A 144179-nucleotide genomic window follows, 5' to 3' on the forward strand; every position below is an offset into this window, starting at 1 on the left:
ATGCTACTGGTATTGGTCCTGAAAATCCTTGTTACAATTCCCCTACAAAAGCAACTAGCCTCTTATGAAATGTTTATTGCTTTTCAAAAATTATCACAGTGGCATAGCAAGTACCTTACATACGGGCCATCTGCTTTAGTGTATTGTTTGATAGCATGTTGGCATCTTATTATGGAAAATATGAAGTAAGGTAAAATAAAGTTCACCAAGATTTGATAATTTATTTTGTATAAAAATATCAGCAAGGAAGATATGAAGCAGATTGTTTTTCTTTAGAAAGAGATCACATGAGAGAGCAGAGAAACAGGACTTGTACAGCAAATCAATGCAGTAAATCTCTCATTGTTAAAAGACTTGAGCAATGGACACTGCTAGTGATCATGTTCAACAGAATTTCCATTTTAACTGTGAAAAACCTTAATAAGTGGCTGAAATAGCAATATGAATTAAACCTCTGGCCACATCTGACCCACAGCGCTCATTTCAGCCTGCAGCAGGACTAAGAAAGCTTTTCATACTCTTATGTTAAAACAAAACAAAACAAGAAAAAAGGTAGTCTGAGGTGGTTATGCAGAAGTAACTTACATGAAAACCTCTGCCTAATTTTTATTCTGTAATAAATAAAATCATCTTCCTTTTCCCTTAGAAGCTTGTATTTCAGTGTTTCTGATACCCTAAGGGACTTCTTTATTGTAACGATTTCCCATAAGTCATATAGAAAGGTGTTTTATTTTGTTTTTCTTTTTAAATAAAAGAATATCAGCTGTTCTGCTGAAATAAATCCTCAAAACAGAGCCAGTTCGCCCCTTGCCAATTAACAAACAAATTAAGAAAGTAGAGAGTGGTTATGTGAATACAGAGGAAGAGAAAAAAACGCGTAACCCTATCCTCACAGATTTTCCTCTCCAAGCCCTGGGAGGAGATAATTTCCCAGCCAACACCAGAGGTTGCCCTGGAGAGGCAGGTTTTTCTGCAAGAAACCATAGAGGTATTGAAGGGCATGTGCAACCATATCATTGTAGGGTATTGCACAATAGTGTGCATGCAGAGGGATAGCACCGATCAGGATATACCTTGCACTTATATGTGCAAGGATTATGTGTGCATTGTCTGCAGAAAATATAAGAAAGTACTCAGCAGAAAATAAGCAAAATATACTGAACTGATACAGGGCAAAAAATTCAAGGTTAAAGGAAGATTTTGATCCAAATATATAAGCAGCATTTCACACATGTGAGCTGGATGCTGGAGAAGAAGATTCCATAAAAGGATTAATAAAAAGCTGGCAAATGACACCTGGGGACCCTTTCTGACAGTAGGAGGGTGATGCTTACACACAGGAGGGAAGCAGCCCTGAGTCCCCCAGGGGAACCTGCAGGACTACCCTGAAGGCTTTGGTTTGAAAAGCATGGTATGGGATGGGTAGGGAAGCACAGACTAATGGTACTGGTTTGCAAACAGCAAGTGTCACAGCCTCTCTGTTTTATCTCAAGTCTGTATATCGGAGGGGAAGAACAATGGGAAAGCAATATCGCCACAGAGAAAAATGACTATATAGGAGCCTAGTAGTCGGAAGCAATAGTCACCTTTCACAGGATGTTTTTTACACTTCCAAGGATTTCTGTGTCTGTTGTCTGTTTTTGTGTTGTATACCTCAAAACGAGTGATTTTCCTCTTCAAACAGAAAATTTCAGAAGTATTTATATACTCTAGTCTTATTAACTGCTAACTCATGAAGAGCAAATTGCTAAAACTCAACACTCATGGAAGAAAATGTATTTTCATTGTGAATTAAAAGAATATTTAAGTTATTAAACAGGTATAATCCTTAATTCATGGTCATTTCAAATCCTATTCCTGTCCTGCCTGTGTTCTCACAAGGGTAATCCTCATCATCATCCTGAGCAATCTAACTGCAGTAGGTTGTTTTTGGCTGGCTGCCATGTGCTCACCCAGCCGCTCTCTCACTCCCCCTCCTCAACCAAACAGGAAGACCAAATAAGGTGGAAAAGTTCGTGGGCCACAATTAAGACAAGGACCTTTGTGAATTACTGTCATGGGCAAAACGGACTCAACGTGGGGAAAATTAATTTAATCTATTGCCAAGTAAAACAGAGCCAGATGGTGAAAAAAAAAAAGACAAAAAACTAAAACACCTTCCTCCCCATACCCCCTTTTCTTTACAGGTTCAACCTCACTTCTCCATCCCCGACTCTTCGACCTCCTCCCCATGAGAAAGTGGGTGCAGGGGGATGGGGAATGGGGGTTATTGTCAGTTCATGGCAGTTCCTCTCTGCCGCTGCAGCCCTCTCACACCTTTTCCCAGGGTCTCTCCCTGCCGGGGCCGCCGGGGCACCTCTGCGGGGGCGCCTGGAGCACCTCCTGCCCTCCTCCCGCTCTCCCCTCGGGGCTCGCAGGGCCGTTTCTCCCCCGGTTTCCCTCAGCCCCGGCTGCCGGGCAGCGTTTTGCCCTCTCTGACACAGGCTTTCCCCGCGGCGCCCGCCCGCGGCTGAGGGGCTCAGCTGTGCCCTGCGCTGGGGCCGTTGGAGCCGGCGGGAACCGGCGGGAACCGGCTGTGTCCGGCACGGGGCGGCCCCGGCCCCCACACACAGGGGCCGCCCGGCAGCGCCCCACAGCCACTGGCAGCACCGGGACACCTACAACCCGTACAGATACAAAAGCAAGAAATAAGTAAACATTTATTATTCTGCTTTGCAAGAGGCAGGTATCTTGGGAGATAGGTAGAGGAAGACTGTGGTATCCATATCCTCAGAAGAAGCAACATCTTAGACCTTTTGATAAAATCTGTAAACAAACTTGCTGCATTCAGAATTACAAAGCTCTAGTCATTCCTTCTTTCTTTTATAACTAATATTTTTTGTTATTTATTGCTATTGCTTCATTATATTACAGTATTTTCACTGTAAAATAACAAAGGCAATGAAGAGACCACATGAAAGAGGAGATCAATAAAACAGACTCATCATAAAATTTGTAAATAAAACAATGTTGTGGGGAAAATATCTCTGCTTGAAAAAGAAATGATAGAACCGTCAACAAAAACAATAGATATATCAGGAGCAACTATACCACAGCCTGCAATCAATATGTAGATTCAATTTCTGTGCCCAATCAGAAATAATGTGTTGAGCAGAATACTTACGAACCCACTTGATTAGGCACAGCATGCATAAAGCTGACCGCTTCCATCACAGGGGCATTATGAAATCACAGCAGGGTACGTGCAGGATCCACGTTTGTCTGTTGAGTCCCGAACCTCGCCTGTATAAATTCAAACTGAAATTGCAAGAAGTCAGACTCTGATATTCAAACACCGTTAGCGGCAGTCGCCTCAAAAGTCATTTTATCATCTTACAAGCCATGTGATTCTAATACACTAATATAGTTTGGGGTTTTCTTTTTTTTTTTTCTTCTTCTTTTCCCCCATGATTTCTCATTCTCAGCATTCAGTGCACATAGAGGTCAAACTTCAATCTGTTGACATTAGGCCTAAAAGCTTTCATTAAGAATTAAAGAAAAAACAAAGTAAAAAAAGGTCAAGATTATTCCACATCACAGTACTTGTGAATTTAAGATAAACATATAACATCAGGAAGATTCTAGAAAAATTGCAGGAGCTGAAGACACGGGAAGCTTAGTATTGTTTTGAACTGAGTCAAATAATACACTTACTAAAGGAGGAAAAGAAGAACAACAGACTCTGAATTTCTGTCTGAACAGGTATTTCCTTTCTGTCAGTTTTAGCATAAGATCTAAAACATCACATCATATCAGCGATACCCGCTTCACCTTCTGTTTTCACAAAGCTTTTCACTTAGGCTTCAGCTGGTGTTACATACGAGACACACACAATTATTTTTTACCTGCCTGGCAGTGACAAGAGACAATTCAACCTAAGATGTCCAGAGCAGAAATGACAGAGTAGGAAAAAAATAAAGGTGTTAGTATATTATGTTTTCTGTGCAACCTAAAGAAAACCTGCCTAAAACTGAAGGTTACCTGCACATTTCTGTAAACTCACTTCACTCAGACAATTTAATCACCTGATGAGCACTTGCCAAGCCAAGAAAACACATTTGATATTCCTTTCCTGATGTCTTTGACAGTACAATCTCATTTTCCTTTATACTAAGAAAGTCTTGCTCTCTGGGATATTAGGGTCTCCTCCAGTTCCGCATTCATTCCACTCTGGTTTCTGATGTGTTTTCAATTTTACTGTTGTGCAAACGTTACCTTGAAATTCTCTCAAATAGAAAGTGCAGCGCGTGAAGCCTCTAACAATACCATGGCACTGTAACCTTACAATTCCCATACCCATACCTAAGTAGTTCCCTTAACCAAAGCAAAGGCTTATAAAGCAACAAAACCACAAGGATTTCTTCATTAAAAATCCTATGTTAAATTTTTATTGAAAGAGAGTTTAAGAAAGAGAGAAATATAAGCTTCTGCTTATATTAGAAAAGAAAAAACAGCTATGTGTTTCTCATTTCAAAGGGTTCCATTAAATGAAAGCTACAAGCTTTTGACTGAGGAATAAGAAAGCTAGTTCATTGCTGTGTTCTCAATAACGGTATTAATTATAGCAGAGCTTAAATGTTGAAGTTACATTGAAGTGGCAACTTAATATTTAATATTTATAATATAAATCCAATATTTATTATATAAATCCAACCTAAACCATTCCATGATTCCATGATTCTATGAAATATAATTTACAGGCACAAAGTTTATATATATAACATAGCTATAAATATAAAGAACACTTCATACAGCAATGCTAGAAGTATTTTCATTTTTGGAGAGTTATCTAGACACCTGCTCAACAAATACTTTTAGGGAACATATATGGGAAACAAATTTGGCCATCTAGTGTAATTTTCATACCTTTTTCTAACAGATTTTATATTATGCCTGATTTTTGGCTAAAGCAGAGCACAATAATTAACATAAATATATAAAAATACTGATGAAAACTTTGGGGGATAATGGGAGAAACAGGTGTGTTTTGGAGAGCATCTTCATTGCCAGCTGTCACAGGCCAATTAATGTGTTTGTATGTAAATTAATATTCTTGTGCCCATTAGGTCACAGCTGTTCAACAGATATTCAACTTCCATGCTCCTGAGGTGAAAAAGCAGCTGTATGTGGCCAGACAGTTCCCCCGATTTTTTACTGCAGCTGCTTTGGTATCATTGCGTGGGGTTACCTGATTTTTATGACTGGTGTGTGAACATAGGCAATTGACCATTGATCCCAGAGACTAGCCTGTCTCCCCCTCCCTGCTACAATTTATAGGAAAAAAAAAAAAAAAGTCATAACGGCACGAATATTTCTACTTCCTAAATCACTCAGCTCTGATAATTAGTAATTTTAGCTGCTGTGTCAAGAGAACATAGCAGAACAGAGCTGCATGTTCAACCCGTCAAAGCTGCAGAATTTCAGTGTAGCGCAAAGTAGGGAGAGTCATATTGCAATTAGAGCTAGAAAGGTTCTCACTTTTTAAGAGAGAGTGCCTCTGCTCTCCCATACAATCCACCTGTTAGCCTGTGAATGTATGCAGGACACATTCATTGGACTGCCTGTCTTGGAGGCAGAGGTCGGCCGTGACCCCGTCTTTCCTCATGTCCTCCTACCGACAATAAGAGGCTAAATACACTCTGTGCGTTGGCCTGGCAGCTCTGCTCTTCGGACACAGAAGATGGCCACATGATCGGGGCACACTTCTAGGAGCAGGATCTAAGTTGCAGCTGTTCTGGTTTTAAAAATCATACATACACTTCAAATTGTGCATTTTACTTCCATCAGGCTGTTTGAATTGTAGACCACTTACATGGGACTGTGACTTAAAATATTTCTTAAATCTATAGTGGGTTTGGGTATTGGTTATTTTTCCTGTGATTAATCCTACAGTATGAGAAAAGGATCAAGTCCCTACTGTACTAGGCACTATGAAGAAGAAAAAAAAAAGGGTGTTTCCTTTATTTCTCTATTCCCCTAATAAACTTTTTTTTTTTAGATAAAAACAATGACTATACTATGTGATCAAAATTTATGCTGCAGTGCCTTGAGAGAAAAGGTTTTTAAAATACTTAGAACACTTTAACTCATTCAGAAAGTAAAAACATAAAATGAGAGATAATAATGAGTAAATTCACCTGCTTGTGTATAACAAACAGGCAAACTCAGTTTGACTACATATGCTCCTGAATTACATCACTGATTCAATTACAGAAGCGTAGACAGGTTTATGCTGTCTCATCCTGGGATTAGACACAACCCTTTTGAGGCAATTTTCTTCATTCTATCACAGTAGCCACTAGAAACTAATGTATATGGACGTGTGTTACTTCTAACACTGCATTACACTTTGTTTTCACTGTGCACTTTGCCACACTGATCTGTGCTTGTCCAATAATTAATATCTTCCTCTCAACCCAGAAATTTGCAAGGCATGCTCCTTTCAAGGCATTGCCATGCTGCATACGTTATTACTCCTTGTTCCAGTATAAGGAACTCTAAATTCCATTCATTTTTCCACTTTTTTAAGAACAGAACTGAACAATGCTATAAATCAAAAAGTTAAAGTTCATATTTGTAAACATTTGTATTATGACCATGCACATTTCATGGTTTCAACCAGGTGTCTGTTTTCCACAATACCTGAATTCCTGCAGGGTAAAAGACTGCAGTTTGGAGAGGCAAGGCACTATGTCACTCTGCTGTTCTGCGAGAGCAAGGAAGAGTAGCTCTTCTACCTGCCAACTTGCCTTCAGAGTAAAATCCCTGTGGGAAAGAGGTTAGCAGGGCACATCCCCTAGTGCCACGGGAGGCATGCACTTAATGCAGTGGCAGGCATTCTTCTGCTGAGAGTAGGTACAAGGGGGTAGTGAAAAAAGCAAGATCTAGCAAACTTGCATCTCCCTTGGGCAGGCATGTCAGAGAGCTTTTCACCTTCCTTTGATTTTTTTTCAGGTAGAATGCTTCATGTTTTTATTTGAGTTTATTTCCTAGGATCCAAATCAAACAGTTACTTCTGTCTATTCCTGTCTCATAAAGTTTACTACCATTAGTACAACCAGCTCCTGCACATGACCAAAAGGAAAAAGGAGGCCTATAGGGAGTGGAAACAGGGGCGGGTAGCCTGGGAGGAATACAGAGGAATCATTCAAGCAGCCAGGGATCAGGTTAGACAAGCTAAAGCCAGATAGAACTAAATCTGGCCAGGGACATTAAGACAAACAAAAAATCCTTCTTTAAGTATGTCAGCGAGAAAAGAAAGACTAGGGAAAATGTGGGCCCTCTCCAGAAGGAAACGCTAGAGCTGGTTACCCAGGACAGAGACAGAGCTGAGGTACTCAATGACTTTTTTGCCTCAGTCTTCACTGGCAAGGACTGCAGCCATACTGCCCATGATGCAGAATGCAAAGACGAGGATTGGGAAAATGGAGAACCGCCCACTGTAGGTGAAGATCAAGTGCGAGACCACATGAGGAATCTCAAGGTGCACAAGTCCATGGGACCTGATGAGATACATCTGCGGGTCCTGAGGGAACTGGCAGATCAAGTCGCTAAGCCACTAGCCATCATATTTGAGAAGTTGTGGCGGTCTGGCAAGGTTCCTGCCGACTTGAAAAGGGGAAACATAACCCCTATTTTCAAAAAGGGAAACAAGGAAGACCCAGGGAACTACAGGCCAGTCAGTCTCACCTCTGTGCCTTGCAAGATCATGGAGTAGATCCTTCTGGAAACTCTGCTGAGGCACATAGAAAACAAGGAGGTGATTGGTGACAGCCAGCATGGCTTCACCAAGGGCAAGTCATGCCTGAAAAATTTGGTGGCCTTCTACAAAGGGGTTACAGCAGCAGTGGACTCCTACAATCAGTAGAGTAAAATGTCACATATTTGTATAGGATTAGAAAGAGAATATTTCCTTTGAACAGAGCACACTATCATTGCCAGCTATGTACTTTGGCCAAAATTGTTGAAGGATTTACATAAAGTAACTAACTAACTAACTAAATTATATTCTATACCTTATCAGGTGGCTACTTCTTTTATCGGGTGTATTAAAGCACCGAAACACCCATGCTAAGGGAAGCATTCTACCTTTCTGTAACATTTTTTGATGTTTTTATCTCCTCAGATGGGTTTCTAAAGAGCAATCGGATTATGGGTGCAGAGATAAAGTTGGGTTAAGCAATTGTGGTGCGATATTTGGAAGGATAAGTAAAAGATCAAAAAAATGTAATGTTTCCCTGTAAATTAACTTGCTGCGTACAGGAGAATGACAGTAATAATTACCAATTACCTACACATATATACTTTTCTGTAGATTTAGGAGAAGGCACACTGAAGCATAAGATTTACAAAAACAAATCCCATTTATAAGTTATTAAGAAATCAAGCAAAAGCTTTTAAATTGTGTCAAGTATTCCTGCAATGCCATTAAAACACATATCCTAACTTCTGGCTTTCTAAATTAATTCTGAACCATTGTCTGTAAGTATCCAGAGGAAACAACTTTCTTTTTTCCTGGAGTATGATTCACATAAAGAAAACACAGATGTGTTCAAATCAGATGTTTTCTGCAGGTTTGAATATTTCTGTGGGTTCAATGACAGGACTGATGGCTTCTATCCTTGATCTTATGCCTTTTTAAAAACATAACATCCTCTCTGCTTTGTATGAACTACCATTCTCAGTTTGTCAACAGAACCCACCCAACTATTTCCCAGATAAATTAAAGCCTAATTGCTGTGTGAACATTTTTGATCAAGAACTGCCAGCATGTTTCGTATTGGTTCCATCAAACTTAAACCTAGAGAAAGCTTTATGTTTCTCTCTTTCTCTTTTGCCGTATAGTCCACTTCCCAAAGACCTCTGATTTTCCAATATTTTTCTCTCCTTTTCCATACAAACTTGCCTTTTAAGTCCATGGAGAGACAGTACTAGCATCATCATAAGCCGGCCAGCACAATGATTAAAATATCCCTGCTTAGATTGGGCCTTATCTATTTACTGCTTGGGATAATTATTAATGTTTTAAAATATATAGCTACCTCTAGATACTAGTGTCGTAAGAGATTTGTGCAGCCTCTACTGTCCAAATACATCATGTCTTGATCTATCTTGAGCCCACTAAGTTAAGCAAAATCCTCCTTTCTTTTTGTTCAGACTTGAGTTGTTTCATGCCAAAAATTTGAATGTGGCTGTTACTACACAAGAATAACATGTTTCCATGCATGTCCTCCCTACTCCGCTAAGGAGGAACTGGTAAAAGCCTTTTCAAATTAGGTGAACCTCTCCTGTAAAATATGGCTTAGACAGTTTTTTGTTTCTTTAAAGATCCAATGCATCCAATGATGCTTTTCCATTAGCATCTTTAATGGTGTAAAAAGCTAATTGCACCCTAATTAAATGTAGCTACTTTATACATTATGATATACTCTTTATTATGGTAGCAATTTAAAATTAACTTCACTTTAAAACTTACTTTCTATTAGGAATATTATTATTAACTATAACCTTGTACCATTATTTGAATTCTTCAAGGCAGAAAACAAAAAAGAAGTATGTAAAGAAGGAAAAGAGGAAAGAGAAATGGGGCAAACGGAGGGGATGGAAACATAAAAAAAAAAACAGATACTCTCTTTAAAACCTTTTATCTTTAGTCTCCAGTTTAAGGTGTACAAATGAAATAAATCTGTTAAATAAATACTGAGCAATGAAAATAGCAATGGGAAAGCACTGAGAAGGAGAAAGTACAGCCATGGATTTTGTCCATAATAATTTCCTGGAGACATAACAACATGCATGGGAACATTATCTTTCTAAGCAGTCCTCCAGACTGCAGCTCCTGAAAAAAAAGAAAGTATTTCCCAACACTACAGAAATAAAAGCTGTAGTAATGAAATAACTCTGTGTGCCATGTTCTACCATCTTAAATATCATGGGATTAACCACTGTAACTTTCAAGGTAAAATCTGACAATTTCATAGCCACACATAAAATATTGTCAACAAATACTTTTTGTTGACAAGAATGATTCATCACACAAGAAACAGGTTTATAAGCAGATCTTTCTCACTTCGAAGACATCTGTGGTAATATGGATCAACCATGATGTTTAGTTTTGGAGGTTTGGCTTGGTTTGTTTGTTGTTTTTTTTGTTTGTTTGTTTGTTTTTTTTAATACATGTGCACACAAACAGAGTTACTTGTCTGACTCAGAGAGCCTTTCAAAGTAATAATGTTTTGGCAAGTATCTTGACTGATGTGTCTTCAAAATTCTCCAGAGCAGAAGGGAATGTTGTCTTAAAGACAAAATATGCTTCGGTGGGATTTCACCTGCCCCAAAAAAATGAGCGTGTGATTCTTTGTTTCATCTGGACACACAATAAAGTTTAGTAATATAGATGTTCAACTGGAGGTTCGCTGGGTAAATGTTAAAGCAGGGAACTGTAAAATGCCCTTAGACCTAACAACAAATATCAGTACTGTTTGATGGCAGAATTCAGTCATGGCCCTAATGAACTTTACTGGTGATGTATTTTACAGTCTAGACAAGTGTCTCAAACTTATAAAGGCTGAGGCCAACCTCTGGAGGGGAGTTACATCAATCATGTCATCATTCTATCTCTGTAAAGACCTATCCCTCTGCATTTATCCCTTCTGCATTCATCATCCCTCAACAACACCGTTATTCCAGCCAGTGCTTGTATAGGATACTTCCTTCCTTCATACTTCAATTGATGAATATTAATAGTGGCATTTCAGGTATTACCTATCACATCCAAATTAGTGCCTGCTCACTAAGCAGGGAGGTTCACGCAGCAGCTTCCCATACAATGAAATTAGATAAGATGGTGCTTTCTGACCTTAGAAAGATTGGTATTGTCATATTTATTAGTTCAGTTATTTATATTACCTTCAGATTCCAGCAGCTGGTTTTGTTGAGGGAAACAGGAGAGAAAGAGCTGAGAAAAAATATTTTTAGAACTTCTAATTTTCATATGAACATTTTTAAAAGATTTGTGTTAAATTGAAAAGCCAAACTATGGCAGTGAACAAGGCAAATCAGCAGTTTTGAATTGTTGGGCTTTGCAAAACTATCAGAGATGACTTGTAGGGGCAACTGAATTAAAAACTTCTTTGGTGGAACACCAGATTGACCAGATGGGCATAAATGCATAACCTTTGCTGGCTGCCTCTAGCCTTGGAATCTTAAGACCTCCTAGCTGCTGTTGGTTTTTCATGTTTATTACTGCTAATAGGTTTCTGTGATGTTTATTAAACAAATAATTGTGTTTATTCCTTTTTTTGCAATGTCCTTTCAGTCTGTTCAAAATGGAAAAAGAATGTTCTATCAGTCTTGTTTTTATTATAGAACCAACACCAAAAACATTTATTTAGTTTTTGCCCAGCTGGCATTCTTGCTCAACTCACATAAACTGCAATAAATAAGCTCTGAAAAAGGATGAAGATATATAACAGAATTTGGCTTCCAATGAAGGACTACTTTGCTGAAGTGACTTCAAACTGATATGGGTAAACTGTTAAATAATTTTACTAAATGTGAAAAAATCCATACCCTTTTTGGAAAGTCATCTTTAAAGTGGTAAAATACTAAGTCCAGACATTGCTCTGACACAGTCATGTTTACATCATTGTACAAAAAGTTTGTCTTGCCAGCTCTGAAAAAAATTATCATCATCGAGTTCTTCGGTGATACTTTGCCTTGGAATTTTATGGTTTGTAAAATATTGCTTTATATAATCACCTACAATTATTTATTATGTTGTAAAAGATAAGTCTTCTGTGGAAAATTACTTCTTGCTCAAAACACATGCATTGCTTTTGTGCCTGTGGAGTTACGCGCACTTTTTTTTGAGTAAATGTATCTTATTTCTCATGACTGCACACCGAACACAATTCACTTTCAACTTAAGGTTATATTTTATTCAGTATATGATAGAAATTGTTTGCTAGATTCATCAAGCCTCTCACATAGCTTCAGAAAAAAATACTGTAGAAGATAGTAAAAAAAATAGTGGTTAAGAGCAAAGTTGGATTCACAACTAACACTGTAATGTGATGGTATATAAAATGAAAAAAAAACTAACTAGTTGTCATGGTTTAACCCTAACTGACGACCAGGACAATGCAGCCATTCACTCACTCCCCCCTGCCCCCAGTGGGATAGGGAAGGAGAATCAGAAAAAAAGGAAACCTAGTGGGTTGAGACAAAGGCAGTTTAATAGAACAGTAATGCAAGAGGAGATAATAATAATAATGATAAAAGAATATAAAAATGAGCAAAGCAATGTGATGCAATTGCTCACCACCTGATGATTGTTTGCCCTGCCCATCCTGAGCAGCAATAGCAAATTCCTGCCCCTCAGCCCATTTATATACTGAGCATGACGTCTATGGTATGGAATATTCCTTTGGCCAGCTTGTCCTGTCTATGCTGTCTTTCAGCTTCCATCGGAAGCTGAAAAAGTCCTTGATTTAATATAAGCATTACTTAGCAACAACTAAAATAATATGTGTTATCAACATTATTCTCATACTAAATCTGAAACACAAGAGATACTGGAAGAAGGTTAACTATATCCCAGATGAAACCAAGACACCGGTTGAAAAATAATTTTCCATTTTAAAATAATCTTAGCTTCAAAGAACATTCTAAGCTTAGTCCATCAAAACTTTCCAGTATTGGCCCAAAATTACTTTTACATTTTTTTTTAATGATTCTTGTATACTGCCCCTTCAAACCAAAACCCAAACTAAAACAAAACCTCCTAAAAATATCCTAAGTACTTTCTTTAATTTTTTCCTCTTTCTGCAAAAAAGGAGTTTTATTTGAATTGATCCATTCCTAGAAATATTTTATTTTTCAGTCACCTGGTACCTTCTGATATTCTGAGATTGTCAATGCAGGGCTACAGATATTTAAGCTAACAACTTCTGAATGGAAAACTGCATACACAGACCAAATAAACAGAGGAGCAGAAAAACATGGGACATTTCCAGAGAAAATTTTACTTTATCATCTCACACTGAAGTATGCTGAAATAATGCAGGATTGAAACTGAGGCACAAGCGCCAGTGGAATTAAGGTACAACAGAAAATATATATAAAATTCTCATTAATTCTAAATTATACACAGACCAAAAATAAAATCTGTATCTGTGAGTTCATCGAAATTGTTCAGTCTCCACCAAAGACAGTAGCAAAATCCCTTTCCTGCTTTGAAGGTAACCAACCAAGATACGGTACCAACCAACATGTAGTTTGGAATAAATACTTACTCAGGCACACAGGCACAAGTTTTAGGTGGACTGCCTGGGGCAGGTCTACAAACATAAACAAAACTGCCTTCAGGTCAGCTCTGGCAGAACAACTGTCAGATCAGATGAAGCAGCCAGAAGGGAGAGAAGGGGGTTATTAGGTTTTTCACTTAAGGGTCCCAAACACTAGATTGAACCAAGTGACAAGATAGCTATGGTCCTGCTGTCTGGTTTGTATACATCAGAGGTCTGTAAAGCCAGGATTACTTTTACCACACAGACAGAAACCAAGGAACATTGGGGAAAAAGTAGAAAAAACTTTTGTTAGAGGGAGGAGGGAAATTTGGAAGCATCCAGAAGAAGCAGATGCTATTGCTCAGTTAAAACAAATCTATTTCTTCAAAAGTCTGCCTGACTCACTTTTAGCCCCTTTTGTTTTTCCAACTTTTTGATATCAGAACAACCCAATCTGTACCCTCCACATAGTAGTGAAGTGCAGTAATGACAAGTCCATTTTGCTTTTAGTGCAGAGACATCTTGAGCCAGATCTGGCTACACACTGGCTTAACCTCCTCCCTGGAACAGGTGAGCAGCACAAGGTGAGACTGAACTTGGCTTTTTTGTGTCCAGAATACTCGATTCAGCTGGGAGAAGGAACTAGATCGTATACATTTGGTTTTGACAATTAGATATATTCTCACTCATATCCACTGATATTAGGAAATTTTTCATATATTTCAGTGGGCACTGAGTTGACCCCTAATTGTACTTAGCTAAAAAGTTTATTTGTCTCTGAGTTGCATGCCTTGCCTTGGCTTGTGCCTCATATGAAACAGCCTGTGCGCTGTCTGCTTTTGAAGAGTCCAGGTAGAGATTCAATATAGCGTTATGAGTTTGTTTGTACCATCTCTGTTTTATGAGGACCCCTCCCTCCTCACAGAGAATGAAAGAGAGTCTAATTTTAAAGAGATGAAAGCAGAAAGTGACAGAAATGCTTCCTCATTGCAAAGCAATGAATTTACCAGTGACTCAAATCCACTTCTGATGATCTTTTATTTTTGTTATTTTTCCTCAGTCACCAGGAGGCTCACATCCTTCTCCATATACAAAATGTCAATATCTGTTTCTTTGACTGTCCGTTGAGCATTTGAATGATAACCATTCATCTGTCTCTCTGCATGCATTCACAGCCAGCATTGTAATGCAGCAATCATCTGCGTGGGGCCAATTACTGTAATATGCTACTCAAGAAAGCTGATAATGGAGCCTTATTTATTTATTTTGAGCAGGACATTTTAGTTTAAGTATCAAAAGAAAGATTCTATCATTAATATTAACCAGGGGCATTTTTAGTTTATTAAAATCTTTGAATGATATTTGCTAGTTCTAATTAGCTAACTGTTTTTATCATCATAATTTTTAAGGTTTTCTATTAGTTCAGGGAAGGAATTTAATTAGAATATGACATTATTTGATACTGCAGGGAGAATTTAGATTCCGTAGGTAAAATTAAATAATGTAGCCTTAGCCTTTGAAATGTTTTTCAAATTATTTAATTAGCCAATTATAGCTTATTTAAGCCGTACATGTTATTTACCTTGAGATACAATTCCCAGAGTGGTTTGATTCAGCTGATAGGTTTCAGGTTTGCTCAGGCGGTATTTGGACTTGGTGACTTTGGCAATATTTATTGTTGTTAAAAAGGCTTGCTTGAATAGCAGATCCTACAGTGCCATTGGTTTTGTGTATATCCCTGTACTCAAGTTTAAATTCAAAGTTTCAAATGGTCCTCATGAGCCTTCTTACTACCCTGCAGTAAAACATATCTGTTGTCTGCCAAACTTTTTTTCTTTCAGTCCATCCATTCTTAAGAGAAATTCCCAAGATGCCATATAGACTATCACAAAGAAAATTAATAAAAATATTTGAGATCTACAGTTCTACTTCAGTGAGTAATTTAGTATGCTGGAAAGAAATTGCGTTAACTCTCCTTTCCCTCCCCCCAAAAAAATCCCTTACCCACAAAAAGCGTGTCTATATTTTCCCCAAAGCATTCAAACGTAGCTCCGTTTAAGTATCAAAAGCCAGGTGAAGAACCGGAATCACACAGAGAGGCAAAAGTCTTTCCTTGCTTTATATAGACGACAAGAGGCCATGCTCTTTCACCCTTTGAACACTCTAGTGAATGCACAGGGGAGTAAGAGTCCTTATTATGGTATTCTTCTGTTCTGAAAGGGGTATGAACATGCTGCACCATTGCATAGGGAGTGTTGTATCGCTTTCCACTTTCCCTAAGAACCACATGTAACTCAAGCTAGGTTATGGTATTCCTGCAATCCAAAATATGATGTTTGCCAAGTAATGTGATAGCAAAAACATGGCCTTTCATAGTAGGCTGAGGCCTTTTTCTGTGGTTAAATGAGCAACATAACAGGCCACTGCTGGAGAAGACAAGTAGCTCCCTGCCTTCTCATAAATGACTTTCTTGCTAAAAGAGTGAGTTAATGCTGTGGTTCATGAAGGCTGCTGCTGAAGGTGGGCACTGGCAGCACACAGCTCTAATTCCCCTCAACCCATAGTAAGGAACTGCATCCTAAGGGTGCCGCTTCATGTTATTTATAACTTAGCCTAATTCGCAGTTTGGTGATAACCAAAACAGGTGATCCCACAGCCACTTCTGGTTTAAAATTCACAAGGCTAAGTGTCCTCTCCTCTACTTGACTAACCACTCCTCATCCCCACTGAAGGGTGAAGCTTCTCTTCTCCCTTCAGTGAGCCACTGGGTACAAAATGTTAATAATAACAACACAAAGTCTAGAGTTTCACTGTCAAATTTCTTAAAGCAGTCCAGTTCTGTGAATATTTCATATTGTTAATTATCTGGGTGAAACAGAAAGAAACATTTTCTTGCACACGTTACAGTCACAATATGCTATTGTGTTAACCTGTAGTGATATTTGCATTGACCTTTAATGGCATCCCATATACAGTGCAGCCATCTCAGTCTCCCTGTACAAGCTAACAGCTCAGAAAGTCACGGCATACAGCTGGAGCTGTACTTCCAGTGCTTCACTGACATGAATGGCAGGATTATGTGTCTGACACTCCTCAGGATCACAGTAGGGTTTCTGAGTAAGTTTCTTTTTTTTTTTTTGACTTGGTACAGAAATAAATGAGAAAAACAGTGAGGCTCTGAGCTTGAGGATCATTCTTTCACGTGCTCTTTATCACAAAGATCTGAAGCAAATCAGTAACAGGGTTTTCCTGGCTAGAGTGTTATTGTATGCTTTATCCTTGGTGTTGTGTCTAAGGCTGCAATCATACTAACTACAAATTTTTTGCGCTTATGAATTTCTCAAAATAAGGGCATGCCTCTCATGAGGGGAGGTGCAGGAGATGCTTGTTGAAGGGCTGTGGAATCAATAAATTTGCAACAGCAGAGCATACTAGTTATATTTCAGGGAGGAGATAGAATGAAGGACTCAGGTGATCCCTTTTCTTCAGGAAATCAAAATAAGGTTCCTGTACAATGAGAAAAGAATTATATTAATATGGCTGGTTGTATGACAAATAACAACAGCATGTAAATACACATGCAAAAATAAGTGCAGTATGTCATACCTCATCTTCAGCTCTGTACTGTGTAATGCTTCACAGCTGGTGGCAATAACAAAAAGTAAAGCAGTCTTTCAAGTAAAATTCAAGTTTGACTGTCTCGGTAAAAAAGTTGTGTACACAGGAAAATACTTGATGTTGGCTTATTTTCTGGAAAAGGGCAATAACTGACTTACAAAAAGCAATTGAGAATCTCCTTATTCCATTCAGCTTGCATTCAAAGAACTCCGAAAAAGACCATTGGAAGAGGTAGTAAAGACAATTTCCCCTGCATGAAATGAGCATGTAAATGCATGAGCTCAAGTTTGGGGTGTACTAATGACTTCTGTTTTATTTTACTGAATTTTTAAAAAGTAAAATGAACATTTATGAACCCACCATGAAAGGGAAATGTAGAAGGAAGCTGCATTATACATTATGAATAACTGCAACTTGGAGGGGTTAATGATTTAGAACTAGCTCTAATAGTCTGTATAAATGCCTACATAGAGAAGGAATTTTTCATGATTTGTAAGAAATTAGATATGCAGTAAAATGAATTGTACATTAATTTAAAGATCTTCTTTGACATACTTCTGAGATCGATGTTCTGCTTATTGGCCTTTCCATACAATAGTCATTGCAAAGCAAGAACTCAGGTGAAATCATTTCAAGCAGAAATCATTTGCCAGTAGAGCTCAGTAAAACATCTTAACAACGTAATTTGCTTCATGAAAATTCTGCATTAAAAAATCTACAACAGAGTGACATTGGCTTTCCTCCAGTCCTCAGGCACCTCACCTGTTCTCCAGGACCTTTCAAAGATGATGGAGAGCGGCCCAGCAATGACTTCCCCCAGCTCCCTCAGTGCTCGAGGGTGCATCCCATCGTGCCTCGTGGACTTGTGGATATCCAGTTTATCTAACTGATCTCTAACTTGTTCCTCATCAACCAAGGTCATTTGCAAATGTGGAACAGTAATCTGAGGACAGCAGTTCTCTTGTCTCTTGAAGACGAGAGAAGAGTTATGCTTTCACTTTGTACAGGCTACTCTTTCCCAGTAGGCAGGAAAGCAGAGCAGACAGAAGGCTTTTCAGACTGGGTTTTGTGTTGCAATTGAAACTACAGGAATAATCACTATCTCTAGCTTCAATGATTATTAATAAAAACCTATAACATTAAGGACTCAAAGCAATATTCATATTACTAGAATGCTAGGAAATCCTTGATAACTTCATTTCCCTTGAGATTTCAAGCATATTTAAACAATGCTAGGCCAAATCCAAGCCTGTTGCGCATTTTGGAACCAAAAGATTAAATCTCTGAGTTATTTTAGTGGGGTTTTATGTGGTGCAAATTAAAGACAGAATTTATGATATTCATAGTTACCCCCAAAGTCACATTGTTATCTCAAAGTTTGACTTCAGTTGCTGGATTTAGCAGAAATTATCTGGAGGTACGAGAATACACGTATGTGTGCCAAGACACTGGAGGGACCAGAAATTAAGAAGAAAGGAATACTTCATATGAAACAGTTCTTTTCCTGAATTTTCTAATTTGTGAAAATGAAAGCCTTCTGTGGAGTTACATATCTCCCAGTAACCCTCGGCTGGAAAGCAGACCCCGATAGAATGGGCTGCCCCGGACACCAGTGCAGCTGCCTGTCAATGTGCCTGTGTGAGGTCCTGGGTCACTGGCTTTTCTGCCAGCTACTCTGGAGGCCAATTGCCCTGGAAGCTTGCAGCCTCCGTTGTCTCCCTCCCTCCCTCCCTCCCTCCCTGCCTTGCAGTTTCTCAGCTGTCTGGGTTTCCAGAGATTACAAGAAACCCTGGCTCCTGGGAAAAAGCGATACAGCGTGATTAATTCTCCCTCACAAAGAATTACAGCATTTGGAATTTTTGTTGCAAAGTGGAGTAGAATCAATTTGTTATAATCTTGTACACTCTAATAAATATTTCACCTTTTTAATCTGGAACAGAAACACACGCTGTAAAAATATATGTCCACAAATGAAATGTCTTTTGATGTGAATGTGTACAAGTCCTCAAGACTGAATTTTTCCTATTTCTTGCTATGCACAAATACCCTGCTGAAGTTAATAAGTACAAATGTATTTTATTATACCTACATTTTTGTTTTTGTTACGGAACAAGTAAAGGTAAAGATTGACTATATACTCCATATTCTGATTTGGAGTTGGAAATACTTGAACAATTTATATTTTGTTATGCATAATTTTGTTTATTCTCAAACACCAGGCATGCACACTTAACACACAAATGGCAAAAAAGAATTACATTTCTCTCTTCACTACGCATAGATATATGTATGCACACAGACACACACACACATGCACCTTATATTTGTATTCTAATTCTTTCCCTTTATAAGCATACAAAATTTCAGTTTTGAAAGGAAAAAGAAATCAAATTTGGTTTTGTGCAGAACATGTGTCTGTCCTACTCCAGTCCAGTCAACAGCCTCACATCCAACAGCCTAACATGCTGTCCAGTTTAAAAATGAATTCAAAGTCATCTCTGTTTCCATAAGAATGAGAAGACAGGCAAACAAGTTGCTCACATGACAAAAATATAATGGGTTGTTTGCTATTTCTGTTTTGGTTCAGCTACTGTTACAGCACTGGTATGCTGGTTCTGCTTCTGGGAGGGTCCCGATCCAGTGTTGGGTAGGTTTCGTTATAATCCCAAGGACGAGATTAAGACGCTGATGTTGGTCAAATGTCGTACAACCTTTTACTTAATTCTCTTACTAAAACTGAGAAAGAATGGTAAAAAGAAAGGGGAAGGGAAGGCAAAGGGGAGAGTAAAGGGGGGTAAGGAAGGAAACAAAGAGGGAGAAAGTTCGCTACTGCCACCCTGAGTCCAACAGTTTTCTGCTGAGTCTGGGGTCTGGGGATGCGCGCAGCAGGGAGGCGAGGAGAACAAAAAGAGTGAAGAAGCCCGCCAAAAGCCTTATATATGGCTTGCTCATGCACAGATAGACCAGAAGCACTGGTCCCTTACAAGCCTCTTCCTGCTCTTTTCGCGCCTTTAGTCCTTGCGCAGGTGCGCAGAGTCGTCCACTTCCAAAACCGTGAAGAAGATGGTCCTTCCAGAAGATGGCGGCATGGCGGCAATGTCGAGACAAAATCACATCTGGTATTGGTTCTCTACAGGGAGGAGCTGCAATTCACGTTAAAAATTGTAGCATTTCACACATAATTTCAATAGCACTGTGGGCAGTAATCTCAGAGAAAGGTTATGGGATGTTAATACTTGGCCCTAAAAGAAGAAAGACTCTAAGATCATATTTATAATTCAAAGTCTATGTTTCTATCAACAGTAAAATGGAGTCCAGTATAGCTATGAAGACTGAACCCTCTTCAGTCTCAGAATAAGCTGCCTGGTTAGGAAGCAGCAGTTGTTTCAATACAACGTTATCTCTCCATGTTAATTTATTTAATTATGATGATTTATAGTTGATATTGCTTTTGTCTCACCTTGATGGTTGCAAAGACATTATTCACTATCAGACGCTGTGCCTTTTGTCCAATTTTCTGAGTGTCACTCCTAAGAGAAACTATGCAAAACATTTTAATTAATACTGAACACAATCAAAGTGAAGAGAAAAATGTTCATTGCACTGCTTCAGAAAAAAAAAAAAGAGTTATAATAAATGAATCCCTTCATGTTCCCATTTGTAGTATACCAGCGAACTATAGAGGTTATTAAAAAAGGGTGATTTCCATTTTTATCATTTAGAAAGTATCTAATTTTATACCATTTTAGAATATTTTCTGGTTTTTATGATCTAAGTTGTTCTGTAAATTCCATACTTTCAGAAGAAAAAGTGAAGGGAAACTAGAGAAGCAGCATGAGAGAAAATATTGAAACCTAGTTATGCTATGAATTTTCTAATTATGGTACTAATGAAGGATTATTCAAATGCTGACATCGTGACAAAGAGATCTTTTGACCTGTCTTATCATCATCTTCAGTTCACCTACTATAACTTTTACATAAATTTTCTGCTAACACTGTTTATTTTGGTCAGATTATTTCATCTAGGCCTTTGCTGGATTTTGCTAGTAATTTATCTGACAGCTGTGGCATTTATGACTCTATACCTGGGGAAGAACTTCAGTGCACCATTACCTTTGTGATACAAATTTTTATGTTTAGTTCTTTTATCCAAACCTATGCTTCTTACTGTAAAATTGTCAGAGCTGCAACTTGAAATGACCCAAATTTATTGTATAAATACCCTGAGAGGAAAAACCTTGAACTAAAAGTGCTGCAGCCGATAATCAGAAGATAAGATTTTTCTCCAGAGTGTCAAGAGTTTTCACTTTTATTCTCTTCACATTCTTAGAGTGGAATTATAAAAAATATTGTTATCTTGCAGCTTTCTCCAAAACCTTTATGTGGCTTCAAAATCTGCAGATGTAATCATAACCGTTATTGCCATTGATTGTTCCACCTATGAGAAGAGGTATCTAAACCTGGTGTATCAACCTTGCAAATGAACACACAAGCTAAAGATATATTTTCTTCCTCCCTCTCTTTTTTTGGTCTTTTCCCACCTCCATCTTAGAAACAAAGCTCAACGGAGGGATTATTTTGAATGAATATTTGTAACTCAACTCATTAAAAATTAAAAATTTTCAGAGAAATTTGAAACTATTTTAGAGGAGGATAGAGGGGAAAGACCAAGTCAAGATTCACCTTAGATGAAATTGTGAACATTGTGCCTTCACAGTTTTTCACTGAATGCTGAACAACTATTAAACTGAATGGAACTGAGAAATGGACCAAATATTACCTCTATCTACATCTTTTGCAGTTCACGGTAGTGGAGATTTTAAAGATACAAAACTGGTCTATTTAAACAAAACCAAAAAAAACCCCTAAGCCTAACTTTAAAGGTTAAGCAGTCTTTCCTCCTTCTCTATTGCTTCTTCCTTCAATATTGCCAGCTTCTTTATTTATTCATTTCAAGTTCCAAGATGCTCAGCTGGTGGATGGATCTTCTTAGTCTAGTAATAACATGAGTCTACATTTCTTCTTGCAAAGAAAATAAACTACCCCTGAATAAATGAAAATAAATTATGTCTCTGCTGCCATGTCAGTATTCTAATACTTCTCTTCTGGACCTCTTTGACAGTGGTACCAAAATGACATTCCTCAAAGAGCTTCATAATTCCTGTTTGGGAATTATATACTTCTTCTACAATGCAGGTCGGTCCTTCTCTGTCCCAGAATAAATAACCTACGTATGCAAGGGAAATCTGCTTATCCGCTCACTTCTTACTCGTCATAAATTTTCTTTGTGGAGGAAGACCAAGTCTCAAGCACAATTTGGGATTCTAATTTATGTTTCTGTATGTTTAGGTACTAGAATAGGTATATGAAACTGTCAGAAAAAAATCCTCTTGCCACTGAGATACTGTAAACTCCCTTAGATTCAAATTTAATACTGAGCAAATGGTTAGGATAGTAAGGGTGAACTGAGTCAGGGCAGACAACAGGGCTTAGCGATAAACAGAGAAATGGAACTTGGACTTATTAATTGAGGGGGATGTGGTATCTCAGAATACAGAAAGAAGGTTATTGCCTACCTAACTGAAGGGACAAAGAAAGGATACTGGTAAAAGAGCAAGGAGATGAAAGGATTGAACTTGTGACATCCCCCAGCACAAAGCTTTTGCTGTTACCAAAGGTGAGCTGCATTTATAAATGGGGTGCAAGACAAGCTCCAAAGAGGTAAAGCTGTGATCTTGAAACTGTTTTGCTCACACTGACTTCATCAAACCACTGATGCTCATAGGAAGATGGGTTTGTACATGTGGAACAGCAATTGCAATGTGAAAGGGAAAACATTGCCGAGCTATAAACTCAGGACATACTTAAAGAAGTCTGAGTTTACCTGTTGCAGAGATAGGCAATGGAAATGAAGAGTGGTCACTGTTAAGCATAATACAAGAATTGTATCAAACTGTTGACAATTCTCTTTTGTTGAGAAGGAACTTGCCAAGGCTAACTTAAGGCTGTTGGTAAGCCATATAAAATTTCACTCCTACCTTTTTAGATGCATTTGTCCATGTACTCTGAAACATATTCTAGGCTTCATATTAAAGCATGTACTAAACAGAAAAACTGTCAGTCATTTTTATAATAATTTCTAAGTAGGTTTAGGACTAGCCAGTTAAAGATGTGATATTCACAGATATAAAGGTCTGTGTATTCACTGTGAATTAAAACATATTGTGGCTTTCATTTACTTGACTAAAAATTGGAGCACATATTAAACACTTCAGACTAACTATTAAAGAATGAACTTAGTAAAAGGAAAAAAAAATTAAAACAGGAACATAATCTCATAAAAAAAAGGAGTTAATTTATTTTAAACGTTCACTAAAATATCGGTAAAGAAATATTTTCATTAAATATATATTACAAGACATTTTTATCAAAAAATTACACCTTTTCTCTTTTTGAATAAAAAGGCAGCCAGTAGTGTCCATTATTTATATTTCAGGCAAAATGTGAAACATCTGTGTATTATTTTGGTCTACACAGTAAGAATCAGTAATGCAGAAATGAATGTAAGTTCAATATATTATATAGTTTCACATACGTAGGATTTTGTATGCATAAATAAAACATTCACTTGGTGAGAAAAGAAAGCACATGCTACTGTATTTTGGAAAAAAGTATTTGAACCTGACTTCTCAATGTAATAATTCATAACAGAGAAAAACCTTATACCATATTGTTGTATGGCTTTTTCAGAGAGTTAGTGGGGAATACACAAGGCACAAATAGTTGAGAACAGCAACATGAGAATGAGTTTTGTGAAGGTTTATGGTGGTGTCTGTTTTTAGGCATTTATTGCAGTGGAGATAACCTCAACTTATACCTTTAGGGTGTCAATCACAATACAGTTGGCCAAAATGTTCCCAGATACCTGATTTAATAAGAACTAGGTAAAGATAAAAACAGAGGGAGGAATGAGAATGAAGTCTGAAGACTAGAGGCATAGAACATGACTGAAACACCATTCAATATTTGTTCAATATTTGTTCAATTGTTATGACAAACAAGATTAAAACTGACAGTTTGCTGGCCAATGATAGTGATATGAGGAAAAAAGTTTCAAAAAAAATATTTACTGTAGCAGTCAATAGCTAGAAAAATAGTCAAGCCTAGATGAGAGGAGGAGAAAGAGGACACGGATAGCATCATGGTAATTAGTAATGCGTATCAGAAATGGTTACTAATCTCCAAAGAGAGGAGGAAAATAAGTAATCTAGAGTAGGGTAATTAGGAGGAACTAGACTGACATTCTTGTTCAGCACACACCTCCTGTTCTAGCTGAGGCAAATCAATATTTATGTGTCTGCCTAAACAATTCCTTCCTCCTCTACCCAGGGTAACTCCTCCAGAGACTCCATTAGACATGATTAAAGGAAAAGGCAGATGTGACTATAAAAGAGGGGGAGAGAAACTGAGGAAATCCATTTAGAGTCATACCTGACTTTGACAAGAATGTAAGGAGTCTCCTTTTCATATTTATAAAAAATTTCTATGGTAGTAACAAGTGGTACTGAAATGAAAGATGAACAAATTTTTTACTGCCATCTTTTGCTAGCAGATACACAGCTGAAAATTTTGAACTGTCCAACAAAAGGCTTGCCAAAAAGGGATCAAAACAATGAAGTGATTAAAAGAAACACATGTATACATCCAAGATGCTACCATCCATACAGAAACAAAATCTTTTGTGGACTTGGATTGCCATCTTTTGGTGGAGGTCATAATGGACATGACATTTGCAAGGAGGAGAGGAACAGGTGCAACACATCCTCCTTTTTCATTTCCCTTTGAAAGGGAAAGTTTTAGGATGGATCAACCTCAACTCACTCCACTGTTTCATGCAACGATCACATCACTGTAATTCAGATATCATATCAGAAAGATATGCTTTTGTTCTGAAAATGTCATATTCTTGCAATAAGCATAGAGTTTCCATTAGAAGTGAATAGCAACATTTATTTTATACTTGTTGTGTGTAGAATACTTATCTTGAGAAATACATGGGAGAAGTTAGGTAAGGAAAATGCAAAGGAAGCACCATGAGGCTTCAAAGACTTATACATTTTCCAAACAACCACTTTGAGATGCAGAATGTTAAAGTATCCTAAAAGTTGTCAATTTATTTAAAAAAAAAAACAAACAACTATCTCCGGTTGGCTTCAGTTGCAGTTCAGCTCTGACTTAAAATACGCAGTACAACATCATTTGATTCAGAAGGTGATGTGTATTTGCATTTCATTATTAATTAAACATCTAAATTTTCCTAGAATCGGTAGTGTATTTCTCTCTAAACTTTCTTTTTTTTTTTTTTTTACCTCGATTATTTCAAAACGGAGAAAGAAAATATCGTGAAAGCCTTGTGGGTTGAGGTAAGGACAGGGAGATCACTCACCAATTACCATCACAGGCAAAACAGACTTGACTTGGGGAAATTAATTTTATTTATTGCCAATCAAAAGTCAGAGTAGGATAATGGGAAATAAAAACAAATGTTAAAACAGCTTCTCCCCACCCCTCCCTTCTTCCCAGGCTCAACTTCACTCCCAAATTCTCTACCTTCTTCCCCTGAATGTTGCAGAGGGATGGGGAATGGAGTTGCAGTCAGTTCATCACATGTTGTCTCTGCCACTCCTTCCTCCTCACCCTCTTCCCCTGCTCCACCATGGGATCCAACTCACGGGAGACGGTCCTCCATGAACTTCTCCAACAGGGGCTGCCGTTTTTTATGAACTGTTCCAGTGTGGGTTCTTTCCACAGAGTGCAGTCCTTCAGGAATGGACTGCTCCAGTGTGGGTTCCCCATGGGATCACAAGTCCTGCCAGAAGACCTACTCCAGCATGGGCTCCTCTCCACGGGGTCACAGCCTCCTTCTGGTGCATCCACCTGTTCCAGCGTGGGGTCCTCTGCAGGCTGCAGGTGGATAACTGCTCCACTCCAGACCTCCATGGGCTGCAAGTAAATCTCTGCTCCAGTACCTGGAGCACCTCCTCCCCCTCCTTCTTCACTGACCTTGGCGTCTGCAGTTGTTTCGCTCACATATTCTCAGTCTTCTCTTCCGGCTGCTGTTGTGCAGCACTTTTTTCCCCTTCTGTTATCACAAAGGCACTACCACCACTGAGTGGCTCAGCTTTGGCCAGCAGCGGGTCCCTCTTGGAGCTGGCTGGCATTGGCTTTATTGCACATAGGGGAAGCCTCTGGCGTGTTCTCACAGAAGCTACCCCTGTAACACCCCGCTACCAAAACCTTGCCATGGAAACCTAATACAATCTTTAACATGTTTGTCAGTAAATTCTCCAGAATTATAGCAAATATTTAATGAGAGCTACAGACAAAGTCTATGTATTATTTTTTTCCCCACAAAACAGACTACTAATAATTAGAAAACTAGAGAATTCATTAAAATTCATTAAAATTCACTGAAAGGGTTATTAAACATTGGAATAGGCTTCCCAGAGTGGTGGTGGATTCACCATCCCTGGAGGTGTTTAAGAAAAGGGTAGATGAGGTGCTTAGGGACATGGTTTAGAAGTGGTGGTGTTTTTATTAGGGTAGGTTAACAGTTGGACTTGATGATCTTAAAGGTCCCTTCCAACCTCACTAATTCTATGATTCTATGATTCTAAAAATAGGATGGTTTTGAAATGCAGACTCCTCACAAATACATTATAGTGGTGTCTGTGAAAGAAAATAAATCAAAACTTAATAATCTAGAACTTTTTTAACCTCTACTTTCCATCAATATTTTTTTTACACCTTTTCAAGTTTATCATTCCATCTTTCCTGTGAATTAAATCATTATCTAATTCAGTATTATTTAATTAGTAGTTCTTTTCTAATACAAAAGTCTCTTATATCATAGAACCTTATAAAAACCTCTATTACTCTGCTCTTGTGAGACCCCACCCCACTGCCTCCAGCTCTGGAGCCCCCAACATAGGAAAATCATGGACCTGTTGCAGAAGGTCCAGAGGAGGGCCACAAAGATGATCAGAGGGATGGAGCACCTCTCCTATGAGGACAGGCTGAGAGAGTTGGAGTTGTTCATTCTGGAGAAGAGAAGGCTTCAGGGAGACCTTATAGTGGTCTTCCAGTACCTAAAAGGGGCCTACAGGAGAGCTGGGGAAGGACTTTTTACAAGGGCATGTAGTGATAGGACAAGGTGGAATGGTTTTAAACTGGATGAGGGTAGATTTAGAATATATATTAGGAAGAAATTTTTCACTTTGAGGGTGGTGAGCTACTGGAACAGGTTGCCCAGAGAAGTTGTGGAAGCTCCATTCCTGGAGGTGTTTAAGGCCAGGCTGGATGAGTCTTTGAGCAACCTGGTCTAGTAGGAGGTGTCCCTGCCTATGGCAGGGGGGTGGAACTAGATGATCTTCAAGGTCCCTTCCAACCTAAACCATTCTATGATTCTATGATTTTATTCATTAGTTAAACAGGTAATTTCAGGAGAAGTATTTTAAGTACGTTTTCAAGCAAATATATGTTTCTGGATAACCTGGCAACTGAACACAATGATCTATTGGAGACTATAGGTCTTCCCTTTGATGAAAACCTTAACTCACCAAAAAACACAGCAAATGGCAAAACTCCCACTAAATTCCCTGCAGGAAAATTGCACCTCAGTTTGTCTTGATGGCAGGGGGAGGAAAGATGTTACTGTTTTCAAATCTGCCATTGTAAAGGCTTCCCAAGGTACTTTAAAGGAAGATCATGTATTACATCCCCAACAAAAAGTATTTGTATGGGTCTATTCATGACCTGACTTTGAAACCTTGTTAAATTATATACCCACATCAGATGAAGTTCTTGTATGCACATCCCTATGACTGGTATTTAAACATTATAATATGTATGGTAACACAAACATTTTCTAATTTGGGAGTTCATATTAAGCAATATTTTGCACTATGGGCAGTTTCGACAACTTCAGTGCAGAGTGTTCTTTCCAAGATGAAGGTGGCAAAACCTGGTCATTTTTGAGTGAAAATAAGAACTTGGACCATAATGTGGTAGCATTTTCATGTTCTTCAGAAAACTCCATTATATTGTCTTGGCTCTGCCCTACTGAACCTGGAGTACTTTTTAGTGCCCTTTTTAGCCTGTTTTTTTCTGAAAATGACATAAAATCAATCCTAAAGGATTAATTTTTACACTTTTATGTAATGTTGACAAACACAGAAATTATATGTAAATTAATGTAAATCACTTGTTTACACACACCGTAGAAACTACCTAAATCTCATTTTTCAGGCAGCAGGAGGGAAGAAAGTCACCAAATTGCAGAGTAGTAGCAAGCTGACCTAGACACTCGTCACTGCAAAATAAGATATTTGACAATAGAAAAAAAAATAAATCAACAGTCTTGGCTTTTACCCAGAACAATAGGAATAAGCAATGGAAAGGCAACTGGCCTATTCCATAGAAAGACATTTACCATGGAAAGTGTTAGATATTTCCTAAGTGCATCTTGTTGATATTAGGTACTGAATACAATGAGTCTGAAAGCCTTTACCTCTCTCCTCTACTTAATTGATTGAATTAATTATACTGGAAGAAAAAAATAGAGGAAAAATGGTGACTTTTTTTTTTTGTCTTTCATAACCAACAGTAAAAGGAAAGAAATTAACAGAATACTACAGATTTCAAATTCAGTCTAGGGACTGAATTTGACGTTGTGTTATTAGAACCATTTGTGACTTAAAAAAACCCACTGGCTTTGAGAGGCTTTCATTTTTTGAAAACTGTTTTATATAGTTGGTCAGAAGTTTCCCTCCAGCATGTTAGTTTTTCAAGAAACTGTTTACACATCTTCCTTTATACCACGCCAGCAGCACATCGGGGACTTAAAATGAAAGTAATTTACCTGCCGGTCTAAAACAGATACAGGACTATAAGCCACTGCTCAAGAATCTTGAAAACTCAGGATCAGTATCCATTACCCACTGACTATTTTGCAAAGCATACACAAAGATATAAGGAAACACAAGGAAAATGAGAAAAAAAAAAGAATCCTTTGCTTGTTCACGTAAAAAACTGTGAAGTAGACACACTAGGAAGGCAATGCGCAGAAGTTTCAAAATCTTATGTAGGTGGTATTTTTTCCTATTGAAACACAAACACCAGCCACCTAGTATTGTCTGTGAACATATTATGTGCAAATGTGTTAGAGCTGGACCTTGTTCCTAAGCATGTGACATACTTTTAATTTGTTCCTGAGAATATTAGTCTGTTTCTCCATGTGGTAACATTCTTTAAATTCATTCCTGTATTCCACATGCTCCAAGGCTTACTTTCCTTACTTTCCTTACTTTCCTTGCTTTCCTCCCTCCTCCAACCATCAATGCATGCTGCAATTAGGGCCAAATGTACATCCACATGTTAGAATCAGCAAGATTTCCCCAATTTAATTTACTTGCCTTCATAAATAATTTTGATTTTATTCCAAATTCTGATTTTCTCTCTTCTAGAAAAAGGTTGGCAAATGTGAAATATTCCATTAATAAGATAGAAGAGCTTATTAGAGCCCAGGACTTGTGTGTACCACTGATCTGTAGGTTTGGAAAAAAACTTCTCCTACCATGAAAAACTAAAACAGATTAATCTAGAAACTGTGTTTGTAGAGTTCTTTGTTTTCTTCACTGAAACATCACATATTGTGATCTGCTTCCTACATTATCATTTATTTGGATTGTTCCTGAAGTTTCAAAAATTTAGTTTGTTGGTTTTCTTCTTTCTTTACTAACATCTTACTTTGGAAATGCAAGCAGTTAAGAAATAGCTGATCATTGCCCAAGCACATGTAAAGATTAACATATTGGCAAAACATAACATCATAGTTTAAGTCACAAAAATGTTAATGCTAAATAGTACTCAACACTATTTTAATGATCAGAGTTAATTGTCAGCCACATGTTTGAAGAGGGAGGAGAATGGAAAAGTTGTTGAACTGTTGAATTAAGTTAGATCAGTTCATAAAATCATCCAGCATTCCAGTACAGGATGGGCAGCTTGCAAGGAGTTAACACGTTCTTAGTGCTTTGTAGTTTAAATTACTTTTAGAAAGTAATATCCATATTGTACCTTGAAGGAAGGCCTAAGCAGTAAACTTTAACGGCTGCCTGAGTTGGTAATCATTTCATAGAGACAAGACACTGCACAAGAAATTGCTCTATAAATAAGATCCCTTACAGAAGAATTAAAATGAAATTCATATTATTGATGTTCACTAGGAGCCATAAAAAATGCGAGACAGCCAGGAAGTGGCACTTGTTTCAAATCACTGTCAGAAGCACCTGAAGGACACCCTCAAAGTCAGTTTGATCAATGATGATGAATATGTTGGTCAACCTTCCTGTGCAACTGTAAAACATTTGGAAGCCTTGAGGAAATACATCTGGCAAAAAGAAGTAGGACAGATATGAGATATCCCTATTGCAAAGCCTTTCCTATAACCATTAATCCAGAAATATGCCCTACCTTACTGAGCAAAGTCTCTAAATTCTTCCCTGTCTCCTCCTCAACTCTGTTTGTGGGGCTTGGAATCTCCCTTGTCCTCATCTCCTTGATATAAGCTCTCCAAAGAGTGACCATCTTCCTGTGGTTTGGAGGGAGATCGGCAATCATGCTGTCTGAATGAGATTTATGATCCCCACTGCCAAAGCATACATTTTGCCAGCAGCGTTAAGAAAGAAACCATTGTGTGATGGTTGCACCAGATCTCTGCTGTGGCTGGACACTAATATTCTGTAAGCGTTTACACAAAGCTGTCAGTACTGGAAAAATGTCACATGAAAATTTAAAGGTTTAACCTGTAAATCTGATGGGGACAATGGCTGCAGGTAGGTGGAGGTGGGACAGAAAGAAACTGAAAAGTGTATACCACCTGTTTGAAAGACGGCTTCTATATGTCATAGAAGAAGTAGAGATAAATAGAAAAGAAATCAAATTGCTGAAACCAATCTCAGAAGCTTAAAGAATCCAAGCCAGATAGCAAGAAATGATATATCATTACCTAAACTGAATTGTATGACTGGAGCCCTTCCATGAAAGTCATGATTTATGCTCCTCTATAATTTAGTCTTCCTCAGACACCACAAACCATGAGCATAAACTAGTACAGCATATGGGATTTTCTGAGGGGGAGTGATAGATACTCTGCAGTTAGCAGTGACATTGATGGCACTGCATAGCAACATTGAACGTGCAAATGTTTGAATTTCTGTTTCCTGCTTTTTTGAAAATTATTTTCAGTCAGCTTCGCACCTATGAAAAGTGATAGATTAATGTCACCAGGGCTATCAATCTGCTATTATTGCACACAACAGATATGGCCCTGTCAGCTGCCATAGCTGTGAACTTTAACCACAGTCCTCAGGGGTGATAGGATAGCATCAAAATTGCTTAAGTACTTTAATACCTGAAGAGTATGTTGGGAAGTGCATTCAGAATACCATACCAGATGAAAGAGGCCACAACAATTTGGTTAGAAGTAATTTCTGTCTATTCTTCTATTTGGTGATTATTAGGGAAAATAACAGCTAGTCAAAATAGCTCAAACAATTTAAATATGTGTGCAGAAAATGGCTTACTAAGATGTTTAATTAAAAATTATGTTTTCACTTGATGTTTTTCAATATCCAAAAATGTACCATAAGCACATTTATGATTTATGTTCTTTGTTGTTTGGTTTTGGTGGTTGTTTTTTTTTAAAAACAACCATGCGCAATTCTGGGAAATTAAGAATTTTTTTGTAGATGACATTGCAAGTTTTTGAACATTGTAATAACTTATGTTTACTGACAATATTTCTTGATAAAGGATTTTTTTTTTCTTTCTCCTTCAAACGTTTCATTTGTATGCAGGCTCCCTAAGAGCTGTAAAACCCTGCACATGAACTTTTTCTCACAGAGCACACAGAGCATGGGTTTCAGCATCATATGTCTTCCCTGTACTGCAGGTCCTGTTCCTGAATTTAGCAGGTATAGAGAAAAGCAGTGAGTAGCCAGCTAAATACTAACTTCTTACTCAATTATAAATGGAATTTTAGCATACCTTTTAAAGTTTCGTTAAATCAGGGCCTAAAAGAACTTAGTCTTACTAATAGAGCTGCTAGTAAAAGCATCAATTAGCATTAATTTTGGCAATGTAGTCCCTGAAAACTGCTTCTTAATTCGCATACTCATAGGATGCCAGACAGATTGCTGGCAGCAATAACTTTCAGTTTCTTTTGCCCCGTAGCTTGATTCTGCACTTTCACATATACTGCCAGCAATGTGCTTACTCTTGTGCATTAAACTGTCTCCAATCAATAGGCTGGATTTGAACTGACAGCTATGCTATATATTTCTCCATTAGCTGAGGCTGATTTTAACAGATACGTGTACAAGCAAAGGAAACGAAAAACATTTGAACTCTACAATTTTATGCACCATTGAAACACAAACAAAGAATTATTATTTACCTTAGGCTTTCTAATGTTGGAATTAAATATGTCATTCTGCAACTACATTTCCCTTGCTGCTGACACATTGGGAAATGGCAGTATTTAAGACTTGAACAAATAACTTAATGATTCAGGGCAAAATCAGTTATTTGTATTGAAAGAGTCAAGCTTATTCATGTTCAAAACATTCTTGCAAGAGCATTTAATTTCTTGAGAGAAAACTTTGACATGAATGACAGAGAGTGGTTAGGATCAAGTATAGATATCATCATGCTTCATTACTTTAAGGATAGTAAGTACTGTATGAGGTTTCCAAAGTTGGTTTATTTTGCACATTAGTCACAACCATGCTCTTTTTGATAGGACAATTAAATAGACCATTAGTCATTTTATAGGGTATTTATTCACCAGCCAAGAGGAAATTGTTATTCTGCTCTGAGATGAGCTGGGTAATTCCTGACAGATAAAATCAGAAACCTTCTTCAGAGATCTGTGCATATCCAGATGCCCGCCTTCAATTAATTCCAGCAGCAAGGTTTATTACCCTGTCCTTATAGAGTGCTTAAGTACCTACACAGTAAAGTTCCTTTCAGCTCTGTAGCAAATTAGGTGCTGGATTGCAGAACTTGCCTCTCAGGAAAGGTAGTACAAAAGCTAAGGTCAATTAAGTTTGATTTGGCTTAGCTTACAGATTCACCTTTAGATCGACTAAAATGACACCAATTCACAAATCCAATTGTGGTCTCTTTAAAGCATGGTTTGAAAGATACCTGACATCCTTGTATGGAGGTAAAATATTCAATGTCCTCAAATTTATATCTTCTTTGGCCAAGGCAAGCCCAGCTGTCTTTTTGCAAGGTCATGGCTAGCAGGTAGCAACAACTTCAAGCAACAGACTTTATATGAAATATCCATGCATACAGGTAGACTGTACATCAGATTGAAGAAGACCACGTTCCAGCCTGACACTGAGCACACAAAAATAAGTGCAGTGCCTCCTATAGCTACCTCTTTTTCATGGAGAAACTATACCTCACTCCATGATACTAGTATAACATCAAAGATAAATTTGGAGGCTTTCAATTGTGTCTGTTATACTTCAGTTTAGACAGTGCTAATCTGAGACAAAGGGAATGATGGAAAAGAAGGGGACTGCTGTGGAAAAATGTACCAACAAATTTATCTAGTGTATGAACACAAAAACTGTACAAACAAAAAGTTTTCCATTGGCTTTACCTTACAGAATGCAACAAGGCCCAATAAAAAACCTCCTTGTGGTGACTTTGACACCTTGACAGGACGAGGGGTAATGGGCACAAGTTAGAACATAGGAAGTTCTGTTCAAATACATGGAAAAACTTCTTTACGGTGAGGGTGACAGAGCACTGGCACAGGCTGCCCAGGGAGGTTGTGGAGTGCCCTTCTCTGGAGATTTTCAAGATCCGCCTGGATGCAGTCCTGAGTAATGTGCTCTGGGCAATCCTGCTTTGGCAGGGGAGTTGGACTAGATGATCTCTAGAGGTCCCTTCCAACTCTGAAACTCCGTGATTCCATGATTCTGTGACTTGACTTTCACTGGCTGCCAGACACCCACCCAGCCGCTGTCTCACTCCCCCTCCTCAATACCACATGGGGAGAAAAAGACAAAAACTAAAACACCTTTCCCCCACCCCTTTTCCCAGGCTCAACTTCACTCCATCATCATTCTTGACTACCTCTTCTCCCCCAGAGAGGTGCAGGGCGATGGGCAATGGGGGCCTGCGGTCGGTCCACAGCAGCTCCTCTCTGCTGCCACCGCCGCCCCCTCTCGCTCCTCCCCCGCGCCAGCCCGGGCCCTTCCCAGGGGCTGCAGTCCTTCAGGATAAGCTTGCTCCAGCGTGGGCTCTCCATGGGCTGCAGCTTCCTTGAGGGGATGTCCTCCCGCCCCGCCTGGGTCTCTCCCTGCCGGGGCCGCCGGGGCACCTCTGCGGGGGCGCCTGGAGCACCTCCTGCCCTCCTCCCGCCCTCCCCTCGGGGCTCGCAGGGCCGTTTCTCCCCCGGTTTCCCTCAGCCCCGGCTGCCGGGCAGCGTTTTGCCCTTTCTGACACAGGCTTTCCCCGCGGCGCCCGCCCGCGGCTGAGGGGCTCAGCTGTGCCCTGCGGTGGGGCCGTTGGAGACGGCGGGAACCGGCGGGAACCGGCTGTGTCCGGCACGGGGCGGCCCCGGCCCCCACACGCAGGGGCCGCCCCGGCCTGCCCGCTGATGCCGCCACCGCCGGGGCATCTACACCTAGTACAACCTGCTCTTTCTAAAGAGAACAGGACTCCTGAATTTTCAGAACGGGGAAAATGAAAACAGACATTGCTTTGGAAAAGTCAAAGGAGGTATGCTGATTGTTGTTGACTGTAGCTCATGTGATGCTTCACTCTATGCAATGGAGATAGTTAAAAAGCAGAGGAAAGCTATTTTACTGGGATATGAGTTGTTTGTATTTTGTTGAACTAGGACAATTATTTATCTAAAGTTCAGAGAAATACTAGAAGAAGTAAACTTCTCAATACTGGAATTTTTTTTTTACAGTTTTAAAAGCAGAAAAATATATCTCATCTTAGGCAAGATTCATAAATGTTTCCGGGTATTTCAGACAGGTGAAGCCCTTGACAGTCTTTAATTAGCAGAACTTCTGACAAATGAACATTAGGACGTGCTTTATAACAGGAACCAACCTCCGCTTATCCCAGAACACAGATACCATACATTCGCACCTGTGATGTCTGAAGGTCCTCATTAAGCCCCTTCTTGCTTCCAGGGGTGAATCAGATACCGAACCCTTGCCACACGAACAATTTCTTACCCTGCTTAGCTGTAGACCAAGACACACTACCACCACCTATGACAGGAATTACCTTAATCTGACTTTGAGATGCTGGCCGTCTGTGTTTCTAGCTACCCACTAACTAGTTCGATAAGTAACCAAGTCAGATACCACTCCTGGGACTGGAGGCAGCCAGTTCCTTTAACTGGAATCCATAAAAAATGCTATGCTACAGAGGAAATTCAAGAAGATCTTGTCACCTCTTCCCCTTGAAGGGTGCTGAAAATGGCAGAAACAACACTCAGGCAGGAACTATGGTAAAGAACTATGCTGGCAGCTTGTTTTCAATAATTTGAGATACTGGTTTCGGCCCTCCAGCAAAGCTAAGATTGCAGGTGGTTTGAAACAACACACCACGCCAGACAGAAACATTATTCCTGAGGACCTACAATCTATGCCCAGGTCCATTAGTACACTTATATTAGTGGAATTTAGAAGAATAAATCACATCATTAAAGCAAAATTATGAATACATGATTTGGACTTAATGTTAATTTAGTAAATTAGGTCCTTTTAAACATGCATATTTCATTTGTCTGAGCTATTAACCCTAAACTAATATTTCAAAATACTATCTCTTAATAAGTTTGATTATCAGTCATGCTTTATTAGAATGATGCTCAGTTTCTGAATTAACAGCCCTCTCTTCTTCAAAGTACTAGCAACATTTAGCTTAACTTACGCTTTGAAATGATCAACAGTAGCTCATATGCACATTGTGAGAAAATTGGCACATACTTCCTCTAACAGTCACAGGAGTTATTCCTCAAAATTTCCTCTCACTGACATGAAATTCTACCTTCATGAGTCCCCTATATTCCTTGCAGCATTTCATAAATAATTATTCTTGATCTACTTCCATGACCTACTGAGTTCCATTCTGTTCACATTTTTGTTTTTTTCCTTAGACTGTCTGAATGTCTTCCCATATTTGCTGCTTCTTTTGTTCTTCTGTTAACCCGCATTTCATATTTTGTATGAGCTGTATCCACAAGCTGATGAATAGAGTTTAGAAAAACTTAAAAATACATTTAGAGGCACTGAACATTAATACTTTGGTCTTGTGGATTAAAGGGTAACATCTGAGAACAGGAGCTGTAATTAAAATTGTGAGGGTGGTCTACCAAATTGATTGTGATGTATTACCAATGATGCCTTTACCTAAATTCTTTAACAAAAAATCAACAGTAAGCTCTTTATTTGCATCAGTGCACCAATGAAACCATTGATGAATCCATACTTTCAGCTTGTTCTACACCCAAGTCTATTTGTTTGAATCGGATGGAGAGGCGGGTTCCCTGAGCTCTAGTGATGGCCATGTTGTGGAATCACTGGGTTAGTTTCAGCTTCATCCCTTAGGGACCATCAGAGCAACCATTACGTTAAGCTGCGGTTCATTCTTGGGCTTGTCTTTTTAATTATATTAGCTGGTTGTAGCTGTGAGCAAAAATGGCAGAACTGATGACAAATGGATTTTCCAGCACGGTTCATTAAAATGCAGTTCATTTAAATATCTTGCTAAGGATGTCAAATAGGTGAAAATATGTAAGATAGGCAAATCAAAACTGATAATAAAAGCTGCTGAAGTAATAAGAGTAAGATAAAAGTTGACACGAAAGGTTAATTTAAGCAGTGAGACTGCTTTAAGACCATTGGTCTTAAATGGTCATGTAAGACCACTGTGCTGAGATAATCTAATAATTGTTTTGTGATGTGCTGCAGTCTGGCCTCTAGTTTATGTAGACATTGTGAAAATTGCCCTTATGTAGCTTGGATACTAATGAAAATATCTCTGTATATCAGCTCAGGATGGACCACAAAGTCATTGAAGCAGCTGACTAAAAATTGCGTGGCTAACCTACAGGGATATCAAGTGCACGCAGCCACACCGCTCATAGCCAGAGAGACTGGAGTTTGGGATGGGAGCATGAAGTCATTAAGCAATGTCTTCATCTTTCCAGGTACCCAAGCCTAAGTGACAGAAGGCATAGTCACTTCATGAGGTAAATACAGAGGGCACAGCTCCTGAGAGCAACAGCACTATTTGGAAGCATATCTTAATTGAGACACTGCTTGATGAACTAGATCTACCAAACCTGACAGAACTGCTTCCAGCGCTCTCAGAGTACTGAAATGGGCAAACTAATCAATACATAATCTAGCTAGCATAAATGTAGTTTAGCTATTTCCATATAGATTAAACCTTTGACTGTCCTGTAGACGTACTCTAATTTGTCCAGTGGTGATGGTAGTAGCAGGTGTGTTGTATTCCTGTGCAGTTCCCTGCACAATCCTGCTACTGAAGAAATTTTGTTGTTATGAGAACTCTGAGGTGGTTTTCTTTCTTTTTTTTTTTTTTTCCTTCCATGGTTTATTTGTAATTTGGTGGCGTTTTCTTTAAGAATGTTGCCTCATGGAGTGGCTTTGATCTACTAATAAGATGTGGAATGGATGTTAGATATTAACTTGCCAGAGATTGATTGCTGTGATGGACAGCAATGATGAACAATGTTACATTGTTTTAAGCAATGTGCTTGGTTTGAGACAAGAAATTGTGCTTTATTATATTACTAGCAGTATTATTACTAGGTTGGACCCACATTGCCTTGGCCAATATCCATATGATAATAACTATAGGGGACAATTCTTTAATTACTGGTATCAACATTCTGAGTCAAGAGTTTACAGTATACAATAGCACTAAAGCAACTAATAAAAGATGAAATCTGTTGTTTCGGGGTACAAACACAGTAACAGATCTTTAATCCAAAGAATTTACAGTCTAAATAGTTAAGAAAAAATATTATCCTTGCATTTTGTGACTCATTCCTACTATAAATACCAAGGCTGCAGGAAAATTCATATTCCTGAAGTACATACTCTAGAACAAGTACTTTCTTAACTATACGTGTTAATTAGGAAACCTGGATCCCTTTGATTCCAGTAGCAAAGCTCCTCCAGATTTCAGTGGGTCCAGAACTTTGTTCTGACACTGTTTTCCTTTAGTTTTGGAAACTATCAACTCCAGAAGTCCTTCTGCACTTTCTAAAATTCAAAGTTTATGTTTGTTCTCTCTTCACTCTTTTCTATAGTATCACCATCTAAGTATTGCTGTGTGGTACAGAATGAATGTCAAGTGCTCCCCATTTATAAGGGATATAGATTTGAAGTGCTAATACGCCAGCTATTGACATTTCTAAAGAATACTGCTGATTGGTATTGCAGCCCAGAAGCATCTTTTAAACACTAGAGCAAAGGGGATACATCAACAGTAGCAGCACTGAAACATAAAATTTTGACAGCGTGGGACAACAGAGATTATTCAAGTCAGAAAAAATTAAGTTTGGAACCTAAGGGTACATGAGACCTCTGAAGAGTTATTGTTTCTTAGATTTTAATTTTTCTCACACTTTGTCCTTTTTTCTACCTGCAGGCAAACATCATCAGCACCTTACGATTTTTGCTCCAGTTACATTGACCCCTCAGTTCTCTGTATTTGCTAATCTATCGATATTTTTCTTAAATACTCTCCAAATAACTGTTTTGTCAACCTTGTCCTTAAAGGCAGACAAAATCCAAACAAATCATCAAATCAAATCAGCGGAGCTAGGGATAATAACAAAGGGAATGAAGCTGACTGTGGCTGATTTCTTCTTGCCGCTAGACTGAGCAGAGTGCTTCATTGCTCCACACTTCCTAACCATAGGACACATATCTGAGAAGTGCAGATAAGATTATTGCAATAATTTCTTCCTAATCCTGTTTCCTTTGTTCCTATGATGAACCGCCTGAACACAGCACCTGCCATCACAGACAACCGTGTCATATAATCCCTTTCATAAACTTATCAAGCACCATTTTAAAAGTATTTAGGCCTCTTGATCCTGCTATTGCTATTTTGCTCAAAACTATCTCAGCTCTTTTTGTTAGAAATCATCTTTTATTTCTTATCCTTATTTAATTCACAGCCAGTTTTTACCCATTTGATCTCTTGCCCAACATTGTATACTAGTAAATAAGGTGAAATGATAAGCATGAAGTAGGAAAATAAGCTATATTAATTAAGAACAGTCAGAACCATTCTGTTCACATTGTGTTAGACTAAATCCTGCTTCTTGAAAGCTTGCTGGGTGGTGTGTCTATTCTATTTGTGGGGTACCAGGCCCATGCAAATCAGCGTGTTCCACATCGATTTTCAAGTATAATCTGTAGAAACATGTGTGTGACAAGAATCACACACGTTATAGATTAAATCACCTTAGTGACTTCTAAAGCAAAACTGTTTCTTCTTGTTCTAAAGGAACAACTAGACTTAGATTTTCTTGAATCATATCTTACTTTTTCACGGCATTTTCATATAAACATCCTATGGTCAATTAATACATCCAATTCCTGCTCTTTACATTAACTGAGGACAGCTATCTTTTAACAGAAACATTTTTCCCTAGTTGTTAAGTACATGATGTTGTGTTTATACAGTTGAATTTCATCTTTTTTCTATTACTTACCTCTTCAAGATTGCTCCATTAACAACATCACTCTGAGCTGATGCTTACATTCGGTAAAACCTGTTGCAATCTTCCTTTTTTGTCTGTCTACTTTATAAACTTCTATCCCTCTTCATGTTTAAAAATAACTTCTTCGTCATCATCATGTTGAATACTTTACCGAAGCTCTAACAGATAAGATGGCTGTGAAACATTCCATCTTCTCTAAGAAAGCTGTAAGGTTAATCTAATATTATTTTGCTAACGCGTATCACACGCATGTCACAGCTTTTTCATTTGACTCAATTCCTATAATAATTATTTCCTTTAAGATTTATTCTAATTGCATAGCCAAGGTCATTCAGAAAGTCCTGTAGCTGCCTCAGTCATTTTCTTTCCTTTCTAATATTACTGAATATCAATGCATCCTTTTATTTTTTTCAAGCCCCTATTTGTTCCATAATGATTTAAGTCATAATAACATAACAAATACCTAAAAGATGGAAAATGGAATGGAATGGAATGGAATGGAATGGAATGGAATGGAATAGGGTAGGATAGGATAGGATAGGATAGGATAGGATAGGATAGGATAGGATAGGATAGGATAGGATAGGATAGGATAGGATAGGATGGGATGGGATGGGATGGGATGGGATGGGATGGGATAGGATAGGGTGGGATGGGATGGGATGGGATAGGATAGGATAGGATAGGATAGGATAGGATAGGATAGGATAGGATAGGATAGGATAGGATAGGATGGGATAGGATGGGATAGGATGGGATGGGATAGGGTAGGATGGGATAGGGTAGGATAGAATAGAACAGAATCGTATCGTATCATATCGTATCATATTGTTTAGGTTGGAAAAAACTTTAAGATCATCGAGTCTGACCATAAACCTAATGCTGCCAAGTCCACCACTAAACCATGTCCCCAAGTGTCACATCTACATGTCTTTTAAATACCTCCAGGGATGGTGACTCAAACATTTCCCTGGGCAGCCTATTCCAGTGCTTGATAATCTTTTCAGTGAAGAAGTCTTTCCTAATATCCAATCTAAACCTACCCATGTGCAACTTGAGGCTGTTTCCTCCTATCCTATCACTTGCTACTTGGGAAAAGAGGCTGACCCCCACCTCACTACAACCTCCTTTCAGGTAGTTGTAGAGAGCGATAAGGTCTCCCCTCAGCCTCCTTTTCTCCAGTCAAAACCCAACCACTTCCCTCAGTCGCTCCTCATAAGACTTGTTTTCCAGACCCCACGCCAGCTTTGTTGCCCTTCTCTGGATATGCTCCAGCACCTCTCTGTCTTTCTTGTAGTGAGGGGCCCAAAACTGAACACAGTATTTGAGGTACAGAGTCACCAATGCTGAGTACAAGAGGACAATCACTTCCGTAACCTTGCTGGCCACACTGTTTCTGGTACAAGCCAGGATGCTGTTGGCTTTCTTGGCCACCTGGGCACACTGCTGGCTCCCATTCAGTCACCTGTTAACCAGCACCTCCAGGTCCTTTTCCTCCATGTAACTTTCTAGTCATTCTTCCCCACGTCTGTAGTGCTGCATGGGGTTGTTATGACCCAAGTGCAGGATCCGGCACTTGGCCTTTTTGAATCTCATACAACTGGCCTCAGCCCATTGATCCAGCCTGTCCAGATCCCTCTGTAGAACCTTCCTACCCTCAAGCAGATCACTCCCGCCCAGCTTAGTGTCGTCTGCAAACTTACTGAGGGTGTCGTCTCCGTCCCCTCATCCAGGTTGTTGATAAAGATATTAAACAGGAATAGCCTCAATACTGAGCCCTGGGGAACACCACTAGTGACTGGCCACCAACTGGCTTTAACTCCATTCACAACTCTTTAGGCCCAGCCATCAAGCCAGATTCTTATCCAGCAAAGAGCATGCCCATCCAAGCCACGAGCAGCCGGTTTCTCCAGGAGAATGCTGTGAGAAACGGTGTCAAAGGCTTTACTAAAGTCCAGGTAAACAACATCCACAGCCTTTCCCTCATTCACTAAGCGGGTCACCTTGTCATAAAAGGAGATCAGGTTAGTTAAGCAGGACCTGCCTTTCATAAACCCATACTGACTGGGCCTGGACGTCTGGTTGTCATGTATGTGCCACATGATGGCACTCAAGATGATCTGTTCCATAACCTTCTCAGGCACCGAGGTCAGACTGACAGGCCTGTAGTTCCTTTGATCCTCATTCTGGCCTTCTTGTAGATAGGCGTTACTTTGCTAACCTCCAGTCAACTGGGACCTTCCCAGTTACCTAGGACTGCTGATAAATGATGGAAAGTGGTTTGGTGAGCACCCCTACCAGCTCCCTCAGTACCCTTGGGTAGATCCCATCTGATCCCACAGACGTGTGTGTCTAAGTGGTGTAGCAGGTCACTCACCATTTCCCCTTGGGTTATGGGAGCTTCATTCCACTCCCTGACCCTGTCTTCCAGTTCTAGGGGCTAGGTACGCCAAGAACAACTGGTCTTACTATTAAAGACTGAGGCAAAGAAGGCATGAAGTACCTCAGCCTTTTCCTCATCCTTTGTCATTATGTTTCCCCCTGCATCCAATAAAGGATGGAGATTCTCCTTAGCCCTCCTTTTCCTTCTAATGTATTTGTAGAAACATTTTTTAGTCTTTTATGGCAGTAGCCAGATTAAGTTCTAGTTGGTCTTTGGCCCTTCTAGTTTTCTCCCTGCGTATCCTCATGAACTCCTTGTAGTCCTCCTGAGTTGTTTGTCCCTTCTTCCAAAGGTCATAAACTCTATTTTTTTTCCCTGAGTTGCGACCAGAGCGCTCTGTTCAGCCAGGCCTCTCTTCTTCCCCACGAGCTTGTCTTTCGGCACATGGTGATGGCCTGCTTCTGCACCTTTAAGATTTCTTTCTTGACTAATGTCCAGCCTTCCTGGAGTCCTTTGCCCTTCAGGACTGCCTCCCAAGGGACTCTTGTCAACCAGGCTCCTAAACAGGCAAAGTCTGCCCTCTGGAAGTCCAAGGTGACAGTTCTGCTAACTCCACTCCTTACTTCTCTGACAATTGAAAACTCTATCATTTCATGATTGCTGTGCCCAAGACGGCCTCCAACCATCTCATCACCCACAAGTCGGTCTCTGTTCACAAACAACAGGTCCAGCGGGATACCTTCCCTAGTTGGCCCACTCACTAGCTGTGTCAGATATTTCCTCCCCCTTCCTTGAAATATAAATTCCTCTGAATTTTAGCAGTTCAGATTTGGAGAAATTCAGGCATCTTTTACAGTGAAGTTTTTAGTATCTCAGTTAAGCTGGCTTCACAATAGCTATACACACACAAAATGTTATGAGGGTAAACTTTAATGTGTAGAACAGGGTATTTGTAGGCATACCATAAATAGTGATCTTACTTTAAGAAAATATAGCTTTTTTTACATCAAGAATTTGGGTTACAACCCACTTTTTCTTATTCTTCTATGTAATCTGCTTTATAACTTTCCCATGTCTGATATATTACCACCACACATTTTTATTTTTATTAAAGTTACCACAAAGAACTTCATTAGTTATGAAGATCAAAAATATCCAGACACCACTATTTCTAGCACTTTTTTGTCACCAATATATAGTGGGGAAATAATTACCAATAATGTTGCAATTTCTAGTGTCATTAATCTCTCTAGTAAAATACAGAAGTCTATATTTATCTTCAACCCTTGAGGCTTGTGGAGAACTCTCATAAGACCACAAAATAAAACTGCTTCTATCACCTTTCCCCAAAGTAACTTTGATCAAAATAAGTTTCTATTTGCTCCATGCTGTCTGGTTTTATTTCTATACAATTTATCACTTCATTAACCAACAATGCTATCCTGCCATCCCAGCTTTCATTATTTGTTCCTGAACATCACATGGCTTTAAATAAGTGTGTTCCAGTCATGTCATTAGATACTGTAGTCAGCAGTGAAAAGCACATAAATTGATGGAAAATACATACAGAAGGAAAACGTAGTGGTCAGAAGTGGTGAAAATTAATAAAACTAATGTAGTTGTATGAAACTAGAGTTTAGGGATGTGAAGGTATGTATGATCACAGGTAAAAATAATAAATAAAAAAGCTGAGGTCATGAAGAGACCACTCAAGCACAACCTATGCGATGCATTAAGAAGAAATTAAAAAATTGTCTTGTGATGTCTAGCAGTAGTTTTACAGCTGTAACTGGTTATTGCTCATAGACTTTACTTTAAATCTACCCTCAACTATTTTTTTTTTTACTTCATAAAGAAAATAACAGAGAAGTTAAGAAATTAATGGAATTTACCAGAGGACACAGTAGCTTCTTTGATGTAATCCAGACAGGAATGGATTTTTTCTTTCACCCCAAAATCATGTTTTAAGTCAGGACTAACAGGATCAAAACAGGAATCACTTGATAAAATGGATTTGTTTCTGTGATGCTTAGATAATTACCCTAACAATCCAACGAATATCTACAGTGCCAGTGTCCCTCAGGGCCTTGGTTGGCTCTTCAGACACCTGGCATCATTTCACACCACAAATATAACCCAGACACACATGATTTTCAAAACTGATGTTATCAACATTGCATCATCTAATTTTTTAACACCAACAATCTAAACCTTGATCTGGGTTTCCATAACTCAGCTCAGAGCCTGCATTTCTGGGTCCAGCCTCTCGGTCTTGTTGCTCCCTGCTCCTGACAGGTGCACTTCTGCCGTGCTTCTGCTGCTGCATCTGTGGCCGCTTGGCCTGGCAGCTCAGCTGACCTCCTGAACTAACGCGGAAGGCCAGGGGGCAATCTTGCCTCACCCGACTTCACCACGTTTCTGGTCTCAGATTTTTAAAGAATAACTGCTTCGTTCTCCTACATGTTACTGAAAACTAAATTTTCTTATCTCCAAAGTTTCACTCTATGCCACTATTTTCAATCCCCTAGTTACCTTCCTGGGTATTCAGAATGTGCTAATGGATGTTGCATCCTACCTGATCTAAAATCAACAGAGTAGTAAATATTTGCGGAGCTCTTTTGACTGTACAATTAATGAGGAATAGGATTTCTAGCTCTTTGAGGCCTAATAAGAAGGCATTATGAAATGTTTAACTGTGCATCCTCAGTGTCTTCATACGCAATAGTTTCTACAGTCAAATCAGTATAATGCTCAAAATCTCAACGGGCATCTTTCAATGTGCTTCATAAGTCTTTCTAAGAACACTTAACTGTTTAAAAATATGCTATATTCACCAATTTCATCTTTTCCATAAAGCTTTCTTTTCAGAGGAGCCAAATAAGAAAAAAAGCAAGCTTCAGGGGACATCCACCCAAACTGATATGCAATGACTCCATACAAGGCTGAACACATGGTCTCAACCTGCCTTATGGAGGCACTCAACATTCTTATTAAAAACTAATGCAATGTAGGCCAACCACTGTACATAGGACACTCAAGTATGATGGACAGTAGCTTAATTTTATGCATACTGTAATTCTTAGAATAGTCTCCATGTATTCAAAAGATACTGTTTTGAGGAAGATATAAAAAAAAAAACCCTTATCACTACTTTAAACATAAAATTCATGTAACTCTATGACTAATAATCATGTAATTGTACAATAATATGTACATTAATAAAATAATAGCTTAAATACAAGAAAGTACTGGAGTTTTCCTTTTCCCAAAAATAAATCAAGATTACACAGCATGTTTCTGAAATCTTATATCTTTAATAATGGTTGAAATTAGAAAGTTAATTCCAGCTTCATCTATTTACAGAAATAATCTGGGCACTGTGCTAAAATAGACATATTATCTGAATCAGAATAAGCTTTATAAGTATGCCTATTTTAAATTTCCATATTCTATTGAGTTAAAATTATAGTTTTCAGTTGAGGTAGGCTTTAAACTGGGCCTTAGCCACCTGTCACCTTTTGAGCACTTATTTGCATATCATTTTGTGGCCAAAGTCCTTGGTTATTTACTTTATTATAAATGCAGCTTATCTAGATTGTTCAAGAAAGCCATAGAAAAATTTTGTACAGAAGTAACATTGTATAGGTCCTGTATAAAATATTATTATACAATACTATACATCTATTTTCTAAATCCTTTATATGCAAAGAAATGGCGGTAGTGGTATTTAGGCTAAGAAACAGATGCATTGAATATATTATCATGAACTAAACTATTAGCCTGCAAGTTGGTGTGAATAGCAGACAGTACACAGTAGTAATGTGTCTGGTGTGCAAACGAAAAATAGGAATCAGAAATAGAGAAAATATGGCCCCCATATCCTCCATACTCCATGGAAGAAATAAACTGAAACTTGCTTTCTTCCTCTCCTAAACAGGAAAAATGGTTTTAAAAGCCAACAGTAGCTTCCTCCTCTTTGTTCAAGGAGATACAGAGAAGCCCCTTAATTTTCCCATGAAGTGTTCAGTAAGGGTCATTATCTGAACTTGTACAGAGTATGTAAAACATTTCAGAATCATTCAGTTTGAAGCACACTTTATAATTTTTTTATTGTTATTATTTTTGAGATGTTTAAAAGTTTCCTTCTTTTCAGTCATTGCAGCTGCATTTGCGAAGTGAACAAAAGTAATTTCAAAGGGAGTGAGAAAATACAAGCTCTCTCCTTCCACTTGTAAGATCAGTTATAGCTTGACTATACTGTGCTAGAAAAATTAATGTTTGAATGACACTTTCCACACACAGTACCAATTGTGAGGTAGTAATTTCTGTGCAAGGAAATATGCATGCATTTAGGGACATGTGAATTTTTATTGGATTAAATTAGGCATACACATAAATTTTAGAAGGAGCAGGCCTTTACACTTGAGGAATGAAGGACTGCAATGAGTAGTTCAGGAAATACAAGATAACTTAGTTTTATGATAGTATTTTCATTTGCTGTTTATCTTAGGGAACACTTTGGCCAAAATATATTTGTCTTTGCATTAATTAGAAGGTATATAATTATCTAGCTGGCTTCAGTTCTCATTACTAGAATGGGAAATGAAAATGCTTTTCTTTCACTTTGCATTTTGCAAATTATATACTTTTTATTATTCATATTAATTTGTATGTTACTTTTACAGAGAGCTTCAGGATGTTGGTAGATTATTTTTGTTTCAGCTGTTAACACTGATCATTTAAATAGAAGGTATTATCTAAATTACCGTAATCTTAAGTGCTTGATGCTTCTTGTTGAATATTTCTATTAGTGCAGGAAAGACACTACAAGAAAGAGTGCATGGTGAGTCTTCAAATACTTATGATTGACACCATGTAGTGGAAGTTTAGTGCCATGCATCCTTTTAATGCCTCATCATTCTGCAGTGTTAATAACTGTCATGGTTCAGGCCAAATCCACCACTGGGGGCCCGAGGGACCCCAGACGGGACTGACAGATGCTCCCCTCTACCCCTCTACAAAGAGAGAGGCAGAGGAGGAAAAAGAGACTTATGAGTTTAGAAGAAACTAAACTACTTTAATGAAATATTAACAATAAAATAAAAAGAAATAATGAAAAATATATACAAAACCGTATCAAGCTCCCGAGATGACAGTCACGTCACTGGCTGGCACTGGGGCAGTCCCAGGCTGGACTCAGTGACAGACGGGAACTGGATTCCGGATCTGGAGTCAGGATTGGGATCACAGGCAGACGAACAGAGTCCTCCTCAGACGTCGGCCATTGAAGGAAGAGCCCGTGACCCTTTGATCCCTCAGCTTTTATACTGAGCATGAGGCAGATGGGACGGAATACCCTGTTGGTCAGTTTTGGGTCACCTGTCCTGTCCGCTCCTTCCTGCAGGTGGGACCCCACTATGCTTTTCTGCTTCCGACCCTCCAACGTGGCAAATAACAAAGTTGGTTGGCCTTGGCTGTTATGGCAATAAGTGTAAGCAGGAGCCTCTCTGCATACCATGCCTGGGCATCAGCTATAAACATTGGTCTTATCACTCTGAGAGAGTGAACACTGTCTGCACAATATGCAGTTAATTTCAGCTGTTAGAAGAGGCCCAGCTAAGAAGCGAAGTTACTGAACAAAATTGGTTCTGTTTTACCTCAAACCAGGACAATAACATATTGACAATATTGACATTATTGACATAATGACCGAGAATTTATGGGTCAAGATTAAAGGGAGGACATGGACAGGTGATGTTACAGTGGGCGTCTGCTACAGGCTACCTCACCAGGAAAACTGAGTGGACAAGGCCCTCTACAGACAGATAGGAGCAGCCTCACGTTCGCAAGCCCTGGTCCTCATGGGAGACTTCAGCCACCCCAATATCTGTCGGAAGGACAACATAGCAGGGTACAAGCAGTCCAAGCAGTTCCTGGAATGCATCAATGATAACTTCTTTCTCCATTTGATGGAGGAACCAACCAGGAGAGGTGCCATGCTGGACCTTGTTCTCACCAACAAGGAAGGGCTGGTGGGGAATGTCACGCCCAAGGGCATCCATGGCTGCAGTGATCATGAGATGGTGGAGTTTGAGATCCTTAGGGCAGTGAGAAGGGCGCACAATAAGCTTGCTACCCTGGACTTCAGGAGAGCAGGCTTTAGCCTCTTCAGGGATCTGTTTGCTGGAGTACAGTGAGATACAGCCCCAGAAGGAAGAGGGGCTCAAGAAAGATGGCTAATATTCAAGGACCACCTCCTCCAAGCTCAGGAGCAATGCATACTGACAAAGAGGAAGTCAGGCAAAACCACCAGGAGACCTGTGTGGATGAACAAGGAACTCCTGGGCAATCTCAAACTCAAAAATGAAGCCTACAGAGGGTGGAAACAAGGACAGGTAGCCTGGGAGGTATACAGAGAAATTGTCCAAGCAGCCAGGGATCAGGTTAGGAAAGCTAAAGCCCAAGTAGAGGTAAATCTGGCCAGGGGCGTCAGGGACAACAACAAAACCTTCTGTAGGTATATCAGTAACAAAAGGAAGACTAGGGGAAATGTGGGACCACTTAAGAAGGAAACAGGAGACCTGGTCACCCAGGAAATGGAGAAGGCTGAGATACTCAATGACTTCATTGCCTCAGTCTTCACTGGGGAGGGCTCTAACCACACCCAAATCACAGAAAGCAAAAACAGGGACTGGAAGAATGAGAAACTGCCCACTGTAGGAGAAGACCAGGTTCAAGACCATCTGAGGAACCTGAAGGTGCACAAGTCCATGGGACCTCATGAGATTCATCTGCGGGTCCTGAGAGAACTGGCATATGAAGTTGCCAAGCCACTACCCATCATATTTGAGAAGTTGTGGCAGTCCAGTGAAGTTCCCACTGAGTGGAAAAGGGGAAATATAACCCTCATTTTTAAAAAGGGTAAAAAAGAAGACCCAGGGAACTACAGGCCAGTCAGTCTCACCTCTATGCCCAGCAAGATCATGGAGCAGATCCTCCTCGAAACGCTGCAAAGAGCCCATGGAAAATAAGAAGGTGATCAGTGACAGCCAACATGGCTTCACTAAGGGCAAATCATGCCTGACAAATTTGGTGGCCTTCTACGACAGAGTCACAGCATTGGTGGATAAGGGGAGATCAACAAATGCCATCTACCTGGACTTGTGCAAAGGTGCAAAGCATTTGACACTGTTCTGCATGACATCCTGGTCTCTAAATTGGAGAAACGTGGATTTGACCGATGGACCACTCGGTGGATAAGGAACTGGCTGGATGGTTGCACTTAAAGAGCTGCAGTCAATGGCTCCATGTCCAAGTGGCAAGCAGTGACAAGTGGTGTTCCTCAGGAGTTGGTACTGGGACCGGTGCTGTTTAATGTCTTAGTTGGTGACACGGATGTTGGGATTGAGTGTACCCTCAGCAAATTTGCCGATGACACCAAACTATGTGGCATGGTCGACACGCTGGAGGGAAGGGATGCCATCCAGAGGGACCTGGACAGGCTGGAGCGGCGGGCCAGTGCAAACCTCATGAAGTTCAACAAGGCCAAGTACAAGGTCCTGCACGTGGGCCAGGGCAATCCCATACACCAGCAGAGGCTGGGCAGAGGATGGATCGAGAGCAGCCTTGAGGAGAAGGACTTGCGGGTGTTGGTTGATGAGAAACTCAATATGAGCTAGCAATGTGCACTTGCAGCCCAGAAGGCCAACTGCATCCTGGGCTGCATGAAAAAAAGCGTGGCCAGAAGGTTGAGGGAGGGGATTCTGCCCCTCTAGTCTGCTCTCGTGAGACCCCACCTGTAATATTGTGTCCAGCTCTGGAGTCCTCAACATAAGAAGGACATGGACCTGTTGGAGTGAGTCCAGAGGAGGGCCACAAAGATGATCAGAGGGATGAAGCACCTCTCCCATGCAAACAGGCTGAGAGAGTTGGGGTTGTTCAGCCTCAAGAAGAGAAGACTCCAGGGAGACCTTATAGAAGCCTTCCAGTATCTGAAGGGGACCTACAAGAAAGATGCAGAGGGACCTTTTACAAGGGCATATAGTGACAGGACAAGGAGTAATGGCTTCAAACTGGAAAAGGGGAGATTTAGATTAGATATTAGGAAAAAACTTTTCACTGTGAGGGTAGTGAGACACTGGAACAAGTTGCCCAGGGAAGTTGTGGAGGCCCCATCCCTGGAAGTGTTCAAGGCCAGGTTGGATGGGGCTATGGGCAACCTGGTCTAGTGGAAGATGTCCCTGCCCATGGCAGGGGGGTTGGAACTAGATATCTTTAAGGTCCTTCCAACCTAAACCATTCTATGATTCTATGATATTCAGACAATTGCAGATCCTTTTTATTGCTTAAATATTTGATGGTGCTGAAAGTACCTTTAGCCTGTTCACGCCGTACACTTATGAGTATGACACTTGAGTCATGCTTAAATCCACCAACCATAAAAGATGAAGAAAAGCATGTAAGTTTTGTCAAGACTTTCACTCTTTCAGCTACTTCTGCTTCTGCCCTTGTCAGTCTTTCTTTCCTTTTCTCATACTTGTTCTTTGTCAAAAAGTAAATTGATATTTATGATATTCAGTCAGAAAACTGAGGCCCCACATTAAAAGCATTATGTTTCCATCAGGAAGCAAGCAACAACCACCATGAACCAGTGCCTGTTAATTAAAAGCATAACAAAACAAAGCCTTATTTCCAAGGTTTTTTTCTTTTTTCTATATCCTACTCAAACCATAACCTGCTGCTTTAAGCCTCACATTGCATAGGCTGAATTCTCTGAAGTTCCTAAATATTGCATTTATGTATCACGTGAACTTTGGTGTCTTGATAGATTATCTTTCTGTCTTTCCTTTCAAGGGATATGTCTACAAATACCACCACAGGTCTTTAAAGCACAACGAAATTCCTCATACCTTTGGCCAAGCTGCCCTCCCCCCCTTTCTTTCCCTCTCTCCCCTCCCCTCCCTTCTGAAACTGAAGCTGTATGTCTCCTTGTTTGATTTTGCCAACCACCAGTCATTCAGCTGTGCTAAAGTTTTCATTTCCGTTTTGAAGCAAAGCATGCTGATTTTTCTTCACTGCTCTTGTCCTTGGTCTTACTAACACTCAAAGTCCAGCCTGTTCAAATTGCCACTGCCACAGCTGACTTGAAGAATGACTATTCTGTGGTGCAGATAATGGAATCATGACACAGCACAGCATTTCAAGGTGTTTCCTTTCATCTATTCTCATTTACCACAAAGTTAACACTTGCAAATATAAATGGACTCAAGCCTAGTTCCAGACGCAGTTTAATATTTGTCATGAATTTGCTATAGTAACTCATTTATTTTTAAAATTTATGGTAATTTTGTCATTTGCATTCTGGATGAAGCTGAGTTAGTGTAACTCTACAGTAATGGATAAACATTTTAATATTTTCTTTATATTTAAAATAAGAACAATAAAACTTTTTGGGCTAATCATCCAGTATTTGACCAAAGAGTATTACTAAGTAGCCTTGCAAACTGTTTGATTCCTTTAATTCCCATGATTTAAATGTATTTTTGGCATTTCATCTGGGTCAGGTACTTATATTATTAATCTTCTGAAGTGCTTCTGCAACTTTGTCTCCCTGCATGCTATTTATCATTCTCCAATTTAGCTCACAGGTTCTTAGTACCTTTCTCAGGTTATCTTAAATAATTACTTTTTCAAAACACTAATTTTTAAAAGTTGTTTAAATTCAATTAATTATTTATTTATAATATACCTGCTGACTTCTAATATAGGTGAATTTGTTCATTTCCTATAGTGACTGGCAAAATTATATTTCTCCTCCTTCAGGTCATCCTACTTGGTGATTAAATTTATCACTGTCTGCATCTTTTTTCTTCTCTTGAGCGTTAGTTACTGTGTGCCAGTGTAACATTATTCAAGCTATTAGTTGGCTGGGCCTTCACACATTTCAAATAAAGGCACTTTTAGAGTGCCTTTTACTTGCTTAGCCTTGACATAATTCCAATCTCATTCCACTCTGTGTTTCTACAATTTTCTGCAGATAAGGGTAGATCCCCTGGGAGGACATAGCTTCTCAGGGGAAGCTGCTGGCCAGTTCCCTGGGCAATCCCAAATCTGCTCCTCAGAAGGGTCTTTATTCTGTTATTTATCTTTCCTGTTTCACTCAGAATTTAAAATTGCACAATCGCATGGTCACAGGAACCAAGGCTGTCACCGATCTTCAAATCCACAACCATTTTCCTTATGCCTGCACAGTAGATGCAACAAAGCACCTCCTCTCGTTTGGCCATCCAATACCTGGATCAAAAATTGACCCTGACAGAATCCAGAAATCTGAGCCTCTCTGGGTTGTTCTTTCAGCAAATATTAAGTAGCTAAAGTCCTCCATGAGATCCAGGACCTGTTATTGTGAAGCTGTTTAAAGGAGACATTGTCCCCCTGTTCTTGACTGGCAGTCTGTAGCAAATGCCCACTGTAATTACCCACTTTTGGCCTCCCCTCTGATCATGATACAGAAGCCCCAACTTACCTGTTGCCCATTCCACGGCAGGGCTCTCTGTGGTCATGTTGGATTGACTCTGGCCTGCAGGTAAGTCCCCACTCAATTGCTCACTTGCTCACCCCAGCAGGACAAGGGGGAGAATCAGAAGAGCAAAAGCAAGAAAAAACTTGTGTGTCAAGATAAAAGCAGATTAACAAGTGAGGCAAAGCTGCACATGTAAGCAAAGCAAAACAAGGAATTCATTCACTACTTCCCACTGACAGACATACGTCCAGTCGCTTCCTAGCTGTGAAGACCAACAGCATAACTGCGAATGTCCCACCCTTCTCCATTCCCTAAAGTTTTATTTCTGAAAATGACATCATATGGTATGGAATACCCTTTTCGTCAGTTCAGGTCATTTGTCCTGGCTGTATCCTCTCCCAAATTCTTGTGCACCCCCTGTCTACTCACTGGTGGGGCAGTGTGGGAAAAATAAAAGGCCTTGGCGCTGTGCAAATGCTGTTCAGCAACAGGTGAAACACTGGTGCTTTATCAACACTACATTAGTCACAAATCCAAAACATAACACCAGACAGGCTTTTATGAAGAAAATTAACTGTCCCAGTCAGACCCAGTAAAACGTTTGAGACCACATGAGCTGTGCTCCCACATCCCTGATTTTTATGGTACCACAGCCTTAGAGCTGCGTACCAACACCTATTTTCTCTTTACTTCACATGCTGTATGTTTTGTGCACTGATATTTGAGATGGAACTCCAGTCATGACTTTCTGAGAAGGATTGTGAGAATGTCCCCGGTTCCCGTTCTCAGACTTGCCTCTGCCCTTATTCTCCATTCCCTGAGGTACCTCATTCAATACCTTCCTCAGCTGGTAAGCAAGCTTGTTTTTGAAGATGTTCTCACCCCACTTTTTCAGAAGGATCCCAACACTGTCCAGTAGTTCTTGTTCCTTGAAGAGGATTACGTGGTCATAAAAGCCAAAGCACAGCCCACAGTACCAGACAGATACTGTTGTGCAGGATGCATCCCTTCCTACTTGAGCCTTCCCCACCAGGATCAAGCAGAACACAACCTGGACCCCAATGTCTTTTATTGTAGCATACCCCTCCCCAGGCCTTTGATCCAATCAAGGTCTTCCTCGGCATTGGTGCCCACACGAATGAGCAACAACTCATTATTTATCATTAGTATATCATATTAACATAATGTCTACGAATTCCTGTTGTCGATATTGTGCTAGTCAGTGCAAGTAAAAAGTTCAAAGCTGAAAGACTAATCTAAGAGTAGACGATATGAATGTAAACAGATGGGAAAACATAAAGATACAATAGATAATAATTCCTCACCATAATACATATTGATCACAGTGCATAGAGCAGCCTCTAACATTACAAACTTTTTCTTCATTTATATGATGATAAAAGAGTTTTGGGAAAGAATTTGAAAGAGGATAATTGAAAAAATATGTAGGTGGGCAAGCCTATTCAAAAGTGGAGGGTCGCATGCATGGTAAAAGGCAGAAATTTGCTTGGTTGAAAAGGTAGGCATGCTGGAAAAAGGATTCCTCCCTATGAATGAAGGGGGCCTGAGAGATGGGCAAAAAGGTGACACTGAGCTAGGAAGAAGCTTTATTGACTATAGAAGAGAAATCAGTGAATGATTCCAGAGGAAGTTTTAACATGCCCAAAGTAACAGCTCAAGAAAATAATCTTTGCAGCAGCATTCTGAGTGAATGTGCATGGACAAAGTTTTATTTGCTAGGACTGTAGAAAGCATGTTGTAAAAAAGCCAGATACAACCAGAAGGAACAGTATGAACAATAAGTTTAGTTATATGGGTGAAGACAAAAGGCTTCAGTGAAGTAATATAACCTTTCTCATCCCTATCCAACTCACTAAAACCGCAAATCAAAGTCTAAGGTGAAGCAACTGCAGGCTGGAGTGAAAGACAGCAATTTTTCCTAAGACATTGTTTGTGTGTAGATGTTACAGTATAGCTAGGTAAATCTTTGGTTATAGGATGGAGAGGCTACAAGTGGTGCACACAGGCAAAGTAGTTTTAATCACTGTGTGCACTAGTAGTATCTATTTTATTGATGTCTGACAATTGTATAATTTGTGGCATTTTAAGTATATAGTAAGACTTAAAAAATCCAGTGGACTAAATAGATAAAATAGCCAATTTTTATGTCATTAATGCAATTGCATAATTTCCAGTTTTAATTACTTGATATAAATAATTAATCAAAATCCAGTACCTTTTAAAGCATTTTTAAGTATTTTTAAGTTTTAACATCAAAGGGCATTTTTTTAGACAAAACATTCTGTAGCAGCCTGCAAACTAACACATTTTTACTGCATTGTTGAAAATCAGCCTAACTGCCTTTCAAATGAAGCAGATACATAGACCCAGGTTCTTCCTAGAAAAGTAGAGTTTTACTAGTATAATTCATGAGTAGTCAATATGCTTTTCATCATAGTATAACCTGGGATATATCGTTTTTTTAAAAGCTTTGGCACAAGGATAACTAACTACCCACCGGAGGTAGTTGCAAGGGATTACTCCTTTCTGTACATTTTGATTGAGCTCCAGGGGTATGCACGGTAGAGAGGGTTTTGTATGCTTGTGGCAATGATCATTGCTGTAAAAGGGACAGCAGAAGTTCCAGTGTGATTTCTACCTATTTTGTGTACAGGCTGCTAAGGAAGCCTACTCATCAGCAGTCAAGACTTTTGACTCCTCCACCCCAGCAATCAAAAAACTCTGAATAAGAGGTAACAAAACCCCAAAGACTACTATACAGAATTGAAAGACTTAATAACATCTCTGTAGACTCTTAAAACCACGGATGTGTGAGGCATGATTTAGAAGCAACTTGTCTAAAGAAAACAGAAAATATCTGAGGGAAATCCAAACTATCAGCTTCCCAGAAGTCAGTGAGCCAGTAAGTATTAGACCTTTGTGGGAAGGGACCTACACTTATCTGCAGATACGTAATTTGAAATACTTGTTCTGGTGTACTTTATCACTTTGATGGTGTTTTCAGTAACATTATCTTCTTGTTTATGATCCCTCACGTAACAAGATGCAGTGTAGCAGAGGAAGATGAGGCCTTGGCAACCTAACTCAGCATGTTCAGAGAGAAGGAAAACAACATAAAACTTCTAATCTAAAGATGACAATTATTTCTGTATTAACAGATGTGGGTTTGGATGTAGCTAGCTGCATGAATATGTTCTGGGCAGATTTTGTATTTTGCATTTCTACTTCAATTTGGGCAGCACTTAGGTGTTGTGAACAGCGGGGTCGAGTGCACCCTCAGCAAGTTTGCCGATGATACCAAGCTGTTTGGTGAGGTAGACATCCTGGAGGGGAGGGATGCCATCCAGAGGGACCTGGACAAGCTGCAGAGGTGGGCCCAAGCAACCCTCATACAGTTCAACAAGGCCAAGTGCAAGGTCTTACATCTGGGTCGGGGCAATCCCAAGCACAAGTACAGGCTCAGCAGGGAATGACCAGAGAGCAGCCCTGAGGAGAAGGACCTGGGGGTGCCGATTGATGAGAAGCTCAACGTGAGCCAGCAATGTGCGATCGCAGCCCAGGTGGCCAACCATAGCCTGGGCTGCATCAGAAGTGTGGCCAGCAGGTCAAGGGAGGTGATTCTGCCCCTCTACTCCACTCTCGTGAGACCCCACCTGCAGTACCGCATCCAGCTCTGGAGTCCCCAACATAAGAAGGACACAGACCTGCTGGAGTGTGTCCAGAGGAGAGCCACGAGGATGATCCAAGGGCTGGAGCACCTCTCCTATGAGGAGAGGCTGAAAGAGTTGGGGCTGTTCAGCCTGGAGAAGAGAAGAGAAGAGGAGAACTTATTGTGCCTTTCCAGTACCTAAAGGAGAGCTGGGGAAGGACTTTTTACTAGGGCACGTAGTGATAGGACAAGGGGGAATGGCCTTAAACTGGAAGAGGGCAGGTTCAGATTAAACATTAGGAAGAAGTTTTTCACTTTGAGGGTGGGAAGGCACTGGAACAGGTTGCCCAGAGAGGTTGTTGAGTCCCCATGCCTGGAGGTGTTCAAGACCAGGCTGGACGTGGTCTTGGGCAACCTGGTCTAGTGGGAGGTGTCCCTGCCTATGGCAGGGGGGTTAGAACTCAATGATCTTCAAGGTCCTTTCCAACCTAAACCATTCTATGATTCTATGATTCTATGAATATGCCAATGTTGCTAGTGTATGGGGTGTGGGTGCTCTGGTGCAGGGGCTGAGGGAAAATGGGGGAGAAACAGCCCTGCAAGCCCCAAGAGGAGAGCAGGAGGAGAGCAGGAAGTGCTCCAGGTGCCCCCACAGAGGTGCCCCAGTGGCCCCATCAGGGCGGGTGTTTCCCTGCAACCCCTGGGAAAGGCCTGGGCTGGAGCGGGGGAGCAGCGGGAGGAGGCATCAGCGGCAGAGAGGAGCTGTCATGGATTGACCGCAGACCCCCATTGCCCATCGCCCTGCACCGCTTGGGGGAGGAGAGGTAGTCAAGAATGATGGAGTGAAGTTGAGCCTGGGAAAAGGGGTGGGGGAAAGGGGGAAAGGTATTTTAGGTTTTGTCTTATTTTTTTTCTCAACATACTACTTTTTTTTTAATATATATATATACATATATGGCAATAAATTAAATAACTTTTCCCCAAGTCAGATCTGTTTTGCCCATGATGGTAATTGGTAAATGATGTCCCTGTCTTTATCTTGACGCACGAGGTTTTCCATCTTATTTTATCCCCTGTCCTTTTGCGGACGGGGAATGACAGTGGCTGGGTGGGCATCTGGCAGCCAACCAAAGTCAACCCACCACAATCAAGATCCAGCTTATCAGGAAAAACTTTCACTATGAAAATATAATGTATTAAAGAAACTACTTTTTAAAATTGATTACTGATCACATTCTGCCTAAATTCTATTCAGGACTAAGACCTGGGTTCAGCTTCTTTTTTTTTTTTTTTTTTTAATCTTGAGTTGCTCATTAAAACTGTGCATATTACTCACAAAATACAGCCATTTCTTTCTCTAGAAAACATCTAAGAATTCATTTTGTCAGATTTCACTTAACTGATTTGAGGTAAGTTTAATTTAGAACTGGAATAAAACAAGTTACTATGATGAATACTAACTAATCAAAGTACTGGAGGTCATTAAGCTTAGTAGAAGATCAAACATGATAATGGCACGGAATTCGACAGATTCATTAACATCTGTTCTTGCAGCCTGTCCTGTAGCTTGCTTTTCCTTGTTCATCCTTCCAAATTTCCCCTCTGCTGTAAGATCTCCCCTGATGCATTTCTTAGAAAGAGTCAGAGCAAACACATAAGAGATTTTTTTCTGTAGCTAGAGAAGAAGAGACAATCATGGGGTGAGATGTCTTCAGCCTAAAACAGCAAAGTCCCATTTGATGGAGTCTTTCAGCAAAGCTGGGTTCCATAATGCATTTGCAAAAATAATGTTATTGCCCATGACCAAAAGGAATGTACATTTACTGTAATCACCATTTAAAAAAAAAAAAAACAAACAAAAACAAACAAACAAATAAAAAAACACTATAACAAACCCCTTAAAACCTACCACACAACAACAATAACAAAAAGACTACCGGAGAAAGTATTATGCAGCTGTTGGAACACTATAAATAGGGTGTATTTGGTGTCCAATTTTTCAGTGCTCTGACCTGATTGGAAAAATTCCCAGTTTTTCAGTCCTGCCCAAGTGAGACTGCCAGACCTCCACTACTGCAGCAATGCAATGATAGTTCAAGTTGAGTTGAATTTGGCATTTGCAGACCCTATAGGATAGTCCTTTAATAGTTTTAAGGTATGTCAGTGGGTTTTTTGTTTTTTGTTTTTTGTTTTTTTTAATTATTTTTAAGTTGAAGCCTTGTTGTAATATGCAAATGCTGTAACATAATGATAAATGGCGCCTCTAGCAGCTGCTTTCCTCAGCAGTTGTTCTGAGCTATGGAGCTTATTCCAACACAGTTCAGCTCTGTGTCCTGACTCCACACTCTAGGCTAGCAAAGCAGTTAAGTATATGCTTGACAATCAGCATCTGACCAAGTCTTGCTGATTTAATTTTAAAGATTACCCTATGAAAGCTTAGCAAAGACACGATCTGCTTAGGTAAAAGCACTAACAAAAATGTTGGTTTTGCCCATGTCTCTGAGTACAGACCAGTGCTTTTAAACATTTCATGCAGGAGTCTGTGAGCCACATCTTGGCTGTTCCTGACAGCTAGGCTAGCTGGATTAAAGCTAAAATGGCTTTTCCTCAACAAGCTAAAAGCAGACCTTTATTTAGCCTTGTTCAGAAGGAACAGAATATGAACATGTGCTTTACTGAGTAGGGACTGATGAAAATGAACTTCACTGGAATGAAGTATGGCTTTATGAAACATTTTTAAAAAGCAAAAGGTCTATTCCATGGAATTTAGTCAGAAAGTAAACACCCTACCCCCACCCAAATATTAAATTGTTAGGTTATGGGAGAGGAAGAGAGAAGGAAACAGTATGGGACAGAACACTTATCAAGAAACCTCCAGCCTTAACATTGGCCCATAGTATCACAAAACCAATAAATATTCTTCATGGTATAAGAAACTGTGTTTGGCTAGTCTATAAGTGATTTCAAAACCTTTTTTTTTAATCTGTTCTGTAGTAGGAATGCAGGTGTTACTACTGACTCAGTATTGGACCAGGGGTAGTATGAAAAACCTTGTCATGAATGCACAACTTGCTTACGGCGGAAGCTATATTCTTGTCTTTCCAGTCAGAAGTTAACTTACTCCTGCATATAGCACTTGGAATTGAATAACATCCTCAACTTACGTAAAATATTGAGCAGTTTGTTGTATAAGGATCTAGCATTTTTGCTACCAGTATCTACAAATTGATTGTCATAGTTGTTCTTTTAACATGTACCCAAAGGTAACAGTTTGGATTATAAAATTTACACTGAAATGAGGAGAAGGAGCCTAAAGAAATTAGATTATTGACTCACATATTCATCTTCTAGAAATCAAGAAGGTCAAAGTCAGATTAATATTTAATATTCAAATTAAATGTCATGAGCATAAATATGTAAACACTGTTAATAGATCTGTGCATTTCATTTCAAGTTGTGGTGTAAGTATTGCTTAGGTTTAACACACTTTAGCACACTTGATAATTACTTTTTACAATATCACTGAAAATATTATTATTACTGTATGGAAAAAAATCCAGTTTGGTTTTCTTTCTTTAATTTAACTAGCAGTTTTAAAAATCTCAGCCAACATACACTAATGGGCATTTTAGTATATGCTGCACTAGTTAAGATCTGCCTTGCAGCTTGGAATTATGAAGGTTTTCTAAGAAATATGTTCTTAAAAAGAAATGTGTTGAAAAATACCTGTTCAGTGTACAAGAAAAGTAAGTCGGACAGTAGATATATATATAGATAAAACATAGATAAAATCTATATAGTATATATATTGATAAAAAGTAATAGCAATATGAGCATGACACAAATGGTATGGAATAAGGGTCAGAATGTCCTCGTTTGAGGTAAAACAGAACTAATTTTCTGTTCAGTAATTTTACTTTGTAGCTAAGCCTTTTCTAACTAACTGACCTCTCTGAAATTCTCTGAAAATAACAGCATATTGTGGAGACACTGTTCATTCTCAGAATGATAAAACCTGATTACCTGTAATTTATGCCAAGGAATGGTATGCAGAGAGAATCTTACTGCTCTAACAACCAAGGTCAGCTAACTGTTATTTGCGCCGTTGGAGGGTGTCCTGGTTCCGGCACGGATGGGGTTAATTTCCCCAAGGAGCCGGCAGGGGCGGCAGGTATTCCATCCCACGTGACCCATGCCCCGCTATAAGAGGCGCGAGCCGGGGAGAGGGAGGCAGTCGCCACTCGGGGGCGGGCTGCGGTGCTGCGGTACGAATGCTGTGCTGCGGTACTGTAATCGCGTTCTTGTACTCTTTTATCGGTGTTATTGTTTTTATTTCTTCTTCCCTTTGGCTGTTCTGCTAAATTACACTATTTCAACCCACGAGTTTTGCCTTTTTCTGCCGATTTTTTCCCACGGCTGTGGGAGTCGAGTGAGCGGCTGCGTGGTTCTTTGTTGCTGGCTGAGGCCAGACCAAGACAGAGGGTCGGAAATGGAAAAGCGTAGAGGGGTCCCACCTGTGGGGAGGAGCGGACAGGACAGGTGACCCCAAACTGACCAACAGGGTGTTCCATCCCATCTGCCTCATGCTCAGTAAAAGCTGAGGGATCAAAGGGTCAGCCTTCTTTCTTCAGTGGCCTGTGTCCAAGGAGGACTATCTCTGTTCATCTGCCTTTGATCCCAATCCATGGATTCCTGAATCCAGATACAGAATCCTGTTCCTAGTTGACACTGAGTCCAGTCTGGGACTTGTATATATTTCATTTTATTTTTATTTCATTATTAATTGTTTATTAAAGCAGTTTAGTTTCTTCTGAACTCATAAGTCAGTCTCTCCCGCTCCCTCCTCTCCTTGGAGGCAGAGGTGGGGGATACCATTTGTTGTTCATCTCAGTGGCCAGTCCAGCCCAAACCATGACAGTGTATAATAGCTGAACTTGTATGAAGAACTGATGCCCTGCACCTGATAACAGTACTGATTCTATAAATTTACTTAGACATAAAATAGAGTTCTATCAAGTGAAAATTGTTGGTGAATATTTAAAGGTCTGATTTGATCTCTGCACTATGTTGTTACATTGAGAAAGCAAAACTCTTCCCTGGCCAGGATAAAATCCTCACACTTGAGATATGATCATTCCTGGCATGGGTGTATGTAGCCGAAGGAATCATGAGCAGATAAGGTAGGTAAAACTTTTATTGTGTAGGGACAAGTAGAACTGAGACAATCTGATACAATTTACCCAAACATAGGACACCGAAAATACTTTTGTATTCTGAATGCAAACCAAATCAAATGCAAATGATTGGTCAGTATTAGAATATTTAACCAAAGCCTATTTAGGTCTGTGTAAACAAGGGAGATAATATAATTTTGCTCAACTCAAACTACCCCATTGGTTTTCCATTTTGTGAAAATACTTCAGGTCTTAGCAGAGAAGTATCATAAAATTTGAAAGTAAAGGATAACAATAGCACAGCTGTGCAAAGAATACACAATCTTTTCAATTAACAAACAAATGAAAAATCAAAACTGAATGTATTACTGTCCAAAACTTTGCTAGTCCTGAGATTGTAAACAACTGTTATTCCAGTTGAGTAATTCTTGTCTTTGACATGAAATTAGTTACACATAGTGAACGGCAGATGGAGGACAGACCTGAAATGCTGTCCTCAGAAATGGGGAAAATAAATTCAGCCATGCCATACTGATACCAAACTCATTATTAGAAATTAAATATTAACTCCTCATCACACAAACAGAATGGCATGAAGTCTTTGAAACCTTTGCTCATTCAAAATTATTTTAGCATTTATGCTACCAAATACATTTAGGAGACAAAAAAATGTAACACTCCTTGGTTGAATAGGTTCAAGCAGTCAAGAAACATCAGCTGGACAGTGGGAGATTTCTACAATACTTTTGTAAAATCTTGTGATGTGTGTATCTGTATAACATAGCTTAATTAATTGTTTCCTTTTGTTCCAAAAAGATCTCTTTTCAGTGTGGAATAGACAAGCTATGGATACTAGGGCATGTGTTATACTGGCATATATTTGTTGGCACAGTAGACAACCAAAACTCAGTGATAACTACTTAGCCGTTTCTAGCCAAGAGAAGACATCAAAAAAGTGTATAGTTCCACCTGATGTTATCTAACTATAGCAAGTTGAAATAAATTCTGAAATCCCCCACCCTAATGCATTGTTTTAAATAAAAATAGGTCCAATTTTACTGTGCAACAACCAGGTCTAATTATCGTAAGGGTTGAACTGCAACAGAATTGATTTAAAAAAAAAAGTGATTAGAACAAAGATGAGTGACCCAGGATGGTAGGGATATCTTAAGCCAGATTTTAGTGCCAGAAGAAGTATTTGTGAAATGATGCTTTCTGTACGGCTCAAGGAAGAGAATTACTTCTGGAGGTCCTTTTGGGAGGTTGGCAACAGATCACCTGGTGACTGGTTCCACTCCTCGAAGTGATGAATCATAAGATAAAACCCAGCAGAAGTTTTACGGTAAATAGAGGGCTTTTTGCTAAAGCCTGAGGGGGCACTGGTGCAGGACAATAGAAGGAAGCTGTTTGCAGAGGCACGAGAGGGAGACCTCCCAGAAAAGCATCCCTGTATGGAGACCCGGGGCCCTGGGCTCCTGGGGAAATCCGCCTGAGCCAAGAGGATCCTGCTGAGCAGGAAGAGCAGTGAAGCAAGAAAATGTACATGGCATTTATTACTATATATATCTGAGCTATGCCACAGGTGACATTTTGAGTGTACAGGGACTTTAAAAGAGCATGGCTCTTTGCTTTCTTTGCTGTATATTCCCAGAGTGACCAGCTTCCTAGTGTAAGGGAAACAAGGGGCGGGGGGGGATAAAACTAAGGCAAGGCCACAAGACTGCTTAAGTCACAAGGTCTGATTTTTCTTGGCAGGGTAACAGAGACATTTTCTTTTTGTAGGTTATATCTTTGGCCACAGAGGCCAAAACCAGTCCTGGGGCATACGCAGATTCCTCCCACAAGTCTGATATTGTGGGATTCAGGAAAATCAATCTAATGAGTATTCACAGTAGGAGCTTTGTCATAACAAATGACATGAATTTTTGGAGAGACGTGATGGCAATCAACTAGAAGTTAAGTATTATCATTACATCTATGTCTTACTGAAAGACAAGTCTAGATGAATTCGACATTCAGAACCAAAAGCTATCTCAAAAAGAGAGAAGGTTCAAGAAGGAGCAAAAATGGATTCAGAGAGGGGAAAGCGTGCTGCCATAAGAAGTTAGAGAATTTCAGTTCACATGGTTCTTCAAACAGAAAGTTAAGAAATGTTAGACTACATCCTATAGGTACCTGGTTTATAAGGAAACACATCTACTTTTGATGACCTCACTTTATTGAGCCAGAAAGTAAATTAGGCTATGAGGAAATAATGTGAACATCAGATATGAAATAAAAGTATTTACAATACTGTAATTGCTAGTCTTTTTAAATGCTTCTGGTTTTACCAGATAAGGAATTTGGGTTCTGGCAATACCAGGAGCAGATAAGTGAAAGTCACATTCAAAGATTACATTGCAGTTTTACTTTCAGGTAGAACAAAGTTTTCATCATTTGTGAGATCAACCAAGTGCAGTGAAATGACAAAGTGTTACCACGGGTGCAGGAAATTTTTGTACCTTTTACATTGGAAGACAGTACAGAGAATTGAATTCAGGCTAAGTTGAAGAAAACAGTATAAGAAATCAGTCGTTTTACATTCTGATCAAGTGCAATAGATGCTGCACATTGGATCATGTGACAAGAGGGATTTGCAGGTCAGACTGCATGATTTGGAGGTTACCATAGGTCAGGTCACATGAATGAGACCAGGTTCTCTTTGGAGACTACATTCTCTCTTAGATGCTACACAGATGCTCCTCCATGCACTAGATTAAATTTCTCAGTAGATCAATCTACTATGTCTGGAGTGGAAGAGGAATTGTAACTGAACTGGCAAAGCATTACCTGCAAACCCTGAAGTTGGGCAGTATGAGAGAAACACGGATGTATGCATTGTGCATAACGCTGAAATTTGAGAGCTCTGAAAATAGGTTTCTGTAAGCATTGGCAAAAAAAAAAAAAAGGGGGGGGGGGATCTTGTTATATGTTCTGTTTTCCCAGTGTATGCTACCAAATAGATCTGGTAATTACGGGGAACTGCCCCTTTTTTGCTCATTAGCCACGGTGCAGGTCAGAGAAAATCTACCAAAAAATGTAAAAGTATACATTAGAGGTAAGTGGAGACTTAGGCTAGTTTAACTTAAATTATCTTAAATCTTGTTAGGCTGAGAAAGTGTCATATGTTTTCACACACCGAGACTGTGGTTCTGTTTGGAGCATTATTTCCAAGGAACATTGGCCATCCTGCTGGATTTCCTCTTTCTATAGATGTGCCTAAACAACTGTTATTTTGTGGAATTCTAGATCATAAAGTAGCTTTCACAGAGACTTGAAGTATCAGACCTGTGCAGTACTGATTCAAAAACGAAGGAATAATTATCAATAATTATCAATTTTTTTAGTGGGAGGTGTCCCTGCCTATGGAAGGGGGGTTGGAACTCGATGATCTTCAAGGTCCTTTCCAACCTAAACCATTCTATGATCAATAGTTCAAGCAAAGCTTAAAATATCTTTTTAGCATTTACATACGCCTGGAACTTTATAGTTCATAGCTCCTGGATTGTGGTGACCTTTCTATAAGGAAAAAGATTTTTCTCTGGTGGAAATATTGTAGTTTAAATGAAAAATGACCATGAGAAATTCTTAACATTTTCTTTTCCCACCCTCTGCTGGGAAAAAGAAAAGGCATCACATTGCAGCAGCAATTGAAATAGAAGGTAAAATATTTTTATAACAGAGTCTTTCTCTATTTGAAAAAAAAAAAAAAAAAGGCTGGTAAAGAACATGATAGAGAATTTTCCTCTTACGTATTTAGTCAAATATCTAAATTTCTTCTAGGGGATTTTGAGAAGAAAACCACCTAAATCAATGGAGAAATCTTTTGTAGATGGAGCTTGGAAAACTCTCTATTATGATTAGGGAGTACAAGAGATGACTATTGATTGTTGAACACTTAAACTGATGATTTTATCTTCAAAAAACTTTGAAGAAAATTGCCAGAAAATGAAGGAACATGAGTGTTATTTCGTTCCAGCTCTATCCCTCTAAAAGTAGGTGTCTGTTTTGAGATGGATGTCTAAGTCAGTGGAGATAAAACCAATGGAGTCAATGGAGGCTAGAAAACAAGGCAGCTGGCCAAACTCAGAAACATAATTGTGCTTGCAGGCACAGCCACCCGATAAGGAGCAGGAAATGGTAGCTCGTACACAGTGGCACTGACTTGTGTCCAGCTGCCTTTGAATGTGGACAGAAAAGCAGGCGTCTGTCTGCACCACCTCATTGAAACGTTCTCATAGTAAGCTACTCTAGCCTTGCTATCTAGTAATTCAGCGTACATACGAGATTTTATTGCCAGAGACCACATTACAGACTCAGTGTGCTAACCTCACTGCTTCTCCTGAAGATATAGTCTGGCAGTATGGGTTACAATGAGACAGGACTTTCAGCTGCCTGTTGAATGCTCTAGCTTATAAAAAATTTCATGTTTTCCCTGCTGTTCCCTGGTTCTGGTGTCAGCCTGCTGCTCAGCTGACGCTGAAGCAGAGAAAGTAACAGAGATTGCTCTCTTCTAAATATGCGTCTCGATATTTGTACCGCCATCTGATAACAGGATCTCAGCTGATGTGGGAGCCTAGATGTGGAAGAGGTCATCAGCTGAAGTTCAAGAATGGAGAATTCAAGGAAAAGGCGTATTTTCACCTCTCCTCCTCCATTTGACAATACCAGTATAAACTGAGCAGAAATTGCAAAAGTCTGCAAGGTGGTTATAAAATATTTTCTGTTGCTCACCTGTCATTAAATTGCATAGTAAGTGTATGCACACAGATACACTCACACTCCTTAGAACTGTCCTGTCCTGGACTTCTGGGTAGCCTGAATTGATACGGTTGGTCACTGTATGAGATAACATATGCTGTGCCTGTGTACATGCGCAGCATACTTAGTCATTAATACCTTGGGTGACTGACTCAACTTCCAGCTGCTTTCAGCCAGAATGCTGCAGAAAAGCATTTGACAAATTTTTAGAGGAGGTCCCCAGGTATATATTTCAGACAGTCCAAGAGATTCCTTCAGGCAGCTCGTGCTCTGTCTAGTCCAACTGTTACGCATAAGCTATGTGTTTTAACATACGCTTGAACTACCAGCCTGGGTGGAGAATCAGGCCATCCTAGAGACCCCCCCCGGGCAGCTCTTTGCACAGTTTACCAAACTGTGCATAGTTAAGGTACTTGTAAGCAGTACAAAGAAATTTTACCTACAGGTGCAGAAATTATCACATGGCAACGAGTCTTTTGTACATAGACAATCAATAGCAAACAAATCATATATATGCTGAAGTGCACATGTAAGACCATGGATCAGCTGAATTATGAAAAATTACCAGAATGGCAGTTCAGGGTGTCTCACCAGATCCAGCTGAAGATATTCCAAGGACTCTTCAAGGGAGACTCCTGTCATCAACTGGACAGTGACAGACCATTCTGCTCAGGAGACCCGATCTCCCATGCAAATTTCAAAGATCCCAATAACTGCAAGAAGTATATAAGATGTGTATAACCAAAACTAGAGATTCACCTGTGTAGACAAGGCTTTCCTAAAGGCTGACTACTGCCTTTTGTTACGAAGGATTTAAATAATTCAGATAGATGCCTTGTACTGGCTTATTGTGAAAGCCTTAATTTCTTCCTGAAATAAGTGTTTGTTTTAGAATTAATTTATTTTGACTGAAGTTAACAAAGTCCATTTTTAAACTTATTTATCTTGAAGTGTTTAATTTTTGTTATGTTTTCTCAAGAACCTTCTGCTGTAAAATAATTAGGAAGAACAGAGAAAAAATGTGACAAAATTAGTTGCATTTACAGTTAAAAGGTGCCTTTTCTCATTCTGAGTTTTGGCATTTATATGTTTTAAGAGTCAACAGTTATGTAGAAAAACAGTAGCTTCTGTGCCAATTTTTACTTGAATGAACTGAGATACATGCCAGAAGATAGGACACTTTCTGAATGTGTCTTTTTACGTGCTACAGTATGTGTCTTGGAAATTTTACAAAAATTATGCCATCTGGTTATCCATTTGCTCATTATCAGCCATACAGTGAGCAGAAAAGAATGTAGTTTATTCAGCCTCACTAGATTCAAACTAAATGAAAAGTGCAGTTCATTTGATCTAGTATAGTAAGATACGTCTGCTGGGATTGATTAAAGTAAAAATACCAAGTGCCACAATCCTAGAGTATATTTCATCATCAAAGATGTTTCATTTAGTTCTTTGAATATAACATGAAGATAACAGATAAAGCCATTGTGTCATGCAAAATCCTTCAGACCGGTATTTATAAAAACTGATACCAGTGAAACAAATGAAAATGCCTCTAAATTAATTTGCCCACATAATAAATCCAGTACACTGGAGTGTCTAACATGGTCTGGTAGGTTTAGGAATTTTTAGTTTAAGTCATTACTAAAAGAGTGTTCATTATGCAAAAGATACAGAACGTTTTCAAGATCTTTTCTATTAATATCATAAAGCAATTATACCACCTATTATCCATGACTGAAAGACAGTATTTGTTGGAAAAATTATAGATTAATTGCCCAGCAGATACTGTTTTCTATAATGACACTGAAAATGAAGTAGTTACAGCATAAGCACTGAAGACCTGATCCATGTCTTTCTTTGACATATCAATATGTTTTGTTTTGTTTCAAATGTCAGATTCTTAAAATTGGCGTTTCATATGAGCAGCTTTTTAGAACTAGGAGTTTCTGAAGTGCTTAGGCTTTTAAAAAGCTAATGAAGTAGTTCTCAAATTTACCTTTGGCAAATATATGTTAGGATGGTATTTGCCTCAAACATGTAGCCACTCAAAAGCTGGTGTTGCAACTCAGCTAGTTACAGTTAAATTTAAAAAAACAAGCAAACAAACAAACACCCCACCTCCCCCTAATAAAAATGAGAATGATTATTTTGGGTCACTTGAAAGTTTTGACCAAAAATTAATTATTCAGTGTCTCCTGATTAGAATCAAATGTATAAACTGTGGTTTTGGCAATGTTATTTACCTGCTTCTACTTTTAGCACTGCAGGGTGTACATCCATCTGGAATATCGAAGGCTAAGGGTCAAATTTCTCTTCTGCTTAATTTATAAAGAACATAATACATTCATGGAATAGATTCTTTCATCCAGCTACAAAATGACTTTCTATAGGTTGGACTATAGAAGTGAAGGTTGAGGGGAGACCTTATTATTGCTTACAAGTATTTAAATGGTGGGTTGAAGGAGGGTGGAGCCAGGCTCTTTTCAGTGGTTCCCAGTGACGGGACGAGGACGGGCACAAGTTGGAACATAGGCAGTTCCATTCAAATACAAGGGAAACCTTCTTTATGGTGAGGGTGACAGAGCACCGGAACAGACTGCCCAGGGAGGTTGTGGAGTCCCCTTCTCTGGAGATTTTCAAGACCCGTCTGGATGCAGGCCTGAGTAATGTGCAATCCTGCTTTGGCAGGGGAGTTGGACTAGATGATCTCAAATTTTGGACAGGAAAGACTTACTGGTTTTGTTAGTGGTATAGCACAAGGAAGTTCAGAAGCAGATGCTCCTTGATTATATTAATTTCCTATTTTCTATGCAAAAGCATAGGATTTTATTTTCATATCATGCCATGAATGTTAGCCAATAGCCATATTCACCATTATTTTAAAATATGAAAAATTGGAAAATAATTTTAGGGAGGTGCCCTTAAAAGAATACGAGAATTATGTTAATTATGCCTGGCATTGATTACATTTTAAATTAGTGAAACTCTGACCTACTACAAATCTCTTGTCTCACAGTTTATAAAGATTCCACTTTGTTTCCTGCCAATATCTGCTTAACAGTGAGCTAACACAGATGGTGCATTTGTACCAACCATACTTACAATTTGATTTACATGAAATTTTTGTCAAATCCTATTCTGAGATTAGTTTTGCTCTTCGTGGTATTCTCCTACTTCAGTAAGACAATATTATCTTTGAATTCATTGGTCTTAAGAGATCAAGCCTTTCTCCCTGCCCCCCCTTCTCCAAAAGAAAATAAATTCAAGTGATACTGACTTGTCTCTACATCAGTGGCTGAGCAAGGGTATGAAAAATCAACTTGCTGCCTTTTTTAATTTTTTTAAGACACAGAAGAAATATCCTTGTGTGCTCTTATCAATATATCTCCATAAGAAGAATTCATCTGAATGGTTTCTCATGAAGAAATATGTCTTTACATTTTAAAAAGGAGGTAATAAAATGATACATCTTTTGTTTTTCACAGTGCCTCTCAAAACTTGTAAAAGTATTTTAATCTAAAGTGAAACAACCAACTCCAAACAAACAAGCAAACAAAATTGCTCACAAGAGAAAAAATTGTCCAAGGTTATTGTAAAATATGTGTTTCGCTTTTGCTATTCTTTATTTAACTTGCCATTGAGCAAGAGAGCAGAGCATCGATCCTGTTTTTGTGAGGTTGACTTGCCATAATATCTGTCAGTCACTGCCTTACATTTGCTGTTCAAGTACTGCCTGCTGTATCTTAGGCTAGTTAGTTCTGCTGTCTGACATAAGATGGTCTGTATTTTGGTTTTCATTACGTAGCTGGGATGCTTTGTGAGAGACAGCCTAGAAAGGGACAAAACAAACACACACTGTCGTGTTGTAACTACTTGCTAATGCTGTACAAAGGTAGGTACATCATGTTCCAAAGGGAAACAGAGCCAAAGACTGCCACCTGAAAGACAAAGCAGTGCCAGATGTTTGAAGACAACTGATAAAGGCATCCTGGTTAATGCAGAACCAACCTTGAAGACTCCTCAGTTACCTGTATTATCGTATGCTGGTATTAAATAACCTGAAGATGTCATCTGGAAGCCAAATCTCCATCCATTAATTGGACAGCAGCAGTCTTGTACATATAGATGCTGGCTGTGCTGTTGGAGGCCCTGCTTACTCCTGGCACCTGGTATTTCTTACTCTGCCAACAGCAGCAACTACTATAATGCTTGCTCCCATACTTTGTGCTGATCTGCCCTTTTAAAGGGGTTTTCCACCTTCTTCCCAACTAGAGATGGCTGTACAGCTCCCAGTAAACTAATCCTCCTTGCCATACTGCAGAAAAATCATGTGCGAGTGGGACTGCTCGGTTTTCTCCTTACCTCTGGTAGCTCAATAGTGAGGCTTTTCTGGACTCTTCTTGCATCAGAGGGGTCTCACTGACTTCCTTATCAATACAGAGGTTCTCCTTTGCCTCTGATTCATGGTGAAGGAAAGGGTTCAGCCCACTGAGAAATGCCATGAGTAAGTTACCCCACTGTAGCTTCAAAACTTCCTATAACTGTAGAAAAAAAAAAAATCACAGAATTCTCTACAGCCTGAATGATAAAATTTTTATTCCCATCAAAGGATATTCACTGAGAAAAGAGTCACTAAGTTTATTTAAAATTTATGTTAAGTTATTTTTATGTCACTTTTTAGCAAGACAAAAATCTATGTATGTGGTAAACATCTACAAATATTACATATTTGAATACTGTTTCTATTTTGCTATGTATATGTCAACTCCCTTTAAGCAAACACTTGCATGCCAGCCCCATGACAGTTAGGATCTGAGGATGCGGTGGCAAAACACAAATAAGTAAATAACAGAGGCTAAAATGCTTTGCTCTAAACTGTGGGATGTTTTAACATTATAATCAGAAACAATAGGGTGCATATTTGGCTATGCAATTCTTCTTCTCGATTCCCAAATTGAATCATATTTGGTGCACTGTATAACATGACAGATATCTTGTTGTCCCTTATTGCCTACCATTTGCCTAGGTAGATTTTCAGGATGAAGATTTTGTACATCACTAACATAATGTACTTGAAGTCAAATAAAAGGTTATCAGAAATGAATAGGAAATAATAATTTTATAAACAGCTCTTCAAGATATACTTTTTTCCCCTTCTTTCAGCGCTCATTTAGTTCTAAATATTCCTCTGTGTTGCCTTGTGCTCTCTGTGGCAAAATAATGTAAACTGCGTTGGGTTATTTTTAAAATCCACATTTTAAATTTCATTTGCACAGTTCTGTCATTGCCTCTCAGATGGTAATATTTTAATCAAGAAATCAGTCTGTACGAAGTTGAATCCTGAAATAACAAGAGATGTGACTCCTGATTTCTGTGGGATCATAAACTTGATAGAGCAAAGCCTCACTCCATTGACTAAGCTAACATCCGTACCTAAGTTGGAATGAGAAGAAAGCTGGCTGCTAATAGATGAAAAAAATGTGGGGCAACCAGCCAAGTGGGCCTTTCTCTCAATCCCAGTCCAGTCCTCTCAGGACTACCACATACTCAGATCTTAATGGCACACTTCCTTGTTTTGGGAGCCATTAAAAACTCATTTTATATAGCAGAGGATGAACCAGGTGCAAACACTCCGTTAATATAACTAGCCACAGCACTGTTGACTCTGCCGTATTTGGACCAGCATTCCCAGTAAGATCTATTGCTAAATAGCTATATGATAGCCAAATGGATTCCCTATACATAATATGTGATTTTCTTGAAGATCAATGTCCAGAAAAGATGATAGCTTGTCCTACGGGTAAGCAAAACAAGGAAAAAAAATACAAAAGTCATTTTATTAAATGAACAAGGAAATGAAATCAATTTTTTAAACACGCCACATTAAAAGACTGGGACTGCTAAAATTTGGACATTATGTCTGTGTAACAACATAAATTCCAAGCAGATATTACGCAGCTTAAAGTGAGAATATTGTCAGTAAAAAGTAAAAAGCAGACTTCCATGCATATGTAATAGGAAGCTGCCTTTCATTAAGAGCTGTAATAAACAGGCACGGCCATAATCCACATCACAGTCATCATATAAATGTTTATCTCACAACACTCCTCATTAACAAAGCCTCTTCATCCACAGTTAAAAAGTGTAAGAAAACTTACTATTACACCATCCTACTATTTCAGTATCAGAGTTGATAAAGCAGTCTAAAATGGAAAAGAAAAAGAAAGCTGTCAAAGGAATATTTCTGCCTTTTACCAGATGGTGCACACCTTGCATGTTTAGTGAATTGAATTTAAATAAAGACTTAGAAAAGAATATCTTTCTAACTACCTGTAGGCTGCAGAATTCTCAAACTTATTTGATTTAATATTAATAGAGTGTGTTTTACCAGATGATTTATTTGATGTAGTAAGTAATTTATTTGATCCACTATCTCCCACATAATACATGACTTACCTACTGTGACAGACAATATATCTAATTTGGTAAAGGCAAAAGTTTAATTCTACAGCTTCTTTGCTCTTCTGAATCTCTGGAATAAAGATATGTTTTGTTAGATAACTGCGTACTAATTTCAGTTTAAACTATTTCAAGTCCAGTAGTATGTGCGTTAAGGAAAAGTAAACCTAGCTCGAGAGTGAAGAGAAAAAAATAGAACATAACAGCTTTGCAAATGTGCTTGCATACAAACCACTTGACTTCAATGTGCTACTCTTGATAAGTGATATTTGTAATTAGGAATATTTCAACAGCTGTTAGTATTCATGAAAATATCAGTAACTTTTTAAGTGTCGTGAATTCATATTAGCATTCTATTATTACTCGTTAGTTAAAAATAATGTCATGTAGCAGAGGAACAGAAACATCATCATGTATCCATTCACATGCACTGAATTGTCAAAGATATTAGCAATTTACCTGTAATCTCAAAACTGGCGTCCAAACTGTTTGGTGCATAATTAAGACATAACTGATACATTTGTACACATCAGGAAAAATGTCAAAAGACAGACATAAAATATTCTGGCTGATGATGCTCTTCAGTGAGATTTTGTCAATATATGCTGGTTCTTCGGTGCATTACTTTAAGTGATATACATATTAAAAGCAAAGTTGAATGGAATGAAAAAATTTGAAAGAATTCCTAATCTTTAAATTCTTTTTCTTTCTGAATTACAAAGAAAATGAAAAGATTTGCAGAACAGAATTTTTGAAAAATTTGAGATAGAAAAGCGATTTTCAAACAACATGAATTTAGAGCATCAAAAGCATTCAAGGCAATGGGAAAGGGAGTCTGAAGAAACTAAGTAGAATTGCAAAGTTCAGTTTTGATAAAGCACATTTTTCTTTAATGGGGTAGTAAAAATGAAGCCTTTACTGACTTTATTTTTTTAATGAGCTCTACTTCAGACTTTGTGTATTGGCCTGAAATATGTTAATAATTCCTGCATGTGTAATTAAGAAAATTGGAGCTCAGATTTTTCCCAATCATAATTTCTCCATCAGTAACAGTGCAGTAGTTCAAACGTGTATCATCAAATCCTCCCTATGTACATCTCTAAAAAGCATTGCCCTATAAATTTGGAATTAAGTGGAATGAAGGCTGTCAGATCAATAAACTCATTCCACATCCACAATTGGATACATGACATTCACTGTATTTTACTTGTGGAACCAGCACATTCAAACTCCCCAGTGACTGTGAATTTATTCCTTCAACTTGATACCATTAAAAGAGAGGCACGTGGAAATCCTAAGCTTCGGTCTCCATTGCCCAGGGCTTACAGCTGAACCACACTAACAAGAGTGGGTTTATTGAGAAGCAGTTATGCCATCATAGCTGTACCTAGAGCTGTTGCACCTGGTTATTACATCTGGAGTCAGCACTGAATGATACACATGCAGAAGCAAAAGACTCAAATCCCCCGCATAGATTCTCTCAAATGAAAACAGAATGTAATTTTATTCACAATAAAATAGGTGTAATTTACAAGTCAGAGAGATTTTATTAATTTTATAATAAGTAAAAAGTGCTAGCAATCTATTCAGAAGTCATGGTGTCTCCTGCTGAAGTTGGACCAAATTAAATATAAATAAATAAATACATAAAATCTAGTGCCAACAGGGGTTCTGAATCTCTGCCATGCTAGTTAGGAAACTTTCCTAGAAGTCGTGAGTCTTGGGTGTCGGTCACTCTCCTCATTCTAATTTGTATATTGCATATATTTTGTAATGACTAGACCAAATCCTCTTCGGGGAGAAAGAGAACTGAGTCAGATTTTCCTAATATCTGAAAGAGTGATTAAATCACTACATATAAGAGGGTAAGGGAAATCACAAATGTATCATTGTCATCTTTCTGCACTTGTTTGCAGGAATATTTAAACACTGACATACTTTAGGTGTGAAGTAATACTTTGACTACTCAATACAAGAATAATTCTGGAAGGTAACAGGAGTCTAAAAGACTCCTGAGAAGCCTGGGAAACTTTGGTGATAAAAATGAAATAAAATGTAGACCTTTCTCCCTGGTTGTTGGGCAAGGCCTTTTAATCCCAATTTTGGACACAAGCAACTGAATTCTTCTAAAAATCTTCTTTAGGCTTCTATATTCTTTTCAGGGCCCTCACCATTAGACCTTGTAAAAGAAAGTGATGCAACCAGACAGCAGCGTCTTCTGCTTAATTTAAATGTAACTGTAGGAGTGATTCTTTAAAACCACTTAAATGACTAGAAAGCCTCATGTATAAAGTCTTTTGGAAAATGGTGCTTTCTACAGGTCAGTGGATTAACCCATCAACTTGCAGTTTCCATCTCTAATAATATATATTCTTCATGCAATCCTTAACCACAGTCAAATCCACCCAGGCACAGAATCCAGCCCATACTGAAAAAGCACACCAGCATCTCTATCACATCCTACTGAACAGGCACATGACTACTTGCCTTCTTTACAATGATTGTTTGTTCACTAAAAATTAAAAAAACAAAACAAAACAAAACAAAATACCTCCAAATATACTTTTCATTAAACTACAGGAATTGTATAGAAAGTTCTGCATTTTTCATGAAAAATGGCTTCGATAGCCTCTCAAGACTCCTTTTGTCAGAAAGTCTGCTGTTAAAAAGCTACTTTATCTTTGCTAGGGAGACTGGTAAACTATTAATGGTTCCCAGCTTCAGGAAAACTTTTTATAAGATTTATGGAAGTTCAAGAGAAATTAATATCTTCATTCTGCCTGCTTGATGCAGACTGATGATGAAAGTAGATACGTGAAGGAATCTAGAGAGAGTGAGCAACAGCTTTATACTACTTTAGAAAAAAATTGCTTTTTGGATTCCTAGACCTTGTATTTTTTTCTAAACTTCAACAAAATCAAGGAAACAATTAAGCAATACCTTCCTATTGTGCTGACAATATTAACCCCACTCACAATTACACAAATGCACCTGGTATATTCATTGTGTGCTAAAACTTGGCACAAGTTAATAGCTAATAATCTGAGATTGTATTCGAGGCTAAGTTGCTAGCGTTCCTGGTTAAGGTAAGAGGAAAGCTGAAATGCTCCAGCTCTCATACAAGATCTCCACATGATACTCTTAAAACATCAGGCTTTTTCATAATAATTTTCAAGATTTGGGGAGACTAATGAATGCTTTAAATGTTTGAGCAATGCCTGGCTGAGAATTTATGTTACTGAACTTCCCATTGAGTAAGTGAATGTTATTTATATTTGCTTATATTACTTACAATAAAAGAATTAAAATCCCTTGATTATTTGGAACAGTAAGAAAACAAATACACACATCTCCCTGTGCTTTGTTCCAAAAAACTGACAATCCGTTTTTCCTACTTTCAACTAAAAAAGACTTTCTGCATTCAAAAATCTCCTTACTAACTATTTGCAAATTGGATGTTCGTATGGACTAGTATCAATGAAATAATCCATTTTACTGTGTAATTGTATTTGATAAGTTATACTTCACACAGATTTTTCTGTCCCTCAAGCAGCAACTTGCACTGTAGAGTTGTTTTGCTGATATCAATGACTGTATTTGTAGCACAAAATAATACTTAGCACCAGTAAAGCTTGCAAAAGCTAGCACATAATGACTAATATATTTATTTCTATGTCAATGGCTGTCTAGGATTCATACACTAAAAATTAACCTTTTTAATAATAGATATTCCAATTTGAAAATGAGTGTGCTCTGTGTGCTTACTGCTTCTGAAAGACACTCCGTGTTTCTTTATCTTTGTATTTTAAGGGCTGCAGTCTCCTGATGTGATCTAGGAATTATTTTTTCTCTACTGAGAGACGGAGACTGCAGCCTCTAGCTATATAAACTTTTACATTAGTGATGTTAATATTCTGCTACCAATGCAACTAAGAGAGGATATGCTTTCATTGACATTTCCCTTTGAAGTGAAATCCTAAAGATTTCATTTTTATTAATGCAAATCCCTGCTAAAAAATACCTTATCCCTCGTCACATATGAGGCACTATAAGATCTAAAGGCATCTTTGCTTTCAGACTTCAGTATAAAACAGCTGCTGCCTGCAGTCATACATCCTTAGGCTGTGATAATGTCAGCTTTTATGACGCAGAGTAGGCAGGGACAAATTGCTTCTTGAAAAGGAGACTTCCAAATAAAATCCTAAAATTCTGGAAGATGGTGAAAGGACAATGGAGTGGTTTACAGGATCTGAACCTGCAAAGCACTTAAAAGACAGGAAAAGCTCACAAAAAAAAAAAAAAAAAAAAGAAAAAAGTATGATGGCTATGATACTGCAAGGTTCACAGAAGAAAATAAGGAAATGGTGGTTTCCTCATGAATGCATTCCTTATAAATTCACAATTGCACGTCAGAAAGTTGTGATGTCTCCTGTGTATTCTGTACTGCTATCAAATAAATGAACTCCTTACAATTTTCGTATGGTTACAATAAGAACAAAGGTGAAAGACCAACAGCTAAATTATCATTATCTGAAGAAGTAGTACAGTTGACAAAAGCAGCATTTTGGAGAACGGGGTATAAAACACACTTAGTACCAGATTCTGGCTGCAATTCTATGTGAGCTGGTCATGCTATAACATAAGTATGTAATTGCTCAGTGCATCTTACCACACTTTGCTAAGGCCACTGTTCTGCTACATAATGACACATACATAGGTATAAGAATTGATGTTGTTACACTGTTTCTCCACGTATGCCAGAAAAACAATTCTTTATACTTCTATGGGACTTTACTAATATTTAAAAATGTGAAATATTAAATACACAAAAAATAGTAATGGCATATTGAATTTCAGCCTCTAGAAGTTAAATTTTCTTACAACTTTATTACATCAGCTGAATTCTGCAATGACTTCTCAGCTGATGTAGACCAAATCACATATGTCCAATCACCCTAAAAGGTGATTGCATGTGGCCAGTGGCAACTCAGTAACGCTCAGAAGCTTCTTTGTTAGTCACAACCATGTACATTATCGGTCAGCTTGGAATATGGGCATACCAAACTCTTCCCTAGTTATAAAGAACAAAATAGACACGCCTGTATTTATCCTTCCAAATGAGGAGCTTTTCCTCTAGCATCACTGGTATCAACAGAGTACTGGAAGCAGCAAATACTTGTTTGTGCACGTTATACCTGCAAAGCATCAGCTACATTCAGACGCTCTGAGAAGGCTGAATTTGTCTCTGACAGAATTAACAGCATTATATTGTCAACCATTGCACACATATGTGCCTTTAGTGTTCAACTGAGCTACACAGTTACTGCACACAAAAAAAGAGAGCAATGTCGTTTTTATTCTCTCATGTGTGCTTAGAAGGATGTTTTCCAGTAACTTATATCTTTCCGGCAGATACTGAAGCATTTAGTTCTTCTGTGGTATACTTGCATGCAATACTTCACAAATGAGAACTTGACTCTGTCTCTGATAGAAGCAAGCTGGTTTTGAGGTACTTGCTCATGATCTAGTGGGTGGAAACACACCATTCAGTATTTCTTTTGTAGGATGTACAATGCACGCTAAAATTATCTTTGAAGGAATTGTAATAAATTCAGAATTTTGACAGTAACAGAAACCCTCAAATGGCATACTACGTATTAATTCTATTCTACTGTTGTCTTTTTTTCATTTTTTTCCATATGAATGAAATATGTCTTTTGAATAGTGTGGGCTTGATTTGTTTCTTCTTAAAACATGAGGAGGTTTTACTTTGATTTTTGTTAATGTTGGATCAGGAAGGATGGACCAAATACTAATGTTTTCATCAAGGAAAAAAAAAAAAAAAAAAGAACTTGAATTACCTTATTGGCAGACACAGACATGAAATTTAACAAAAGAACAGAGATGTAGCAAAGGGTGGTCAGCAAGCTTTTCCTGAATGAGAGACATTATATGTAAGAAAAAGAAAATATCACCAGCCACAAGTGCCCAACCATTTCTGTAAGTGAAGAGATTCAGACAGTTGTGATGACCACTGATTTAGATATTTCTGCCTTTACATATTGTCCCAGACCTTTATGACACTACCTTTCTGCAGTGCCAGCTACAGAAGTATGCCATAATGGTCCTATTTACAAATTGATCTGTGTCCAGTAAAATCAAGGTGATTAACAACAATAGTACTCCCCAATTCTTCATAAATTAAAAAATAAAAAAAAAAAAACACTCAAAAAACCCACAAAAAATCATACAATTAAATGTTAAGAGATTTAGTCAAACTCATTCAAAGCACAAATATGAATGTCACGGCAGATTAATACTAAACACAGTGAACAGAAATGACTTTCCGTTCCTGTTTTAACAGTTATTTTCTGCTGTAGCACTTATGTTGCCGCTTCAGTTCCTGTCTTGCTAACACGCTGCCTAGTTCTAAGTGCACAGATGTATAGCTGTGCCTTAAAGACCTGTATCACTGCAAACATTTTTAAATATGGTTTTAAGAAAGGCATTTGACCTTAGCACACTTTGCCAATATCATCCTTAGTGCAGAGGCTGAAGTCGAAGACTAGCTAACCTTCTGGTAACACATGCTGTTCTCACTGCTGGCAATTTGTTACAGCACTGGCTGGATGAACAGTAAATTTCAGAAGAAAGTCTTATGGAAGAGCTAAGTATATTTAGCATGCTACTGGGAGCTCTGTCCAAATGATACATTGAATCATTGGAACAAGCATTACAGAAGCTGATATAGTGGTAAATACAAGTTAACAGTGCAAATATTCCCAAGCAAGACAGAGAATTACTTTCTACATTTCTTTTTTTTTTTTTTCTAAGATGACTTTGCAACTCCTGCCTGTAGTCCAGATCCCTAAGCATCTTTGCATGACATACATGTTATGCATGTCAAAAGCTTTAGATAGGAAAATACTTGCTGAAGTATCTGCAGTGGATAGCAACCTACTCCCTGGTAAAATAAGTGCCACTCACATCTATGCAGAAAAGCTTTAAGAGAGCAGTAACTTTGCTAAAGTTAATTCAATTTAAATGTACACTGCACTGACATCTGAACTTTGAAATTCTGAAAGATACTAACGGTTGTTTTATTACTGATTGATATATTTTCCATTTTATTCATTTAAATTAAAATAACTTATGTGGGATCAGCCAGCACCAGAGAAATGCTTTAGTTTTCACTTAAATTCCATGCTGGGAATATAAGTCTGTAAAGGAATTGGGAAAGACTTTCAAAGATATTTAGGTACCTACTGATGATGCAAGTTAGATATCAGGTAGGATATCAATATACCCAGCCAATACAGAAACTTTCAGAAATCCCTTTGCATGCTAGTCTGCTTCACTGGACAACGTAAATACATTTTAAAATATTACTAATGGGGTTATAAGTGTTGCAAGGCTGTGTATTTTCCACACAAAAGGGAATTTCACCATTCACCCCTTTAGGATTCAGTGCTTGATAGTATTGCAGAATTCTAAGCAGAAATTTAAGAATGAAATGATACTGAATTGGTAAACCTTCATTACTTTTGTGATATATATTAATTACCCCCCCATATTTTGTCTGTTCATTAAGAATAAGTAAGAAAATATTTGGGGAGTTTTTCTTTAATACTGAAAGAATTAGCTTATTTTCCATTTCAGAAAGTTATCTCCTGATTATATATCAGACATTATTTGTGAACAGAAAATCAGTTCAAATTATTTATTTCATCTTCCCTCTATATGAATATTCTTAGTAAATACTTTAGCTGTTTAAACTCACCTTCCTGAAAACCTGCTTGAATTCTCAGAATTATAAATTCATTTACTTTTTGGTTCAGAGAAGATTTTTGCAGTGAAAAGAGCACCATAAACAATAATCATGACAGATAGAGTTTATACTATCCTTCCATCACTATCTTAGTCTGTATGTATTTGTTTTACATTTGAATATGTGTCCCAAGCATTTTCTGCTAGTTTTCTAAACTATAGTTTTCTAAATTATAGAAAATAATCCTCCAACTAGGAAATCCACAGTTTTAAAGGCAAGTTTAAGTGCAAAATTACAGTTTATTTGGAGACATTACTGAAAATTGCCAGGCCAACTTTGTCCTTTAATCATCATTAATGCATATGAAAAAAAGAACTGAAGAATTTTGCAAAGCAATAAGGCTTATTGTTAAGACTATTTGCAAAATGTTTCACAGAAACAAACAAACAAACCCCCCCAAAAAACTAAACAATTACAGCTGACCTAAGACAAACTTTTGGATGATATTAATACTTTCCTAGAACTTTCAATAAAAGGAAAGAACTAGAATGCTTTGACAGCATGCTTTCTTGCATTACTGAAAATTTTTACTTGTTTTTAGTTGCTTTGCATCTCTCCAGATCTTACATTTTGCAATGCTGCACAATCACAGAATACTTCCCAAATTGCTCTTCAAAAGTTTGATTTAAGTCTATTTATGAAGTGTGATATGAAGTTTTATTTTTTTATAGGTTTGTCTCAGTTTCTAACCTTTTTAATATCATGGAAGACTAATGATAGTGGTAACAAATATATGTTTGAACTTTTGTAAAATGTCAATTGCTTAGTCAAATGAATGTTTTGGGTTTTTATTGATTTGCCATCAATAACGCAATGCCAGAATCCAGTCCAAAGGCTTCATGATAGCTCATCAGACCTTATAAAACTCACTGTTGTATAAAATGCAGTAAACAACATTCCCATCATATATTCTTTTCTACACAACAAAGACTGAGTATCATCAAAAGCAGTCAGAGGCTGAACAAGACAAGAATACATTGGGTAGCAAATCTTCAATTGCAATTTTAATTCCTGGTCAGATGAGAACTTAGATGTACATATCTTTAAACAGTTTCTGTAATTCTGTCATACTTTCATTGACACTAATGGAGCTTACGGCCCTCCCTTCATATTTGGTCACAGTGATTTCAGAGGTGTGCTCAAATCTTGCAGAGCTAGAAACTTGCACTTTGTTGGTAGGATGTTAAAGATAAATGCTCTTTAATTGGTCTAGATTAATCATACAGAAGCTCTATAGATTTTTCTATCCTTTGTAATTGTACATAACGCTTTGAGATGACCTTAAAACTGATAGAATCCTCCTGTAATCACCTACTTACTGCTGGCATTTAAACAACCACAAAACTCTTCACAAAGCTTACAAGGTTCTGTTGATTTCCTTTCAGAGGTGCAATGGGAATAGTGAAATACTTTTGTGATTTACATTGTACTTAAACTCTTTCCTCACCACTAAATGCAAATCCACTTTATAACACATATTCCGGTTGGATATTTAAGGGATTTTGATAATTCAGTCCCTTGAGGATAAACCTTACAGCCAGAACTAGATTTGGTTGAAAATATTTAATAAATGCAGGCAAACCCACCATCTATGGTGTTTTCAAGCAATTATCAATTTTATAAATTTGTTTACATCCAATGATTTGTTCATTTTGATACCACAGTCAAATAAAAATGAATCCCAAAATAAAAATTCAATATACTAGAATTAATCTTTTTTTCATTTTAGTCAGTGAGTCACTGTACTGATGTATCTTTTAATTAAAATGCAGCAAACTATTTCATATTTAATCAAACTATTTTAACTTTAAAAGACAAACAATGTAAATATTTAATGCATTTTGTTTGCCTGAAAGTGAAACAATTTTTAAATAACCCCTTGCCTAAGATATGTTAAATGCTAGCAAATCAGAAAGACTATTTCTTGCCCAGTTTTCAGTTTGGAGGTATGATTTGTGCCGAATGTGACTGAAGGTAGTAGAACAGACTTCAGGCAGTCAGCATCTATAGTCTATAACATGGCTTTAATATTAGTTAAAATAAAACAAAATTTGGCCCTTCCTGGTTTTTTTTTTGTTTTTTTTTTTGTTTTTTTTTTGTTTTATTACTCATAGGGGCATATGACTGGTTGTAGTCCCTCACATAAAGTAAGGAATACTACAGAAATGTTTTTCCCAAAAGTCAGATTTGCATTTTTTTTTAATCTAGATACTTTTGACCACTTACAGGTTCATTTTCATGTTTTAATTTCTGACAAAACCCAAAGAAGCATTCTAAAAGTTTTTTTTCTCATTGGAACTAGATGTTGTAAAGCAAAAAAAAAAGCTGCTTAGAGATAAAATGAGTAAAACCAATACTAGCAAATGAAGAGCTGTTTCCTGAAATCCAGTGAAAATAATGATGCTAATGTATAGGGAAAAGATAATTTAAAATTATTGTGCAAATAGTTGAAATAAAAATGGCAAGGCATTCCTGTCCTTATTTTTGCACCTGCTGCCTTACTTTCATATGTTAATTTCTCATTTTATGATGCCCACTTACAGTATCCAACTTGGCTACCACAGTCCATATTTATTGGTAGAGTTTCACCCATTAAAACCAAAGAAAACTAACTTGACCACAAACTTTCTGGTGGGACAACCTGAGAATTCTTCACTGACTGATTCTACATTGTATTAATTTCCATATAAAAGCAAGGAGATTGCTATTATCTAAATTACCATTTTGTGTATATTCAGTTGCTTCTACAGCCTTGGAAAGTACAAGAATGTACTCAGTTTTAACACCTTTTTAAAAATTAAATTCATCAGTTCTGATAAGAGCATGACTGGAGATTTGTCACAGACCACTGAAGCATTTAACCGATATTCTACTAACCTTTCTGCTCCATCTGAACCTGAGCAGCCTTCTCACAGTACAATCAATGACATGAGCCTTCACATTCCTAATGACTACTGTAAGAATACGAAGTTCTGAGTCCTGGAAAATTGCAAACACTAAAATGTGCCAAGTTTTACCAGATACGTTTGAAGACACTTGTAATATGCCATCATCTGAGATTTCACATTTCTAGCTGGCAAATTGTCTGTTGCAAAGAAATATGGAAGAATGAGTCCTAAGTAATTCAATAATTAATATCTTGCACCAAATAGATTTATGATGAACTTCAGCATTTTAATTTTTGGGGGTTAAAAAAAAAAAAGGGAACTAAGAGAACTGTAGAAAGAATGGCGACAGTTTTTGTGTAGGAATTAATTAGAATATTTTATTGATAGCATGCTCAAAACACTTATAAAAAAGATCTCATTAACTTTTTGATTCTATAGATTTTAAAAGTAATTTATGTGGCTTCAGTTATGTTTACTTCTCTTCAGTTATGTAAGATTTTTCCGTGCACGTGGTTAGTCAGGCCTCCTTGAGGTCAATGATAAAATCTTGCAGAGTTCAAAGGAAAAAGAACTTGGTCCTTCTATGAAACATAACGGGAATAAAATTGAAAAAATATGTTTTCATATAATTTGATAAAGTACTACATGTGAAACTGTAAATACCACAGGATGAAGATAATCTTTACATACTCCATCAACAACAGGTTTCACAATCAATAGGCTCATCTAACACCAAGACTGCTATTTTGTGCTGATTCTTCCATACCAGCCTGGGTGATACATATAATGTTATAGTAGGACATGCAGTGTCAGCAGTAGAAAAGAGTTTACATAGAAGTTATTTCTTGGAAAGCAAAGAGGATAATTTAGTTCAGAAATACTGAGCTACATTGTTCTTGTAATTTTTTTTTCATACTTGATCAAAAGCCAGACCTCTTAAAATTCAGCATGTTTAGGTTTACATCTTTAATAAATATGCTTACAAACATTAAAGCATCAAGAAAAACAATACTGAATATCTGATGCTAAATCATTAAATAACTTTTGTAATTTTTTTAAGAATACCTAAATTATTTTCTAAGTTTAATTCAAAGTCGGTATGACTTTATTTCTCAATGATTAATCACTTTTAAAATTGGGAGTTCACATCAGCAAAAAATAATTGAATATGTTCTAGAAAAGAGTCACAAGATCTTAAGATGCAAGAGAATTGAGAGATCACTTAGCCCAGTTGTTTCCACACAGCTTGATATCCAAATTTCTGTGGTAAATTCTTTGTGCGTGTATATTTTAGGTTTTTAAAGGGTTAGCCTATTGTCCACTCTCTACCACATATCTTGGTTTCTGACCAGTGTTACCTTATAGAGTGGTCCCAAAGGATCCATGACCTAGTTCAGAGCTTGAAAGAACCCCAACAGAGATGGGCAACTCATCAAAACTGGGCAGTTCTTACCACCAGTGTGGCAGAAAACATCTGAATCACTGGACTTGTGGTGTTTGCACAGAGAACAGCGATTGATAAACTGTGAGACCTAACTCATCATCCATGAGCATAAATTGTGCTCAGGGCCTCCAGCATAACGTAGCTTGTGGCATTTATTGGCACTTCTCAGCTCTGCCCCATTTCTGTTTGCAGAAGCAGCAGCCACAGCTGCTAAAACGAGGGAAAACTGATGCCTCTCAAAGTTTGGTGCAGGTAAGCTAATATTGCCAAAAGGAAAAAATTTCATCCGGTTCCTCCCCCTCCTTTCAAACATTTAACATACTTCTAAGTACCAAAAAGACAAATATTGATACAGTCATATTATGAATATTGGGTTTTCTTCTGGTACTTATTGCACGAGTCACAAAATAAATAACACCCTGATGTGTTCTGGCATACTGTTGCAGTATTTTCAGTGATGTGACTGCCTAGCTTGTCTACCTTTGCAAAGTCGCATCTAGATAGTTGCTAAATAGTGTTCACTCTTGTCCCCTTTACCTGCAAACTAGAAAAGAAGAAACAGAATTTTTATAATTTTATCAAAATAAATTATTTGGGGAGGGGAAGAAAAGGGTGCAGCCATGAGAAGTTTTTTTGTATGCCTAAAAAGTGAGCCATTGGTCATGCGTTTGTGTAAGTGTACTATCTTTGAGAAGGTGTGTATCTTTGTAATGTGGATTCAAGGGACAGGTAGGAAGGGGAGGGAATAGGCTTTATGTTTTCCAAGTGAGAGCAGCTCTGGCAGTGGATGTGGCATTGTATGAACCTCTCCCCATGACCAAGGCTGGCACAAGATGAAATCTCACAGTGCAGAGCTAACAGCAAGTCCAGCATGCATTTACCCTGCACACCACGCACTCCCCCAATAAATTAAACTTCTGTGTTAATATAGTGTGCATCGTCTATTTCATCAGTATAGCTGAAAGCTAACAGGACAACTTATTTTATTTTCTGTGCATTTTCTGGTATACGCCACCTTGTTGAACACATAAGGGTTTGCAGATGAACATTGCCTTGGCCTTTTAATTCTTTTTACCATTCCTCTTTTAATTCCTGGTTTTCATTTTGCTTTAGATTTCCTAAAACAGTTTTTAGTTCAAAAACTCTAGAAAAACAGTAGTCTCAGACTAGCCCAGCCTCCTGCAGCAGGAGAGAGTTCCCTACAATTTAACCTCCAATCTTTCCTCTAATTTCAAACTTTAGGAACAAGTTTCATTACCTCTTTTAGAGCACTATGCTTTATAGATTTTCTTTGAATGTTTAGCCTAATTTTACTTCCTTTCTATCAATTGGCTCTTCACTTACATCGTTTCTGTTCTAGCACTTAATTATGCTCTTTTTTGTGACTCTTAAAACAAATCTGTGCTTTCATTTGACATTTACACCCTCCTAATACATAAACCGTTGTGATATTTCAGTCTAAATCACCATTTTACAAAGATTTAAATGTATTTTGTCTTAGCATTTCGTCATTTGTCTGCCTTTACGTTGTCTGTTTTTTGGTGTTCTTTAAGTTCCCTGTAATTTGCATGAATAGTATTAAATTGCACATATTTCTCTCCATATACCTTGCTGGTCACTCACATTCACTCCATTCATTTTAGGATACTAAGTAGAATTCTAAAGTATAAAGGGAACTTTAAAAGGCAAGAAAAGTTTTTTTCATGCACTTCTGTAAATATTTTCTCTACACGTCTTATCAGACTCCTCACTTTTTCCTACTAAGCAGCATGTTTGTACTCTGAAATATCAAGGAGCAAAGCTTGCTTGTACCTTGGGGACAGTTGGCTTCATCTCCACCACTGACCTTTAGAAAAATCTTTCTTATTGTTCCATCTTAATAATGGCATAGACCTATGTTAGCAACAGAGTGCAGTGCAACAGCTTTAGACTTGTAGAAAATTTTTACACGTAGCAAGTTTCCATGTATGTATATTTTTTTTCAAACACACTGTAGGTTTGTGGTATGTTTGTGGCCTGCAGAGTAGCCTGCACTGGGTTTTTCAATGAATAATCTCAGTCTGGCAGAAAAATAGCTGTGCTGTAATTTAGGATGAGGATGGAAAGGAGACAATAACAGATAGTTATAAAGACAACATAGTTATAAAGTCCATGGATTAGACCAGGATTAGGTTTGTGAGACAAAGAAGGCCCAGGGCAAAACCTAGAGTACAGCTGGAAGCAGAATTTCAAGGGAAATCAAGGGGTATAAAAAACTCTCTGCACTGAGGATTTTTCGTGGTAAAGACCTGGGGTGGGTGAGTCCACCAAGTGTTTAAGTTAAGGCTGAGAGAAATAGAATTTTCACAACTGTCATCATAAAGGGTCCGGGAAGCATCTTCCCAGGCCAACCAAGACTGGTATTCGGGTTCTCCTCTGAGGAATATTTAATCTCTGGAGAGAGTGGGGTCCCTGGCCTGTGGCTCAGCTAAGCTTTATGGTTGGGGCTGAGATGGAGAGTCTGGAGCTACAGTGGGAGGGGGCTGGGAAGAGTCTTCCAAAGTAATCTAAGGCTTGATGCTCATGTCTTGGGTGAAGGCTATCGATTCCAGGTTTGGATCAAGGGATCAATCCCCATCAGAAATTTTATAACCTCATTCATATTTTCCCTTGTGACTCTCCCAACATGCAGCGGCCACACAATGAAATGGCAGTAACTGGTAATGAGGTGCATGTTACAGCTTGGTACACTGTGTAACAACTTTCCATTTACGTGTTTTTTACTCACACCTAAACACATTGCTGACTTCTCATGTGTTCATGCACCTGCATAGGAGCTCTCAGCCCGGATTTTGCTTGATGTCCTCAAGCTCTCAGATTCAGTCGTGTGGCTGACCACGACAAAGGGGCCACAAGATAACAGTGGTAAAGCCCTTTAAAAGGTACTAGTTTTTTTTTTTCTTTCTGTTTTCCAGCATACAGTGACTGGGTAGTTTCATCTTGTTAGCAGTATCGTGATAACAACTTCGATTTGTCTTGGTCTTTATATTCTTTTATATCTCTTTTATATTATAAGTGCATATATGCACATGAATGCACACATCTACTGCCAGAATTTCTGTCAAGATGTGCACCAGCTAAGATGCATTAAAATTACAGCTTCCTAGTAGGTATTTAATTTTTTCCATACTTAAGAACAGATGCTTTCACTGAGCTGCAACTAAGAAACACTTTTTTCTTTTGATGGTGGTAAATATAACAGGAATTTTAAGGGAATTAAGTGCTGCTTTGTAGTACCAGCAGAGTAGGGCGAAATATTTTTTATCTGTCTCTCAAACATCAGAAATAACACTCATAAGAACTGCAAGAAGAGTTTGGTAAATTAATTCTCTGTGTAGTATAACTGGAATTGTAAAAGGCCACAAAACATTTAACATTTGCACTGACCAGAACTATGCCACTCTGTTACTGTAAAGAAATGCTATATTATATAAATTCGGGGTGTGTGTGTGTGTTTGTTTGTTTGTTTTTAACAAGCTTAGATATGCTGCACTAAAATTGTCAAAATGAAAAGTTTATCTCTAAGGCAAGCAGAATTTATTCACTCTTGGCTCCTAATCAATATTCAAAGGTTAAAGGGCTTTTTAAGACAATGGAAGAAAATTAAAAGCAAACATAAATCTATCATTCCTGCTAAATCTTGCAATTTATAGGGGCTAATGGATTTATTCTTTTTCTCACTGCATAAAATGCTTCTTTTCAGATCACAGTTACCATTCCTTAATTAAGAATTCGCAAAAGTGCCATGTAAATGTACATAATTTATTCCCATCATATTGAAGGTCTGGGAATATTGCCAGTGAATGAAACATTTTATTCCATAGGAAAAAGGAAACGAATACTTATGTGTTTGATATGAGAGATTCATTCCTTAAACTGACATAGCCATAAATCTAAATTAGAGCAAACAGCACAGTCAGGGTAATATCTAATCGGTCTTTCAGCTCAGGATTTCAGAGGCTTGAAATGGTGATTACTTAATAAGGCAAAGAATATTCAAACCTTTAAAGGCAGACATGAATGAACTTTGTTGTCAACCTACTTTCCTCCTTGGAAAACGGAAGCTGGTGCTGCCACTAATCTCTGGGTTTTTATGTGTACCAGAAGGCAAGTTTGGGGCTTTGATGACTTAAGAGGGTTTTCGTCATGTTAGAGTTGCCAACAGCTGACTTAGTGCACAGCCAGGGAATGAGGCAGACGTACGACCAGATGGAAGAGTAATTTCAGGAGGATTGACCTTACAGGAAAAAGTGGAAAAAAAAAAAAAAGTGCCTCAATATCTCTGGCTTCTGGCAGTATGACCAGAGCATCATATGCCTGTGTCCTTGCAAAAAATGCCATCAAGGTTTCACATATACTTCAATACCAATAAGTCCGTGTCACAGGCTGTATGTATTTCTACCTGGAGAATGACAGTATGTGCCTCTTTGTTATTTAACAGTGACAGAAATAGCAGTCAGACTATAATCTGGATTGCTGGGTTCTCATGCTTATCCCTTCTTCTGTTTCACATACGCTGTAACAAATGGGCTTTCTGTGCTATACCCCAAGTGCCTAACGTAAAGTAGAATCAAACTGAAGAAGCTGCATAGGCGACACTGACTCCACAGTCAATGGCTCATGTTTTACAATGATTTGAGCATTTGTAACCTCCCTAATGCTAAAGAAATTCTTGTAGGGACTCTAGAAGCCAAGCAAGTCACAGTCGGTATGGAAATCTGGCTTAAATCTGGTGGGGAAAGAAAATTTGTCAAATATCCATTTAAATTCTTCCTGCCCACTCTAATCTTAAACAAACCCTCCCTCCCCCTGCTGATCGTCCCAGTTTGGGAGAATTTGCTTTTAAAGCTTTCACTATCATCCCTTTGCATTGTGTCCATGGGCGTACACTAACAGCATGGTGGTTTTTGTAGTATAAATTAATGCACATCTCACGTCATTGAAACGTTCAGTGAGCTCCAGAGACAAAGATGCATTCTTATTTATGCCTGCTGAGGTAAAAAAAGACCTTTTAAAAAAAAAAAAAAAAAGACAGTAAAGATGGTATTCCCAAAAGCTTTAAAATACATCTTATAGAAAAGATATCAAAAATGTGGAGAAGTAAAGGCGTTTTCCCCCTCAGATTTTGAAAGTTAAAGGCAGACCTTTCAACTTTTTCACTGTAATCAACATATTCTAATTTAAAGTTAATTCTGAAAAATACTCCTTCTTATAAATGTTATTTAGGAGTTTTAAAATTCATAAAAAAACATGAAAATATGCTAATCCTTAAGATAAAATTGCAAGAATCAGCCATGACAGAGTAAATCAGGTATCCCTGCTCTGCAAACCTGAAGTGTCAGTTACTGCACCCAGGGTTTGCATGTTACTTGTAGAACGAAATGCAGTTTTAAGAAGTTGACTCTCTTAGCAGAGTCTGAGCAGAGCAGTGCAACAACAGCTCTTAGTTATGAGCAGTCAGTGAGAAACTGACACCAAATAAAGCAGTGCTTTCCCAAGAACCTCAGGTACTCTGTGATAACTCAGCAGCATACATCTGAAACCGGCTGGGAGCTCACAAGGAAGTTAATCACCTTGAACTTCTAGTTTTACAGCAGAGTTTTTCTTGTGCTGTGGAGTCAATTCTCCTTAAAAGCGAATGGCCAGTCACGTTATTCTCATCAACAGAGTGCTAATTGCAGCAGAGGCTGCACAGAGAATGCCGTGAATAAACAGAAATGTACAGAACTGGTCAAATCTTGCTGTACAGCTGTTTGGTAAGGCTGCCAGCATGAACCAAGACAGACAGAGAAATCTTCTGGGTTTAGATTTCCAGGGTGTGTTTTTAAGGCAAAGCAAAATTTATCATGTCCCACATTTTACTAGATTATCTGAATTTTTTTTTGCACATCATAGAGATACCAATGGCATAGCTGACACCTTTTTCCTTGATTTGTTCTTTTGGTACTGGACTTGATTAAACTCTATGCATTTTTCATCATAAAAAGCAATAATGCCAACATCCAGTCACCATTTGAAAATTTCAGTTCAAAACCCAATGGATAATACACCAGAATCTCTTCCATCTAGTATGGTGGCATTCAAAGTTTATTTTGGCAGTTCCAAAATACTCCAACCAATTGAAATGTCACCCTCTGTTAGACACTGCACAATATTTAAGAACAGTCATTTTCCACTGAACTTAAATCTAAAGAGAATGATAGAAGATACAGAAATAGAAAAAAAAGTAGGAAGGAAGTGAGAAAGAAGTAAAAAAAACACCCTCATACATGGTACTTGGTCTTTTTTATGTTTCTTCTTTCTTTATTTCAATTCACTAATCAAACCCACTTACCTACTAGTAAGCTGGAGGAGGAATTTAGTGATTGCACTATATCTTGAACATCTACTGATGGATAATGGATGAGAACTCGATATGAAATATGTTCAGTTACCGTCTGCTTCGCATAGCACAAAGGAGCTGCTAACAGCTTCAGCGTAGCCTTACCTGAAGGCTGAGATTGCTGCTGAAGGAGTCAAGATCCTGCATGAGGTCAGCATTGAAATTTCATCCACAAATCGGCACATAACTGATGCAGGTCCAATGCAGAAGACACTTCCTACAAGGAACTGCACTGTTAATAAGCCATCAGATACAACTTGCTGGTGTTTAAAAACCTAGTCCAGTGTAATGCAACAACACAACCTTGATTCAGCAAAGTCAAGGATGTAGGAAACCTTAAAATGTAATAAACTTAAAAATAAAATAAAAGCACAACACTGGCAACAGCTGTCACCACAGTAGCAGCAACTTGATGGGACTCTAATAAGACACACAAATCTAGTAGTCTAATCGTTCAGGAGAATGATTTAGTACTCTGTACTCATTGGACCTAACACAAACTTTCTTCTCTCAGTCAAAGACACAAGTCAAACCTGTGAGATGACTCAAATGACATGCCCTGCATGAGCTTGGGTGTTTTTTGATATCCAGCTTTTCCTCAGTGGCTTGCAATTTTGGTCCCAATTGGACATATTTTTAAATCACTTGATTTTTTTGAATAGCCCGAACTTCTACCACTTAAAAATACATTATGAAAAGGACTGTTTTATCTCCTAACCTAAAATCAACAGTGACTTCTGAAAAATTACAATTAAAGACGTTACAAAAGATTACAAATAAAAATTACATTGAATCTGATGACTTGATATAAAGACAAAAATGACTATGAAGCAAAAATGTAAGGAAGCAGACATAATTGGTTTCAATAGGAGTGAACCACACATTCAAATCCTTTTCGTTTCTATTTCAGATTCATTTCAGATTTCATTTCTAATTCAACAAATAAAACATTTAGAATGTTAAAATAGAAAGTTACACCGATTATCAAGGAGGTATAACTATTTATATACCCTCTTCCAACTCCAGCAGATGAACTGAAGTCACTGCAGTAGAATACATGTAAGTTGTAATCTGAGAAGATTTATAAATGAGAAATCCCAGAGTTGTAAAGATGCAATGATATCCGTGTCGTTTGTTTGTGCACAAAGATTCTAGATGCTGCAATATTAACATGTCTCCAAGACCCTTCCTGTCAAAAATTCAGATATGCGGTACTGTCTGCTGAAAAGCCAGTAGAAAGATTGTTTATGTTTTTCAATTTAATTGCTTGTAAAACTGAATCAGTATTAATCACACTAGCTGGCAAATAGGTAAGTGAAATCAAGGAAGTCTACTGTAGAAACAGCAATATAGCATTAAATTCATACAGCTGCAAGCTTGACAGCAGTCACTGTGTATCTGAAAATCTATTTTACTTCCTCTCATATGCATATGGTTACAGCTTGCTTTTCAAATAAATCTGATCAACATTTTGTGGTATTTGAACATTTTCCCATCTGGTGGATTGTTCATAAAACTCATTTTCCCTGATTTAGTGAGGCTAGGAACACACCAGCCTGAACAGTTTTAGATTTGTATTTGGAACTTCTGGGTATTTGCAATCCCTCATATGTCCCATAATATGTTCCTAATTTTACAACAGATTAATTTATGTTTTAAAGCTAATAAGCCAGGTGTCACAGTGTTTGGCTATTCTTTGTTGTGTTATGGTATTTTATTGTAAACGGTCATGCTCACTGAGTCTCTGTGTGTTTTATATCAAAAGATGAATTGGATTTAATTTTTGAGGCATTTTACTTCTTTACTATAATGCTCAATCCTCTAAAATGAGTCTGCCTGTCCCAAAAAGTATTAATTAGTCCACATCCAGCTTTTACTTGCATTGCACAAAATACTGCTTGCAACCACTTACTCTAATGGTCCAAACTAAGTAATATTTTTTGAATTAAATTAAGGCATTAGTATTTCCTGTACTGATTTTTACTTCAACATGCTTATTGTTTAATGTCCCCCAAATGCTGGCACAGCGCAGCTATTAAAGCAACATGGGAATATCTTAGTAAATATCTTAGCACCACACCTGTTATAAGTCATGAACAGCACTCTTTCTGATCACTAGAAAGTACGGTAATACAAAGTGTAGAAGCCAGATATATTCAGTGTCCAGTTCTAACCCTAAATCTGCCCACCAGTTTATAGAAAATAGAGAAAAAAAGAAGAAACTTATCATCTTGTAATGGGCATATTTGCATGTTTCTGCTTCTGGTACTTGAATCCAAACCGTTTTGGTTAGCCTGCGACCAGTCAGCCTGAGCTGCCAGAATGTATTCCACCATTGCTTTTGTCCCCGGCTATTTTCCTTCCAGGAATTTGGTATGTTTCTGAATTTCTTCTTGTCTTCGCATTACACAAGGCTGACGTGACGCTATCCTCCCACATGGCAGCCAATGATTAGAGCAGATTCAAACAGATATTGAAGTCCCTCACTAGATGGCCTACTCCAGGTGCCACCTTCACATTATTAAAACATCAATCATGGTAGAGCCTTCGTGGTGTGCAGGGAGCTGCAGAACTAAATGAAGCAAAATGAACCTCTCTGTCAAGCCAGTAGGAAACATGCTAAGCGTATTTCAGGAGCTTCCCTTTGCTTCTTAGATATTACTCAGTTCTTCAATATAATTTAAAATGTTTTCCTTATTACATTATGCAGTGTTTAAACCCATCCTCCCATAGTAATGATGGTAATAGTTGCTTTAAAAAAACACCACCGTCAGACATTTTCACCTACTGTACATCAGTTCTGTTTAAAAGATTTTAACATTTTAACAGGAAGCATCTCCCTTGTCTTTTTGGCAAGTGTTCTCTTACTTACTGCTTTCCCTCTCTTCAGATCTATGAATACTGATGCTTCTCCATATTTTCACCCAGTATGGATACTAGTTTGCTCATGCAGCAGCAGGTTGGATGTAGAAAGCAGAAGCTTCTTAAGATGAGAAAGACTTTTGAATGCAAGTCTCTTGCTCAATGGAAAACTGCTGTAATTGTTTAGCAGCTGTTGATAAAAAGCATGACTGATACCACCCCATATTTTTAAATGAAAGCAATAATGGCAACTATGTCCTCTGTTAATGTTGCTGGGTTGCATAAAATGTGGTGTGAACATACAATAGATTGAGCTTCACAGAAAATGCAGCTGGGAGAGAGGCAAAACAAGCAGATCACACACAAACTGCTGTGTCAGACACTCTGTTTCTCAGATCAAGCAATGTGGACACATACTCCATAAGAATTATAAATACCTGGAGAATTAAAAAGATTAAAGTATTGATGTGTATGGATGCTCTGAAGACTAAGCTGTGAGGCAGATTTTGAGCTAGCCTTATGTGTCACTTGGACACATGCATGTATAATACTTTAGACATCAGTAGCCTTTGAATCTGTCCCCACATCTGATTTTTGAGGGGATTTGAGCTTGTTGGAAATGTTGTTTTGAAATCTTACTCTGTGGTGTCATCCATTTTATTTCATGGCAATTCTGTATCCTATTTAAGAACAAATTTATTTTTCCGAACTTTAAAAGGGTGGTGATTGTAGGGAGTGTTTAGCTGGAGAACAGTTGAAGGACAGCTACATTTAGATCTTAAATCTTGCTTATGAGGCAAGATAAAGCTCTAAAGAAGAGAAATAAATCAAAAAAAAAGGCAATAAAAGGTAATTTAATTAGAGACGTGGCAAAAAAAAATATGGTTTTTATAGCAACATCCATTGATAAGTACTCTTTCACCTTTCTCTGCATGGGAGGTTGCCAGTTTTACATCCAAGAATTTCTTGGCATCACTGCGCAAAAAAGTCACACATTTAATATAGACCAAGGCTGAAGGCAGTTTAGCAGGATTAAGTATTAGCACATCAAAACTGCTTGGAGTATATTTCTTCCTTTCATAAAGTAAATTAATGCAGGTAGTCATTAAAGAAACAGGTATATTAAAACAGAATCAAAGCCGTGCATCAAACCTCATTGCAAATCTTGGGGAACATGCCTTTACAATAATATATGACTTGACCTTCAGGTCTAAATATCCATTAGACATTTCTAGCTGCCATTTATTCCAAATTAGTAAAGTATGCAAAGTGATTTACTCCTGTGAATTGACATGGTCTGGATCACCACCAAAAACATATACCTACCTTATTAAGTACCTAATCCGCTTTCCCTTGGTAATGATTCTATGCACTTACATTGGACTTTACATTTTCAAAGAGATACGCAAGCTTTCTCTCTAAATAGAGGAAGAAGTTAATTTTCAATTGGAACATACTGTACATACAAATTCGACAGGACAGGTAGCTAGGTTCTAGTAGTGGAAGCTAGTTGTTTCTTAAGATATTTTTTAGAAGTTCTTAGCGTATATGACCTAGGGAATTTGTGTGAATATTATGAACTGTGTAAAACATTCAAAGTGATTGATGATGGGTAGATGGCGGGTGGGGGATGAATGCATCCCCTTCCGTTCACCACTGTTTACCTCACTGGGTTGTTTATAAGGAAACAAGTGTTGATATCTCACCTTCTTGTTTTAGGGAGGTAGAGCCTCAAATCCCCAAGTAAATACCAATAACCAACTTAATTTCTAAGACGGAATCATGACAGGAGAAAAAATACTTTCCTTTCTTGTAATTGTGACCATTATTTTATATGTTTACTACAGTTTCCTGGAAAGACTAGCACAGCAGATAAACAGTATTAGCAATTTATTATTATTAGTTGTGATTTCAGGGGCTTATCTTCTCATTAGATCTTTTTTTTTATGGAGAAAATGTTACCTACCTCCCATTTTCCTGAGAATGGCTGAAAGAAAAAAAAAGATTATATCAGGTGAGGTGATATAATTGACTAATCCACCCTTAGTCGATATTCCTTTTCTGAAGATGCACTACAAATCTCTCCCTGGCTCCAAACTTTAGACTCCTATGGATTCTTATGATTAGAGCTTGTATTTTGCTAGTCTCAACCCCTGTGCTTCTAGGCCCAGACCTGAGGTGGGACAGCCTGTCAAGTATCAGGCCTTGGTATTTGGTTTCCTGCTTTGAGTCTCAAATTAGCTATTAATTGCCTCCATTCTTTCACAAGCCCTTTGGGAGTTTATCTGAATTTGTGGATACTGTGATTTTTTTTGGCACAGAGGGGACTTTTGACAGCTAAAAAGGTAATATCCAGGTCTTCTAAAGGAATTTTGGTTTCACGACGGTTTCAGTCATAGCATACCTTGTGTGCAATAAAAACAAATACTTAGACCACACAGCCATGTCTCTGCTTTCCCTCACAATGGAGAAACCCTTTTGTTTTAATCAGTATTCCTCGTGATCCTAGGCTCTTCCCCTTTCCAGCCATCCTTATGACCATGCATTCTAACACCCCTCTCTATTATGACCTTTCATTTGGGATTTTTCCACTTTTCATTCATCTGAAAAATGTCATCAGCAAATCAGTGGTGTTTAGAGTGGTCATACTCACTTTAGACATGGCCAATAGCCGAGCATGCCAATTACCTCATCCATTGTCAACACCCAATAAGTATGAAAAACCTCCTCAAATTTCATGTGCCCTTTGAAAAGAAATCATAACAGGTATTTTATCAGATCCGTGTTACATTTCACTCTTATTCCTCAATTTAATGACACTTCAAGGATTCCAATTTCTGGAAAAGTCAGAGTTATATAACCATGATTTTAATACAGTACAAGAAATACCGGGCTCAACCCGTGGGAATATAAATCTCAATCATAATAGCAAAGTAACCATAAAATCTTTAGTCCAGTTTTAGGAAGCAGAACTAAACTGACATTCTTCTCTGGCCCCACACCCCCAAAAGATACATGAATGCAGGTTTGGTCATGAGCTTCTGGTATACTTTACTCAGGAAATATCAATTCCTGGGGTAAGAACATAGTAACTGGATGAGACCAGGACACCCTCTCCCAGTATTTTCTCTCCTGATGGGGCTGTAAATGGATGCCTAGTCAAGAATACATGAACACGATGAGCTTACGTGATACTGTGTCTTAGCATGCTCCCATGCTCCAGCCTTGTTCCAGGGACTTCCTAAGCCATCTTTGTTATTCTGCAGCTGTTACTGGATTCCTCTTCTGTCAGTTCCTCCAGTCCCCCTTTGGATCAACAAAAACTTCTAGTGTCTACAGTATCTTTTGACTAGGAGTTCTCCAGTACTACTTGTGAAAATCATCAGCAGGGAATGAGATGAAAGTATCTTATAACTTTGTGGTCAATGCCACCACCACGCAGAGAATGTCTGCACCACAGTTAGATTTTTCTAGGTATCCATTAAGCTTGGTTTCATCTAGCTACTTGTTTTACCAAGAAGTGAAACAATTCTGTTAAGAAATTCATCCACTGAGTTCTGAGAGTCCCAAATGGGTGTGTACACACAACACTGGATTTGACACTGTTACGACTCCACTATTGTTAGCATACAGATAGACTGGATTAAATTCACCCAAACTAAGTAGATTAAGTTCAGTCATACCTCCTGAATGCTTGCACAGTAACAACATCTCCGAAAGGAAAACAAAGCCACCACTGGATGGGAATGGCATCTGGGAAACAACACAGGATAGTAGCTGTCCAGAATTATGCAAAGCACAAACTGTCATTTGTCCATCCCAGCTTTACAGAATATTATCAAAATATGATTCAAAATTCAGCTTTTATTGAACATGAGCAAACAACCAGTTTTCTTACAAAATCAAGCAATAATTAAGCCAAGCTAATTCTTCTGGGAGACCAGCAACATCATGTACCAGTCCAAATAATGTCTCTCCTGGGAATGTGAAGCTAAAATTTTTCTCCCTCTTTAATGACCAATTCATCTGTAGAAACTACTGTGACTTACCCAGAAATATTGGAGTTTAGCCTTTGGACTTTTTTTGTTTAGAATAATCAGTATTTAAATATATTTTTCTTAAAGGATATACAAACATTGTCTATACTTTCTGTCATTGCTAGCTTTGACTCCTGCTCTATACGATTGAGTGATTAAATCTGTTTCAAATGAATTATGGACAGTCTGTTTCTGTACTACCTACATATTTTTGCATCTACATAGTAAATTTTCACTGAAAAGAGTTGTTGTTGTCACATATTTAGCATAGCATAAAAAAGCGTATAATCTGCTAAACCATGAACTGTTGCTGTGTAATCTTTTAAGTATAGAGCAAAAGTATAAAGCACTGAAAAAAAACCCAGACAACTCATTTTCAAAGAATAAAATAAATTCTAATGTTCAGTAAATACAAATGTCTTCAGATAAATATCAGTATATTATATTGGTAAAATATTTAAAATATAAGAAGCAAACCAATTCCCAATGTTTAGAATAGGACAGCAACAGATCAAGCTAAATTCCAGTTCTAGATAATCACTACAAAATAGATTTGCTTGAGGTGGTGCAGAACACATGAGTGTTTCAATCACTGTAGCAAAAGTGTTATTGCTCTGTTTCTTTGATGAAGGTGTCAGTCTTGATCAATAAGGACTGTAAGGCTTAGGTAAATACTTGTCAATGAAAACGTACTTCTGGACGATTATCTCTGTAGAACAAGTACTTCATGTCTGCATAGCACAAGAGCAAAAATGTACATCTGTGGAAAGTGCACGGTAAGAGCAGAAGACATTATCATTAATTACTTCTGAACAGCAGTAGAAGTGCTTCAAGGTTGTTTGCTGCCTGCAGACTTGTTAGTTTCTTCATGCAGTGTGTCACAAGGGAGAGAATTTTGAAGCAATACCAGTACTCAAAAAAAAAAAAAAAAGAAAAAAGATATCAATATGATGTATGACTCTAATCTCTGCTTTGCAGATGCTAATGCCCTGTTTTTGACAGCAAGGGAAAAAAAAAAAGATATCAAAACGTCTAAAGAACGCAAAGCGGGTCAGTTCATAGTGCAAAAGCAATAACGTTGGTGTTAAAGCAAAACTATTACACAACTTGGGAAGATGGAGTGCTTTGCTTGGAAAAAAAAAATGACATTGCAAAACTGGAAATTTCCATACAAAGTCAAACCTTCTGAGGCTCATTCACGGTCTCTGGACATGAAGTTTCCATGAAGAAAAAAAAAAAGAAAAGACAGAATTACACACAATCCAAGGGTTGCGTCATGTGTGATAATTTCAAAAGAATGAATACAATAAAAGTGCCTTCCATAAACTGCTAGATGCAGTGCTACCTTCTGAGGTTATCATCTCAGGTTATGGTCATTAGAAGAAAGTCTGCACTAAATGTCATGCTTCTGAATTCTGCTTTCATTCTACAGTGTATTTCTACATGATGAAGCAGCCTTCAATTAAGCCTTAGAACAAGCTGTAGATTTCTACCTTCTGGCACATATTTTGCCCAGAAACCTCATTTCTGTGGAACCTTTGCTTTAATAAAAAGTAAAGCAGTGGTGTTTCAGGGAACAAAGCATGGACTTCAAGACCTGAACTCTTGAACTCTGTCCAAACAGCCTTGGGCATATAATCTTGCAACTCCCTCTCCGTATATGAAGTGAGGTTGACTGCATTCTTGAGTAGTTTCACTGTGTTTTCCCTACTGCACCCTCTGTGTGAAAATTATATTTAACTTAATAGATAAAGAAATAAGTAAATGTTTGACAATGAACACCATGTGGGCTTTTTTCATTTTGGTTTAGAATAAAAATATTTACCCCCTTTACTTTTGTTCACTGTTTTAAACAAAACATGAAAATGTGCATATGCCAACAAGGACACATGTTGCATTGACAAGAGCCCATTCATGTTTTTTAAAATGTTATGAAATGTCAGGACAGAGATCAGTCCCTTGTGTTTAACAGGGTCAAGGGCTTTACTGATAAAAAGAAAACGAAATGCAAAGGGTATAATAAACACATAAAAAATGACAAATTACTACGATACTTACCTTGAAATGGAAAATGACAGACTACTAACATCCTTACTGAAGGAAAAGGTTAAAAGGGCAGTGTAACACACGCATCGCGTAAGCAGTCAGAATGATGGAAAGCCTCTGTCCCTATTAGATGAATATAAAATTAGAGATGTGTGTAGTACGAAGAAACAAATAAAATGCTATCTTCACGCACTACCTCAGTCTTTTTTCTTTTTTCTTTTTTCTTTCTTTTTTTTTTTTTTCCTTATACCACCAGGGATTCAGTTTTTATAGAGTCTGAAATATATTTGTAGAAGTATCAAGTCTGAGCAGTTTTTTGACTGAGTTTTCATGTTGAATGACTCTTTACCATGGGACAATCTTTTCAGCTACTCAACACAAAGTTAAAAGCATTACATCATCAAGACAAATACCCACTCTGGTCACATCCACGAGCATGCAAAATGCTGGAAGGTGAGTCGGCTTTCTTTGCTTTGTACATTTTAGAAGTATTGTACACAACTTAGACCTCTGGCTAAATGTCATCCCAGAGTTGATTTACGAAACAAACCTCTTTACCGCTGAGACTGTGATTAAAAGATAAAACTGCAAGTTAATGCCTGTAGAAATTGGGCTTTGATAATTTTCTACTGACAAAGAATCAATGCTCACCAACTGATACTTTGAATTATGTAGATTTTCTATCAAATTATACTTTAATGGTTGTTAAAATACTGGAGTATTCTCCACCCATGTGGCAGATATGCAAGCCTTCCTCTGTCAGAGTGCATACTGGCTAGAGTTGGTTTTGATCTTTTACTTGACAAAGGGTATATAATCCTTGGTAACATGAAATAGACCACGTTATGTCACCAGAGCTTAGACAATTACTAGACAATATTTAGCATAGCCCTTCTTTTGTACTAACTCCTCATCTTTGTCCAGCTGATTTTCTTTGTTTCTGCATTTAGCAACTTCAAATACAGGGGAAAATAGGTTTTGACAGATTGAATAACATTGTGAGAAGCCAGTGTACTATCAGCAGAGTTTAAATAGGGCAGAAAGGGAAGAGGCGAAGACGTGTACAAAGTATTTGCACATTAAATAAAGCTTGCTACAACAACATGTGCCTCCTGCAATGAAATACATACTACAGTGCCAAAAAATCGCAGATGCATGCTGTAGGTACAGGTAGAGCCTGACACTCAAGAGCATGAGGGCATTTCTGAATCCTTGACTGCAGTGCTGTTACCCGGTAACATATTTCCACGTTTTGATGTTCAGTCCTACACCTCTTCAGGAGCTGAGAAAAGTTTGTACATAGAATCAGTTGGCAGAAAACAGAAAACTGTTGGGACACCGGAGGCTGTGTCCCAGTTGAGCTACAAACTTCCTAAGAGCGCTTGTATAGCAGCGAAGGTCCACATTCAACCCCACTCAGTTTTGGGTTGCTAACTGAGGGGTTCTGCAGCTGAGGGCTGCTGTTAGTGTCAGCAAAGAGAAAGAGGATCTCCCAGAGCATGGCTCAAACCATCAGCTAAAGACAGAATTTACAGCAGTTATACTCTTAATGTAGCTGCCTTGGCAAAGATGTATCTATGCCTTAAAACTCAGGGAACACACTGGTAAGCTTTTGGGCATCTGAGCACCACATCGTGCTCTAGAGTTTTCAGCAAAATGCAGAGGTTCTGTCAGAGCGTCACAAATGAATTAACAGCTTTGGAGTGGGGATTCACAGCATCCCAAATGTTAAAAAAAAAGATGTGGGTAAAGCAAGGGACAAGAAACACTTCAGACAGGGTTGTGACCTGAAAGAAATGAATCCTATCCCTCCTTTAACTCAAGCACACTTAGCAGGACTGCAGAGGAGTGCCTTCTTCCACTAGTACTGGAAACATCCTGAATCATCCTGGAAAATTAGACAACTAGGTCTTCCTTTGTAAAAGTGAGGAAGACTTTTTTTTTTTTTTTCTTTCAAAATATATATGAAACAGAATACAGTAAGAATAGCTGCCCTCCTGTATTTAATAGTTCAGTGATTACAATACTCCACCAAGACATGAGGTGCTAGAAGTCACAGTTTCCATTTCCTGGAATGGGGTTTTAAATCTCCATTTCATGCTTTTCAAGGAAGTTCCTGAATCAACAGTATAGACTGTGCTGTTTGGGAAAAAAGATGTCAAGAAGTACTTTAACTTTTGTTAAAACAGTCCACATTCTGTGGAATAATTAGATGTTTGGAGGGAAAGAGGGATACTAAGCTAGAACAAGAAATGATATGACTCTTTAACCTAATGGACACGCAAGTGTCTTGGGACAGTAGAACTGTAGATCATGATCGCTGCTCTTACATAAACAGCTTTTGGAGCAGCAAAATTTTTGCTTTCAGCCAGCAAAATCACAGAGACAGCAGGACATTTTATTAGGAAGGAGAAAAAAAATAAAGTCTAATCTGTCAAAGTGGCACATCTGGTCACTCTTGCTTATATTTTCTGATGCTGGACTAATAACATTGTACATTTAATGTGTGTGCATTTAAACTAATCTAATTAGATGTTGAAAGTATTCTGGTGCCATTTAACCAAGATGCCAAAATATTGTTTTTGTTTGCAGTCAGAAGCTGCTGCGTTTACCGATACTTTGTTGTACCAAGCTTCCCTTCATCAAGGTCCCATCATCCTACAGTAAGCAGCAGGGGGGTACTAATCTCCTGCGCTAGCACTTCAGTTTTCTCATTACAAAAATTGGCTTCATCTTCCTGGCTCAGCAAACCCCGATCAGTGTCACTCAGACCTTGGGGGCCACAGATTGGGAGCAGCGACAGCAGAAGAAGCGCCAACTGCAACAGCAGATATTTTAGCAACAGCTGTCTGGTGTTGTCTGCTCCTCCTGGATATCAGTTTGAATGCTCCAGCTTAGCTGGCTTGGGGTGTTTGTCCCCACTATATATCATAGAGCCAAGTAAGAGTAGGATGCTCTGTAGAATGAATCAACAAGCACTGTCACAACAGCTCAGCAGATTGTTAGCATCTTCATATATTCTCACAAGCACTGAAAGAGTAATCAAAACAATGATAATAAAGTAATAATATAGGTACACAGTTATAAACCCAAATCATCTTCAAATCATGCTTTGCATTTGTACTGAGGCTTGTACACAGTGCATTTCACAGTTTTTAAGTTTCATAGCGTATCTGAGAGGAGAGCAAATTTCATTAGCCCCATTGTGACGATGAGAAAACTGAAACAGAGAAGTCCATCTTTTGTGCAGTGTCAATGAGTAAGTAAATGACACAATGGGAAACAGCAGCCAAGTCTCTTAACTTTCAGCTTCATGCTCTAACCACTGCCCTATTCAAGGGACTGAATGGGTCATTTTTTCTTGAAGTATACTTTCCACTTCAGTGTTCACATGCAGCTGCTGTGTAGAGAAGGGAATTAAAATATAGGAATTCCTATTAAATTCCTCCATTTGTGTATGTTTAGGAAGGTATAGGGCTCCCCACGTCCCAAACTACAAGTCCTTATGCATAACAGTGACACTCCAGGTAATCAGCCAATAGGTTAGAAAATTATTTGATTTCCCTTGGCATCTCCTAGGTCTGCAAAATAGGATTTTAATTATCAAGAAAAATTAGTATTTCTGCTTTGGAATAAAAATTGAAAAACAGAAGATAAATGAAAATAGCAATAGATATACATTCATTATTAACAAAGGAAAGAATCACGATAACACTAATAGCTCTCCTATAATGGCTTTTTTTTACCTATGCTTTATTGCTCTTTAGGCTTTGGTCTTGTAAAAGCAGTGAAAATTCTTACAGGTTTCACATGTCATCAACCCCAAATTCATTCATTTTTGCAAGGCTTAATGGTGACGTTTTAACTTTGTCCACTAACTTTTGTTAAGTGGATCATATGTATTCATAATAACCAATTTCACCTCTTCAGAAAAATCTTGCTTCTTTTCCTGAACATAATCCTTTGTTTTTCAAAGCTGTACAAAGAGCTGCCTTTATGTTCTGCAGGAACACAACATAACAGCTGAGTTCTAAAAATGTGTCTAATAAAATCTCCTACAATTTCTTGAGAGGTAAAATGTAATTACCTGACTTGGAATTTGTCCAAAGTCTAATATTAACACTCTCCTTTCACAAAGGCAACAAGAGTAGTGTTTCAGAACTTCAGTTTTATGTCCCCTTTCAAGCACGTAACCCCAGTAAATAATAATAATAAACTTAATGTCACTGATTCTTGAAGATCATCTGTGCAACAGAGGTTCTTTCAAATGGTCACTGGAAGATCTCTTCATCCCTCCCTGGGTTCGTTTTCCTGGGAACATTCTCTTGAGACAGTGTCTTAGAGACCAGGAGTCACATGAAGGATTCATTGTTGAATGTGCCAAATGCTATTCCTTCATGCTACTAATAAAGTACTTGTCATAATGGCACCACTTTCATCATGAACTTAGACGTGCTCTAGCCAGAGTTCTTGGCTGGAATTGCTCCTGACACTTTAAAAAAGAATAGTTACAAATAAAAATGTTTCAAGCTACAAGGAGCCATGGCAAAAAGTGTCTAGCATTATGAGTTGGTGGAAAACAGGGAACTGAGGTACTTGTAGGACTGTTGTCCTTTATACTCTCTCAGGCAAGTAATGTTTAATGTGATTGTCACGCAATGCTGACAGAGGTTTTTTTTAAAAATGTGGAAGTTTAGTTTCTCACAACCACTAATCACACACACACAGAAAAAATGAGCAATGCTTTGAAGCTGGCAACCGACCTTCTTTGCCCCTTTTCCATGTTATCTGTGTTATATTTTTAACTGTGAAAGAAAAAGCAAAGGCAAAACCAAAACATCTTTTGATCTCCTGAAAGAGTATCTACTGACACTTTCCTGATCAAAATAGGTAGTGATGAAGACACAACTTCTGAAGAACACAAAGGGAGAAAGATATTTATTACATATCTTCTCATTTGGGTTAATGTTAATTGTAAATTTTCAGAAATGCTGTGGATCTAGAGGCCACTAGAAGAGGATTTAATGAGAAGCAAGACCAGTGTATTTAACCACTTGTTCAAATCAAATAAAAAAAAACTGAAATGCATTTTATTTTCAAAAGTCTCTTTAAATTCTGTTTCTATTAACAACAAAATATTTATAGGGATTCTGTTGTCCTGGTAGTATTTTCAGAACACAAACCAAAGCCCTTGGAGAAAATTACAGATCTGCATAAAGACACACAGCATACTTCCTGAATGACTGTCTTGAATTTTGTATTTTACCCTTTCCTGTTTAAGGCATATAGCCAAGGAAAGACACGGTACTATGTTGTCTCCGTGACCAAGCCCAGATGATTAATTAGAACCTTGAAATCACTCTGAAATCACAATATCATTAATAAACAGCTCAAAACCAACACCTTTGCTGAAATATAGTCATATTAAAAGCTTCTCAAAGTACACTGAGTAACAATTATGGTCTTTTAAAAAGTCCGTCTGATGACAATTTTTTAGCTAAAAACATGGCCCAGTGCTGCTTCTGAATAGTTTTTAATTACAGGATTTCTTTGCAAACCAAAACTTAGCATACAGCTCTCTGGAATCACCCAGGACCACTGGCATCAAATTATTTTACCTTCTATATTACTAATGGGATTATCTTATGCTGCCTCTAGTTCATCTGAGGGGCTCTTCAAATTCTAAGCCAGCCCCATCTTATTAATGTGTAAAATCATATCACTGCAGAGATGCTGAGTAGAAACAGAAAATCTTTCTGCATAAAACTCTTAGAGATATGATCTGTCTTTACTGCCTACCCACCATTGAGGAGTTCTTTACCGGTCATGGTGATACCGTGTGTCAGTTAAGGTATCATCCTTTTCTGGAGCTTTGACAAATAAAATTAGCCCCGCACATATGTATCCGAAGTCATAAACATGTGTGTCTTGGCAACTGCATTATCACCCATGTAGCATCCAAGCTACAGCTTCCAAGTGGTCATATTCTAAGCAGAAGCTTTCCAAACCCAACAATATTTTTCTTATGCTACACCAGAAACAGCATCATGTACACACTGGTAAACCCACCTTTGCCATGATATACAAGAAAAACAATAACGATAATTAGATTGTTGACATGCTCAGAATACAGAATTCCTGATGTGGGGGCTGGGGGGAAAGCCTTTTCCCTATCCTGTTTTTTATTGTTTTTTACCTGCATTAAAAATTATCTAGAGTAATAGGTCTGTAAGAAAGAGAGAGTGAGAGGATTCAAACATGCAAATAGAGTGTGACATAGCATTGATCCTGTATGATCAGGAATCACAGATGTTGTTCCAATACAACTAATCAACAACAGTGCTTGAGACTTCCCTAGTCTTCTCAGTATACTTGTAGCCACAAGACTACAAAACATTATGTCTCCATGTATCCTCACTGGATCAAACTATGATCTTGTATCTCTTTCCTGAAATGACAATATTAATGGGACAAATACAGAAAAATGTATTGCCTAATTTTGTGGAATTAGAAAACTTGCTCTCATGTGTGCCAGGACCATTTACAGAGCTATTTCTCTCCTACCCGCCCCCATCGGGTGTGACGCTGCTGTCCGGTGGCTGTTAAGGTGTAGCTTTACCATCAGGATCAGTTCAGCCAGGGGCACTCAGCCTCCTATGTGCACCCAACATGTTGTCGCAGAAAAGGTAATGCACTGTTGCAGGTGAACTAAAAGAGCAGCGCAATGTTGGCTGGCAAAGAAACCTGGCTCAGGAAAGAGAAAGCATGTGGAAATCCTGGGACAGCTGGCAGATGGGAGGCGGGGGGTTAGGCGGGACATTTTTTATGCGTCTGCCACGGCACGTCTGTCAATTTGACATGTATGCACTTAATGGCAAGCAAAACTTAAACAGATTACAGCCAAACTCAGAAGAGTTGGTTAGGTTTAGAATTTGGGGTGCTGGTGGGAGCTGACATGGTTTTCAGCTATGGACAAATTATAGGAATGTGCTTCAGAAGTGAATAATATCCTAGGATTACTGATGTCAAAAGAATTAATTTCTGTAAATCGACTGAAATGAGAAATGAGAGCAGGCAGGGAGAGAAAATTTTACTGGAAAACTTTTCTTATTATTCTCTAGTCCAAATAAGAATGAGATTGTTTGACTATTTTGGCTTCTGTGTGATTATGTTTATTTAAAGAAACAGAATGCTATTTAATTATGTATGTGAATACTTGGAACATATAATTACTACCCAACAGGCAAACTCTGTTTGGGTTTGTTGGAATGCCAATGGGCTTTTATTAGTTCAGCCCATCATTCTGTTGTGAAATGGAAATGAAAAGTGGAAAATATGTTTTCCTTCTCCAGGGATCACTTCAGCTCCTTTTTCTCTTTATTTTATCAGACTTCTTTGTTGCTATGGGGGTCTTGAAGGCCTATTATTAAAACACCCTGCAGTCCTAAGGGAAGAAAAGCAAGCTGGTGCTGCAGATGGGAACAGTGTGAATGGAATAAACTATAAGCACCAAAGAATTCCAATAAATGCAGTAAAATCTATGCATTATTCTCTTTTCTTTCCAAAGTTCTGTTCCAGTTTCTATCTTTTACCTTTCATTTTTTTGTGAATACGAGGTAACTCAATACCATCCAAATATAAAAACACAAAAGTAAAACTCAGGTTAGTTCTGCTGGCTCTTCTTGGGTCTTCTTTTGCACGCAACAAGTTAAATCCAAGTTAATCTATTCTGTACACACATCCAACCTGCAGCAGGACTGGGATTAATATAAACCACTCATCATGGAAATGACATCTTCATAGCTCTTTCAAAAAAAGAAAGCAAAAGGTATGAGAAACACCTACTTGACAGTTCAGCACTAGTTTAATCTACAGGTTAAGCATATTGAAAACTCATATTAAAGTAGTTTTTACAATAACTTCATCATCACATTCAAACAAATTCTGGAAAATAAGTAAGATAACCATCAGGATCTTTTTTTATGATAGGTCTTGCAGGAATGAAAACTTTGATGCAGGTAATAAATAAGCTTTTTGGAATTTAATCGCAATTGGGTATGAGTACTTACTATATTTTTATTGCTTTTCTTTAGATGTACGCAGTAAATTTTTAACATGGCCAAAGAATATCCGTGCACACTGGTTAAGATGCTGATGTTGACATCAGGTGAGCCACAGAATCTTCTAAAACTTGGACAAAAGGCAAGACAATTTATACAAGAGAAATGCATCAGAAGGAGCAAAGACATTTCCTGTATTTCTACATTAACAGAGAGTCAAAGATTATTTTGTAATGACCAAATGATTCCTGATTAACTATAGACCTGTTAGCGACACAGTTCTAAAGACTAGGAAAGAAAGCTGCAGTATAAATTGGATTTTCTGTGGTACAGAAGGAGCATATTTCCTCCTAGAAGGTCATATGAATATTTTTCCAGCATGTCTTTGAATTTCAAAAGACATGCTGGCTTGAGAAATAGTACCTTTAACTTGGAAATATTTCATTCCTCATTCACATAATTGTTCTTAACCTGAGCTTTGGTATTGTATTTATTTTAACCTGCTTCATGACTTCATATATCCAGAGAGTGGACCTGCTTTATCTTTATTCATATTTTTTAACTGATTTTATTCTTTTTGTTTCCTTTGATGAACTTGACAGCTAGTTTTAGTGTATCTTGATCTCTTGCACATTCACTTCCATCAGCTGAAGTGTGTTGGGTCCCTGTAATGGAGTTGGAAAAATTTTGTAGAAGTTTCTAGAAGAATTGTACAAAAGCATGCACATGCATATGCCTAAGCTCAGGTTTTTTAAGGTACTACATTAAGCATCAACAGAGGCAGTACTGCTCTTAAAGCTGTTCCTATCTAAAACTATTGCCTGCCTGCACAAAATGACACCTGTTGCTAAAATTTCTATGTAATGTCATTCATATAAACATATTGGCAAAAGGAATACCTGCTAAATGTGAAACCAGTGGCTGCTAGGAAACAAAAGAGAGACAACTACAAAGGAACAGGGCTTACCAAAGTATATACTTAGCTACTCCTATAGAAGACAAAATACACTTTTTACACTTCTTTTTCTACATGACTCCATTGATTCCATTTTTGGGAGCATTCAGGTTGAAAGGCACAGTAAGTACAGCTTTGCAGCTCCTTTTCTAAAAACGCTTTTAGATATGGGTGATAGATAGATATGGGTGGCCATCAGAACTATGAGAATAATGGAAGTTATGTTTCTGCAGCTGAGCGAAAAGACTGGAAGAAGAAAAAAAAAAAATATTTTGTGTCTGGCCAGAATGAATAGTCTGTCAGGAATTCTTAGTGATTCAGGTCTTTTGAGAGAAACACAGGCACTGTTAAAGTGACATCACTGTGGCTACACGACTACTTACTCCCAGTTCCATTCAAACTGAGGCCAGACATACTGCTTCTGCATGAGGTACAGGACTTCCCATCCCACCCACCGCATGTCCATATACATTTTATTCATGATCTCCTGATACAGAAATATATTACGGATTTTATTACAAAGTCTCTTATGCACACTTTTAATAAGCTTGCTTCACTATTCCCTGACCCACAGAGACCTAAATTTTTACATAATAATTTTTGGGGTTTGTTTTAATTTAATTGAAGTACATAAATAGCTGCAAAATGCTGTAATCAACATTACTCAGCACCTTCCCACAGGCAGTGTCCAGCTCTGAGGCCTTCTGGGGAGGAAAGCTCTTTCCTGGCTGACTGACAAGCACTCAGCATGAAATTGGTTCGTAAGAGTCGTAAATGTAGTAATCTTGCCCCAGAGTCACATACATTATGTTCATAGTACATACCTGTCATTATATGGCACTAAATGCATCGGAATGAACTGATATCATTAACTGTCCTGGATCTAGATTGAAATGGATAAAATACCCTGAAACCTTTATCATCAAAGAAATGTTCTTGAAAGCTAATATTTGTATTATACCTTCACAGAACCAATGTGTAGTGCGTGACTTGGGAGCTCCTTAACTTTATCATTAATTTCCACCAGAACTAGATTAACACTTGTTCTAATCTAATTCTAGAATAGCTGAAGGGAAAATGAGAATGTGAAGCTGACATTTTGTGTATTTAAGAAAGGGGGGGAAGGAGGAGGCGAAGGGGGGTGTTAAAGTGTCGTTGGCACCAAAATTTTTACATAACTCTATCTTAAGAGTAAAGAAAATCCAACAATTTCTGCAAGTATGCTGAAAAGAAAGTGCTCCAGATATAAGTGTAAAAGAGTAGGAAGCTTGGACAAAGTATTACACCCTTTATTATTTTGCCATTGTGGACGCTTTGACAGTAAGGCAGAATTAAAAAGGTCAATAGAAATAGAAGTGTAGAATATTTCATTCAAATCTGAATTGATAATAAAAGTAAACTCTCCCTGGCTAACACGAATCAGTAATTCCACTGAAGTTGTTTCAACTCCTGCCATAAAATATGTAGATATTGGGCTGAGTGCGGATTGCAAGTTGTGCTAAAATAGTTGAGTCTTTCAGGAATGTGGCTACCAATATAAAACAGGATGGATAACACTTTTTGTTAATGCTTCAGGATCTCTTCTAGGGCAGTTGACAACCCTATCAGGGCAATTCTCCAACCTCCACAAACTTACAGGGAAAAACATAATATTCAGATGAATGAAGCACTATTTTATGTCTATATACTAAGCCATTTATAATTTTTCTTAGCATTAATGAATTAAAATAAAAATTAAAAAGTTAAATAATAAGCTTCATGACGTCAAAATTTGTGTTCAAAACTAACACAAAAAGAATGATACAAGTTTAATGTTACAGATTTATACATAAAGGTAATAACAGATCATGGATACTTACTTTATAACTAGAGTTGGACAAAAAGTCATTTAATATCCACCTGGCAGAAACATCTGTGATTTCAAAAGCTACTCTGCTTGTCTCTTTGTGATGCAACTAACATCTGACAAAGATTTTTCAGCAGAAAAGAGAAATACATACCAACAGTTTACACACTGGTGCTTACAGCAGATCTTTTAAGTGACAAATGGTCAAGTTCAAGTTTCTAGACGTTGAACCTACATTTCAAATTAATACACTGTCCAGTATGCTAGTGATAATACTGATGTGCCTTTCAGTATGTAAGAAACTATCCTAAAGACAGTTCCCTCAGAATCAGATCTGTCTGCCATCACATGACATATTTCGTTGAAAATTCCCAACACAGACTTCTCAAATGATGTTAAACTTTGCTTAAACTGTCTAACAGAGGTTAACATTTTAACAAAAGACATAAAAAACCAGAGTTGTCAATCAAAAGGAAATTCCAGTATTTTAAAAGATGTTTCCATTATGATTTAAATGAAAAATCTGAAACTTTAAACATTTGCATTAGGATTATATTAATATGTGTAAAACAACAATTTAGAGACACAAGTTCCATTCAATTTTATTTATGCTAGGAGGCTGTAGAATTGAAAAGAAATTAAAACAATAAAGTAAAACTAAAATATTTTTTATTAAAATTGAAAATTTCAGAAATATTTAAATTAGTCATACAATGCGTTTTGAAGATTCAGATTATAATTTTAGTTATAAGTAATATTTTTCTGTGAAATATTTTTATATAAGAAAAAGTTTTATTAAAAAAAAGAAAGAAACCTATATAATTTTTTTTGGAGCAATTATCAAGTTTTTCTCACTATTCAAAACCATGTAAAACTCAGAGAATATACACTCAGTATTTATCATGAGGTGCAATGAGAGGAAAGTGCAAAGGAGACTTGCTAGATGTCTGTGTATTGTAATTAGAGACCTACAACTTTTCATTTTTCACCAATGCTTTAAAACAGTCTTTTTCTATCTGTCTATTTATATTTCATCCTTTCACTTTTCCCTAGAAATACAGGTAAGATAATGATGAGTGTTCTTGGGAGGCAGTAACTGCTCTTTGCTGGGTAGATTTGGTGACATCACAAGAAATATGTGCACAAGAAGTCAAAAGGACTAGCGTAATGTGAAGATCAGAGATTTTTAAGTAGAACATCAGGAAGGCAAAGGACCCATAAAGCAGAGGATCAGAAAACAAAGATAAGAAATTTGTTGTCATGTGTTGTACAGCTTGTGATCAAAGCAAGCAAACAAGATGAAATGATAAAATTATCAAGGTCTCTACTTCTTCATTTATTAAAGAATGTTTAAATAAAACTATTTTTAAACAGCTGTTATTATCCTGTAGGATGTATGGGCTTCATTTCATTTGAATTTAATGCTACAGCTAGTTTTGTTGTTTTTTTTTTTTCTAACAGGTAACACAAAGTGCAGACTCTTTCGTGTGCCCTCATGCCAATACAGAAGCCTTTCATCATTCCACTTTTCTCCTGCCTAGCACAATAAAACAGTTTTATCTTTAGGATGGTTATTTCTGTGGATAATGAGGGGAATAAAGCCTTTAGCCCCTTAATAAGCAGCTCAACTACTACTTAAATTCTGCTCCTATGCTTCAGAAGTGCTATTGTCTTTTTGCCTCATTGTCTGAATCTTACAGGTAAGTACATAAAACTCCTAAGAACTGCATGAAGGTCTCTGTATTTATGAATTAGCTGCACTGCATTACAACCACTTCCTGATGAAAAATGGCACCCATTAACACAGATCTGAAAAACAAAAATCAATATTTTTGACATTTTTAATTTTTTTTTTTTGTTTTGCCACTTTTTGTTAAGAAAGGGACAGAGGTAACCTGTGTTTTCTTTCTCTTTTTGGTTTTTTTTTACATTTTTTTTTTACATTTCAGTACCTTACTGTGACAGCTGTTGGTTTCACATAACCATTAAAATATGTGTATCTATTCTTTGTTTCTTCCAATTTTGCTATAACTAAATTTCATTAACACTTTAGGAAATGTGAACATTTTCCTTCCATCTGCTAGATGGCTTTTAAAACCCATTTACTTTGATTTAGCAAATCTGGAAACAGCTGGCAAAAATGTATTTTTATTAAGTTCCTCAGATTCATATTTACAAGATATGTGACTTTCATAGTCTTTCTTAAGATCTGTAATTGGTTTCTATTTCTCAACTGTACAATTTCTTTCTAAATGCTAATCAACCAGGTGGTCAGATGTTTAGTTATCATTCTGCACATTAACCAGTTTAATGTGTCTCAGCTTAAATGTCTAGAGCTGATGATTCAAATGATGTGCTTAAAAACTATAGGAATGGTTATTTAGTTTTCAGCCATTACTTTCCTTTTCTTTTTAATTCTGAAGTTGTATGTGATGATTAAGTAATCTCAAAAAAGAACGTGAAAAATACGTTCCCTGCACCGAGTGCCTGTATACAAAAGTGTTGATGTTTTTGCAGGCTCTGATCTACCATCAGGGTAAAAGACTGAGGGATAAGGGCTGGTTTATGCCCTTGTCATTAGCTCTTTCTGCTTAGTTTTGGATGTAAGATCATATATATGCTGCTTTTATTCACCCTTAACTTGCTCCAGTTCTACAACAGCAGGCATTCTGCAGCCAGCAAAAGCCACTAACTCGTTTCTACAGTGACAAGTCTGGGATTCTGGTCTTTCAGAGCTGCAGAAGGTTTGTCCATGTGTGTGAATCTATTGCAATAGAAAAACAATGGTTTTGAGACCTGTTCTTTTATCTGCTACATCTGCTTAGGGCTGTCCCCTGCCAGCAGACTTTAACTATTAAAGCAGGGCTAACCTAGACAGCTCAAAATGTCCCATCCCTGGAAGTGTTCAAGGCCAGGCTGGATGGGGCTTTGAGCAACCTGGTCTAGTGGAAGGTGTCCCTGCCCGTGGCAGGGGAGTTGGAACTAGATGACGCTTAAGGTGCCTTCCAACCTAAACCATTCTATGATTCTATGAAAATGTGATGGTGTGAAAGCAGATTCCCAATAAAATAACGCTTAAAAAACCCCAAACTAAAAACTTTCATGCCGCTTGCCCACCAAGCTGCAGACTGCTGTAGTAAAACAGCATCACTGAAATGCTTTGTATCAAGCCATACCCAACGGGGTTTTTCAGCTCCATGAAGATATTTTGTTATCATTTTGAGATCAGGCAATGAGGAGTACATGTCCACAGAGCAGTGCCAGGATCTGAGATACGAAAGATAAGGCTTGAGTCACCATTACTAAAAAAAATCATCTGTGCTTTGTTTAGATCACTCACATTTGTAAATAAGGGCTCTATGTTTGGTTTTTATTTTTTATTTTTCTATGACCTGAACCATAAAATACATTTCTGTCACCTTCTTAACAACCTTAATTTGTGATCAGAGTTTCAAGAGATAATTGAGTTCCAGGAAAAAAAAAATAATACTATAAGCATTATCATTTGAACAAGCGTACATAAATCAGAAATTTGTCATAATATTGTGGCAGTGCTGTATGCATCATCTTCATGCTCAATCTATTCCCATAGATTCTTTCATTAACTCCAGTAGATGCCATTGGCGTGAGCAGAGCCAAAGACTTCCAACACATTTGGGAATCCAGACAGTACAGATAAATCTTCACTGACTCTGCTGATGAGGTTAGCTTCTTTGAAATATGGGAAATATCTGTGTTCCAAAATAGCCTCTGAAAAATGTCACTGGACACTTTAGCACAGAAGGTTGACTAATTTGTGTGATGTTTCCGAATAAAAGATTGAACTACTGAGTAATATCAGTGTCATATGACATTTTGCAATATTCCTAAATAGTATACTGATAAACAAGTACAAGTTCAGCCATTGGAAAAGTTCCATATAAACACTAAAAGTTCCCTTTACTCCACTGAACTTGGACCCCAGGATTCTAAAGGAGTTTTCAGATAAGAATAAATTCTGTTGAGACAGTATTTGGGGTTTATGTAACCTACACAGTGGTGGTCTACCATATCTGTGTTCAAATTATGCACACATGATGTGCATATCCCAGCAGAATAACGCCTTAAGTCATTAAACAATAAGATTAAGACAGTCAACACAAATTGCTAATTATTAATGGGCACATCTGTCAAATTATACCCTTATCTTCTTATCTAAGTAATTCTGATACTCTGAAGGGTAGCAGTTAAAATTTCATTCATGCAAAACTTTATGGTGTAGATATTTTAATAGACTAAGTTATGATTTCTATAGGTTTTATTGATACAATTAACTAGAAATGTATTTGTCATGAAAAGTTTCATATAACAGCTTGTCTATATTTATCCATATAATTCAGTTGTTACGGTTTCATTTGGGATAGAATTAACTTTCTTGTTAGCAGTGTGTATGGTGCTATGTTTAAGATTTGGGATGGGAAACAGGTTTGATAGCGCATGGGTGGTTTTGGTTGTGGCTAAGCAGTCAAAGCCTTTTCTGCTCCTCACACCGCCCTGCCAGCGAGCAGGCTGGGAGCGCACAAGAAGCTGGGAGGGGACACAGCCGGGACAGCTGACCCCAACTGACCAAAGGGATATTCCATACCATGTGATGTCATGCTCAGCATATAAAGCTGAGGAAAGAAGAAGGAAGTGGGTCAACATTTGGACTTATGGTGTTTGTCTTCCCAAGTAACCATTACGTGTGATGGAACCCTGCTTTCCTGGAGATGGCTGAGCACCTGCCTGCTGATGGGAAGCAGTGAATGAATTCCTTATTTTGCTTTGCTTGCATGAACAGCTTTTGCTTTACTTATTAAACTGTCTTTATCTCCACCCATGAGTTTTTTCTCACTTTTACCCTTGCGTTTCTCTCCCCCATCCCAACTGGTGGAAGTGAGCGAACAACTGTGTGGTCCTAGTGGCTGACTGGGGTTAAACCACGACAATCGTTGACTAAATGTTGACTAATGGTTGAAAAAAGGTTACATGCATTTCACTGTGCTATGGTCAGTAAGGCATGTAGCTTACCCCTGTGGGGTATGAAAGAAGCCCCAGTAACAGAGAATGTAAAAGTGGCTTGGCCAGTAGCAGTAGTTTTAACTCTGCATGTTTTGATACACTTGATCTAGATAACATGGGATATCTCTGTTAATGAGAAAGAAGCATGGGATAGAGATGACTATGTGATGGGATATATTTAGAATACTTTAGAAGTTGCACTTAATTACACTGCTAATTTCATACTATCAGCTCTCAAGTTTATGCTGGCTTTACACACATGAAAGAAGCCCAAATGAGGATAGCAGAAGAGCATATGAAACAAACTTTCTCACATTTCTTAAACCAGAAAAAACTTTTCTGTTCAACTTTCCAAATCCAGGCACTGAGAGCAGAGAGAGGGAAAGAATCAGAGGCAGTCACACACCTCACAGCTTCTCATTCAGGCTACTCTCCCCTGCACAAGCTTCTCTTATTCCCCTGAAAAAAAACAGCAGTAACAGTCAGAAGTGTGTGATCAAACACTGCTCACCTCCACACAGTGCAGACCAGCAGCGGTGCTCCTTTCCAGCCCCTGCTCCAGCACAAGGGGTCCCTGGTGCTCTTCTAAACAGTGCGGGGGGACCAAGCCTTGAGCGGTGGGACTGGGAGGTCAGCAGGTGTTGCAGAACACAAATCTTTCTCACCCACTAGTCCTATCCTAACTACGTCTTCTGTGTTATGTCAGTGAGTGGTGCAGTGGTTGTCTTTCAGCTATCCCACTCTAAATTCCCCAATTAACAGATATCTTTGTCATCCTTAATTTTCACTTTTTTTTACTTCTTATGACCAGAAATGCCAGTTTCTTATGGGCTCCATGATGTCTTTTGCCTACAGATTTTGCAACAGTGCACTGAAGACTTCTAGAACATGAACAGCTTGATGGAAGAGAAAGAGTTGAAATACTGTTTCTGGAAAAATGTTCACAGGAGTTACACGGAATAAAAACAGGAGAAAACTTTAGGAGAAGAATATAGTTCTCGCTCAGGGATGGTTATGGCAATGTTAAATATAATCACATTTTCAGGATTCCTGGAAACAGAAAATAGACAATAGGCATTTTTTTCCTACAAATTGTCAACAACTTCAAATCAAAATAATTCTAATCATTATCATTTAGAATTGCTCAACATCTTTTACCTTGACCAAAGCATACTAGGAGCTCAATTCAAAATCATGATAATGAGGGCTGTCTACCTTATCACCATTTGTCACACTTCCCAACTGCTGGAAGCAAACCTAACCAAACATCCCATGATCCCAAAATATTACTCTCCCCTTAAAAAACAAACACAAAAACAACCTCCACCCCACCCAAACTCAAAGAAATTAAATTTGTCATTTAAAAAATCCTTAAAAATCACAATTCATGAAAGACAGGAAATAAAGCTATAACATGCAGTTCTTGTGGTATTTCAGACCCACTGGGCACATACAGTCATTATGTATTCGAAGGGAGCTGCTGGCTATAATTCACAGCCTACTCTGCCAAAACAAGAACAAGAACAAAACCAAACAAACCTGTAAAGACTGCATTTAGGAATCTATCGATACAATTGTCTTTTTTTTTCTGAGGTTACCCTCCATTCTAGGACAGAGGAGAACATATATGAGTGTTGCTCAGTGCAATCATCATTTTACTGGTGGATCAAGTGAAGTCACAAAACACAAGCTACACAGTGATATATAACTCAAAGGAGGTTTCTGGCTTCCCTGAAGGTATTCATTTGTCTCTTCCTTTGATCAGACATAGTCATCAGATGGAATAGCTCATCCCATTCTCCAAGCTGAGTTGTGATTGTCAGGCTGCGAAGCACCTCCAGTTAATCCCTCAGTGCTACTGAACACAGCCTCGTGCAGTGAATGCATTTGTGAATATGTCATTTTTGGAGGTCTGAGTTTCTGAAATAAAACCTAGATTAAGGTACTAGATGTGGGGCTTGGTCTCATTGCCATTAAAAAAAAAAAGGTAGAAGATTTTCAGGCCTGACAACCAAAATGTAAAAAACAAAAACCAAACAAACCCCACACTAAATAAATAAATAAAAAAAAAACTGCATTGTTTTAAAGTCTGTACCATGATCTTTGTGTAAGCTGTGAGTCAGTCTTTCACAGCAGAGAGTTAGCTTTATAGAGCAATGAGGCAAAACCGGCAGTCTCTGAGGTAACAAAGGATATAGCAATGTTCATATTCTCTCTGAATACTGGGAACTCCAGGAGCCAGAAGGCAGAAGCTTTCTATAAAGCTGTCCAAGAGAATAAATGTAGGGCCTTGGAGCATAATTAAGCAAATAACTACTTCTGTTTGACATTTTTCACCAAAGAACATATTATGTCCTATGAATTCAAAACATGCAATTAAACAAAACACATTCCCCCTTCTCCTGTTCCCCAAATAAAGTAATCCGAAGACCATCACTTTGAATTGTTGGCTGTATTAGCTAGCACAGCCATCAAACATTCAGCTGGGAGCCTGTCTGAGAACAAATGCTTTAAGCTGCACTCCGAAAGTCAGCAAACATAAGAAAAAAATTACCACTTCATAACTACTATATACATGATTATGAATAATTCCCTGGCAGTTATTTAAAGACGATTATACATCCAATCACCTTCTACTCCATATTTTTATGCTTCCAATGAAAAAAAAAAAAGGACAAACACAGCATTAAGTTTAGTATTTGCTGCATTGTAGAGATCTAATATGCATTGTTTGTGGAATATGCATAAAATGGGACCAAACCGAACACTTTCACCTTAAATTTGCTAACTCAAAATCTAATGGGAAAGACGTTTGCAAATTGGTATTTATCCTACTCCATTTAAATCATACTTTGAGTGTAATGGCTGCACATGAAATATTCAGCATCAGTCTCAAATTAGTTTCCTTATTATTGTTGCTCAAGGTTACACTATACTACGTGAACCAAAGATGTATATTAGTTCCACTCCTGATACAGAAAATAGGGAGAATGTTTAAAATGTCAGATACAGAAAAATAGGGAGATACAGAAAATAGGGAGAATGTTTAAAATGTCATCGATGAGTTCGTTTTGCGCAAGAAAAAAAATAATAATCAAAACATACAGCATAAAATGATTCCTACTTCTTCCACCTGCAGTCTGATTCACTGACTATGCAGTATAGCAGTAAGTGCGAGAGCAGCCTTGGTGAAACACATCCATAAAGGCCTCCTTGAAACTCCCTAATGTCCTAATGGCAAGATCTAGAGTACCAGGTGGGTGTTTAAGATCCCAAACCTCTAGATCAGGAATGACGGGTGATGCTTCTTGACAGAACATTTATGAAAATGTGCCATTTCAAATTTAGATATTTTATGAATACCCTCTATTTTGAGTCTACTTCTAATGAAAAGGTTTCTGTTCTTTATCTTGTAATCTGTAATGTGACAAGGCTTTTACCTCCCAACTGGGGTCCAGTAACTATCTTATTCATGTATTGTCATAACTTCATCTGCCAAAAATTGCATGTAACCTGTTAAAATTCATATTTTTAAGACAGCACTAAGTATGAAGACTTTCTGAGACACAATTTGAAATGTACCTGACTAATGTATCTGTATAAAAATATAAATTTCATTTAAAATAGATAGATAATAATTTACACAGTAGTCATACTCCAAAAGGTCCCCATATGTAGAAAATTGGAAGACCAGTCATTGAAGGGTGAGAGAAGGAGAACACCCTGGGAAGCATGTCTATTGTGAGTTTCTAGGTAAAAGCTAAGCCAAACCCTTCTTAACACTGTGCTCATGCAGTTTCACAGATATAGCAGATGTGTCCGCTGAAAGAAAAGAATTGAGTCCATACTGTGCATTTGTTGAAACAAGTTTATAAATGGAAATTGGAGTTTTAGAACAGAAAAGGCACTTTTGGTAGGTGCAAGCTGAAAGGAGAACATTCTGGTGACTAAAATAATTGTATGTTATTGCTTCTTTGCTCCTTTCTCCATACTGCACTTAATGGGTACAGAGAAACAGGCAATATTTTAGACAAAACTAAATAAACTTAGCTTTTTTCCTAAACTAGCAAATGCATATGTTAGCAGTGGATGCAAATGAGAGCACTGACTATTTTATTTCCTGACAATTTTTAGACTTCCTCAAACATTTTGCAATGTTTTCCATATACAGCTGTTAATGAACAACTTACAACTCTGTTGTTTTATTTTTGCTTTTCCTCCTTTGCTCAGTGGCATAAAATAGCACCGGAAATTTATAGCTTGAGTGTCTTCTTAAAATTAACTACAGTATACACTTCCTCTGAATGCTACAATGCAAAAGCTGTTTAACTTACCAAATCATGTGTAATGTTAATTACCATGATCAAGCAGAAGAATTTTGTGCCAGCCTTCTAAAATTATACTTAGTCGTTAAAATAATACTCCGGGTAAATGTATTCTTCCTCTCACTTCATTGTGAGGCAGACACTGCTTGGTATTGGGTTGGTGAATTCTTAGGACATCTTTGCAAGGCAGATTATCGTTTTAATGCTTTGTCAATCACTATATGCTCTTTACAGCCGCCTATAAGAAGCCGTATAAATATCAAGATCCTATTACCTTATGAACTGTACAAACAAACATTAAGAGGAAAGTCTACAGTGTAAAAAGGTAAACGCAGAGGAGGAACACAGCAAGTCTAGGTGATCCCCAGCAGATCAGCAGAGCAGGTTGTTGGCAGAGATGTGGACGGAACTCAGGTAATTCCAGTTTGCAGCCAGAATCGCTGGGGTCATGTTAGCTAAAATCCTACATAACAAAAGCATTACAAGTATACAGCACCTTACTAAACACCTTAGTTAAACATCAACCTCATTACCCTTTTGTACAGCTTCCAATGGCACTGCATCTCTGTACTTACCAGCCGATGGCAGTGCATCAGACAGCTTTCTACATTTGGAACCTTCTTGCAGGCAGCTTCAGCGTGCAAACCAAAATGTAAACTGTGTGATACTTCAGTGCAATTGGTTTATTGGACTTTCTATGGGCTATCAAAAGTTTGAGTGATCCTTTTCTGTGAAATAATACCAGTCCTTGATAGAACTGAGATAAAATGGATTGAATTTCCAAACTAATAATTCTTCTTTCTGCCTGACAGGAGGCGAAACCTGTATTTTCTGATCTAGGGGATATGCACACTGATGAATAAAATGCCCTTTCTTATCAAGAGCAAGACAGGAAAGATTATGTTAAATACACCCCTATGGCAAATTATTGACCTCAGCCTACATACACTGCATTTGCAATAATCAGTGCTGCTGCATCTGAAGAACACTCCCAGTAAAACACAGAAACTGACCACAGGCATCTTTTTTGACCTACTGCTGATTCAAAGTCAAATGGATTTGCTTAAATTGTCTATTTTTGGTGGCATTTGCAATACGACTTAGTTGGTTATCACCTTTCACTTGAGATTAATCACCTAAAGTAGAAAGGTTGACATTTCAAGTTAAATGTTGCTCACAACACAATGTATTTTGCACTGTCTCAAGACCAAACCAAAGTACTGTATAGAGACATCCTTATCAGTCATTATTACATCATATAATAAAAAAAGAGACTTTTTATTAAGTAAGCTAAAAAGCATATATTATTTTTCAAATGAGAAACAAGTAATGCAAACATTCAAAATCAAATGTCTGTAATAAATGACTCAGTGGTATTTGTTCACCATATTCTTACTACTTCAGTTGACAGAGAATTCAATTAAAATATATTCGCCTTACAGGAAATAAAAGGAATCAGTGTCATTTAACTTCTTTCAGTGAATAGTTTGGCCATATCTACTTCAATCTAATGAGCAATAAAGAACAATCTTTGTTTATATTTGAAATCTTTATTCAATTACATATCCAAATACAATCCAGATGTCTCTGCACAATACTTTGTGCATCTGTTGAATAGTTTGTTTGTTCCTTTTGTTTGCTTACTAAACAATGAGAAATGCTGCTGTCCTTTACTTAAGTTTTTCTTTTGGCAGTGAGCACTGAATATGCTAACCAACATCTGATATACAGCTTACTAACTTCTGTAGTGTTTCTTGGAGAGGATCCATTTTTCCTGTCTGGCATTATTGTCAGGAGATTTACCTCAGACTCTCTATTTTTATAGTTCTATCTGAAGCAGACAATACATTGTGCTCTACTTCTATTCTCCTGAAAAAAAAAAACAAACAAACCACCATTGGCACAGTCAGTAAAATCGGTGAAATTTAATGGATTGTTCTATGATTTCATTATTATTCTATAGTGTACCATTCAATTGCTGGCTTTAATCAAATACCCAAGGCAATTATAACATGCATTTGAAATTACTCTGAAAATAAAGATTAGCCTTTATATGAATAATTTACATCAAATATTACACATACACGCAAATGTGCTCTGCCCATAGCTCTATTACCTCGCCTCTTTGCAAGTTTTTTCTACCTCTACAAGTCTGGTGTATATTGTTACTACATAAGAGTGTATTGCAGAATATGTGATGGAGGAAAAAAATGCTCACAGCTTCTGCTGCTTTGAATGGATGTTTTAATAGTTTATAAAATGCAGTAAAAATTCACTTCCTTGAACTGATGTGAGTGGTAATATAATTTTGTATCACTGAAAGTTCATATTAAATTTGTCTTAAAGTGTGAGGAGCATTAATTTGTTTAATCTAAGAATTCAGAAACATTAAACATTATCATATAAGTGCTACCTTACTGGAAAGGATGTTAACTTTTTCTCTACTTAAGTGTTCAGAAAACAAAGCATAGTAAGACCTCAACTTCATGTAATTTGTCACCAAAGAAGGTTGGTGCAAAATACATATTTTTGTTCATGTTAAAAAAAACAACAGCACTCTATGGAAAAGTTCCCCCTTTCAAAAAAGGGGGCCCTACATCCAAAACTTTAAACATGGCACAGAAAATTCACATTGTGACTCCCATGAAAATTTGGCTAAAGTGTTGAACATAAAAGGTTCCAAGAAATAGAAAAATAAAAATAAAGCCGCAACGTTCTGTGCAGTCTTGCTTTTGGTGATTCACCTCTGAGGTTTCTTCCTGGACTGATCTGGCTTTTATATCAGAGCTCACACTACAACTTCTGCCAGTTGATGCTGATGGTAGAGTAACATTGGTACAGGACTGGGGAAAAACAGGACATGGCTGACACAACAGATGAAACTCAGTATAGCAGGAGATGTAGGAATCAGAGTCTAAGTCTGGTAAGAAGAGTAAAGAAGCAGTTTATACAGTTCCCCAATTCCAAAACATGTCTTAAACTACCTTAAAAACCAAACAAATGAAAGGACTTCGTTCTTTGTACACTTGAATCCATAACCCTTGTTTTTAAGAATCTTCGTAGTCCATATAATGCTGCTGGGATACAAAGTAGCCCTGACCTGGTTATCAAGCACAAACATTTCTTTACTGTCTTCAAGTAAAACAGAAGTTGATTAGCCAAAGAATTGCTGCCATTCTCTTTCTCACTTAAATCCTCTTTTTAGCTATTAAATATTTTCATCTTTTCATTAGTATTTTTTAAAACTGGGTTTACCCTTAAAAAATCTGCCACGTTACAGGATGCTACTTCAAAGCGTCATCAAAGTCTTTCAGCCCAACATTAGAAAATGTAAATATTTTTGCAGCTTTCCCCTTACTGTAGGGTTGGGGTTTTTTTAGTGTTACTGCTGCAAAACTGAATTTTCAAGTTGTCTTATTAATCATCACAAATACGTTTTTAGACAACAGCACTGATAGCTGAAAAAATCTCTCCATCTCTGCAGGGTTCTGAACATACAAACTGTCGTATTTTTCTGTGAGTGTTTCTCCCAATTTTTTCCTTCACAAAAGCTTTCATTTGAATTTGGCAGAGATATGATGCTGCACTTCTGAAGTAGCCATTTGGCATCTGGTTGCTACTTGCTGCATGTCTTCCTTACTGCCTTATGACTACCCCTGTTATCCTTCACCGTTATCATGGAATTGATGATGCAGGGTTATAGTTGTAGCATTTAAATGGAAATAGATCTCTGTAAGAGAAGCACTGCAAAAGGCATACTGTAACTTAAGTACCTACAGTTTAGAACAAACTAGAAACATTTAGCTTGGTGAAGGCAGCCTTAAGGTATCACAAACTCAAGCCCTAGAATTATGGAAACAACTTCAAGAAAAAAGTCCATGTATTCTTCCCTACTCTTTTGTTGTAAACCGCTTCAATAGTAATAATATACACGAACGTATCGCAAGCTTTTCCATTCCATTTCAAAAAGCAATAGAGTCTTAAACTTCTAAACTCATTTTCTCAGTGTTATAGCAACCTTAGCAATGTCAAAGTAGAATAAATCCCCAACTGCCCGGAATGTGTGACAGTCAGAGGTGCCAATCTGTTGATGTAAGCATATGAGGTCAGCATTAATACTTTGTATTAGTGTTGAATCTCCACTAGAAGAAAAAATCAATTTCAGCACTGTTCTCTGCGAAGTTATTTATGGCTGCAAGCGAAAGATTATTTGAAAATAAAAATCTCCATAGAAACTGATGATGGACAAGACCTAAGAGAGTCCAAAAAGAGATTCTCAACTCAATCTCTAACAAGAAGATAAATTTGAAAATTCCCATTTGAGAGAATTAAAGAAAAAAAGCCTTAAGCTGTAACTGTGTTCATTCTATTACTAGTAGTTATACATCTAAAAATAAAGGAGGATTTTCCTAAAAGACTTCTAAAAGATAAACAATAAAACATGTTAATCTGGAATCAAGGTTGACAAATTTAATTCCTAGATGAATATAGTGAAACAGACAGGAAATTCTAGGTTAAGTTTCTGGTACAAAAAGGTATAGATCACTCCGTATTTTTCAGACACAATTGAATTCTTCAGATCCATGTATAAGAATAAATAGAATAAACGATTACTTACTAAGCTTATCTCTGACTATTCTTTACACTATTCTGTCATACATTACTGGTATGTCAGAAATCTACACAGTATCTTCTCTTTCAGAATTTCTATAGAACCTTGTATCCACAAAACAAAACAAAAAAAAAAAAAAAAGAAAAAGAGTCTGTTAATTTGCTAATGTGCTTATCCTTTTTACAGCTATGTAATCAGATCATGGTGCCATGATTACTGCTGCTAGATCTTCAGTACAAAATTGATACTGATGGTTTGCAAGCATTTGTGTTATGGCTGTTGGAACGACCTGAGGATGAAATAAAGAGCTTATGTGATGCTGTCCTGGTGCTGAAAGAAGACTAATAGCACTAGAAAGAGCCTGTCAGTGAAAAAGTAACCCATGAATATTTCCAAACGTATTTAAACCAGGTGGACCATTTTATATGGAATCAGCATTCAGAGCGTGTGGCCTTAGATTTTTTTAACTCAGAACTCTGAGGCTTAGAGGTAGATTTCATGTGGTATTCAATAATAGTTTCAGATATGTGACCTCTGCAGATAGCAGCTGAGAAGTTGTGGGGTTTTTTCTCATAAATGTTCTCTGTTCTCAAATCCTCTACTGTGTTCAGTGGACAACAAAATTAGTAGCAGCAAGCAAGGAAATAAGCACTAAGACATCCTAATTTCTCAGCTGGCTAAACTAAAGCCATATAAGCAAAGAGAGCCAGATGAGGAATCAATCTCACAGCCTAGGAAAAGGAAAAAGCGCTGATGCAAAGACTGCTTAAAACCTTGTCCATATGCAGCCACCAACTCCCATCTCTCCTCTTTCAACAGGCCATTCAGGTGATGATGTATAATAACTGCAATATAATGCATTATAATTACAGGATAATTCAGGTTGGAAGGGACCTCAGGAGGCCTCTAGACCAAACTCAAAGCACTTCAGCTGTAAGATCAGATCAGACTAATCTCTCAGGGCTTTAACAAGTCTGGTCTTGAGCATGTTAAGCAATGGAGATTGTACAACCTTTTCATGTGGCCTTCTTCACTGCTGCTTCTCCTCAGGGAGAAAAAGCTTTTCCTTATACCCTACTGGAACATCCTTCTCCAGGTCATAGAATCACTGAGGTTGGAAGACACATCTGGAGATCATCTAATCCAACACTCCTGCTCAAAGCATGATCAGCTACAGCAGTTTGCCCAGGACCATGTCCAGTTGGGTTTTAACATGTCCAAGGATGGATATCCAAATTCCACAACTTCTCTGGGAAACCCATTGCAATATTTGACGCCCCTCACCCTAAAGAGGTTTTTTCTTATGTTTAAATATAATTTCCTGTATTTGAATTTGTGGATATTGACTCTTGTCCTGTCACTGGGCACCACTGCAAAGAGTGTGGCTCTGTTTTGTTTTCTCTCCCCATCAGGTGTTTATACACATTGATAAGATTCCCCTGAACCTCTTTTCTCCTGGCTGAACAGTCCTGGGTCTGGACTCTGTGACTCTCCTTTCTTCCTCAACATCTTGAACATAGGTTCAAGTTATGTCAGGGGAGTTTTAGATTGGATATTAGGAAACATTTTTTCACTGAAAGGGTTATTAAACATTGGAATAGGCTGCCCAGGGAGGTGGTGGATTCGCCATCCCTGGAGGTGTTTAAAAAAAGGTTAGATGTGCTACTTAGGGACATGATTTAGAAGTGGTTTTTGTCAGGGTAGGTTAATGGTTGGACTTGATGATCTTAAAGGTCCCTTCCAACCTCAGCAATTCTATGATTCTATGATCTTTAACTTCTCCATTTCATGGTTACTACAGCCCAGGCTGACATTCATTGCCTCATCACCAGTCACTATTTTTTTCCCAGTGAAAAGTAAATCCAGCTGTGTGTCACCGCTGGTTGTTATCCTCCAGAAATCTCCTTTACTGCTCATATTCCATCATGTTGCTCCTCTAGCAGATATCAGGGAGGCTTGAGTCTTCTATGAGCATCAGCATCTGTGATCCCAAGACTTCCTTGAATCATTTAAGGAGGTTTATCACACTTCATCCTGACATAGTAGTCTGTAACAATCTCCCCCGCTACTCTGTTGCCCTCACTGGCCTCTTAGATCCTGACCCACAAGTTCTCACCAGACCATCATCCTTCCCATCAAAAAGCTCTATGCATCTGAGCTGCTTCTTCGCATAGAGGGCAGCTCCCTCCTCCTCTTCCCTGCCTGTTTCCCCTACCTGTCTGCTGCAGCCTGCTGTGTCAGACACTCTCCATTGGCCCCTAACTGACCACAGTCTGGAGCTGACCCTCTTCTTGCAGTTGGGGGTTCAGTCCCTGCAGGGTCTCTGTGAAGACCCCCATCAATCTCTTTTTCATGTTCCCTGGAGCTGCTCAATGAGTTCACCTCCACCTGAACATCTTTAACCTAGTGATAGCTTCTCAGCCCTCATACACCTCCTACAGGCAAGGACACCCACTCCATCTGCACGGGAATTCCCTCCACCTTCACAGGCCCTGTGAGCTGCGTCCTCTCTCCAGACCCACTCTGGGCTCAGACCTCCGATGTGCTGCTCCAGTAAGTGCTGAGGATGGCACTCTGCTGGGGTCGATCACCACTTCTATGCCAAATGCAGCAGTTTCTGACCCCTTTCCATTCATACTTCTGCACAAAATAATGCATCTGTTAACTGCTCCTGGGAACTGTCCTCTGGGCTGGGAGGCAGTACAGGTTTCTCCCTAGCACCAGCTGAACGGGTCTTATCACTGCCTCTTCAGAAGTCAGCTGAAGACAGAAGGTTAAAGTACCCTTTGATCATCAATAGCTGACGGCTATTAGAAACTGCAACTTTGCTAATAAAAGCAAAGGCCTCTAGGAGCTGTGCACCAGCAGCTGCACCAGTACATACCAGCAGCACCAGCACGCACCCTGAGGCTCCCAGAAGTTCCCAGAAGATGTGGAAGCAGAGTCCACAAACTGCTACGCAAACATCATATCTGCTAGTGACATCTGTTTGCACTCCTTGTTTACTGAATAAGCCTACAACTAGGAATGACTAAAAGATGATCAAAATGGTCAAGTTTTCAGCAATCTTTGGTGGAAACACTGCAATTTTTTCAGTATTTCAAGATCTACAGGAAATATTCTTTTATCTTTTTAACCCTACTGGATTTTGACTTCACTTTCAGGTCAAACATTTATGTGAATAAAACAGTTAATGTTAATGATTTTATTAAATAGGATTATTAGATATTTTCTCATCAAAAAAATGTGCAGAAACCTTGTAAAAATGAACTTTATGGTACTGACCTTTTGACATATCTTAATTGAATCTTTTATTACTGTTTCTATTTTGTGAATATTTTAACTGTTTGGCTTGACTCTGGACAAAAGGAAATCTTCAAACACCGAACTTTCCTTGTGATCTCTGTACTACAGAACATAGATCATCCTCCTAAAACTACATAGCTTGGAGTAAAGGAAGGAAAAAAAAAGAGCATTATCAGTGCCCAGAAAGTCTCCAAAAAAATAATATCACAAAACAACAACAAGTTGGTCCATATACCCAAGTTGATAACTGCATTGCACAATGATAAGTAAGCACATGCAATGTATAGACCCAGTTAGTAGCCCTTTCAGCAGGGGAGTAACATTTTTTTTAATTACAAGATATCTTTCATAAATATGGTAAACTATTTTAGTTAACCATTTTGGAATGGATGGTAAGAATTCAGGGTTTTTTCATGCTGTAAGAAATGTGTCCAGAGCATGGATAGACAGGGAAGTACATAAGGGCTAGTCTGGAACTGGTGAAAAAAAAAAGATTTTGAAACAAACTACATTTGTGTGACTTTGTCATTTTAGAAAGATACATTGAACGTTCCACCAATGGTATTTTCAATGACAATGTGTTCTCAGACTTATCTCAAAAATTTCTGCCTTACATGTTCTTGTATATCTCCAATCAGGTGTTACCTACCGCAAACTAAAAACCTAAACTATAGCAGGAAATTTGTTCTTCTCAGATAGTCTGTGCTGAAATAACATTTCTATACCTTAAAAAAAATCCCAAATGACAGAAAGTGCATTCACATCAGGTAATTTACATCATAAAGGCTATATTATTTGAGCATTGTTATTCTCTCCAAAGGCTTTCAATTCCACCTTCCTAAAATTCTGCTGAAATTACTTTTTTTTCCCCTAATGTATATTGCCATTCCTTTTCAGATGTTTCACACTGATAGTGAAGGTTTCAGTATGATTTTGCTATAGGTCTTTCTCACACTATTGTCAGATTTTTGCACAAGGAGTTAGAAACAGACCTGTAAAAATGCCAGCTGTATTTTTCTAAAATCAGCTTTGTTTTTTCCTGCATCCACTGCCACAAGTCTACATATAGCCTTTAACACGGGGCTTTTATATTTATAATAAAGCAGTGTGTAAAAATTATTCTCTCTTTTTTTCTGGTTGCACTTATAAATTAATGCCCTCTTCATTTCATACTGGTATACTTAACTCTTAAGTAATGCTATCCTTTACGAGACTCAGATGAGATATCTCAGCTCTTTAACTTGTATAGTAATGACACACATATGGCCAGATTTTAGCAAATGTAACATATAAGATTGTTAACAACAGGACTGTAATATTTAATGCCAAGTATTTCACTAGACAGCTTTGCATATGTGCTGGTTTGAGGTAAAACAGGACCAATTTTGTTCAGTAACTTCGCTTCTTAGCTACGCCTCTTCTAACTACTGAAATCAACAGCATATTGTGCAGAAACTGTTCCCTCTCAGAGTGATAAGACCAATTGTTTATAGCTGATGCCCAGGCATGGCATGCAGAGAGGTTCTTGCTCATACTTAGTGCTCTAACACCCAAGGGCACCTAACTTTGTTATTTGCCCCGTTGGAGGGTTGGAAGCAGAAGAGTGTAGAGGGGTCCCCACCTGTGGGGAGGAGCGGACAGGACAGGTGACCCAAAACTGACCAACAGGGTATTCCATCCCATCTGCCTCATGCTCAGGATAAAAGCTGAGGGATCAATGGCTGGTGTCTGAGGAGGACTCTGTCTGTTCGTCTGTCTTTGATCCCAATCCTGAATCCAGATCTGGAATCCAGTTCCCGTCCATCACTGAGTCTAGTCCGGGACTGCCCCAGTGGCAGCCGGTGATATGATTTTCACCCTGGGAACTTGATATGGTTTTGTAGATATTTCATGATTTCATTTTTATTTTATTATTAATATTTCATTAAAGTAGTTTAGTTCCTTCTAAACTCATAAGTCTCTTTTTCCCTCCTCTGTCTCCCTCTTTGAAGAGGGGTAGGGGGGAGCATCTGTCGGTCCCATCTGGGGTGTCTCTCATCCCCAGTAGCCGATTCGGCCTAAACCACAACACCATATAAATAAACAGATAAGTTTAATTTTTTAACTGGAACAGCATAAGCAGTAGTTTTTCTTCCATTAATGCAAATGTTTACTGCACATGGAAGAATCATGATATATTCATGCAATAAATGCTGCAGGAATTGGGCCACTGACACTCTCTAAAGTATTATCACAGAATCATAGAATGGTTTAGGTTGGAAAGGACCTTGAAGATCATTGACCTCCAACACCCCTGCCATAGGCAGGGACACCTCCTACTAGACCAGGTTGCCCAAGGCCACGTCCAGCCTGGCCCTGAACACCTCCAGGGATGGGGCCTCAACAACCTCTCTGGGCAACCTGTTCCAGTGCCTTACCACCCTCAAAGTGAAAAACTTCTTCCTAATGTTCAACCTGGACCTGCCCTCTTCTAGTTTAAAGCCATGCCCCCTCGTCCTATTGCTACGTGCCCTAGTAAAAAGTCCCTCCCCAGCTCTCCTGTAGGCCCCCTTTAGGTACTGGAAGGCCGCAATAAGATCTCCCCAGAGCCTTCTCTTCTCCAGGCTGAACAGCCCCAACTCTTTCAGCCTCTCCTCATAGGAGAGGTGCTCTAGCCCTTGGATCATCCTCGTGGCTCTCCTCTGGACACGCTCCAGCAGGTCCGTGTCCTTCTTATGTTGGAGACTCCAGAGCTGGATGCAGTACTCCAGGTGGGGTCTCACGAGAGTTGAGTAGAGGGGCAGAATCACCTCCCTTGACCTGCTGGCCACACTCCTCATCTTTGCATTCTGAGTAACGGGTAGTGTGGCTGCAGTATTATGGAATGTATTATGTGGCTGCTGTATTATGATATTTCACTATTATAAATCATTATTCAAGTCCACCAAATTCAGTTGCATTATACACACAAACAAGAGTTGAAACAGGCTTTTTAATATACAGGAGCTTCTAGGCCCAGAATTAAGTAAAAACTTGACAATTGATTTAGTATCAATTGTCTTTGCATACATGAAATATACCTTTTTTTTCCCCCCCATGAATCATAGAATCATAGGATGGTTTTGGTTAGAAAGGACCTGGAAGATCATCGAGTTCCAACCCCCCTGCCATAGGGGGCGACACCTCCCACTAGACCAGGTTGCCCAAGGCCACGTCCAGCCTGGCCTTGAACACCTCCAGGGATGGTGGCAGGGATGAAGAATGGCATAGATTTATAAGTCTACAGAGATCACTTTATGTACTCTAGCTCTCACCCCAGTGTCCTTATATTTTGTAAACTTTTGCGACTGAAGCAGAAGTGCATCTTAATGTACCATTTTTCTTATACTTTCATAAAAATAAGAAAAGTTCTGTGATTTTCCTATACATTATGTTCAAGCTCTGAGCTAGGATTGAATCAGAGTGGTTTTCAGAGGTATATATGTGACAACTTTTAAATAGCTTATCTTTAGTTCTTCTGAAAATACTTGAGACAGTTAACCTATACATAAATGCTCTATTTCAACTGTTCTTTCCGTATACCTACAAGATACATTTCCATTACTGCTAACAAGTTTCAGTTACAGATGCCATTGTATCAGATACTGTATGTACCAAGACCAAAAAGAAGGTCCATGTCCCACAAAATTTAGCATTTAAACGTAAGGCAAGAGACAATGTGAGCATGTGAAATGACAACAACTTATACAGAAACAGTAGACCAGCAAGACAAGCTTTGGCCACTTTTTCTAGCAGTGTAGATCATTTCACAGGTTTTTGTACACATTAGAGAAATTTTTGATGAGATGGGCTAGTCCACTGTGACAGACTAGGAATGAGGCACAAGTTTTAAAAGCAATAAAAGGAGGCTTATACTAATATTCTAGCTAGCTGGGATCTAATCTTCTTCCATCATTTTTGTAGCTGAGTTGAATTTGTCAAAAACTACCTTTTTCAACTTGCAGATCTAAGCTTGGGGTAGCAGATGCTGGTCAGTGAAGAGACAAATAAATGTGTATGCATTTGTGTTGGGGAGGGTCACTGACACCCTGTTCTCCTGATCAACAACTTAAGACTGCTTGCCTACCCCAAGGGCACAGGAGATTTGTAACAGTTTTTTGAGATGAAGTTGTAATAACTGTAGTTTAGCACTTTGAAGGCCCAATTCTGTTCTCCTGCAGATTAATCCAAGAGCTAAAGATAACAACTAATATGAGCAGCTACTAGTGATCTTCATTTAGCAAAGTTAGTTGTAGATTTAACTTGTAATTATATCCATACCAAGGTCCTGAATTTTGCCCAGATAATTTTACATACACTGGTATAAACTCAGTCATACTGATAAGGTAATTATGTTTTATCAAACTTAATATTTTAATTTCTTTTTGCCTAGAAGGATAGTATGACCATTAAGATATACAAAATAATCTTGTGTTTATAATCACTCTTTAGCTACAGCTAAATTATTATTTCATTCAGAGTATTTTATTATTTAATATTTCTGGCAGGAGCACCCCCTCCTCCCCCCTGAGGGTCTAACGGTGCAGTACAAAGGCATGGTGGCTCATTTGGTGGGAAGCTTAGGAACAGCTGATCATGTATGCCAACAACCCCCAGCCACATACCCCAGATAGCCAAGCCCTAGAGACCGCCTCAGCCAATGAGCCTACCTCAGAGACCCCTCAACCAATGAAAACTATGTGACCATGACCAGTAGATGACCACAGTTCAGATCTGACCAGGCTATAAAATAGGGTGCCTGTGAGAAGCAGAGTGATTCTCCTTAGAGCAGTGGGTCTGTGACTGGGAGGTGTTCCTTTGGATCAGGACGTCACCCAAAGTAACTTCCCTGGGGACTGAGTGTGCCTTTTAGGTGAGTGGTTTGCACATTTTGAATTATTATTATAAGCTTAGATTTAGTTTACACCATGTATTATTAGTTCCCAACTGACATCCTGAATGTGTAAAAAGTTATGTCTGTCAGAGTGTTTGTAGTCTCAGATTCCTGTTAAATTTAACCATTCTACCTTTTTTGTGACACCATTAAAACTGATTTTTTGGAACATCTTTTGTTGGTCTTACACTTCTGCGACAATATTGCACACAGTTAATTTGGAATAAAGTTTAATGAATTCCACTCTATAAATTCATGTTCATATACATCTTTTATACAAATCTTTTCTTTATTTGAAGTTAAACCAGAGAAAAAGGAAAAAATAGTCCATTTAAATTTTTAATTTGCAATGTTAATGCCAAAGTCTTTTGAATAACAAAGTGGAGGATAAGTTTGTGCTGTAGTTTTTTGGCATTATAAATGGAGTGTTCAATCAAATGATCTATTACCAAAGTTGTTAGTAAGGACCTGCGGTATAACTTTTTTTTTAGCAGAAATGCCATAATGTGTCAAAATGTTTTTTGCTGAATTTAAGATGGGTGTACTCTGTTAAGAGATCTACCTGGACAATTTCTGGGAAGTTGGAGATTTGCCTGGACAACACCCTGCAAAAATACATGAAAACAAATCCCAACAAATAGCACACACCCCCCTTCCCTATAAATAGCAAACACAAGAAAAAGTGTCCATCACAATAAAATTGGAAGAGAACAAAACTCTGCAACCCCATAGTGCAGAATTGAAGACTTCAACATGTTTTTTCCCTTAAAGATCACAGAAAGAAACATTAACTGCATAATCTATGCTTGGTTTAGGAAGTCCATTGTGTTCAGTGGGGCACAACTGGTGGCCTGTAGATCAAATCCAGACATAGAAGATTTCTCTTCCATCAGCACAGTCCCTTCTGTTCAGGAAAGACAGAGAGTAGATGTTTAAGCTGCCCATGGCATTCATTGAAAAGTTGCCTCCTGCACACAGCCTAGTTCTAGTGCCTGAGCTCCTGCAGCTGGCTGAGAGAAGGAACAAGTGCAGACACCTCACTGCCTTCAGATGGCCCTAATACCCAAGGGAGGGATGGTGGGGTTAGATAAGTATTGATACTGGGGTATGATTTTGCTGAAATTGGATCTCTCAGGTCTACCTGCATCTCTTCAAATTTATTTGTTTGAAGGATTTCTGAAGCTGTAACTTCATCCAGACTGTTGTTCTGCAGCTCCATAGTCAGAAATGAGAGGGAGCAAACATCAGTGTTACGAGCAAGAAGATGTCTTCTGCACTTTCAAATTACATGCATTTATGTCTTGACTTTAAAGTTAGGTTTTGAAATAAGTGAACTGGTCTAAAATCTAGCAAGTTGCATTTATAAGGAAACCCCTTTTGCAAATTTATAATTTGCCATGAATAAGGTACACTAGGAAATGGTAGGTAGGGTCTTCAACCTGTTCACCTCAAGAAATGCATAGTGAGAATCACGATGTTTCTTACCCATAGGAGACATCCCTTATGAGTAGAAAATTCTCAAACATCACAAAAATTGTATTTATCTACATTTTCCGTTTGTGTCAGAGAAAGAGATTCCAGTGTCTCTCCTCCTTCCCTTTCCAACTGTCCCTTAAAAAAATCTATTTTTCATCACAGAGCCAAATTATCATATGCACAGCTCAGACAAGGAAACAGTCAAATAAAAATGCAGACTGAACCTTAGCAACCTGGAGTGATTGAGAACTGTATTTTCTAGATTAGCTGTAACTGCCTTTTAAACAAAAAGGCAGTTCTAAACAAACAAAAACTCAACAAAACAAAACTGCTTGAGGAGTCAAATAGACTGCTGAAATAAAGCTACAGGAAACATTGCTTTCCTTAACCCTCCAAATGTTGCTACTTCTATGTCTAGTTCTCTTTTTCACGACAAGGGCTTTAAATTATATACTTCTAACACCTTCCTAATTTTCTGCTTTTTTTCTTTTTAATTTCCTAAATCTAAAACTGGTTTTGATCATATCCATCTGGTTTATCTCATTATAACTGTCTGATTGGAATTATCTTCCCCATGCCTTTGCTCAGTCCATATATTACTTTGCCTCTAGGAATCTGCAATCTAGTATCCTCACCTCCCTTCAGTTTTTTGTTTGGGTTTTTTTTTTTTTTTAGATTAGCTGATGAAATGGATTTAGGAATGATATTTTCTTATCTGACAACTGAAGTCGGGTTTATTGTACCTCTCGCTGAGTTTGCACACAAATGTCATCTTTACAGGCAACAAGGAATGTAAATACATTTCTTAAGCACTCAAATCTCTTGCATACTAAAGCAAACAGAACATTGTGGGTTTGTTTGTTTTCCAAGTGAATGAAACATCTATAAAAATGACAGCAAGTACATGGAGCAGATTTGTATAATTATGCTTGAATGTCAGACAATAATGTAATCTATAGTACTTAAATAAGGGAAAGAAATTCATTGATGTGAATGAACTTTGAATTAGGTTCAGACTGTTTACTTGTTTTGTCTTCTCTGGTAGCTAAGAAAGTACTTTTCCTTATTCAAAGCAATAAGATCCTTCCTTCATAGGCTCCAATTCTGCATACTGTTAGCATAAAGACTAGGCAGCTCACAGCAGTTCTGAAACTATGATATTATACTGATTTCTGATGCACCTGAAAGTAGACTGCATGAACACAAGGATTTGTGCTGTAGATCACCTGTTTGCAAAGATATTTTTTTTTTCAACTGACCAGTATGTTGCATGATGGCTTTCCTGCCAAAGTTGTCTATCATACATAAGTGCCCCAGATTATCATAAGTAGCAATTTGAGTAAAGTGTTTGTGACGCAAGTAGCTTGCCTTTTAGAAATACTAAATACCCACCTTCTGGAAATCATGGTAGTTTTAAAATTACTTACAATTTGGTCACCAACACCCCCCCCCCCCCCCAAAAAAAAACCCAAAAAACAATGAACAAAGCAATAAAATCCATGAATTTAGACTGAGAAGTTACTATATATTTCTGCAAGCGATAGAATACATGTCACAAATATTAATTGCTGTTCACCATTTACTTATTTTCAGAAATTATAAGCAAAGATCCATCAGCTGAATATAAAAAGGGACATGTACCTGTATTGCCATTAGAAATGGAAACAACCTGTATAGAGTCTTGAAGGCATAACTCATATTTTATGGAGCATATCATTGTATTTGGTTGTTTACGAGACACAGAACGGCATGACAAATGAGGTGTGACACAGCAAGTCGACTTTAAAATAAAACAAAGTTCTTCTATTTCTGGATCTGCTGTTTTGGATTATGTCTAAAGAAAACATATCCATAGGAATGGAATGATAAAATATTCAATGCATTTGAAATGTCAAGGGTGGTGGCAGTTCAGCTAGAGTTAAAGTGAGATGGAGGGAAGTTTGGCTTTCCAGCCACAGAACAGGTTTTAGCTAGTTCCTCATGCCTAATTATAATTTAGAAAAGCCTTCAAGAAGTTGAAAACAATTACAACAGTTTATGAAAAAAGATTTCAAGTCACTTGTGTTCACTGATTTCTCAATATTGAAGTCTAGGAATTATTCTTAAGCGGATTAATTTTGTAGAGTCAGTTTATATATCAACAACATATGGTAATATTAGAGCTGAGAGAAACTCAGTTCTTAAGTACTGAAATGGTATATTAAAGCAAAATAATATCAGGAACGACCAACTAGTTTTGGGTGTTTTAAATGTTCTGATAAACATTGTCTGTTACATTTTTTTTAATTCTTACAAAAAACATGACATAAATGAATACTACCCCCAAAAAGGTTTTACATGAGTCCCTCTGATAATGGCGTAAGATGCAAAATGTTCAACTGGAATTATGACTACATTATTGTAAAACCAGTTTGGAACTACAATCACGCTTTAAGAAATCTTAAGGTATTTTAGGATAGCTCTACTATATTCCATTTGATCTGTGAATAGTAATCAGGCTTAAGGATTTCTTTCTCTGCTCCTTTGTTTTCTTGTATTCATCTAGCAAATGCAGAATATGAAAAAAAAAATCAAAGCACAATACTATCCTTCTAATAGAAAAATGCCACATTTGAAAACTCTTATTTAGTTATTAAAAGTAGTTGAATCTCTTAGAAGCTTACTTTCTGCTACACTTTTGTGAAAGCTGGCTTGGAGATGTAGATTGTAGATCTACATTGTAGAATGTAGATTACAATACTTTTCTCATTATTCATAGTAGCAACTGTCACGGTTTAACCCCAGCCAGCAACTAGGACCACGCAGCTGTTCACTCACTCCCTCCTCGGTGGGATGGGGGAGAGAATTGGAAAGATAAAAGTGAGAAAAAGTTCATGGTTTGAGATAAACCAACCTGGTCTAGTGGGAGGTGTCCCCGCCTATGGCAGGGGCGTTGGAACTTGATGATCTTCAAGGTCCCTTCCAACTTAAACCATTCTATGATAAAGACAGTTTAAGTAAAGCAAAAGCCACACAGCAAGCAAAGCAAAACAAGGAATTCATCTACCACTTCCCATGGGCAGGCAGGTGTTCAGCCATGTCCAGGAAAGCAGGGCTCCATCACACGTAACGGTTACTTGGGAAGACAAATACCATCACTCCAAACATCCCCCCGCTTCCTTCTTCTTCCCCCAGCTTTATATACTGAGCGTGACGTCTTATGGCATAGAATATTCCTTTGGTCAGTTCAGATCAGCTGTCCTGGCTGTGTCCCCTACCAACTTCTTGTGCATTCCCAGCCTACTCGCTGGCAGGGCGGTGTGAAGAGCAGAAAAGGCCTTGACTGCCTAGAAACAACCAACAACATCATTGTTTTACCAATGCTATTTTCATCCCAAATCTAAAACATGACACTATACCAGCTGCTAGTGAGAAAGTCAACTCCATCCCAGCTGAAACCATGGCAACATCTTAGGAAGTGCCTAACCAAAAGAATATTCAGTGAGTCAGAGGTGTTCTGTTGAGAAGTCTTGAGTCAAGACTCCAGCAATAAAAACTTGAAAATAGATCTCCCAGTTTTGCATACAAGTCTCCTGGTCTTTGGGGAAGGTAGGAACAGGCACACCTGTATGGTTGCCCCATATGGTCCAAAGTTAGTTTTCTGTGTTTCTTTCTTTGTTTTTCTTTTGAGAATAAGGCCAAACTCGCAAGAGATCTCAGGGAAAAGTCAGATACATGTCACCCTTTTGTCTTTGATGTTAGAACCTTGCAAAGGCACGTTTTCCTGTAGCAGAATTTGCTTGTTTGTTTTATGTGTATATAATGTAGACAGTCAAAAGTGGTTTATAAAGGCTGTGGATTCTGAAATAACTATGAACTTTTTAATGATAGGGAAACAAAGGGAAACTTTAATGAAATATTGCTTGAGTTTTCACAGAATCACAGTTTTGTTTCAAAACTGTGGCCTTTTAAATAACCTATACACAAATTTATCTCCTTTTCCATTCTTTTTTTTTTTTTTTGGCTTGGGATTGGGAATAAGTGAGGGAAAAAAAACTTCAAAACAACAGGTCATGATCATTCATATATGTAAATATTATCTAATGTAGTGTTAGCAAACCCAGGATAGAAATATTGCATTAAAGTACTAAGGGTTGCAAATGAGTTAATGTGCTGTAGAACTTAACCTTGAAAACAGAGTCCAAATGTAAATCCTTGCGGGATATTCATAGCTTTAAGCTCAATAACTATTAGAATTATTTTAGGTATTTTAGCCTATCACTAACTCTTACCTTTTCTAATTTTTACTGTGCCATGCAGAAAGTTACAGAAAGTATGACCTAGATTGAACAGTGCAAAGAGAAAGAACACACAAGGGACACACTGATGTTAGCATCTTAACTGGAAAACGAAACAGTTAATCAGAGAAGAAACATATTTTCCTTCCATAATACAGAAATTGTTCTAAGTACACATGGTAATGTCATCAATCCCTGCCTCTTCCCTGGAGAAAAAATTATTGGCTTACAGCGTTCAAAAATGTTGATGTTTTTCCTTACTCAAGAGCAACATAAGGACATATCTATTAATTTTATTACAGATCAGAAATGGAGGCAGCACAAAGCAGACATTTCAATAAGATTAAAGGTCTGAGTTAAACTGACAAGAGACACCAAAAGCAGTTTAAAATGACACTGAATATTCCCACATACCAATGTAAAATGAAAAAATCAACCCACACAACAATTCTTCATTTCTTGCTTTTGTAATCTAACAAAAACTGCTTGCATTATATAAACAATATTCTTGTTTATAGAGGATCACAAAAATCCTTTAAATATGTGGCAAACATAAAAAAGACCATTTATTAAAATGTAGACAGCTGCTAGATATTATTTGTAGTGTGTTTATCAAACTGGTAACCCACATACATTTGCCATCCATTAGGAGAACACTCTTGCAGCTTATCTATAGAAAAATTATCAAATATATCTGTGTCTCAGCACATAGCTTGTCCTGTGGCAAGATAATTATTCTGGGCATCCATTCCTGCAAACTGATGAATATTTGATGCAAGTTGATGCAGATTTGAGTGAAACTTGACAATATTCATGGATAACAGAAAATATTTTCCTCTTAACAATACATTAACAATAGGTGGGAGAATATTTTCCTATTGCCAATTGTGACACAGTAGAATGTACTAGTACTACATTATTAATACTGAAGCCTATGGTCTATACACAGCAGAAGATTAACTCAGAGCAATAGCTGCAGATCAAATCAGGATAACCGCTCCCAGCTGACTGTTTTGCTTCGCTTCTAGGATTGTTGCTGTAGGTCAAAATCCTGAAGCAATTACAGTAAAAAGACTAAAAACAAGAACAACAAAAAAGTCTTTTAAAGTAGGTGGAAAGAAGAGACAATATTTAAAAAACCAAAACCCACTTACATGATTTATCTCTGCTGCATTATGGCAAATACTCAAATGTGTAGCTTATCAATACTTCTGCAGTGTGCTGTGCAGTACTAATAATACTACTTTATAGCCTGCTCCAACTGAGATTTCTGTAAAAAGCAAGTGAGCATTAGATCAGAACTGAAGAATGTCATAAGCTATCTAATTCTGTTTGACCATTACACATAAACCATCATCCCCTCTTCACCCCTCTGCCCCTCACCCCTTTTTCCTCAGACCAAGATTTTAACTTATTTTCTTCCCTTAAAAGCAACGTACCCAGAATGAGCAACAAAAGATTACAAATGAGCATAAAAAAATACGAGTACATTCTTGACATTCCCATATTAATATATCAGAAAACTCTAAAGCAACATTTCTCACTGGTGGTATGGGTAAGTGATATATAGCATGTTTTTTGCAATAAGATGGCAGGAATAATTCTTGAAGGTGTACCGTATCTTACTATCTTGAAAACAAGTCAGCATTCAGAAGTTTGGGAACAGTTTTGATGGCAATCATGGTTCAGTGCTTATAAAGTAATATTTTCTTAACGGCTAAAGCTTATTATGTTTTAAACAGATAAAATCTAATGTTTTAAATTAAGAGCCTTAGACAACTAGGTTCAGTTCTAAATTCAGAGCGTTAATTGTCAGTTGCTATGAACAAATTCCTCCCGAGGAGACCACATCACATCTAAGCTATTTGTGTAGAATTAGGATACCAGTCTGTATGTTTAATGTCTTCCAGAGGGGAAGCAGAAATAGGGGACATGGAAATGTCTCCAAAGAGATTGTTTTGCAAGTCATCCAATCCACTGAGAAATATAGTAATCAGGATGGAAAAGTCTTGTTACACTCTTGAAATCATTCAAATATCGTGCCTCCATTCAGCCATACAGATTACCCTTCCTAGGGTAATAATTTGAATAATGGAAAAATCACAATGTCATAGAAGCAAATGCAGAGCTGGAGAATATTCAAGGGCAGAAACAGACATTTGGCTAGAAAACAAGCAGTACTGAAGCTCAGTAAGAAATGCCAGCAATGACTGTCAAAGACTTGTAGGGAGGAATCCTTTCTGTAATTAGAAACAAATAGTCCCTATGTATTCTGCGTATCTTAGCAAGAGATGATGGCCAGAAGCAAGCTCCAAAATGCCTTTGATCAGCCAGTGATGTTACAAGGATTCACATTATTAAAAGAAAAAAAAAAAAAGCCGATTATTCAAATTGCTCTTCATGATCAGAAGGTGACAAGGGGCTAAGGAGAAAGGAAAAGGAAAATAAGGTAAACTGGAGCACAATCAAATGACTCATTGGTCCAGCAGTTGTCCCCCCAGTGAAAAATTATACTGTTGTTAGACCTCCAGAAACCATACACTGAAAAAATCCACATATTTAATGCCCTTTAACACAGTTTCACAGTATCAGTATACTAATCAAGTCAATGATTGATTCTCCCTTCCCTAAGCCGAACATACTCTGTGACCGTAAGCTTTCTTGCTGATTCACTTCTGCTGCTTTTAATGTAGGCACTGAGGAAATGTAGCTGATCTCTGGACCTGGATATCCTGTGATCCTGCAGGAACTGTTGCTTGGAGGTGGTGTGTTAGCAAGTTGCATGGAAAATGCCTTTTCCTCCTCTCTCATGTCCAGAAATCCTTACAGGGTGAAGATACACAGTCAGAATGAAACAGAAGTTCATCACCTGACAAAGACAATAAGAACACTCCCAAACTGATCATGTGTTTTAAGAAGTTTAGAGACAAGTATAGGAAACTTGGAAGGAGGGATAATAACCTTGGCAGCTTTAATGAAAAAAAAAAAAAAAAAAATCAACCCAAAACCATAAACTGACCTAATTTTGTATCTTCTACTTATCGTCTGCTTTATGAATCACTATTTTTGATCAAAGATTAGAATAATTAGTGATCAATCACTAGTAAATCTAAATCACTGCTCATAAGAGCACTGGGTAAAGAATGCAAAAAAATATTCTGATTCTTCACTTGTCTTTCTATCCAAAAGCATTTTAATTTAAGGCCTCCAGCTTTGTTTTAAAATCCAATATTTTACTTTTGAGTTGCATTTCTTAGTTTTGAACTCTCACCGTGTGAAGTTTATTAGTGTGGTACATATACCATTAGTATATTATATGTAATTTTATTATAAATGCAGTATTAATATTGCATGTATATTACTCTGATATGTACGATATTACTCGTTCATCTTTTTTAATCAGTGTAAGTTATGGCTACGCTTGTTGACTTTGTGTTATTTTATTGTAGAAATAAATTATAACAATTAAGTGTATCTCCTGTAGTCCAGGTTTACTACCCATCCCAGTTAACAGATCACTTGGTAGCTGAATGGACTACTTAAAAAAAACCAAAACATGTCATTAAAGAAATTAAGCCACAAGAGAAAAAATATTGTCTTTGTTCATACATGCAACTTCATTTGGAATTGCTGGAAGTTACATGGAAATAACTAAATGTAGCCTTCAACCCACCTGTCCCTCATCTTCCAACATCCTGTTCCAGCATATTAAAATTTATGAAAGTCATTCTACTGTTTCACTTGGATTAGGTCTATAAATACCAGAAAGTTACTTTACTTCATCATATGTGATAAACTCATGGCTAAATGAAGATTCCTGGATGCTTCCTGATAGCTGGTGAGGTATAATGTGCCAAGCAAATTATTTGAATGATCAACCAGCATTGCATAGTGGTACAGTAGACATTGAATCTGTCACCTGAAATTCAAGAAAAAGGTAGTTACCTTTCTGACCAAAAAAAAATAATAATCCAGGTACAGAACAAAACATAGTTCCAGTCCAGAGGTTGCAAAGAAGGAAAGGAAAGACATAATACTACAACTTGTATAACCATAAGGCACCCAGAACAAAGTTACTCCCAAGGACAAAATTAATTACTGCCTATTTTATTAAAAGTTACTGTTCTTTTAATTACTGATAGTAAATCTGTTCTCAGATTCTATCAAGATGTGATATATTTTGTATTATGAAACTCAACTCTCATTTCTGGAGTTTCTTTTAAGTTCTCATATCAGTCATACTGCATTTAATAATTTTTCCCTCTCTGCCCTGATTGATATTATCTTTGTACACTAAATTCTGTATAATGCATCATTACTAATAAACAGGCCACAACCTGGAACCAAAGAAATCTGTAGCATTCAACACAACAGAAGGGTGTGACATATATCACACTGTCAGGATATTCATAAAACCTTATGTCGTGGTTTGGGCTGGGCTGGCCACTAAAACAAATGACAGATGCTCTCTAACTTCTCTCCCAAGTGAAAGAAGAATAAGAGAAAAAGAAACTTATGAGTTTAAAAGAAACTCAACTACTTTAACAAAATAATAATAATAAAATAATAATAATATCAATGACAAAATAATGAAATATATACAAAACCATATCAAGCCCTCAGGGTGATGATCACATTACCCACAGGCACTGGGAAAGTCCCAGATAGACTGGACTCAGTGACAGATGGGAGCTGAACTCAGGAACTGAATTCAGGAATGCAGGAATTTGAATCAAAGGCAGATGAACAGAGGAGAGTCCTCCTCAGACGTCGGCCATTGAAAGAAGAGGGGTGACCCTTTGATCCCTCAGCTTTTATACTGAGCACGAGGCAGATGGGATGGAATACCCTGTTGGTCAGTTCTGGGTCACCTGTCCTGTCCGCTCCTCCCCACAGGTGTGACTCCTCTAGACTTTTCTACTTCCAACTCTCCAACGGGGCTTATAACAAAGTTGGTTGGCCTTGGCTGTTAGAGCAATAAGTATAAACAAGGGCTTCACTTCCCTGAAAATCCT

Source organism: Vanellus vanellus, assembly GCF_965231255.1.
Source record: "Vanellus vanellus genome assembly, chromosome: 2".
In the NCBI taxonomy this organism is placed as follows: domain Eukaryota; kingdom Metazoa; phylum Chordata; class Aves; order Charadriiformes; family Charadriidae; genus Vanellus; species Vanellus vanellus.